Source organism: Vipera ursinii, assembly GCF_947247035.1.
Source record: "Vipera ursinii genome assembly, chromosome: 1".
Lineage (NCBI taxonomy): Eukaryota > Metazoa > Chordata > Lepidosauria > Squamata > Viperidae > Vipera > Vipera ursinii.
The window spans coordinates 114,812,769-114,956,304 of record NC_139512.1 but is presented as its reverse complement, the minus strand read 5'-3'; the positions used below and the strand labels follow the sequence as shown (position 1 = coordinate 114,956,304).

Genomic DNA, 143,536 nt, shown 5'->3' with positions numbered 1-143,536 from the left:
ATGGAATTTGCAATGGAGAATTTTTGATATACCCTGGCCCTGGCCTTTAAAAGTGTTGGGTTGGGATGTTTCCCCCTTTGTTTGTTTCTGGCTGCGTATTATATATTTTGTACTGTTTTCAGAGTTTGGAATTATCTGGCTTGAGATTGGTTTCCTTGGCTGCTAAGCACCTTGACTAATGTTTTTTCAGAGCATGTTTCAAGAGAAATTTCTACAATTTTAATGCCTTTCTGTGAAACAGGGATAGCTAACTTGGGTGACTTCACTGAGGTCTGGTTCTTGTAACTGTTTATTCAATTTTAGACCAAGTTAAATCTTAGATTTATTCAGTGATTCACTATTTTTAAATCTGACCTTGTTTTTCATGAATGTTTTTAAAAACTGCAATAAAACATGTACTTGAGACAAGTCATGTCTGTCCTATGTCTTTTCTCTGATGCTTAATAAAGAATCCACCTTCATAATGTTGAATGGTCTTAGCTTCTCCAAAAGAAAATATTGGAATATGTTGTTGGAATGTATTTTTGTGCAAAAACTACAGTAGTATTCAGCCAGTAGATGGCAGTGTTTGGATCTATGGTATATATATTCTATGTAAGGGCTTTTCAACGTGGTACGGGTACCACCTGTGGTACATTGGCACCTGGCAGGTGGTACACGACCATCCTAGAAAAGTGGTAGCAGGGGAGGGGAGTGAGCTGAACCGGTGGCAGCACCACACAAGCCTGAGTGAGAGATGGCTGGAGATGCAGGGCTGTCAGAGCTCAGCGGAAGCGCCAGGCTCCAGCTGGAGCTCAGCACTGATCCTGGCGCTTCTGCTGAGCCCAGAAGAAGTGCAGATCAGCTGGAATGTTGCAGCATCTCCAGGGTCTTGTGATTTACATTCAGATGCTTGGCAACTGATTCATATTTATGATGGTCACATTGTCCCAGGGTCATGTGAAGTGACTAAAACCTGCTGCAACCACCCAGCAGACAGGGGTAATAAAAACCAAACACCCCCCCACCCCTGCTGCCAATCCTCAACAGAAATGCTCACAACAATGAAAACCTCGGACAGGAGGAAGAGCGCCGCTGGGCTGGCAGACAGGTGTCTTGCTCAGCTGTGGCTTGGGGGGCACTTTTTTCAGTGCTGTTGTACTTTGAACAGTCACTAAGTGAACTGTTGTAAGTTGAGGACTACCTGTACTTTATCACTCCCCCCCTTTTTTGGTCATCAAGTTTTTGACACCTTGCTAGGCGACTGGTGGTACTCGGATGTTGCTATAACTAAAAGTGGTACAATGGCTGAAAAGGTTGAAAAGCCCTGCTCTATGTTCTTTTTGTTCTAAGTAGAGTTTCCTGTTTCTTGTTACAGTTAAACAGTTAAGCAGTAAAGCACATGGTGATTGTACACTTTTTGATTTTTGGTGCTATATACTGTATAAACAGAATTTCTAACAGAAAATGAACTGTGGGACCCCTGTTACCTTCTTCTGTAAGTGGTCTGACAGACAGATGTTAAGTGAATATAAGAGGAAAATACATTTGTTAGTTCATAAATTTCTCAGGAATCTGAGAATCAGATTGGTGTAGTGATAAAATCAGGCTAGAAACTGGGATCCTAAGAGTTCTGGTCCCACCTTAGGCAGAAAGCCAACTGTGTGACTACAGGTAGTTCTCGACTTATGACCACATCTGAGGCCAAAATTTTAATTCCTAAGCATGATAGTTGTTAAGTGAATTTTGGACAACAACAACAACAATAATAATAATGTTGGAAGGGACCTTAGAGGTCATCTAGTCCAACCCCCTGCTCTGGCAGGAAACACTATACCATTTCAGACAAATGGCTGTCCAATCTCTTCTTAAAAACTTTCAGTGTTAGAGCATTCACAGCTTCTGGAGGCAGGGGACATGATAGCAGTGTTCCAATATCTCAGGGGTTGCCACAAAGAAGAGGGAGGCAAGCTGGTGTTACTTAAGGAGGACGCTGAGCCTGTCGATCAGAAGGTCGGCAGTTTGGCAGGTCGAATCCCGAGTGCCACATAGCAGAGTGAGTGCCTGTTACTTGTCCCAGCTTCTGCCAACCTAGCAGTTCAAAAGCACATAAAAATGCAAGTAGAAAAATAGGGACCACTACAGTGGGAAGGTAACAGCGTTCCGTGCGCCTTTGGCGTCTAGTCATGCCGACCACATGACCATGGACCACCAAGTCTTAACTCAAGATTGAAATCATAATATTTCTTCAACCTTTCACTGACCCCCTGTGATGACATTGTACAGACTACAGGTTGAGAACCAATAATCTACAAGATAAGTGAACATCCAGTTTGAATGAGATCAGGTATCATCAGTAAGCAAATGATATCCAGCTTTACATCTTGCCCCCAGGTGGGGCAGTGACATCTTGGACTGGAAATTCTGTCCCAGTGCAGGGAGGCTATTACTGTTTGAATGGGGAAGAACAAGCTTAGGTTGAAGCCTGCCAAGACTGTGAGTGGTTTTGGTTTCAAGGAACTGCCACTCATAATGATTTACCATCTTTAATTCTCAGCAGAATGGTATATAGAACTGGTATATAAATTAGGATCCTCTTGGACTCCTGGCTCCTGCTCAGTGAGCAGTTGGCAGCTACGGCCAGAGCAACTCTTACAGAGATCCATCTTGTCTTTCAAATGCATCCTTTTATAGAAACGGAGGCGCTTCTCACAGACACTCTTGCCTTAGTCACTTCCCCTTATGAGTATTATGTATAAGAGTTTTACATTGGCTGGAACCTACAACTGGTCCAGAATATAGCCATATTATCAATTATTGTGCTTCTCATTTCACTCATATACTGTGAGCTGCATTGGCTACTGGTGGGCTTTGGGGCGAAATTCAAGGCTCGTCACCTACACAGAGACCCTTGTAGCTTAGGTTCTCATTTCTGTTCTTCTCCTGCTGTTCTTGCCCAATCAATAAGAGCTGGAAAAGCTGGCAAGCATTTTCACTTGCAGGACCTAGGAGATGTGACTTCTCTGCAGATGTGACTGCCCCGTGGAAAACAGCATGTCCCCTGAGAAGCACATGCCCTAAACTGTATTTGGATTTTGTAATGCTGTAAAAATCTGGCTCTTTCATCTGTCCCTAGAGAAGTTGGACAGGTGTATTCCTTATGGGTTTTTTTGCGGGGGGGGGGGGGGTTGATAGGGGATATGTTTTACTTGTTGTTTCCATGATTATGTCATGCATTCCTCTAGTCTTATTCATTTGTTTTTAGCTGTTATTTATTTGATGTATTAACCCTATACTATAAGCTGCCTATTATTGAGGTTGCATTGAAACTGAATAAACAAATAAACATATAAATAAAATTCTACCATGCCAAACGTAAAAAAAATCCAGAGATATGTTCAGAATGATAGCTTGCTTCATTCCCTATCAAAAGACATTTGCATTTTGTTGCTATCCAATATTTCCCTCCATAATTTTGGAGGCTATTTTTTTTAAAATCAGTAGATAAACTAGAGAATGGGAGATAATTATTCATTTAACTTTTAAATATAAAGTTACCTCATTTGTATTTCAAGAACCAAAATGCTGTTAAATCTCAAATGTGCTGTTTTGTGATTTCTCTAATAATAAACCATGCATTATGGAGTCTTGTTTGCAAACATGTGACTATTAGGGCAGCATGTACAAAAAATATGTATTCAGTAGAAATTGTGAAAATGATGTGATGAAGGAGAAACAAGATCCAGGTGGGGAAATAAAAACTGACAAAAGTCGAAAATGTTAATATTGTCCATTCCTAAAGAAAGCATGTCAGGGAATGATTAACTTCCCTGAGCAAATTCTGAGAAATATACAGTTAATATTTGCAGGAGAGATCATCAGAAAATCCCAGGAAAATGGAAAGGCAACATGTAAAGAGGAAAGAGCAAACAAGAACAATTCCTGCCAACAGATAGATATCAAAGGGGGGAAAACATGGTGTGTCACCAGGAATCAAAATCAATGTGAATGTGAAGATGATTTTATGTGAAGGAAGACACAGGAGGGCTGCAAATGGAAGATGGCAACATCTGAATTCCTCCTCCCTTTGCCAAAACATTTGGTGTCTCTACGTAATGAAACCTTTATCTGGAAGAATGTCTTTTCTTGTTATATGAATTTCAGATATGAAGTCAGGTATCTACCTTGTTCCCACTCCTAGCCCTCAGGGCACCCTGCAGAGCTGTACTGATGACTAAAACGCTCTTGTAAGTTATTGCGTGGGTTAAGGGAAAATTTCAAAAGATCTTGATCCAGGGAACTATTTAGAAGGTTTTGAAAAGAGATGATGCACAGACTGAGCATCATAATAATTGAAAAAAAAAACAAAACCCTGGAGATAATAGGAGACAGAGTGCTTAATATAGAAAACAGGATAGAACATCAGCTAGACTAAATTATGGAGGCTCAGACACAGATTTATTTATCCCATGGGAGTTTATACTTTCAGGGTATTGTAACAAATTTAAAGGTTGGTGCAGGTTCGTTTCTGTGTGTGTGTGTGTGTGTGTGTGTGTGTGTGTGTGTGTGTGTGTGTGTGACAAAAGAGGAGAGGCCGCTGTCCAGGAGAATAAAGTCATACACACAGAGAGATATTCTAAATAGCAAGGCAATTTCTGATTCAACGTCATGGAACTACTAAATATAGAGCACTGGAGAAATTCAATTTGTCTGTTGTTTTTTTAAATGTTGTAAATTTCCTGGATTTGGAGCCAGGCTGATGCTTCTGAAATCCTCCTGGGGCACCAAGTGGAGAGATCTATTTGACAAGGCAAAGGGAAGCGGCACCACAAGTATTCTGGTCAGGCTACACTTGCACTAAAAATGGGACACTGGAATTAAGCATGACTGGTACTTAGGTATTTCATCAGCCAAACAACAGGGTAATCTAGAGATACAGAATGGAGGGGAATTAGTCAAAGGGTTATAGGTTGCAGACCATATCTTTAGATACCAATATTTAAGCCAATTGTCTCACTTCATTCACTAAAGGCCTTTCCACCCTGCTGAATTAAAGTACAGTACACTTAAATCCACATAGAACAATGCCAATGTCTGCATACATTTGCTGCCTTGTTACCAATCCCTATCCGGCCTCCATTCCTCTCCCCTGTAGCTATTCCAAATCACTGCCAAATGGTGCTGCACCAGTCCTTGTATACAGGCTGAATGCTTTTCTTCTCTAGTCTTTGCTGTTTTCAGCATATCATTAAGTAGCAGGGAAAACATCTGGACACCACCATAGCAGGAAAAGGAGTGGAATCTGTCTTGGGACACTACCTGGGCTTTTCTGTCCTTCCTCCATCCCCCATTTAGGCATTTCCCAAGTTACAAATTGCAGGAAAGCAAGAAAATATGAGGAAATTCTGGAACAAAAGTAGATACAAAGATGAGGAAGCTAAACTCTGCTGCGACTGTGCAACTAGCTGGGTCCTGTAGAGTGGGAGAATGAAAACATATTAGTTGTTGGACCTCCACAGTTCTTCTTGCACAAGGGGTGGGGAGAGGAAGTGATTGAAATGGAAGACATAGGGAAAGTTTCAAACATGATCCTTCTTTTCTTCCCAATGGAAACAGTGTCTCTTTCACTTTTTATTGAAAGCCTGGAGGAAAAGTTGGTTTCAATGGTAGGAATACAAGAAATACAATGCCATTGCAGAGGACAAATACTGGGAGAGAAATGATTGAGAAGAAGGCTGTGGAAGAGTCTACGGGGGTTCTGCTTGTAGCTCCCAATGCCTCCCAAGTATACCAAAGATCACATCCATTCCCAGTTACTTAACCCCACCTCCCATGTAATGGGTGGCAAATCTAACATATTGCATAAGTTTCAAAGGATCGTATTTCTTAGCACTAACTGCCCATATGACCTAGTTAAAAGGACAAGACAGTGCATGTTTAAATGTACAATGTGCAAAAGAGTATTTTTAAACATTTTTTTCATCTTTAACTACTAAGTAATCTTAACAATACTTTCTTTAAAGTTGGATGGCAAGCAAGGTTGGATCTGGTAGTACTTGTTTAAAGGTAAAGGTAAAGGTTCCCCCGCACATGCGTGCTAGTCGTTTCCGACTCTAGGGGCCAGTGCTCATCTCCGTTTCAAAGCCGAAGAGCCAGTGCTTATCCGAGGACGTCTACATGGTCATGTGGTCGGCATGACTAGACGCCAAAGGCGCACGGAACGCTGTTACCTTCCCACTGTAGTGGTCCCTATTTTTCTACTTGCATTTTTATGTGCTTTTGAACTGCTAGGTTGGCAGAAGCTGGGACAAGTAACAGGCGCTCACTCTGCTATGTGGCACTCGGGATTCGACCCGCCAAACTGCCGACCTTCTGATCGACAGGCTCAGCGTCCTAACCCACTGAGCCACCGCGTCCCTTTGGTACTTGTTTGGAAACCTCTAAATCAGGAGTATCCAACCTTTAAGACTAGTAGACTTCAACTTCCAGAATGGCTGGCTGGGGAATTCTGGGAGTTGGAGTACATAGATCTTCAGGTTGCCAACATTGGACACCCCTGCCTGAGAGACCTCCCAACAAATCCCACCAGATGACGTCTCAGATTGACGTAGTCTGACTTGATTTTGAGCCATTATGTGCCCTTGTTTAAAATAGTGCTTATTTTAATTAAACCTAAATCACAGAGGTGCAAGTGTTTTTATGGCTCTTAAACAGCAACCTGGTATCCAGAAATCTGAATATTTTTTTCTAGCCTAAAGATAAAACTCATAAACAAAGTTTGAGTTGTTGTGGCTGTTGTTTATAGCACACAAGCAAATAGTAAAAATAACTGATGATTCATGGGGCTATCCTTGAAATGGGTCTGAAAGTTGCAGTTGATGTAAAATACAGCAACTGGGCTGCAAAAGAGAACAAGGATCATATGAAACTTTCACTAAAAGAGCTGTGCTGGTTGCCAGGAGCAATTTAAGATGCTGGCATTAATTTTTAAACCTTTACATGGTTTAGGACATGGTACCTTTCCTATCCAAGCGAGGTCCTTCTGAAGTGCAAAGATATGCTGGGTACGTGAATCAATTTTACAATTAGGCTGTGTGATTTGTTGGTTTTGTTATACTTTACTGTGGAGATAAGGTAGCTGATGGTGACTAGGAGTAGGAGCAGCATAGGGATTGGCAGTGTCTTGCTTCTGGTTTCAAATACTGATTCTCACACAATTGCCATGGTACTTCAGTTTACTCAAGGTCAAAGAGATAACAGTCAAAGCATGCAAACCAAATCAGAGTCTCTGACAGATGCTTGCCTGAATGGTTAGCTTTTTAACAGGACAGTGAAGAAGAGCCAGCTTGGTTTATTGATTAAGGCACCAGGCTAGAAGCCAGGAGTTCTAGAAGGAGGAAGGGGTACTAGGTACGTTTGTGGCCTTGCTTGAGTTACTTACAAAAATAATGTATAAATGGTGGATAACAGTCCAAAACCAGTCCAACTTTTCAAGAGCTGGGTCAGAGTTTTCAGCCAGTCCAGAGGTCAGAATTGCATGGATTGTCACACCAGAGATCAAATAACTGTTTTCAGCAAAGGAATATGGATCAGGGCTGCCTCTGAAATCAGGCTGCAGCCAGCTGTTGCTAATCAACAAATTTACTCCCTTGCTGAGCAAAAATGTCTCTGCTCTGCTCTCCTCCCCCCTGTGAGGTTGTTTGTGGGGGAAGGGGTCCTGGAGTCTTATGTCATCCTCATCTGATTGCTCCAGTTTTACAGGTGGTTTCTATTGTCCATCATTCTCATGTAGTTCCTGGTTTATTGTCTCCTGAGGCTGACATGCTTTCTTCTAATTTATAGTCTGGGGACTGGACCATGAAAGGCAATATAGGGCAGTAGAGTTTTTTTTGTTGACTCAAGAATGGAAAAAAAAGAGAGAGATATTTTTTTTTGTCCTCAGAACAGCAGAAACCTTGATATCCACTTTTGGCACATTAGTTGAAAGGGGCTCTAGGAGTCTAAAGAGAGAGAGAGAGAGGGAGAGAGGGAGAGAGGGAGAGAGGGAGAGGGAGAGGGAGAGAGAGAGAGAGAGAGAGAGAGACAGAGACAGAGACAGAGAGAGATTTGAGTTATATGTAGCCCTAGCTGTTGTCTCACTCCACTTTACAGGAAGTCCACAACATACAACCATTTGTTTAGTGACTGTTCAAAGTTACAGTGAAAACAGTGAAAAAGGTGACTTATGACCGTTTTCACGCTTATGGGCGTTGCAGCATCCCTATGGTCACATGTTCAGATTTCAAATGCTTGGCAACTAGTTCATATTTATGACAGTTGCGGTGCCCTGGGGTCATGTGATCCCTTTTTTGACCTTCTGACAAGCAAAGTCAAGTTTCACTTGACAACCGTGTTGCCAACTGAACAACCCGCAGTAAATCACTTAACAACTGTGGCAAGAAAGGTGATAAAAGGGGGCAAAACTCACCTCACAACCTCTTGCTTAGCAACACAAATGTTGGGATCAATTGTGGTCGTAAGTCAAGAACTACCTGTGTCAGTTAAAGTTGATTAATTGACAAACTTTAAAGATGTATCCCTCTGTGCTGCAAGGTTTCTTTGTTTTAATTATGATGGTTTCATCTAGCTTAAACCCTTGCACAGGATTTCTTTGTTCAAAATGCAGTCCTGTTTCTTTTCCAAGCTTTGTGTGAACACTTGCAGTACTTGGCAATTGGCACTGGTGACAGAACAGATGGAAGCTTAGGTGTGCCACAGGCATTACACTGGAATCCAGAGAGGGGAGTAGAGGGAGAGGGAGAGGGAGAGGGAGAGGGAGAGAGACAGACAGACAGACAGACAGACAGACAGACTTCTCAGAATGTGGCTTCAAACAGCTATGTAAATGGAAGATGGTGCAGGCTGGTGGCTGATGGGAGAGAGAATGTAGTCCATTTCATTGGATCCGGAATTGCAGTAGTATTCTACATTGAAGTATCCCCAAGTTATACTACTAATCATTCAGAGCATTTGCCCAAAGTTCTTGATTTTCATTTTCTAGTCTGTTCTGTCACAGGCTGATGCATAATGCAGAGCCCTCTGCTTATCCCATTCTGACTTGAAACAGCATCTGGCTTCCAGTCACAAAACCCTGTAAGATGATAGTTTTCATTATGCCAGCTTCAGCTGGTAAATATACATGGTGTTTTCAAAAGGTCAAAATTCATTATTGGGCTTCTAGGTATGTATGGCTTTACAGCTATGCAATATTCATTACTGGGATTCTATGACTAGCCTAACCTGAATGATGAGCATATTATTCTTATCATTCTATTTCCCTGTGTTATTTTGAACAATCTAAAACTCCATATAAGAATGCATAACATGCATTCCCTAGAAGGTAAAACTAGAGTGTACAAAGGTAAGTGCATTATAAAAAGCAGGGTAGTTTATTAGTGTTTTCTTTATGAGGATTTGGTTTTTCCATCATACAAAAACTCCCATCTTTGCTACCTCTTGATGAGCATCAGATGATGATCTTAGCACAATAGCACTTAGACTTATATACCGCTTCACAGTGCTTTACAGCCCTGTCTAAGCGGTTTACAGAGTCAGCATCTTGCCTCCAACAATCTGGGTCCTCATTTTATTGCCTCGGAAGGATGGAAGGCTGAGTCAACCTTGAACTGGTAAGAATCTAACTGTGGGCAGTTGGCAGTCAGCAGAATTAGCCTGCAATCCTTCATTCTAACCAATGCACCACCACGGCTCTAGATAGGTAGTTTTAAAATGCTGTGTAGTTTTTCTAACAATGGCTTCCAGGGGTTTTATGATCACTCTATGATTTTCACTCTATTTCCACAAATGAAATGATGACAACTTGTACAGCCATGTACATTATGACATCATGGCTAAAATACCTTGCGGTTTGAAAATAATTCTGCTGTCCCTCTGAGCATCTGCCACTAGAAACGTCCCTTGAAGTATTGCTGTTCACTGAGCAGTAGCATCAGCGAAACGTTCTTCTTTTTATCTTATCCCACAACTGATGCTTCAGCTAACAAACCCTTAAGCTCTGCAAATGCCTCACCATGTATAAAATAGTAACCATAATCAGCCTTAACCATGTACATTTAAGTACTGAAACTCAACAGTCTGCAATAGCAATTGTCACAAACGTGTGCTTGGTTTATATTTCATATAAACAAAACCCAATGACCATCCTTAAAAAACCCTTGGTAATTCCATGCACTCAGTAATAATGTCCATTTTAATTTCATCACCATCTATTATGAGAATGTGGCTCAAATATTTTATTTCTGCCAGTCTATATCTACATTTTGCTGCATTTAGTTACAGATTTTTTTTCTTCTCTTCATCTAGTCAATAATTGTGCTACTATTTTTTTAATGTCACTCCTTAGTTTTTTTGTTTTTTTTTACAAATCAATATATGACTTCTACCATATCTTTAAAGACCTGTTATATTATTTCCTGTTACACTTCAAAGTGTAGAGTTTTTCTCCTGGCGGTCCTTTCCATCTCTTCATTTGAATCAAAGATTTTCCCATGAAGCTAATCCTTCAGTTTTGGGAAAAGGTGGAAATTGCAAGGCATCAAATCTGGCAGATGGGATAAGATGATGTGATTTAAATTTGTAATTGCAGGTAGTCCTCAGATTACAACCATTTGTTTAGTGACTGTTCAAAGTTACAAGCTCACTGAAAAAAAGTGACTTACGAGTAGTCCTTGCACTTACGACTGCTGCAGCATCTCTGCGGTCAAATGATTAAAATTCAGGTGCTTGACAACCTGCATGTGTTTATGGTGGTTACAGCATCATACAGTGATGTCCCAGCATCTCCTAATCACCCTTGGTGACGTTCTCAGATGGCTTCCAACAAGCAAAGTCAATGGAGGATGCCAGATTTTCTTAACAACTGTATGATTCATATAACAGCTGCAGTGTTTCACTTAACAATTGTGGCCAAAGAAAAACCATCATAAAAGCAGGTACAACTCACAATCATCTTGCTTAGCAACAGAAAGTCTGGACACAGCTGTGGTTGTAAGTCAAGAGCTTCCTGAATAACAGAATAACAGAGTAGGAAGGGACCTTGGAGGTCTTCTAGTCCAACCCCCTGCTCAAGCAGGAGACCCTATATCATTTCAGACAAATGGTTGTCCAATCTCTTCTTAAAAACCTCCAGTGCTGGAGCACCCACAATTCTGAAGGCAAGCTGTTCCACTGATTAATTGGTCTGTCAGGAAATTTCTCCTTATTTCTAGGTTGATTCTCTCCTTCATTAGTTCCATCCGTTGCTTCTTGTTCCTGCCTTCAGGTGTTTTAGAGAATAGATTGACCTCCTCTTTCTGGCAGCCCCTTAGATATTGGGGGGCTGCTATCATATCATGGCATACCTATACAAAGTATGAGGCCCAGAAGTGTAGTGTTGCAGAACAAAAAAATTCTTTTTACTTTACTTTTTTACTTTTTTTTACTTTTATTAAATTTGTATACCACCCTGTTGGAATAACCATGATCTCTGTTCCTATACATGTAGCTGGCTAGTACTTTTCTGGCTAGTACTTTTCTACCATGGAAAGTCTTCAGTGAACCATGTGTAAGGAAGTAAGCCATAAACCCAGAAAACAAAGAAACCTAGAAGAGAGGCCATTTGGCTACAGCCAGATAAGGGCATAATCACAGTATTCCTTCACACCATTGGCTATTCCATTTAAGGCAAATTCTGACGCCTCCTGCAAATGATTGGTCATTACTGTATTTGAATCTACCTCTAACACCTATGTCCTTTTAGGATAGTTTAGAAGAACACATGTGTAACCATGATTGGTCAATTTGAATAATAATAAAAATGTGATTGGTTGCTTTTGCTATAAATAAACAAGGTCCACTGCTCCTCGTGGTTCAGAGTGCATCCCAAGTGGTCCAGTGTTCAGTGTGGTGGTCCAGGAGCAGCGGGGCCCTTCCCCCGAGAGATCTCTGTGTCCTTCTTTCATGGGCGCCAACCCTGGGCAGGAGCAGCCTCTGCCCAGCATCACCAGCAGCTAATTTCTCAACCCGGCTGCAGCAGCAGCAGCATCCCAGCAACAGCAGCTTCCCAGCATCCCTGCACCACCCTTCTCCCGAAGGACTCAGGGCAGTGAACAGGTCATATATAAATAACAAATACAAACATTAAAAAGGAATTAAACAAGTGCCCAATTAAAAAATACAATAACAATAAAAAACCCATTAAAAAAACCCTAACGTCCCCCATCAGGCCAGACCAGCTAGTTCAAACAAGTGGGTCTTCAGGCCGCGCCGGAAGGAGCAAAGGTCCGATGCCATCCGGAGCTCAACCGGCAGTTGGTTCCATAGAGCCGGTGCGCCCACAGAGAAGCTTCCAGACCCCTCTTAATAATTATTTCAGAATTTTGTTGCAATGTAGTGCCCTAATTTAATAGTGGTACTAGGTTCAAGGAAATCCATACTGCATAAATAACATTTCTCAAAAAAGAAAATGAAATTGAATTTTTGTACCGCATTTCTTTTTTCTTTTCTTTTCTTCTTTTTGACAGGTCCTAAGATTTCTGCTATCATAATGACGTGAAGAAATTTCTCAGCTTCATTTTTCTAATGTGAGCATTACTGACAACTTTTCACTCTTCCCGCACTTATTTTTTCTGTCACCATGCAAGGAAACATCTTGCACAAATCTTCCAGTATTGGAGAATAACAGTAATATGATTCACATGTTCCTGAGCAATGCCAAATTTGACAGCAATTACAGTTAGAGTGACTAGCCAACTGGCAGGTCATCACATTTGCTATGGCAGATCATCCACTTCATTCTTGATCATACAAATCAGCTCTTTCTAGTTCACCATCTTAACATTTTTCGCTCAGTGACACCTAATATTCACATCAACACAGCAATGATAATAAACAGCCTAGTTTCAGTAATGAATTTCATCTTCTGGCAGTCAAAAATTCAGTTATGGCACATTGTTTAAAGCACACTGTAGGTTTTCATATTACAAACAATATCAACACTTTTTTTCCCTTTCACAGCAACTTCCTACCAAATGAAGTAAAAGAACTGATGCTGTGTATAACATGTTTTTGCTTCCAGCATCAAAGCACTGCCATCTGTTGGCAAATTGTAACATTGGTGTCATTAATTTTTATGTAACCTTTATAAATACCTTCCTCTCAGGAGCATGCAAGAAAAAAAACCTGATGGACATCTACACTCTTCTTATCATCTTTACTAGCCACACAATAAAACTCATTTTTTGCTTCCCCAGATTTCTGTAACATTACTTCCAAACTCCAACTTGTCTAGAGGTTTCAACTAATTCCTCTCAACTCAGTCTGCTCCAATCACTAAATTGGAGCCTTGGTGGAGCCTTGGTGGAGCAGTGGGCTAATGCCTCCTTAAGTAACACCAGCTGCCTGCAATTAGTGCAGGTTCGAGTCCCACCAGGCTCAAGGTTGACTCAGCCTTCCATCCTTCCGAGGTAGGTAAAATGAGGACCCAGATTGTTGGGGGCAATAAGATGACTTTGTAATAATGCCGCTGGGGGGGGGGGGGGCGAAAGTCCTAATAAGCAGGCATATACATAGAATGAAGGCTATTGCTAAGCACATTGGTTTGTGCTTAAATTGTAAGCCGCCCTGAGTCTTTGGAGAAGGGAGGGATATAAATGGGATTAAAAATAAAAATAAAAATAAGTGCTATGTTTGTTTCTAAGACAACAGTAAAAAAGGACCATCCATGCATAAATATCTATAGCAAACCAAGATTACATCTAAATGAAAACACATTAACAGTAAATTCATGATGCAAAGGCTATCCTTAAGTTCTGACTTCTGACACAAGGAATAAGCTGTGATTTTGTATTAGGGTACATGACACATTTATCTGTTGCCTTCCCTCCCCCCACACCCCTGTCCATGGATCTGAGGATAATATGAAGAACTTTATTCTTTGATTTATTTTTCTTTGAAGACATTTTGCTTCTCACCCAAGAAACTTCATCAGCTCTGACTGGATGGTGGGGAATGGACAGATTTATATTCCTTGAGGACAGATGGTCATCTGCATTCTTTTAGAGAGTCATTGAGGCCACCTGGAGGTTTACAGTATCTGTGTCCTTGGGGTCACCTGAGAAGTGCAAATGGGTATGGAGTCTTCTTGGAACTACTGAAAGGACTGTGTTATAGACAGGAGATACTGTAGATGGTATCATATCCCTCCCCCTCTGTTGAGAGAAGGCTGTTCAGTTTTATAGATGGCCTCTTTGACCCGTCTTTCAAGCCAGCAGACCTCTCTATCCAAAATGTGGACTTTGCTGTCTTTAAAAGAGTGGTCTTTATGTTTTAAATGCAGATTTAAATGCTGAATCTTGTCCTGGTGGGTTTGTTTTCCTATGTTGTGCACAGTGATGTCCTCCCACAAATGCTGAACTTATTTATTTGCATTTCAGTACCTGAAGCATGCTAGTTGCAGTATTTGCATGATTATATCAATGTATATACAGTAGTTTGACATTTGCTGACCTTGGATCCGCCTGCAGATGCCCACAGAGAGGGAGGAGTGTTTATTCACATTTGAAAGTGAACATATTTCTTCATTTTACAGAAATTTAACAGAGGAATTTAACTAATTCTCAGTAATGCTCTTTGCATTATGATACCTTTTCTGTCTTAATGTTTCCCAGAAGTAAGAAGGTTAATTTTCCATCATTATAAGCCAGCATGAACAATGGATATACGTGGGGGGAAGCTTTGGTTTAACTCATAAGAATAATACTGTCTTAAGATCTTTCCTTCTGTAGCCGGTTACAACCTCTCAAAAGCCTTTCCAGAAGCCAAGAACCACCAAGAAAACGTAAAATGGGGCTTAGGGGAGAAGAACACTGGCATACTATGAACAGATATCCATGAAGAACTTAACAATAGTCAGGATTTGAACAGAAACTTGAATATATTTATCATGAAACAGAAGATAATCAAGACAATAATGTACTTACCAGTATTCAAATAACACAGTAACCAGTTTTTCAAATAGTAATATGTTTACCAAAGTTTTCATTAATAACGTACTTACCAATATTCCACCCTAGAAGGGATAACCAGACAAAACACCTATAGAAATGTAGTAGGCTGTACTACAAATAAAAGCTGATATACCCCCAAAGCCAATATACTGTATATCAGTCAATTCTCTTCAGTTCTGAAGAGAAGCTTCTTCAGTTCTTGGATGAGAAACAAAATGTCTTCAAGGAAAAACAAAGGAAGTCCAGTTGCCTCTTGAAAAAGCACCTTTGGGTTATGCCTGAAGATGCACAGAAATGTAGTCTAGATATAGATAACATCATCTTCCATGTAATTGGGATTGCAGAGAATTTCCTGAATACTAGAATATGTGATTTGTGTTTTGGTAAATCTGGCTAAAAAGGGTTGCACTATAGAAGACAATGTCCTGTGTAATGTACTGGGATTTTACTTGAACTGTTTCACATGTCTGTTTGAATGCTGCTTAAGGTTGCTCAATTGATGTGCCTGTGTAACAGTCACTGACTTGCCAGACTTGCTGTCTCCAAGAAGATCATTGGATGATTTGGGGTGGGAACGGGTTCCTTTAAACCTAGTGGCCACCACCTAGTGGCCAACCGTATAAGTAGCTGCGCAGAAGCCTCTGATTCAGTTCTGTTCCTGCTTGCCTCAATAAAGCAATGTTCCTGTTTGCAACCTCTCGTCTCGCTAACTGCCTCCAAAGAACTCACTACACAACACTGGTGATGAAGGTGGGATCCTGCTTCTTCGGAAGAGCTGAAAGTCATTAGGGGGTGAGGCCAGCAAAGCACCTGGCAGGGACTGCGTTCCCCACCCCTCAGTCAGCCTAGCAAGCCACGCTAGCGACCACACCGCGGACCAGTCCCAGGGCCTACAGAAGAAGCAGGATGAGGCAACAAGAGGCACGAGCTGCGAAGACTTCCATATGATGGCAAAATTCAGAAAGTTTGAGGAATTTGATGTTACTCACCCAGAGAGATGGTCATCCTACATCTCAAGAGTAGAAAACTACCTCCGTGCCAACCAAGTCACCGAAGATGGTCTGAAGGCCGCAACACTCCTCTGTGTCTGTGGGTCTGCAACATTCGACATTGTGGAGAACTTAGTTGCACCAGTGCAGCTGGAGTCTGTTACTTACGCGAACCTGAAGAAACGGCTTGGCAACCATTTCCAGCCCAAGCTGTCAGTGATTGCATGGAGACATGCCTTCGAATGATGAGTTCAACAACCCAGAGGCAGCCATGGAATTCATCGTGGTGTTCAGACAAGCTTTGCGCCTGTGCCAATTTTCGGACTTGGAAGAAAGGCTTCGAGACCGGCTCGTCTGTGGACTAAGGAGCAGAGAGCTGCAACAGAAACTTTTTGCAAGAGAGACTCTCTCGCTCCAGGAAGCCTTAAAAGAAGTCATGGTGGATGAAGCCACCGGTGGAGCCGTGAAGGCCTTGCGGCCACCAAAAGCACTTCTCACGAGGAAGCCCTCCACTACAAGGATGCCAAGCTTCCAGAAGATGCCAACTTTGACCATGAAGTTGACAAGATCCAACAACACCATGACAAGGAACTGAAGCCCCCTTACAAGGCAGTTCCATTTCCTCAATGTGCGGGCTGTGGTGGCCGCCACCAACAAGTGGACTGCTGGTTCCGGACAGCCATGTGTTGGGCATGCGGGAAAACCGGCCACATCGCATCAGTCTGTAGAGGTCACCAGAAGGACCGCCAATCGGATGATCCAATCAGGAGAGGTACCGGGACACTGGGGGTGCATAGAGTAGGGTTTTGCTCCAGCCATTGGGGCATTTGCCATACGGGAGCTCGCCGCCCCCTTAAGCCCAAACTTTGGCTTCAAGTCGAGTTGCAAGACGTTCCTTGCAGGATGGAACTGTACACTGGTTCAGCTGTATCCATCATTTCCATGGAGACCTTCCGGTTCATGTGCAATCGAAGCAAGAGGTGGGCCAACCTTAGGCCATCCAATATCATCCTGACTGACTTCCAGAATTCCCGAGTAGCTGTCAAAGGCAAGGCCACCTTGGCTGTCAAATTCAAGGGGTTTTCAGGGCCCCTTGATGTGATTGTGGTGGAGGGCCAGAGAACGAGTTTAATAGGGCTCGATTGGTTTGATGCTCTGGGCTTCCAAGTAACCGGGATTCCCTGGAGACAAGTGGCGAACTTGGTATCAGTATGCAAGGAGTTCATGGATGTTTTTGACACTAGCCTGGGAGAGTACAAGGGCCCTCCGATAGCCTTTAAACTTGATCCTGCCATAACGCCTATTAGGATCAAATCCCATAGTGTTGCACTGAAACACAAAATCGATGCAGAGCTGGACAAGCAAGTCAGTCAAGGGGTACTACAGCCCATAGATGGGGGTGAATGGGAAACCCCAATTGTCATGCCACTTAAGGCCAATGGGGAGGTCAGGATTTGCACTCATTACAAGTGCACCATAAATAGGGCACTTAAGCAGCACACATACCCGGTGCCAGTCGTTAGTCACATCTTGGCATCACTGCAAGGGGGTACCATGTTTGCTAAGTTAGATTTGGCACAGGCCTATCAGCAGTTACCTGTGGACGAGGCCGCTGCAGCTGCACAAACAATTGTGGCACACAGGGGGGCTTTTAAAGTCAAACGCCTTCAATCCAGGGTTAGCATAGCCCCAGGAATTTTCCAAGGAGTTATGGAGCGTATGCTCAGGGGCATTCTGGGGGTTTGCCCCTAGTTTGACGATGTGCTGATTGCTGGTGAGTCCACTGAGGTACTTGCAAGGAGGCTCAAAGCCGTCCTTCAATGGTTCCGCAAAGCAGGACTTAAATTAAAAAGAAACAAATGTAACATTGGGGTCCCTTCCATGGAGTTCCTGGGATTCCGTATTGATGTTGAAGGCATCCACCCTGCCGAGTCCAAGCTGAAGGCCATTCAGCTGGCACCAAGCCCCAGGTCCAAAGGAGAGCTTCAGGCATTCCTGGGTCTCCTTAATTTTTACCATGCGTTCCTTCCTAACAAGGCCACAGTGGCAGAGCCGTTACACCGGCTCTTAGACAAAAACACCCCTTGGAAATGGACCAAGGTTCATAAAAACAGTTTTAGGGCAGTAAAATCACTATTGTCCTCCAATTCAGTGCTTACGCACTTTAATGAAACATTGCCTGTGTGTATTGCGTGTGACGCATCTCCTTATGGGGTAGGGGCAGTGCTAAGCCACTTGTCAAGTAACGGGATTCAAGTCCCCATTGCCTATTATTCAAGAACATTGTCCTCAGCTGAATGCAATTACGCTCAGATTGACAAAGAGGCCTTGGCCATTGTGGCCGGGGTGAAGAAATTCCATGATTACTTGTATGGCAGGGAATTCACGGTCTTCACTGACCACAAGCCACTGTTGGGGTTATTTATTGCAGATAGGCAGACGCCTCAAATATTGTTCCCTAGAATGTTAAGATGGTCCATTTTTATGTCAGCCTACAGCTACAGGCTGGTTCACAAACCCAGCAAAGACATGGGCCACGCAGATGGTCTTAGCAGGTTGCCATTGCCACAGGTAGAGCCAGATCCACCTCCAGAAGCTCGCATTTTGTCAATTCAGGATTTGCCTGAATTTCCCCTCCATGCTGGGGATTTGGGTGCAGAAACTGCTGCAGACAAGGTTTTAAGCAGAGTCTTGTCATGGATTCACTCTGGGTGGCTTGAAAATAGCCCTGGACTAGAGTTCCAGAGCTACTTCACACGTAGACATGAACTTTCAGCTCACAAAGGCTGCATTTTATGGGGGAGCAGGGTTATTGTCCCCAGTTCATTAAGGCACCGTGTACTTCAGTCTCTGCATGATGGCCATCCAGGCATAGTCCGGATGAAGGCATTGGCACGGAGGTACCTATGGTGGCCAGTGTTAGTTAAGGCTATCGAGGCCCAAGTACACGGGTGTTACATGTGTCAACAGTCCAGACCAGAAATGCCACATGCTCCCATCCACAGGTGGGAGGAAACTCATACACCATGGTCAAGGATTCACATTGACTTCGCTGGGCCCTTTCAGGGACAGCTGTTTTTGATAGTGGTTGACAGCCACTCTAAATGGTTGGAAGTAATTCCTATTTCAACTATGACTACTGCTAGGACCATCCAGGTGCTTAGAAAGCTTTTTGCCATACACGGGCTACCGGACATCGTAGTCTCAGACAACGGGGCCCAGTTCACAGCAGCAGAGTTTCAGGCCTTCTTGAGGACTAACCTCACAAGGCATGCAACATCAGCTCCCTTCCAACATCAGTGGAAGTGTTTTGCAGAATGGCCACTAAGCGAGCACCTCATGGCAGGTCCACAAATAGAGCCAGAAACCAGCAGCCAAGCAGGGCAGTTCCCACGCTCTGAGGACTCAACCAATCAGTACAACGGGGAGGTGGTCGTAGATGGACAAAGTCCGGGAGTGCAACATAGGTCTCCAAATGGGGAAAGTCAACCCGAACAAGGCAGCAACTGCACTGACTCTGCTTCTTCTTTGGACTTTGGTTTGGGCCAACCTGGAATAGCCAGCCAAAGAGACTTGAGTCAATCCGACTCTTGTGAACTTGTGAGCCCTGGTCTACCCAGCCTGGCAGGCAAGCTGGTAGACTGGGGGTTGCCTGGGTCCCCCAGACAGTCTGCAAGGTCGCGCAGACCACCACATTTACAAGACTTTATTTTTAAATAATTTTAATAATGTGTATACACTCTAGGGGGGAGGGGTGTAATGTATTGGGATTTTACTTGAACTGTTTCACATGTCTGTTGAATGCTGCTTAATGTTGCTCAATTGGTGTGTCTGTGTAACGGTCATTGACTTGCCAGACTTGCTGTCTCCAAGATCATTGGATGATTTGGGGCGGGAATGGGTTCCTTTAAACCTAGTGGCCACTGCCTAGTGGCCAACCATATAAGTAGCTGCGCAGAAGCCTCTGATTCAGTTCTGTTCCTACTTGCCTCATTAAAGCAATGTTCCTGTTTACAACCTCTATCTCACTAACTGCCTCCAAAGAACTCACTACACAACATCCTGCTTGTGAAGAACTTTGATCTTCTTTCTTAAATTGGAGAAAGTCTCCTGAATGGTGTCTGGCCCAGGATACACACACAAAAAGGGATTGTGGGGTGAAGGAACAATGTTCCTCGTTAGTTTCAGTTGGCTTCTTGTTACAAGATACAGGATTACAGACCAGACAGGATCCAGTTCCATTGTGCTGGGAAGAGTTTTAACAATACAGTTTATATTTACTTTATAACTAAAGCCCTCAGGATAGCTAAAACCCATAGTGCATTAAGTCACGGTTCATTTCAACAACGGTTTGTTGAATAAATCTTAAGTATAAACCAAGCCATAATCTAAAAAACATGGTTTACAAGTACCATTATATTTTAGTGCAATGTAGGCTTATGGTCATCAAGTTCACAGGACCTGTCAAAAAAAAAAGCAATTGATATTTTAGAGGTAGTCCTGGCTCTTTATGACTTGTGGATTTCAACTCCCAGAATTCCTAAGTCAGCATGGCTGGTCCAGGAATTCTGGGTATTGAAGTCCACAAGTCATAAAAGAACCAAGGTTCCCTACCCCTGTACAACCACAATTGGGACCAGAATTTCTGTTGCTAAGCAAGATAGTTGTTAAGTGAGTCATGTCCTATTTTACATCTTTTTTTTTTGCCATAGTTATTGAATGAATCCCTGCAGTTAAGTGAATCACACGGCTGTTAAGCCAATCTGGCTTCCCTCATTGACTCTGCTTATCAGAAGCTGGCTGGGAAGGTTGCAAATGGTGATCACACGACTCGGGAATAGCGCGATTGTCATAAATACATGCCAGGTTCCAAGCACACAAATTTTGATCACACTGATCATGAGGATGCAACAAAAGCTGTAAGTGGGAGGACCAGTCATAAGTCACTTTTTTCAGTGCCATTAAAACCTTGAATGTTTTTTTTAATGAATGCTTCTAAGTTGAGGACTCTACCACCACTTACAGCACAATTTCCAGCATGTTAGTTCTCAGATACACCCACTGAAACTCACCACAAATTCATAAGAATACAATGGAGTGGAGTGGAGTGGAATAGGAATTGAATTCTTTATTGGTCAAGTATGATTGGATACACAAGGAATCTGTCTCCAGTGTATAACTCTCAGTGTACTTAAAAACAATAAGTGATAAATCACAATTATAATCATAAAATACATTCATCATAAATCATAAGATACAATACTCAGTGATAATCATAGGATTCTAAATAAGCAATCAACATAAATCATACTAGGATACTAAATAAAACGATACAAATTCTAAGATACAACAAAGTTGTATTCATAAGAAGATAAGGAAATAGGTAATACAGTAGGAAGATGAGAAAGATAATAGTAATACAGTCTACTAGTAGTTTGACATTGTTGTGGGAATTAGTTCTTTAGCAGAGTGGTGGCATGGGGGAAAAACCAGGCCTTGTGTCTAGTTGCTTTGGCCTGCAATACGCTATAAGGTCAACTTGAGGGAAGAAATTGAAAGAGTTTACGTCCAGGATGTGAGGGGCCTATGGATAATTTCACAGCCTTCTTTCTGGCTCCTGCATAGTACAGGTCCTCAATGAAAGGCAGGCTGGTAGCAATTGTTTTTTCTGCAGGTCTATCAGTTGAAGTTTGTCTGTCTTGTTTGATTGATTGCAGTGTCAAACCAGACAGTTACAGAGGTGCAAATGACAGCGTCAATGTTCCTTGGACAGTCTCAGCTTTCTGAGTTGGCACAGGAAGCACATTCTTTGTTGTGCTTTCTTGATGACATTTTTGATGTTAGGTGTCCATTTTAAGTCCTCAGTTATTATAGAACCTAGAAACTTGAAGGTCTCTACTGTTGATACTGTGTTGTCTAGTATTGCAAGAGATGAGAGGAGGGCTTCTCCTAAAATCTACTATCATTTCTAGTGTTTTGAGCAGTGCTTTTTTTGTAAAAGAAAAAGGTGCCGGAACTCACACGTCATACAACCCACCTTGTCTACCCTACAAGGTTCCATCCAAAAAAGGTGCCGGAACTCCGTTCTGAGCGTTCTATGAGAAAAAAAGCCCTGGTTTTGAGTATGTACAGTTCAAGACTGTTCTGACCACATACAAGGCTAGTTGTTCAACTTCCCGTCTATACACAGATTCGTCGAAGAAAATTCTTGCTTCTAGGGAAGTGTTATAATTATTAGAAAAATAGAACTTTTAAAACTTGCCACCATTTAATTTGGTGTTTAAAGGTTGTAATTGAAATATAAATAAGGAAGCTGGAGGACAAAACAAAGTAACGCATTGCTTCTCCTGAAACCTCTGTTGCAACACTTCTATATTTCCTTCCTGTTTTACATGGTGATCATGTTCTCGTAAGTCGGTGGTGGAGGAGGAGGATTTGGTTCAACTGTGACTGCTCCATCTCCGATGACTTGGTAAGGCAGAAAATGCGTAGTTGGCTGTAACAGAAAAAAATAGTCAATATTCAGGGAGGCATCTCTTACTCCGGGTAGGAGAAATAGATTCTCCAGTTGTGTTGTTAGCTGTAATACTGGCAGTCTCAACAACAGGCTGAAATCCTTGATAGCTCAAAGTCCTGATAGAGAATTCTTTAAAACTATAAATTAACATGCAAATGATTTAGGGCCTGGGCATTTAAGTAACTTTTCCTGATCAAACCTGCCAGCTTTATCCACACATTCAGAGAATATCTGCTCAGGATCTCCCACCTACCCAGAGGTGCGACAGGAAGACACTCGCCCCCACCCCAGTGCGTGTTTTCTGTATGTAACCCTGACCCTTCTGAAATAAGGATGGTGCTAACTGGGATGGTCCTCTGGACATTGGTAAGAGAAGTGAACCGGCTTCTCCTTGGGGACCTTTGAGGGACTGATTTTATTTTGTGCATTAGTGTGTTTTTTGCTGTTATATATTGCTTATATTTTATGTTTCTGAATTCATACGGTTACTCTCTTGTTGTAAACCTCCTAGGGTCCAACTTAATTGAGGAGCATATAAATAAATAAATAATATTCTCGTGATTTATTCAAAAAAGACATCAGATTATTAACTTATTTTAACATTTACAGGCCGGAAGAAGCAGCATTTCCCTCTAGGGAAAATTATTTTTTGGTGTCTGAAATGGCTTCAGTTGTTCTGAACGGATACAGGTGCTGATAAAGGAGAATATTTGTAGCTCAGGGTTGAAATGAGGAGACCTTGATGGTCTCTAAGCTTGGTTGCTTTTTTGCAGATGTTTCACTACCCAAATAATAAACCTGCACTGATGATGTTTCCTTGTTTGAGTAATGAAACATTTGTTAGAAAGCAACCTAGCTGGAGAGCACCAAGGCCTCCAAGACAGGTATCTCTGCATGCTGATTTAGCTGCTTACACTGTTTTTAGAGTGCTTCTGTTTATTCAGGTCCAACCATATTCGCCCCTTTCAGTCTTTGTTCTTTCCCAATTTCTTCCTTTCAAATTAATCTGAAGCATTTCTGAAAGGTTGAGAGTATGTTTGTTACTGGTACAAAAGGAAGCTAATTGTCATTTCTGCTGAACAAGGGACAGGTGTGGCTTTCTGCCCCACCACAGAACTTGCCAATGCAGAATGGAGGCCCTTGGTTGGTAATTCAGTTGTTTTCAAATGGTTTTTTTTCAAAAACCTTTGCAGCTCTGTTAAAATCCCTTTATTACCACATCAATATCTGGAGATCTTAGGTAGCACATGATAGTCATGTATTCAGCTGTTGGGTCTGAGATTTAAAAATAATGTTATTTAAAAAAATATACCATATGAAAAAGACCTATTTTTCCCCCAAAAAATGGTAGCATTGTGAGAAGACGTGGTCAAGTGACAGATGCTTTAAATAAATGCAGTCACACTACTAAAGTAAATATATGCATTTAGAACGGAGCCCTCTTAAATGAGGACATGAACTTCTGCATCATAAATTAAAAAGAGAAATGTGTTGCATTCATGACATTCCCTCTCTGGCAAAACAGAATCTATTATCAAACGGTCATATATTTACCTGTTCATTACCACAGCAAGTTGCCTGGCACCCAAAATGTGCAAGTGAAACAGCGATGCAAAATTCCAGCAGGCTGAACAAGAGCAGCACAATGGAGAGGCCATAACCGACACCCTGCAGAGTATGGAGACATGTGGAAAGATGGTTGTAATTTGCTGAGAAATTAATGTAGTGTATGTATTTTATTTTATTTTATGTGCTACACCATTAAAAGGGACTGCCAACTGCTTCCTGGGGAAACACTAGGAGGAAAAATTGTACTGGGAAAAACAGAGACAGCATACAGGTAATCCTTGACCTACAATCAGAATTGGGACCAGAATATTCCATCGTTAGCAAGGCACTTGTTAAGTGAGTCATGCGTAATTTTACCTTTCTTGCCACCGTTGTTAAGGAAATCGCTGCAGTTAAGGGAATCCTACGGTTGCTAAGTGACTCCAGCTTCCCCACCCCCATCGTCTTTGCTGATCAGAAGCTGGCTGGGAAAGTCTGCAGAGGGGATGCTGCAACTGTCCTAAATACACTGCTAGTAGCCAAGCCCCCGAGTTTTAATCATGTGACTGTGAAGATGCTACAATGGCCATACATGCAAGGAGTGGCCATAGCTTTGAGTGCCACTGACTCTTTGAATGGTCACTAAATGAATAGTTATTCATTCAGTTAAAGACTGCCTGTACAGCCTGTGTGATAGGAGAAAACCACACGAGGGAACGTAGCACCTCTTATGTTTTGTAGCATTCTGAAGGGAAATTCCAGATAATCCTGAGAATCAAAGGGGGAATCAATCACATTTCAGAGCCACACATCAAGTTAAATCATTGCACAGTAGCACCTATTTCACCTGAGCCTTGTTTCTCCTTTCTGCACCACAAAAAGCTGCTCATGGAGGATGAAGCAGAGAAGAAGAATCCAACGCTCAGGCTAAATCATTAGTTTTACTGATGCAGAATTTCTCAGCTCTCCCAACTAAACCGGCTGAAGGACATTGTTCAAGGTGGTAGTAGGGTTAGCAGGTCAGATTGAAGCCTTTGTAGGAATGTGGAATTTGGAGGGCCCGGGTCAGACCACGGTAAGGACATCCCATCATAATGTCAAAGGTTCCCTTCCAGCTGTAAAGCCCATAGTACGATGTACATTACTTTAGCATTCTTATCCAATAGTTCAAAGGGTTTTTAATCAATAGTACTTCTTACTTCTAGGCTCTTTGGCAATCTGCCGCCCAGGTGCCCAGTGATCACTCTAGCTTTGCATGTCAGTAAAAGATGCTTTGTTTTATCTTCAGTCCCTCTGCTTCCTTATTTAAAGCTACATGTTCCCAAGAACAAGATATTCAGGTTATGATGACTCAAACACGGGTGAACATTTTGGGTGCATGTTCTCCTGAATTACACCAAGAGTCACAAGGGACTGAACTGAAAGCAGTTAACACAGAGGCTGGCTAGTCCAAAGAGGAAAAGCAAAAGGCCTCCCCACTGTCCTAACATCAGTGCTTTTTTGTAAAAGAAAAAGGTGCCAGAACTCACACGTCATATAACCTGCCTTGCCTACCCTACAAGGTTCCATCCAAAAAAGGTGCAGGAACTCTGTTCTGAGCGTTCTATGAGAAAAAAAGCCCTGACTAACATATCCAGTCTTGGTCACCTGACTTTATCTCCAAGATAATGGATGAAGGGAAATAGATTGTATACACCTTGAGGCTGTTGTTGGATGAGGTCAGAATAAGAGGAGAGGAAAAAACTAGTTTTATACCAGTACAGCTAATGAGGACTTAAGGCTTGGAATCTTACTCATCGGCTAAGGATAAGGTAAAGGTAACCTCATGGGAAAATTGGGGAAATTGGCATTAAGAGTATGGTTAAAGGCAGCAATGTGATTTAGATTCAGTCAAAGATATATGGTGTCCCTTTATCAATAAGGATGCAGCTATATCTATTTTCTTTAGCCAAGTTCTTTCCAATCATCTGTCAAGTTGAAAAGGGGAAAAACTCTGGATGTGATACTATTATGATTTAACACTCATAAGAAAGCACTTTACAAAATAGTAAAAAAATCAAGCCGTTGGTTCCAGGTATTGGTATGGTTCTAAAGTGTCCACACTTTAGAATTTACCTAAATTTCAGTTTTCTAAAACTGGTGTGGCAAATGCAAAGAAGGGGATGTGGAGGTGGTAGGAAAACGTGGTATAAATTTCAACATGTATGGCTGTATTCTGTTCTATATAGAGTTTTCAAACAATCTATTTAAGAAATAAAATTTATTGATGGAAGAGAATATTTGTAGCTTGGATGAAATGGGGGATCCTTAGTACTCTCTGAGCTTGGTTGTTTTCTTGCAGATGTTTTATTACCCAAACTGATGCACTGATGATATTACCTAGTATGAGTAGTGAAATGTCTGCAAGAAAACAATCAACAACCATATCTATCCCTCTTCCCACCAAAAAACAAAAGCTGGAGAAGAAGGATGAAGTCTACAAAGTCCTATGCACTTTGTACTTGGATAACCAGAAGATTGCTTGCTCTTATTTAACAAATATATAAATATATTTTAAAAATTCACATGAAATAGCACTCATGTCTTTGAGACTTAGACCTATTCAAAGAAACGTTTCAAACAAAACTCTAAGGGTATCCCAGCAGCATATATACTCTCCTTCAGGAATCTGCACATGTAGTCAAAATTTATGACCATATTAGTTTACTTACAATTATACTTGTAGTGTAATATAGAGAAGCACTGCTGATGATCAGGTCGCTCATATACAGCATGATACCAACTAATGCCATTATAGCACTTGTGATGTTCAATCCTACACTAGATTTCACCTGAAACGTCAATGCACCAGAAGGAGAGAAATTACAATTACGGTGACAGCTTAAGTCTCATTAAATACAAAGCATAAAATAATTAGCCACAACTATGGTAAAAACAGTGACAGAGAAATTCTGTGAGGCTGCTTAATGACCACATAACCATTCAGTGGTGAAACCAGATAACATCCACTAAAACCATAGGTATCAAACAGCAGCGACAACAGGATTTTCCACAGTGGAAAGGCAAACGTCACAATTCATTTGAAGGTTTTTCTAACACTGTCAATTCTTTCTTTCTGTTTCTGGAGGTCAGCCTCCATTGAAGGCCAGGTGGCTAACAGTGACAGGAAAACTGGTAAGGTTTATTCACCCAATAACATTCTGGTAAAGAAAGAAATCCCACACTGTTTATTCTAGGACACAATGCACTCTAAGCATTAAATGTTAAGGTCAAATGCTCTTCTAGCTATACAACATTACAGAGAGGCAACTAGTGAGACGGGGATGGAGAAACCCTTGGAGTCACTTGTGAGAATTCTGAACATTCAAAAACTGCTCTGTTTTTAGTTCTCCCATGTCAGGAATGTAGTATTTTTCTATCAAGATGGATATTTTACTTCTCTTGAATCCAGACTATGTTCCTTTACAAGACAAAAACTTTTCTGTGTTTCCATGAACACTTTAAACCAAGGAGAAACAGGAGAGAAAAAAGCAAGCTCTTTGCAGGAGGGCTACCATCAGCTGTCTCCTCTCTTTGATTCCCAGGATGAGACCCACACTTATTCCATACTTTTACTCCTAATACACTGCTTCTTTCTTTCTAATGTTGCTTCCATGTAGGAATACTGCTGAAACAGGAACCTCTGTCAAGATGGTGGAGGTAAAGGAGTAGGAGCTTTTTTGGCAATCTGGTTCAAGATAGAGAATGCGAGAAGATACTTTACTCAGGACTTTACTCAGGACTAGCAGTAGCCACTAAGGAAGCTCTCGTAGAACAAGCACCCACATCATGGTCATTGACTCTCTCAGACTTCTCTCATTTTCGTCATGGTACTGACAGGAGTTGCAGTACTGCAAGTTGCACATCAGGAAGGGAACTTGGTGGAGCAGTGGGCTAATGCCTCCTTAAGTAACACCAGCTGCCTGCAATTAGCGCAGGTTCGCATCCCACCAGGCTCAAGGTTGACTCAGCCTTCCATCCTTCCGAGGTAGGTAAAATGAGGACCCAGATTGTTGGGGGCAATAAGCTGACTTTGTAATAATGCCGCTTGGGGGGGTTGTATGAAAGCCCTAATAAGCAGGCATATACATAGAATGAAAGCTACTGCTAAGCTTGTAAGTCGCCCTGAGTCTTCGGAGAAGGGCGGGATATAAATGGAATTAAAATAAAAAATAATAAATAAATAAAAAACTTGGGAAGAAGCCCATTGCAAAATGGGGACCAGGGGAGGCTCCAATTCTGGATGGTTGATCAGTCTCTACTGTTGATACACAGCTTTTAATGGAAGCAAAGCTTGGAAGCAAAAATTGATCAAAGAAGAAGGGGGGGCTTTTTAGTTTGCTTTTCTTTCCCAAATGTTGATTTAAGACTGAGCAGTATCTGAAGGCAATAGACAATATAAAGAGTGCTAAGTGATTATCAAGAAACAGCATAAAAGAAGTTCAAATGCTATATACAGTAGCTTTCTCACCAAACCACGATTTGGACGGTTTGCAGCTGCTACACAAAGTGATCCAGAAGTAATGAACTATGGAAAAAGAAACAGAAGAAGATTGATTTTAGTCCACTGGAAATATCCACAGAAAAAAATATCATATAAATCTGGCACCCATGAAAAGCCAAGGAGGCTCCAATGCAAACAGGACTTCTCTAGGTATCTGTTAGCCATTAACACCTTGGTACATGACGGAATAGAAATTTGCACATACTTACAAATATCCCTCCCCAAAAGGGGTAACCTCCAATTCCAGACAAGTTAAGGTAGTACCGTTGAAAAGGAATGAGACAAAGCGAAACAGCCCCAAAACCAATGTGGATCAACCCAATCATGATTTGGATGGCCTACGGTAGGAAAACACACAACAAAAGATAAATTTGTTCTCTGAATCAGAGAAAGACAAACATTCTAATTTATTAGCAGCCCAGGAAAGGCATCACTTTCTATGCCTCTTGAGAGGTGTTTGAAAGGGGTTGGGGCTCCTAAGCTTCCAGGGCAGGTGTTGACCCAAGGCCTGGTTTCCTATGCTGAAAAATCGAAATGGGGAGAATGGACAGTTTGAGACACCACTGTCACTATGTACCTGACATTTACTCCAGATTTATGATCTAGCTTGACCTATATGGGAATGCTCTTGTCAGGAAGAAGGTCTGTATGAATATCAAGATGGGCCTTTGAAAGAGGAATGCCACTTCTCTCATTACAGACTCCTCTGCAAGAGGAAGTTAAGCATGGTCATAAGACAAAGCAACGTCAACCGGCTTGGGTTGTAGCCAATCTAGGACCAAATTCTTATGGAGAAATGTCCAACAGTTGCATTTCACAGAGAGAAGGGAGAAAAAGGAACTTCATATCCAAATTCAGAATTTTTTGTAGAAACAGAAAAGAAACTACCAGGAAGAACAGAGGTTTCTGGAGTATATTCCAGAACCAAGGAAAACCCAAGGCACTACAGAACTTCAACATGGGGCTCTCAGGACTCTACATAGCTCTAAAACCTTAATAGCCTTCAAACAGGCACATGGCAAAGCATGCGTACCCCAAGCACTTTGGGCTCAGCACTGAGGAATCTCTCCACAGGACCCTTTTGGAGGACTTGATGAGGAGCATTGGTAGAAATTCCAAGTTGCTGAGCTCCATACTGCGGATATGGAATTGCTCCGGATGCCTGAAGAGCAACAGTGGGAAATCCAGGGGCAGTTTGGATTACGTTCTCTCCATTAGAGGGGATGACAACTACGGTTCCACTGGCCATGCTTGCTGGAAATGTTGCCATAGCTAAGATACCTGCAAACAAACAAGTGAGGAAAGTTAACGTCTTAGCACAGGGGTCCCCAACGCCTGGTCCATGGTCCGGCACCAGGCCACGGCATGCCAGAAACCGGTCTGTGCAAACAAGCAAAGCCCCATCTGTGGGATGCAGGCAGTACATGAAACCACATTCCCTACGGTCCACAGAAAAGCCTCTCTCCATGGAACCGGTCTCTGGTGCTCAAAAGGTTGGGGACCTCTGTCTTAGCATCAAAGAGGCAAAGCCTAATCCTTGTCATTAATCTCAATTTATGAGATAACATAAACGTAAATTTATGAGATAACATAACGTAAAACTGCAGAAGATTGCCAGATGGCTTCACAGAGCAGGGTACTAAACAGGTACAACTTTCTCAAAGATAAAAATCTTCCCTTTTCCCACCATTCAGCCAGAACCAAAGAAGCTTCTTTGTTGAGAACTGAAATGTTTTCAAGGAAAAAAAAACAAAAATAACTCCAGCTGCCTTTGGAAAAACACCTGTGGGACAACCATGACCTGGAGGATTGAGAATCTCCATAAATATCAGGGAGAAAAAGTTAATCTGAACATGCTTATATTCCATTTTGCAATGCAAAAAAGTCTCTTTCTAATCTTAGCGCCACCTCAGATCCATCCAGCTAAACGGCATTTCTCATTTGGGAAAGTTTTTATTGTACTTGCCCTCTTCTCCTGTTACTGGCAAAATGGATTAAAGGGATCAAGCATGGACGATCATGCTGGTTGCCATCTTCCAGCAAGTTCATACTCATTTGCATAGAACAAGTTACTGTAAAGCAGCGGTTTACAACCTTTGTGGCTTGTTGGCCCAGCTAGTAGGAGAGTAGGTGAGAAGGGAACTGGGCTGGGTAGGCACGCACGCATACAGCCCCTACACAAAGACCACGGGGCTGGGTAGTAAGCCACGGCTCAGGGGTTGGGGACCCCTGCTCTAAAGGACACAAGAGCAGGGATCTGTATCCCATCTTTGCTTCACCGATATGGTGAGGTTTCTTTTCAGAACACGAGCATCAGCCTGGGTTTCCTAACAAAACTCCAGAGGACCCCAGAAAGCAGTGAAGCAATAAAGTCCCAGCAGCAATTGACATCTAATAACCCAGGGGTCTTCAAACTTGGCCCTTTTATGACTTGTGGACTTCAACTCCCAGAATTCCTCAGCCAGCTTTGCTGGCTGAGGAATTCTGGGAGTTGAAGTCCACAAGTCATAAAAGGGCCAAGTTTGAAGACCCCTGTAATAACCCCTCCGGATTTTTAAAACCCTGACCAAATGGCCCGAATTAATCCCACCAGTTAGGATTTATACAGACCTTAAGAGGAAGCTACTTTCTTTTGGGAAGTCAGAATTAACGGAACTCGACCCACCCACAAACTTTTGAACGGTGAACTTCAAATATTGAATCTTTGTAAATTTACAGGGCGCCTCTGTGCGTATTGGGCACTTCCATCAGGGCAAGAAGATCGACTGTAAACTTTTTCCTGTCCGCTAATTCTCCTCTTAAATGCTCCCATCTAGAAAACCTGCCGTGACGGTGAGGCTGAGAAGACCCCGGGTGGACGGCTGAAGGGGAGAAGCGGCAGGCACAGGATGGTCCACACATTAATTCCATATTATTTTTTTTAAAAAAAAATAGTAATCAGAATCTACTCACGACAGCCGCTCAAGACGAGATATACGGATACACTAAGGAACACGAAAATAACTAAGGGAAGTAAGTGGAGGGCGGGGTTCCGCCGCCTACTACGTAAAAGGATTTACTCATAGCTTAATCGAGGAGTCCTGGAAAAACTTTTTTCCCCGTTTAACCGTTGCAACAAATAACTGTGTGGCCAGGAACCTTCTGCTTATTCAGAGACGAGAGGAAAATTATCCAAGTTTACAAGGTCCTGCTATTCCCAGGCTAAAACGAATTATTGAAATCAAACGCATCCCTCGATCTTACTTCCTCCCAAAGGAGGCAAGTCCCACGCTTGAAGGAACTCATTTTTAACCCCTTTCTACAACCTTTGCAGGAATCGCCAGAAGGAAAAACAAAGAGGACGCGCACTGCGATCACAGCCTCCCCGTCCGTTCCCTCGGAGTTCTTTAAGTCAGCGTTTCCCAACCTTAGGAACTTGAAGATGCGTGGACTTCAACTCCCAGAATTCCCCAGCCAGCTGGCTGGGGAATTCTGGGAGTTGAAGTCCACGCATCTTCAAGTTCCTAAGGTTGGGAAACGCTGCTTTAAGTATCCCTCTTCCGGCAGGAGAGGATGTCCCGCCCCCCCACCCCTTTTCCTCCACCGGCGCTCTCTGTAGCTTTCGGCTTGCTCCTTTTGGCCATTAAATAGGGAAAGCCGCAACGGCGAGAAGGGGAGGAGGCTGGTGGGAGTCCCGCCCAGCCTCTGACTGCGCTCCTTGCGGAACGCTCCCTGTAAACCTCCGAGGCCGCTGAAACTCCTGGACCACCATATCGTTTGGCCACTAAGCACATGCCAAAGGCAAATGTGCATCAGCAGAATTAGCAAATGGGTTAATCTACTGTATTATGTTTCCTGTTGTGTAGCGGGCTTTTTGTCGCAGGAATGACGAGGCAAGCGAGTTCAGGAAAACTCATGGTTTATTGCTTGCAGAATCTGAACTGGGAATTGGGCTGTAACTAGCCGCAATATATAGTCTAGCCCCTAGGCGGCAGCCAATAGGTTTGAAGCAACCATTGCCGCCTAGGGATAGCCAATAGCAGCACTGGAGACTTGTAGTCTGGGTTGCTGGAGAGCCGTTAGCTGTTCCAGCAACCCCCCCTGGTATTACTATTGAGCCCAATGCATAACATTTCCTTTTGCACTTATTTAAACTGAACATTTGCTTTTGAGTTGACTACCATTGGAGAGTTCCCCATTTTTTCAGAGTGCACTCTCTAGAGTCCTGATCCTCCTGCTGCTGGAGAAGGAAATGGCAACCCACTCCAGTATCTTTGCCATGAAAACCCCATGGACAGTACCAAAAGGAAAAAAGATATGACGCTGGAAGATGAGCCCCTCAGGTCGGAAGGTTTCCATTATGCTACTGGGGAAGAGCAGAGGGCTAGTACTAGTAGCGCCAGAAAGAATGAAGTGACTGGGCCAAAGCCAAAAGGGTGCTCAGCTGTGGATGTATCTGGTGGTGAAAGGAAAGTCCGATGCTGTAAAGATTTTTTCTCCATAGGAATCTGGAATGTAAGATCCATGAATCAAGGCAAGCTGGACGTGGTCAAACAAGAGATGACAAGACCGAACATCGACATCTTAGGAATCAGTGAACTAAAATGGACAGGAATGGGTGAATTTAATTCAGATGACCATCAGGTATACTACTGCAGGCAAGAATCCCTCAGAAGAAATGGAGTAGCCTTCATAGTCAATAAAAGAGTAGGAAAAGCAATACTGGGATACAATCCCCCAAATGACAGAATGATCTCAGTTTGAATCCAAGGCAAACCATTTAATATCACAGTAGTCCAAGTCTATGCCCACAACAAACTATGATCACAACAAACTGTGGCAAGTTCTTAAAGAGATGGGACTACCAGACCATCTTATTTGTCTCTTGAGAAACCTATATGCAGGTCAAGAAGCAACAGTGAGAACTGGACACAGAACCACTGATTGGTTCAAAATTGGGAAAGGAGTCTGGCAAGGCTGTATACTGTCACTCTGCCTGTTTAACTTATATGCAGAGCACATCATGAGAAAGGCAGGGCTAGATGAATCAAAAGTTGGAATTAAAATTGCCAGGAGAAATATCAACAACCTAAGGTATGCAGATGATACCACTCTAATGGCAGAAAGTGAAGAGGAGCTAAACAGCCTCTTGTTACGAGTGAAGAAGGAGAGTGCAAAACTTGGGTTGAAACTTAACATTAAGAAAACCAAGATCATGGCATCTGGCCCTCTCAATTCCTGGCAAATAGATGGGGAAGAAATGGAGGTAGTGACAGATTTTATTTTTCTGGGCTCCAAGATCACTGCAGATGGGGGCTGCAGCCAAGAAATTAAAGGATGCTTGCTCTTGGGGAGGAAAGCCATGGCAAATCTAGACAGCACACTAAAAAGCAGAGACATCACCTTGCCAACAAAAATGTGTGTAGTCAACGCTACGGTCTTCCCAGTTGCAATTTATGGCTGTGAAAGTTGGACCATAAGAAAGGCTGAGTGCCAAAGAATTGAAGCCTTTGAACTATGGTGATGCAGACGACTTCTGCGAGCCTAAATGGACTCCAGAAGATGGTAGAGGACAGGAAGGCCTGGAGGAACGTTGTCCATGGGGTTGCGATAGGTCAGACACGACTTCACAACTAACAACAACATTGACCTGTGCCACGAACCTCTACGCGGGGTCTGTGTGTAGAGCAGGCTGCTTCAACATTATAGTGTTTTGGAAGGGGAATCAGCTTCTGCCCTTCCCTCCCATGAGCTATGCTATTACCAGATTTCATCTTTTTAAAAAGCTGAACAGTGATTAAAGTTCAGTTTTGCAGTTAAACTCTGCCCACAGTCTGGAGTTTGATCCTGATGAGGCTCAAGGTTGGCTCAGCCTCCCATCCACACAGGGTCAGTAGAGTGAGGACGCAGATTGTTGGGAGCAACATGCAAATAATGCTTCAGCATTGTAAACCACACAAAGTGTGCTATAAAGCATTAAGGGGCAGTGGTGTACAAGTGGTCCTCAATGTACGACCACAATTGAACCCAACATTTATGTTGTTAAGTGAGACATTTCTTAAATTAATTTTTCCCCACTTTACGACCTTTCTTGTCACCATTGTTAAGAGAATTACTGCAGTTGTGAAGCTAGTAACACGGTTGTGAAATGAATCCAGCTTCCCCATTGATTTTGTTGGTCAGAAAGTCGCAAAAGGGATCACATGAACCAGAGACACTGCAACTGTCATAAATATGAGTCAATTGCCAAAAGTGTGAATTTTAATCACATGACCTTGGGGATGCTGCAATGGTCATAAGTGTGAAAAATGGTCACTTTTTTTAGTGCCATTGTAACATTGAACAGTCACTAAATGAACTGTTGTAACTTGAGGATTACCTCTGTAAGCCCAAATGCTATTGCTAATGCTATTTTTTCTGTTTCATGTAAAAAGTGTCTAAGGGGCTTCCGGTCAGTCCAGTCTTTTGTCTAATCAAGGAAGTCAATTTAGCCTTGTCTGAAAGTTCCATCATTCTCACCAACCATTCTTCTATTGTGGGTTACGTCAAACCTTCCCACTTTCGAGCATATTATAATCTCCCTGCAACTGTCAAATATAAAAACAAAGTTCCATGGCTTCTTTCTCGCTCTCTCTGCATCCTGAAGAAAAGCATCCCATTTTTATTGTACCCGAGTCTTTAAAATCTTCTGAATTTATCTAGGTATTCGTATCCAAGATTTTTGGAAGTTCTCTTTTTCCGAACAACCAGAAGATCAGAACTGCAGATTCTACAAGTATAATTTTTAATCTTTCAATTAAAGTTGGTGTGGAGGCATCAGGAAGGAGATGATAAATGTTTCATTATGGTTTCTGATCCTCCTTCTCCATAAGTTGTCCTCTAAATTCATCTTCTAAGGGAGGAAGGATACTTGAGAAAAATTCAGGCAACCTAGTTTCCCAGATCAAATAGGCTGCCTATTGGACTTTTTCACTTCCTAGTCCAAATCTGCCTCCTCTGAAAATCACAATCTTTCAGTATTAAATTATAATTGAAATATGTACAAATTAATGAAAAGAATAAAGGACATAATCATGAAAACATGTGAGATCACATGAGACCACTGAAATTTCACGAGGGCAAACTCAAAAGATATCAGCCTTTTTAACGATAACAACACATGTTGAAAAAAATCAATTTCATTTTCATTTTAGAAGTCCCAATACACATTTTAGGGTTGATAAAGCCATCACTGGAAACTAACATTCATATAGATGGTCGGAGGGTCATAGTATTCACTAAGCTCTCATTCAAGTTGAGTGACTGAACAAGCTTACTTCATGGTGACATATCCTCAGCATGTTTCATGTCCTTTCCTCCAGTTAGGGAGATGATTCAAAAGCATGTTGATAGGATTTGCTCCCTCTCCATATCTGCTCTCTACTTGGAACTGCCCTAACATTGTCCTGCAAGGAAAAACTCCCAATTGTTTCCTTCATGGAGCGCTGTGTCTACAGAGGTCCTGCTCTAGTATTTGTTCTGACCCTAAGAGAAAGACCACTGAGCAGCAACCTGGTCACAAGAAATGCCTCATGAGCATTGGGCCTTTTTTTTCGTATCCAGGGCTGACAGAAAGGTACTTTTAGAGAGGTCTTGATCTATCAGTAGCAATTACCTTCCTAGAGCGATCTGTCAGTCACATAGAAACGGGACATGGCCTGCTGGGAAACTAAAACTGTGATGACAGGGAGGTGGCTACACAGCAGTTCTGGTTTATGCTTTTCCGCAGTCTTGGTGGGGCTGCTCTTCTTCTGGGATCATGTCTGTCCAGCATCAAAACCCCAGATGCCCTGGAAGAAAGTCAGCAGCCACCCTATCAGTAAAGCAGTGAGGAGAGAAAATGGAAAACATGATTTCCACATTGAAACAGAGGAAGCCAATGGTAGCTACCCTCAGCTATGGACTGGAAATGAGAGGGAGGTTGTATTATGCAGATGAGTCCTTAAAGATGGTACCAGAAGTCTTTGAGGCAAAGTCAGGAGGCTGTGTGGATGGGCTCATTCTCTCATTAAGCAATCTCATTGTGCTCAGTGAGGAAGAGTGTCTTCCAGCACTCAAGCTACAAGTAGTCTTTATTTAACAAGGGTTCATATGAGCAGTGCTTTTTTTGTACCCTACAAGGTTCCATCCAAAAAAGGTGCCAGAACTCCGTTCTGAGTGTTCTATGAGAAAAAAAGCCCTGCATATGAGTGATGGAAAAGCAACTTTTAAGACCAAGTCTCAAATTTAGAGCCTTCAAGGGTTTGTAAAGCAAAGGAAATCTGAAATCTGAACATAAGCAGAATTATGGTTTCACTTAGAAACCACTTTGCTTAGTGATTGCCAATCCCAAGTCTGACTGCCAAACAAAAGACTATATTGGTATAAATACATTGCTATTAAACCTCTGAGCCTATCTCTCACCTACTAGTTGTAGTGGATGCCCTTTCTGTTGCTGTCTATGGAGTCTACAGAGTGAAATTAAGGAACACATTTTAAATTCTCTTTCTTGGTCAAAAGATTCACCCTGCACCCTTATTCTACAAGGGGAAAAACTACCCAAATATTTTGGCACCCAAGCAAAGCACCAAGTTGTATCTGTGATACGAGCCACATCTCCTAGATCCAAAGCTTTAGAAAATCTTGCTGTTGTATCACTTCCTGTCTTCTTTCACCTGAAGCCATCTGCTTTACTATAGTGTGGTGGGGTGGCATTCGTTTAAGAATATAAGCTATTACCTCTATCCCTATTCAAGTACATTGAGGAATCAACATAAATCATCCTCTTAGAAATTGTTATCCACATAGACAACATAAGGGCACCCCAAAAATGGTCTTGAATCTGCCTGCCTTTATTTAAATCTGGGGAAACTGAGCTGAAAGAGAATAAGAAGTCTGGCTCCAGGGGTTGATTTGTCCAAAGAAAAGGTGTGTGTGGGGAGATTCTAGTTGGATTAGGCATGTATTGATCTTTACATGACTTAGTTAGCAATGAAAGGGATATCTGCTATCCTATTTAGAAGCACTCTATTAATTCTGTACAAGTTACAGAATGGAACCCTGAATGAAATGAAACCATTCCTTCAATTCATTTGACTCCACTCCTCAACACTTACAAGCACAATTTTCAGTGTGTTAGTTCTCAGTTGCACCCAGTGTAACTTACCACAAACTCATAATAGGAAATGGAAAAGAATAGAATAGAATAGAATAGAATAGAATAGAATAGAATAGAATAGAATAGAATAGAATAGAATAGAATAGAATAGAACATAGAACAGAACAGAACAGAATAGAATTAGAAATTTTTATTTGCCAAGTGTGATTGGACACACAAGGAATTTCTCTCCGGTGCACATGGTCTTAAGTGTACATACAAGCAACAGGTGATAAATCATGATCACAAAATACCTTCAACATAATTATAAAACATTTAGTGATAGTTGTAGTATATTAAATAAGCAATCAACATAAATCATACTAGGATACTAAATAAAACAATATAAATTGTAAGATACAGGAAACAAAGTTAGTCATAAGAAGATAACGAAATAGGTAATAGGAAAGATGAGAATAGTAGTAATACAGCTCTACTAGGTAGTTTCACAGTGTTGTGGGAATTAGTTGTTTAATAGAGAGATGGCATGGGAGGAAAAACTGTCCATGTGTCTAGTTGTTTTGGCTTGCAATGCCCTATAGCAGGCATGTCAAACTGCCGGCCCATGGGCCGGATGCATCACACCAAAACCATGCCCACCCCATTGCAGGCAATGGGGAAAACGTCATGATACATCACGCAATGTCACATTACATTACGAGTTTGACATGCCTGCCCATTGTCTTGAGGGAATAAATTGGAAGTTTATGTCCAGGATATGAGAGGCCTATATTTTCAAAGCCCTCTTTCTGTACCGTGCGTTATACATGTCCTCAATGGAAGGCAGGCTGGTAGCATTTTCCCCCCTGCAGTTGTAACTATTAGTGGCATTTTTGATGTTAGGTGTCCTTTTTAAGTCTTGAGATATTATGGAACCTAGAAACTTGAAGGTCTCTACTGTTGATACTGTGTTGTCTAGTATTGCAAGAGATGAGAGGAGGGCTTCTCCTAAAATCAAAATTGTAAACTCTTCAAGGATGCAGCTAATGAGTGTGTTTACAGCTTCCCATGTTGGATAGTCAAAAAACCCCCAAAAATGGCAATTTGCATGGAATCTGTGTTTTTGATCAGCTTAAGTGCCCTAACAATATGGATTATTTTTGTTATATGCAAACTTCTTCCAATCTGTTTTGGGATCACAGTAATTATGCAACCGCTATTACAGGTAGTTCTCCATTTACAATGTCATTTAGTGACCATTCAGTTACAACAGAACTGAAAAAAATGACTCATGACCAGTCTTCACACACAGCATCATGCCCATGTTCGTTATGATCAAAACAGGTGCTCGGCAACCAGCACGTATGTATCACAGCATGCCAGGCTCAGTGATTGCTATTTGTGACCTTCCCAGCTAGCTTTTAAGAAGTCAATGTGGGAAACCAAGTTTGCTTAATGATCACGTGAGTCACTTAACAACCAGGATAATTTACTTAACAGCGGCAAAACAGGTCATAAATCGGGCACAATTCACTTAACTGCCTCACTTAGCAATGGACATTCTGGTCCAAATTGCATTCGTAAATTGAGAACTACATGTATTGTGTCAATAACATTTTTTTATAAATAGTTTGTGTTGTAATTTTGGTAGCTGTTTCTCTTTTCTGTAACATCAGATCTCCTACTTAATTCCATATTTGTCATAAAACCATCTAGAATATAAACAGAAGTGTAATAAACAGCTTCCATCATCCAGTGTAGGAAATCTACTTCCTCATAAATACACTGATGATCTGCAGCACAAATTCTTGCTTGTTGGGAAGTGTTATATAGCTATTAAGTAAACTAGAAGAACTTTAAAATTTGCCACCATTTAATTTGGTGTTTAAAGGTTTAATTGAAAAACAAACAAGGAAGCTGGAGGACAAAACAGAGTAACACATTGCTTCTCCCAAAACCTCTTCTGCAACACTTCTCACATTTCCTTCTTGTTTTACTGAGATTTGGTAGCCACGCTATCATAGGTCGGTGGAGGAGGAGGGTTTGGTTCAGGTGTGCCTGCTCCATCTCCGATGACTTGGTAAGGCACAAAAACCATGGTTGGCTGTAACAGAAAAGAATAGTCAATACAAAACATATTCAGGGAGGCACATGTTATTCTGGGTAGGAGGAATAGATTCTCCAGTTATAACTATAACTATGTCTTGTTAACTGTGATGGTGCCAGTCTCACCAACAGGCTGTAATCCTTGATAGCCCAAAATCCTGATAGAGAATTCTTTAAAGCTATAAATTAATATGCAAATGATTAGTGCCTGGGCATTTAAGTGACTTTTCCTGATCAAATCTGCCAGCTGTTCTCTGTATGGAATAGATGGCCTTCTGAAATCCGGATGGTGCCAACTGGGATGATTCTCTGGGAAGTGGCAAGTGGTAAGAGAAGTGAACTGGTTTCTCCTGAGGACCTTTGGGGACTGATTTTATTTTGTGCATTAGTTTTTATTGCAGTTATATATTGCTTATATTTTATGTTACTGTATTTGTACGTTTACTGTGTTGGTGTAAACCTCCTAGGATCTAGCTTGAGGAGCATATAAATAAATAATATTGTCATGATTTATTCACAAAAGACATCAGATGATGAACTTATTTTAACAATTTGAAGGCACGAAGAAGATGCATTTCCCTCCAAGGGAGGTTATTTTTTAGTTTCTGAAATTGCTTCAACTGGCAGTTGTTCTGAACAGATATAGGTGCCAATAAAGAAGAATATTTGTAGCAAAGGGCTGAAATGAGGGTAACCTGACGCTCTCTTGAGTTTGGTTGTTCTTTTGCAGATGTTTAACTACCCAAATAATAAACCTGCACTGAAGATGTTATCTAATTTGAGTAATGAAACATTTGCTAAAAAGCAACCAAGCTGGAGAGCACCAAGGCCTCCAAGACAGGTATCTCTGCATGCTGATTTAGCTGCTTACACTGTTTTTAGAGTGCTTCTGTTTATTCAGGTCCAACCATATTCACCCCTTTCCGTCTTTGTTCTTTCCCATTTTCTTCCTGTCAAATTAATCTGAAGCATTTCTGAAAGGCTGAGAGTATGGTTGTTACTGGTACAAAAGGAAGCCAATTGTCATTTCTGCTCAACAAGGGACAGACGTGGCTTTCTGCCCCACCACAGAACTTGCCAATGCAGAATGGAGGCCCTTGGTTGGTAATTCAGTTGTTTTCAAATGGCTTTTTTCAAAAACCTTTGCAGCTCTGTTAAAATCCCTTTATTACATCTATATTTGGAGATCTTAGGTAGCACATGATAGTCATGTATTCAGCTGTTGGTCTGAGATTTAAAAATAATGTTTTTTTCAAAATGAAAAAAAAATCTTGTTTTTTTAAAAAAATATAGCATTGTGAAAAAATGTGATCAAGTGACAGATACTTTAAGTTAATATAGTCATACCACTAAAGTAAATATATTTAGAACTGAGCCTTCTAAAATGGAGACATGAACTTCTGCATCACTGAATTAAAAAGAGACAACATAAATGTGTTGTATTGATGACAATCCCTCTCTAGCAAAAGAGAAGCTGGGGAAAAATTCATGTCATCTAATTATTCATATGCAAAAGCAAATAACCACAGGGTGTTAGATCAAAATTCAAGCCTCTTACTGAGTACCCTGAGCAGCCAATCTCACCTATTCTTCAGGGTAATAGCAAAGAAACAAGCAAAAGGTCGGGTTAGGTGGAGTGTAAATATAAAGGAGAAAAATGGACAATCTTCTTCTTTAACTTCTTTAACAATAAGAACTGCTAAAGCTATTATCGAACTATCACATATTTACCTGGGCATCAGAACAGCAAGCTGCCTGGCACCCGAAGTGTGCAAGTGAAACAGCGATGCAAAATTCCAGCAGGCTGAAGAAGAGCAGCAGAGTGGAGAAGCCATAACCGACATTCCGTATAGTTGCAATCTGCTGAGAAATTAATGTAGTGGTACGTATTTTATTTTATGTGCTACACCATTAAAAGGGACTCCCAGCTGCTTCCTGGGGAAACACTGGGAGGAACAATTGTACTGGGAAAAACAGAGACAGCGTACTTAGAAACCACAATGAGGACCAGAATTTCTACTGTTAAGCAAGGCAGTTGTTAAATGAGTCAAGGGTAACTTTATCTTTTTGCCACTGTTGTTAAGCAAATTGCTGCAGTTAAGGGAATCCTACGGTTGTTAAGTGAAGCTTTAATCATGTGACTGTGGGGACAGTCATACATGTGAAGAGTGGCCATAGCTTTGAGTGCCACTGACACTTTGAATGGTCGCAAATGAATAGTCATAAATTGAAGACTGCCTGTACAGCCTGTGTGATAGGAGAAAACCACTCCAGGGAACTTTAGCACCTCTTATGCTATGCAGCATTCTGAAGGGAAATTCCAGATAACACTGAGAATCAAAGGGGGAATCAATCATATTCCAGAGCCACACATCGCGTTAAATCATTGCACAGTAGCACCTATTTCACCTGAGCCTTGTTTCTCCTTTCTGCACCACAAAAAGCTGCTCATGTAGGATGAAGCAGAGAAGAAGAATCCAACGCTCAGGCTAAATCATTAGTTTTACTGATGCAGAATTTCTCAGCTCTCCCAACTAAACCGGCTGAAGGACATTGTTCAAGGTGGTAGTAGTGTTAGTAGGCCAGACTGGAGCCTTTGTAGGAATGTGGAATTTGGAGGCCCCGGGTCAGACCACAGTAAGGACATCCCATCATAATGTGAAGGGTTCCCTCCCAGTTGTAAAGGCCATAGTATGATGTACATTACTTTATCATTCTTATTCTTATGTTCTAAATGTAGTTAACCCATAATCTTTCTTACTTCTAGGCTCTTTGGCATTCTGCTGGCCAGGTGACCAGTGATCAATCTAGCTTTGTATGTCAGTGAAAGATGCTTTATCTTCAGTCCCTCTGCTTCCTTATTTAAAGGGGCGTGTTCCCCAAAACAAGGTATTCAGGTTATGATGACTCAAACACAATAGAACATTTTGAGTGTACGTTTTCCTGAATTACCCCAAGAGTCACAAGGGACAGAACCAAAAGCAGTTAAGGCAGAGACTGACTAGTCCAAAGACAAAAAGCGACAGGCCTCCCCATTGTCCTAACATAACCAGTCTTGGGTGAGGGGAAATAGATTTTATACACCTTGAGGCTGTTGTTGGATGGGGTCAGAATAAGAGGAGAGGAAAAGACTAGTTTTATACCAGTACAGCTAATGATAACTTAAGGCTTGGAATCTTACTCATCGGCTAAGGATAAGGTAAAAGTAACCTCATGGGAAAATTGAGAAAATTGGCATTAACAGATTATAGTTAAGGGCAACAAGGTGATTTAGATTCAGTCAGTCTAAGATATATTGTTTCCTTCATCAATAAGGATGCAGCTAGATCTATTTTATTTACCCAACTTCTTCCCAATCATTTGTTAGGCTGAAAAGGGGAAAAACCCTGGATGTGATACTACGATTTAACACTCATAAGAAAGCAAAGGACAGGACTTTACAAAAGTTACAAAAGTGATCCCAGGTATTGGCATGGTTCTAAACTGTCCACAATTCAGAACTTACCTAATTTTCAGTTTTCTAAAACTCGTGTGGCAAATGCAAAGAAGGAATGAGGATGTGGGGATGGCAGGAAAACCTGGTATACATTTCAACATGTACAGCTGTATTCTGTTCTATATAGAATTTTGAAACAATCTAAGCCAACAACCAAATTTTACACTCTACAGAGAAATAGTCAAAAGGTATGTCTAACACACATTTTCCATTTTTTTAAAAAAGTAATCTATCCACCTCCCCACCCCCACCCCCCAAAAAAACACTGGAGAAGAAAGAAGAGATCTAAAAGATCCTACACACTTTGTTCCTCGATGACCAGAAGATTTCAAACAAAACTTAAAGTGTCTGGGATATCCCCCCTATATACATAATCTCCTTCTGGATTCTGCACATGAAGCCAAAATTTAAAACCAGATTGGTTTACTTACATTTAAATCTTCAGTGTCATATAGATAGCGATATCTAAAATAAATACTAGAGAAGATCAGCTCACATAGATACAGGATGATACCAGTTAATGCCATTAAAGCACTTGTGATGTTCAATCCTACACTGGTTTTCACCTGAAAATATACCAGGAGAGAAAATACAATTATGATGTGAGCATAAGTCTTATTAAATGCAGAGGATAAAAACAATTAGCCCCAACTATGATAAAAACAGTGACAAGAGAATTCAGTGTATGTTTATGGTTTTTTAAAATCTGTTTTATTGGTTTTTTAACATAATCACCTTAATATTTGGTAAACAGACTGCTGTCTGGGTTTATATTTAAAAAACAATCAATAATAATTAGTTTATATAATTCTATATTCCACATAATAGCTTTGCTTGATTTTCTCTTCTTCCAATGATATTCTTTTTTTTCCAATCTTGAATTAATACAATTCTTATTTTTTTGATAAATAAATATAGATGAATATTTCTGCAAATAATAACCACATCAGAATAAATCTTCTTTTCTAAACGATTACCTTGATTGCCTCGTCATAGATCCTATTTACAAAATTCTTATTTAAATTTGTTTTCTCCACAATATTCAAAATATTTTTACTGGTTAAGATTTCTCAAGAGAGAGGGAGAGGACAGGAGAGGAGAGGAGAAAGAGAGAGAGAATAAGAAGATAGTATATGATTTAAAATACATGTCCCTCTTAGGCTAATGTATATTTATATCCAAATTTTTTCTCTTCTTTTTAACCATTTAGACACTTACACTTAAGTATCTAAAACATTTCCTTTATATAAACCATCCCAACATTTTTATATTTCTCATGTCAAAAAATAAAACACAAAGGAAAACAGAAAGAAAAAAATAGTATGGTACTTGAGGGGCTCATCCTTCTTAAACTAAAATTCATTTATATCCAAAATCTTTCAATTTCTTTAACCATATTCAAACAGATGTTTAATTTTTAAATATTCCCTCTGATAAATCCCATCATCTAATTTCTTACTTCTCACTTTGCCCCCCCCCAAACATCTTTCCTGATCTATATGCTCCATTGAATCAAAGAAACTTCCCAGTCTTGTGGATGTCGTTATAGGTACAAAACACAAATCAGGTAAGATGTTTTTATAAGAAGATTTCGCCCCTTCGTAATCATGGAAAATCTTTTCCTTTCTCTCTTAATTTCTCTTATCATTTTTTCTCTCAAGTTCTCGTAGTTCTCCCGGCAGCTCTGTAATCCATTTTGTCAAATCTTTTTTCTTGTCCTCAAACTTATTTTGTGATCTCAGTGTAAGTTATCTTTTCTAAGTCCAATATTTCCTGCAAGTTTTTTTCCCACCTGGCTTAAGTCATACTTCCTTTATTGTTAGGTTTCATCTTTAAATTTCTTTCCTCTGGTTTATATTCAGTTGTCTGTTTTATCTGCTTGTTCTCTATTTTTATTTTCTGAGAGATTTTTTTTGTCAGGTTAAATTGGAGATGTATTCATTTATATTTTCAAAGTTATTTTTAATTTCCTCATGGTTTGAGATCGTTATTTGAATTAGTTGCAACATAGCATATATCTCCTCCTGGAAAGTGTTTTTTCTTGGTATATTCTTTCTGCAGATCTCTGGTTTTCTATGATAGCCAAAAATCAGGGTTTTCCTTTCTCTGCAGACAGCTTTAGTGTCACAGTTGAATAGGTATTTGTAATCCAGAAAGGTCAATTTTTTTTCCTGTAAAGTGTATAATTCTCGCTTTGCAGGTAGCCTAAAATGTTTTCTTTTTTTGTCACAGCTGTTCTGTTATTAAGACATTGAAGATCACCAAAAACAAATTATCTTTTCCTGGGCTTTTCCAGTTCCTGTATTGGAGCAACTACTGTTGTATATTTTCATCCACCACTAGATGTCAGCACCAGTTCGTTTTTGAGTTTTCAAAATAAACAATTTTCTTTATTTTCATGATTTAAAAAGGAAATCTTAACAAATTCTACCAATTTCAAACTTATCCAAATTTAGGTTTATATTCATTTCTTTTCAGTATATTTCTGTCCCCCCTAAAAAGTTTAATTTACCACTTCCATCAGTAGGAAGGTGGGGCAAAGATCCCTCTTTCTCACTTTCAGAGGTTTTTTGCTTCATGGGTTGTTTTTTTTCCAGGAAGTCAATTATAAAGTAGAAGAGAGAAAATCACTGTTTTTACTCAGTTCCAAGCATGTTGTTTACAGTCAGCTTAAAATAGTGCTTTTGGGCTACGGCTGCTTGTAGCTTGGGCTAGACTCTGAACTTAAGCTAGCCTTTCTACTGCTGGTTTCTGGAGGGCTTTTTCCAGACCAATAGAATTGACTGTCTCTCCGCTATCAATGGGATTCCCCTCCTCCTTTGTTGCCTCTCCGGGGCGATTTCAAGCCCATTTAGGGTCCCCTATTAGGCAGAAATCGGCTGTAGGATGTGGAGCACCACGATCCCTCAACTGCTGAGCTACTGCACAAAACTGGAAGCCTGTATGTGGGTGTTTAATGACAAATAACCATTCAGTGATGAAACTAGATAACATCCACTAAAACCATAGGTATCAAACAGCAGCGACAACAGGTTTTCCACAGTGGAAAGATAAAACACAATTCATCTGAAGGCTTTTCTAACATTGTCAGTTCGTTCTTTCTGTTTCTGGATGTCAGCCTCCATTGAAGGCCAGTTGGCTAACAGTGACAGGAAAACTGGTAAGGTTTATTCACCCAATAACATTCTGGTAAAGAAAGAAATCCCACACTGTTTATTCTAGGACACAATGCACTCTAAGCATTAAATGTTAAGGTCAAATGCTCTTCTAGCTATACAACATTACAGAGAGGCAACTAGTGAGATGGGAATGGAGAAACCCTTGGAGTCACTTGTGAGAATTCTGAACGTTCAAAAACTGCTCTGTTTTTAGTTCTCCCCTGTCAGGAATGTAGTATTTTTTCTATCAAGATGGTTATTTTTCTCCTCTTGAATCCACACTATGTTTCTTTAGAAGACAAAAACATTTCTGTGTTGCCATGAACACTTTAAACCAAGGAGAAACAGGAGAGATGAAAGGAAGCTCTTTGCAAGAGGGCTACCATCAATTCTCTCCTCTCTTTGATTCCCAGGATGAATCCCACACTTGTTCCACACTTTTACTCCTAATACACTGAGCTTCTTTCTAATGTTGCTTCTATGTAGGAATACTGCTGAAACAGGAACTTTTGTCAAGATGGAGGAGGGAAAGGAGTAGGAACTATGTTGGCAATCTGGTTCAAGATAGAGAATGCAAGGAGATACTTAGCAGTAGCCACTAAGGAAGCTCTTGTAGAACAAGCACCAACGTCATGGTCACTGAGTCTCTCAGGCTTCTCTTATTTTCGTCATGCTACTGACTGGACCTGCAGTGTTGCAGGTTGCACATCAGGAAGGGAACTTGGGAAGAAGCCCATCACAAAATGGAGACCAGGGGAGGCTCCAATTCTGGATGGTTGGAACATTCTCTATTTTTGACATAGAACTTTTAATGGAAGCAAAGCTTGGAAGCTTGTGACCTCCCGTTTGGACTACTGTAACGCTCTCTACATGGGGCTGCCCTTGAAGACCACTCGGAGGCTTCAACTGGTGCAGAATGCGGCCGCGCAAGTTGTAATGGGGGTTTCCCGATACTCCCATGTAACACCTCTACTCCGTGAGCTGCATTGGCTTTAATATTTTTTAATCTGGTTCTTAATTTTTGTATTTTGGATTTTTAAATTCCCTGTAAACCGCCCTGAGTCCTCAGGGAATAGGGCGGTATATAAATATAAATAAATAAATAAATAAATAAATAAAAGGTAATCAAAGAAGGAAAGGGGGCAGGGAGGTTAGTTTGCTTTTCTTTCCCAAATGTTGATTTAAGCCTGAGCAGTACCTGAAGGCAATGGACAATATAAAGAGTGCTAAGTGATTATCAAGAAACAGCATAAAAGAAGTTCAAATGCTATACAGCTTTCTCACCAAAGCACGATTTGGACGGTTCGCAGCTGCTACACAAAGTGATCCAGAAGAAATGAACTATGGAATAAAATAGAAAATTTTTTTAGTCCACTGGGAATATCAACAGAAAAAATATCAGAAAAGAAGGCTGTAATGCAAACAGGACCTTTATTGGTATCCGTTAGCCATTAATACAATGGTGCATGACTGAATAGGAATGTGCACATACTTACAAATATCCCTCCCCAAAAGGGGTAACCTCCAATTCCTGCTAAGGTAAGGTAGTAAGAAGAAGAGAGACAAAGCGAGACAGCCCCAAAGCCAATGTGGATCAACCCAATCATGATCTGGACGGCCTACGGAAGGAAAACACACAAAATAACAAAAATTAATTCTCTGAATCTGAGAAAGAGAAACATTCTAATTTGTTAGCTCTCCAGGAAAGGCATCACTTTCTATCCCTCTTGAAAGGTCCTTGAAAGGGGTTGGGGCTTCTAAGCTTCCAGGGCAGGTGTTGACCCAAGGCCTGGTGAAAATTCCAAATGGGGAGAAGGGACAATTTGAGACACGATTCTTACTATGTTCTGGACATTTACTCCAGATTATGATCTAGATTCACCTACAGTGAGGCTGCTCTTGTCACAAAGAAGGTCTGTATGAATATCAAGATGGGCCTCTGAGGAATGCCACTTCTCTCATTACAGACTCCTCTGCAAGAGGAAGTTAAGCATGGTCATAAGACAAAGCAACGTCAACCGGCTTGGGCCAGAGCCAATCTATTTCCAGGTTCTTCTGGAGAAATGCCCAAGAGTTCCACTTCTCCGAGGGAAGGGAGAAAAAGATCTGGCTGAAACTATGGCTGAGCTCCACTTTTTCACTTAAAGAGCAAAGCACAGGAATGCATATCTGAGTCAGAACATTTTGAAGAAAGACAAAAGAAACTACCAGGAAGAGCAGATGTTTCTGGAGTATATTCCAGAGCCAGACAAACCCCAAAGCCAAGTTCCAGAACTTCAATATGGAGCTCTCAGGTCTCTAAAAAAGGTAAAGGTAAAGGTTCCCCCGCACATGCGTGCTAGTCATTTCCGACTCTAGGGGCCGGTGCTCATCTCCGTTTCAAAGCCGAAGAGCCAGCGCTTGTCCGAGGACGTCTCCGTGGTTATGTGGCCGGCATGACTAGACGCCAAAGGCGCACGGAACGCTGTTACCTTCCCACCGTAGTGGTCCCTATTTTTCTACTTGCATTTTTATGTGCTTTCGAACTGCTAGGTTGGCAGAAGCTGGGACGAGTAACAGGCGCTCACAGTCTTCAAACAGGCACATGGCAAAGCATGCGTACCCCAAGCACTTTGGTCTGAGCATTGAGGAATCTCTCCATAGGACCCTTCTGGGGGGCTTGTTGAGAAGCACTGGTGGAAATTCCAAGTTGCTGAGCTCCACACTGAGGATATGGAGTTGCTCCAGATGCCTGAAGAACAACACCGGGCAATCCAGGGGCCATTTGGATTACGTTTGCTCCATTAGAGGGGATGAAAACTATGGATCCAGTAGCCATGGTTGCTGGAAGTGTTGCCACAACTCAGTTACCTGCAAACCAACAAGTGAAGAAAGTTAATGCCTTAACACCAAGGAGGCAAAGTCTGGTTCTTTTCATTAATCTCACTTTATGAGATAACATTTGCTTGCAGTAAAACTGCAGAAGATTGTCAGAAGGGTTCAAGGAGCAGGGTAGTAAACAGATAGAATGTTCTCAGGGATAAAAATATTTCCTTCCCCCACCATTCAGCCGGAACCAAAGAAGCTTCTTTGTTGAGAAGTGAAATGTTTTCAAGGAAAAAAACAACAACCTCCAGTTGCCTTTTGAAAAGCACCTGTGGGACAACCATGGCCTGGAAGATTGATAATCTCCATAGACATCAGGGAGAAAATGTTAATCAGAACATGGAGAACCTGCTCATTGTTATGACCCAGGGGGTCAAGGCAAAGCAGCCTCTAGAGCAGACATGTCAAACACAAGGCCCGGGGGCCGGATGCGGCCCGCGAAGTGGTTTCATGCGGCCCGCGAAGCCATCCTGGAAAAAAGTGAGGGAACGGCCCCCACTGCTTTGGCCCTGGCCCAGAGACCCTCCTTCTGCTAGAGACCCTCAGATCTGTCCCACTCCTGCCCAGGCCCCCATAGGCATCCTTGATGCGAACAATGAAGAGCTGGCCACGCCCACCCAGTAGGCCACACCCACTATAGCCACGGCCACCCAGTAGGCCACGCCCACCCTGGCCATACCCACCCGGCCCCCTGAGGGCAACCGCAATGCTGATGCGGCCCTCAATGAAATTGAGTTTGACACCCCTGCTCTAGAGAGTTCTTTATTTCTCTTAGCAAATATTCCAGCCAATGGCCCTCCAACAACCAGTAAGACTTCATCCTCACACAAGGCACAGACTCCCAAAAATAGTCCCAGTATTACAAAGAAAGCCCACAGAGTAGGAGGAAAGTCCAGGGCAGTCCTCAGGGTTCCACCAGGCAGGGTCCAAGGTCAGTCCTCAGGACAAGAAACAGGTCAGTCCTCAGGACAAGAAACAGGTCCCAGAAAAGAGGCATTTCCAAAGCCCCAGGGAAGCAAAGCCAAACGTAGGCCACAAGAGAAGGGTGAGGTCCAAAACACGAGGTGAGGTGAGGCAAGGCAAGGCAAACAGCAACAGGCACCAGTAAAAGCCGAGAGAGTGTAAGGCAAAGTCAACAATTGTTCCTGGCAAAGACTTAACTACCCAAGGCTTCTCCTTAAGTTATTCCCCTCCAGGTGTTCCTTGTGAGGAGGGGTGGGGTGACCTCTTCCCAACTGGCCTTGCAGCCTTCCCTGGGCTTGCCTATGCTCCATTCTCCTTGCCCTTGGATCAGTGAAGTAGGCAGCTGTTCCTCATCAGAGGAGATTGCCTGCCTGTCAGCACCACTGATGGTCAATAGCCAATCCTCTGCTGTGTCTGTGCAGGCAGGCAGCTCTCCATCTGCTCAACCACCTCCCCCAATTCCTGAGGGGCCCCGGACAGCATCGTCCTCAGCCCCTGGTGTGTCTTCACTGTTGCCAGGGTCCCACCTCCAGCTCCAGCTCTTCCTCCTCCTCCTCCTCCTCCTCCAAACTGGTCTCCGAGGGGACCATGACACCTACCTTCCATTTTTCAAATGCAAAAAGTGTCTAATCTTAGCACCACCTCAAATCCACCCAGCTAAATGGCATTTCTCATTCGAGCAAAATTTTATTGTTGTCCTGTTGTCCTGTTACTGGCAGATGCTTATAAGCCACAGCCCTGGGGTTGAGGACCTCTGCTGTAAAGGACAGGAATCTGTATCCCATCTTTGCTTCACTGCTATGGTGAGGTTTTTTATTGGAACACAACTGGAGCATCAGCCTGGGTTTCCCAACAAAACTCTGGGTGACCCCAGAAAGCAGTAAAATGTCAACTGCCATCAACAACTAAAGTGAGGGAAATAAGTATTTGATCCCCTGCTGATTTTGTACATTTGCCTACTGACAAAGAAATGATCAGTCTATAATTTTAATGGTAGGTTTATTTTAACAGGGACAACAGAATAACAGCAACAAGAAATCTAGAAAAATGCATTTCAAAAAAGTTATAAATTGATTTGCATTTTAATGAGTGAAATAAGTATTTGATCCCCTATTAATCAGTAAGATTTCTGGCTCCCAGGTGTCTTTTATACAGGTAACAAGCTGAGATTAAGAGCCCTCTCTTAAAGGGAGTGCTCCTAATCTCAGCTTGTTATCTGTATAAAAGACACCTGTCCACAGAAGCAATCAATCAATCAGATTCCAAACTCTCCACCATGGTCAAGAGGGGTCAGCAACCTGAAACAGTGAAAGAGCCACTCAGAACCGGTTCCCTCACAAAAGGAAAAACTGGGAGCCGCACAAAATTTGTGCGCATGTGCGTACATGCGCGCATGTGCAGAACAGGGTTTGACTGAAGACTGGAGCTAAGGCGAGATATGCACCTACCCTGCATATTTGAATTGATTGGTTGAACTTTTTTAGTCCCACTTTTTTTTTTGGACTGCACATGGCAGAAGACTGGGAGCCGCAGGAGATGGCTGAAAGAGCCGCATGCGGCTCCGGAGCCGCGGGTTTCAGACCTGTGGTCAAGACCAAAGAGCTGTCCAAGAATGTCAGGGCAGGATTGAAGACCTACACAAGGCTGGAATGGACTACAAGACTATTGCCAAGCAGCTTGGTGAAAAGGTGATTATTTGCAAATGGAAGAAACACAAAATAACTGTCAATCTCCTTTGGTCTGAGGCTCCATGCAAGATCTCACCTTGTGGAGTTTCAATGATCATGAGAAAAGTGAGGAATCAGCCCAGAACTATACAGGAGGATCTTGTCAATGATCTCAAGGCAGCTGAGACCATAGTCACCAAGAAAACAATTGATAACACAATACACCACAAAAGACTGAAATCCTGCAGCGCATGCAAGGTCCCCCTGCTCAAGAAAGCACATGTACAGGCCCATCTGAAGTTTGCCAGTGAACATCTGAATGATTCAGAAGAGAACTGGGTGAAAGTGATGTGGTCAGGTGAGACCAAAATCGAACTCTTTGGCATCAACTCAGTTTGCCATGTTTGGAGGAGGAATGCTGCCTATGACCCCCAAAACACCATCCCCACTGCCAAACATGGAGGTGGAAACATTATGCTTTGGGGGTGTTATTCTGCTAAGGACAACTTCACACCAAAGGGACAATGGACCAGACCATGTACCATCAAATCTTGGGTGAGAACCTCCTTCCCTCAGCCAGGGCACTGAAAATGGGTGGTAGATGGGTATTCCAGCATGACAATGACCCAAAACACATGGCCAAGGCAACAAAAGAGTGACTCAAGAAGCAGCACATTAAGGTCCTGGAGTGGCCTAACCAGTCTCCAGACCTTAATCCCATAGAAAATCTGTGGAGGGAGCTGAACGTTCAAATTGCCAAATGTCAGCCTCGAAACCGTAATGATTTGGAGAGGATCTGCAAAGAGGAGTGGGACAAAATCCCTCCTGAGATATGTGCAAACTTGGTGGCCAACTACAAGAAACGTCCGACTTCTGTGATTGCCAACAAGGTTTTTGCCACCAAGTACTAAGTTATGTTTTGCAAAGGGGTCAAATACTTATTTCACACATTTAAACGCAAATCAATTTATAACTTTTTGAAATGCGTTTTTCTGGATTTTTTGTTGTTATTGTCTCTCACTGTTAAAATAAAGCTACCATTACAATTATAGACTGATCATTTCTTTGTCAGTGGGCAAACATACAAAATCAGCAGGGGATCAAATAATTTTTTTCCTCACTGTAATAACTCTCCGGATGTTTAAAACCCTGACCCCAATGGCCCAAATTAATCCCACGGTTGCGATTATGCAGACCTTAGCAGGAAGCTACTTCCTTCCTCAGCCTCCTTCCTTCCTTCCCTCTTGGAAGTCAAAGTTAAGGGGAGCACCACCCACCCAGTTTATAGGGCGCCAGTGTGAGCATTGAGCACTTCCATTATGGCAAGATTGTTTGCAAACTCTTTGCTGTCTGCTAATTCTCCTCTTAAATGCTCCCATCGAGAAGACCTGCGGTGACTGCGTGGCTGAGAAGACCGCGGGTGGATGGCTGCAGGGGAGAAGCGGCAGGCAAAGAATTAATTCCATATTATTTTTAAAAAGTAATCAGAATCTACTCACCACAACCTATCAAGACGACACACAAAGAAAACGAAAGTAACTTAACGGAAACAAGTAGGGGGCGGGGTTCCGCCGCCCACTAAAATGAGGGATTTGCTCACAGCTTAATCGAGGACTCCTGGAAAAACTTTTTCCCCTTTAACTGTTGCAACTAATAACAGTTTGGGGGCCAGGGACCTTCTGTTTGTTCGGAAACGAGAGGGAAATTATCCGAGTTTACAACAGTCTGCAATTCCCGGGCTAAAACGAATCACTGAAACCAAACGCGTCCCTCGACATTTTTCGCTTCCTCCCAAAGTACGCGAGTCTCGCGCTTGAAGGAACTCCCTTTTAACCCCTCGGAGTCTTGTACAACCTTTGCAGGAATCACTAGAAAGAGAAACAAGAGGACGCGCAGTGCAATCACAGCCTCCGCGTCAGTTCCCCCTTCCGTCCCCCGGACCTCTTTAAGTAGACCTAGCACACACACACACACACACACTTCCCTCCACCGGCGCTCTTTATAGCTTTCGGCTTGCTCTTTTTGGCCCTTGAACAGGCAAAGCCGCCGTGGAGGGAGTCGCTCCCAACCTCCAACTGCGCTCCTTGCGGAACTCTCCTTGTAAACCTCCGAGGCCGCTGAAACAGCTGGACCACCCTATCGTTTGGCCACTAAGCAGATGCCAAAGGCAAATCCCCTCCGTGCATTGGCAGAGTTAGCATATGGGTTAATCTATTATGTTTCCTTTTGCACTTGTTTAAGCTGAACTTTCGCTTTTGGGTTGACTACTATTGGAGGGTCCCCCATTCTTTCAGAGTGCACGTTACACGGGAGCGCCCTCTAGAGTCTTCATCCTCCTATTGCTTGTTTGTATTGGCCTGTGCCACGAACCCTTACGCGGGGTGTGTGTGTAGAGGAGGTTGCTTCAACGTTATAGTGCAGGGCTTTTCAACCATTTCACCCATTGCACCACTTTTAGGACATGGCAACATCTGAGTACCATCAGTCGCCTAGCAAGGTTTCAAAAACTTGATAAATGTGAATCAGTTGCCAAGCATCTGAATGTAAATCACAAGACCCTGGAGATGCTGCAACATTCCAGCTGATCGGCGATTTTTGTGGGCTCAGAAGCACCAGGATCAGCGCCAAGATCCAGCTGGAGCTTGGTGCTGATCCTGGCACTTCCACTGAGCCCTGACAGCCCCAAAGAAGTGCTGATCCTGGCGCTTCTGCTGAGCTCTGACAGCCCTGCAGCTCCAGCCATCTCTCGCTCAGGCTTGTGCGGTGCTGCCACCAGTTCAGCTCATTCCCTTCCCCTGCTACCACTTTTCTAGGATGGTCGCATACTACCTGCCAGGTGCCAATGTACCAGAGGTGGTACCCGTACCACTGGTTGAAAAGCCCTGGTATAGTGTTTTGGAAGGGGAATCAGCTTCTGCCCCCTCCCCCCCATGAGCTAGGCTATTCCCAGATTTCATCTTTTTAAAAAGCTGCTTGCCGTTATCTCTTTCAGATGCCAAGACAATTTCCCTATAATATAATATTGGCTTTTCAGTCTTTAGTTCAACTCCTAGCAGTTCGTGTCAAGGGGAAATCAGACAGGTGTTTCAATCAATGGGATGATAATCAGATGTGAGCGTGTGGCAGGTCCAGTTACCTGACACCATATAATTCTGAAGTTAAGAGACAAGAGGAAATCACAATATAAGCTGCAAAGAGAGAAAAAGAAAATATAAGATGGAGATAATGTACTGGTGGACAATGTGGCTATATAAGAAAATTATTAATATTTAATTTATATAAAGGACATGTTATTCCACTGGAGAAAACAACCGAGTAACAGAAATACTAATACAGAGTAAAGAAAACAAAAAGAAAAAAAAGATAAAAGCAAAAGTGCAGAAAGAAAAGAGAAAAAAAGAAAAAAGCTTCCTATCTTCTTTGCAGCAAATATAAACATCATTACAAAACTATCTTACAAAAAGGTCACTTTTTCCAATTTTTTTTCTAATTGTCAAAAAGTCTAGTCACAAGTACATTTTATGAGCCCTGATGGTACAGGGGTTAAAGGTCAGTATTGCAGGCAAACTCTGCTCAGAGTCTGGAGTTTGATCCCGATGGGGTTCAAGGTTGACTCAGCCTCCCATCCAAATGGGGTCAGTAGAGTGAGGACCCAGATTGTTGGGGGCAATATGCAAATAATGCTTCAGCATTGCAAATCACCCAAAGTAAAGCATTAAGGGGTGGTATACGTCTCAACTTACGACCACAGTTGATGCCAACATTTCTGTTGTTAAGTGAGACATTTGTTAAGTGAGTTTTCCCCATTTTACAACCTTTCTTGCTACCATTCTTAAGTGAATTATGCAGTTGTGAAGCTAGTAACACGGTTGTGAAGTGAATCCAGTTTCCCCCATTTACTTTTTATTTTTTTTATTTTTTATTTTAATCCCATTTATATCCCGCCCTTCTCCGAAGACTCAGGGCAGCTTACAATCTAAAGCACAAATCAATGCTGGTCAGAAGGTCACAAAAGGGATCACATGACCCAGAGACACCACAACCGTCATAAATATGAGTCAGTTGCCAAAAGTGTGAATTTTGATCACATGACCACAGGGATACTGCAATGCCCGTAAGCGTGAAAAATGGTCATAAGTCACTATTTCAGTGCCGTTGTCGGTCACTAAATGAACTGTTGTAAGTTGAGGACTAAATGCTATTGCTAATGCTATTTTTCCAGTTTCATGTAAAAAAAGTCCCTTAAGGGGTTTCCAGTCAGTCCTCTAATCAAGGAAGTCAATTTAGCCTTGTCTGCAAGTCCCATGATTTTCACCAACCATTCCTCTATTGTGGGTTATGTCAAACCTTCCCTCTTTTGAGCATATTACGAGGGCAATTTGGAAATAAATGTCTGAGCATGTATGAGAAATAGGTGGGGATAGCAATGCCCGTTCTATGGCGCCATGCACAGTAGTTCAGTAGGCAGTGAGGAGTGGAAGGAAAAGGTTGTGTTGCAGTTGACTCGTCCGCTAGATCAATTGAAAATGAACCCTGCCATAGAAAATCCCTCCAATCGTGAAAAGTGAAGTGCGTGCAGTAATACAATTCCTGTGTGCGAAAAAGCATTTGGCACCTGCAATTCATCGCGAACTGTGTAATATTTATGGACCAAATGTGATGAGTGAAGGTGTCGTACGTCAGTGGTGTTGCGTGATGAAAGATGGACGAACTGACGCACAATGAGGCAAGAAGTAGCCGCCCATCTGTAGTCAGCTATGAACTCATGCAGGAAATTGACAAAAAGATCCGTGAAGTCCGTTGGTTCACGATATCTGCACTTTCTTTGCACTTTCCCCAAATTTCTCAGACTGTTTTGAACGAGTTAGTGACAGAAAATTTGGGATACTGCAAGTTCTCTGCTCGTTGGGTACCAACACTCCTTTCTGAGGAGCACAAAACACACCAAATGGTTTCACGATGCTGTTACAGGCTGGCTTCATTCCCAGGCGGGAGATTTTTTTTGCAGAAGGAATTTCAAACCTCGTAAGACGTTGGGACAAGCGCCTCAATTTGAATGGTGATTGTGTTGAAAAGTAATGTAATGTTGTAGTTTTCTAATGTGTATAATAAAAGCTCTGTATCTGCAAGCGTCTGTCATTGTTAACCAAACAGAGGATTATTTCTGAATTGCCTTCGTATAATCTCCCTGCAACTGTCATATATAAAAACAAAGTTCCATGACTTCTTTTTTGCTGTCTCTTCATTCATCCTGAAGAAAAGTATCCAGTTTTAATTGTACCTGAGTCTTTAAAATCTTCTGAATTTATCTAGGTATCTGTATCCAAGATTTTTGGAACTTTTCTTTTTGCAAACAGAAGATCAGAACTGCAGATTCTACAAGAAAAAATGTTAATCTTTCAATTACAGCTGGCGTGGAGGCATCAGGGAAGACTTGATAAAAGTTTGTTATGGTTTCTGATCCTCCTTCTCCATAAGTTGTCCTCTATATATAGGGGAGGAAGGATCCTTGGGAAAAAGACAATTTCAGGCAACCTAGTTTCCCAGATCAAATAAGCTGCTTATTGGACCTTTTCACCTTCTAGTCCAAATCTGCCTCCTCTGAAAATCACAACCTTCCAGCATTAAATTATAATTGAAATATGTACAAATTAAAGAAAAAAAGGCCAAAATCAAATGAAAACTTGTGAGATCACATGAGACCACTGAAATCTCATGAGAGTTGGCAAACTCAAAACAGCCTTTTTAACAATAACAACACGTTGAAAAAAATCAATTTCATTTTCATCTTAGAAGTCGCAATTGACATTTTAGAGTTAATAATGCCCAGATCTCATCTCTCCCTGTATGAGAAGCCATTACTGGAAGCTAACATTCCTATAGATGGTCGGAGGGTCATTCTGTGATCAAATTGAGTTCAAGATGGCGGACGTGCAGGCAGTCGTGTTAGGCTGAGCTTTGCAAGTCCGAGAAAAGAGGCATCCTAGGAGCCCCTCAGGGGTGCTTTATGCCCTCTGGGTTGGGGTGAAGTGTAGCGGCAATGATTTAGGCAGCTGGACAAAGCTTTTTGCTAACCTGGTCGGTGTTCCGCGGGGGCTGTCGGTCTGCTGCTTGCCGGGTTGGATGTTCACGGCAATTTTCTGCTGCGTCGGGCGATCTCCGAGCTTTCTTCGGCGGCGTCTGGCGTTTTCGGCAGCCGGCGTCTGGCGTTCTCGGCGTCTGGCGGCGGTGTTTTCGGCGGCGACGGAGCTGGCGTCTTTGAAGGGCTCCCGACTGCTATCGGCTTCGGCGGAGACATTTGCGGGCTGCTTTGGGCCATTTCTTTGGTCGGTCTGCCTCTGCTTTTGTCTATGTTGGCGACGACGCTTTCGGCCCATTTCAATGGCGACGGCGACGGCGGCGGCGTTGCTCCCGGGCCGTTTTTGGGCCATTTTGTTATTGACTGCTGCGGTCTGGCCTGCTTCTTCCGGACCGTTTGTCCCGCTGCCGCCTGGGCCTTTTTGGCCCGCTTTCCATCGGCGGTGGCGATGGCTTCCCCTGGATTGTTTGCGGCTTCGGCGGCATTCAGGTGGCAACGGTGATGGCGGCGGCATTGTCCGTAGCGGCGCTCCGGCAGTGGCAGCGGCTCCGATGGCGCAGCGGTGGTGTTATGGCCGATCTGCCTGCTCCTCGGCTTGTTCTGCATGCTCCAGATGGTCTGGCACCCCCATTGTTCCTGGTGGCCCCGAAGGTTCCTGGGTCAGCCGGTTAATCCCGGTGGAGCCCAGTGGAGCCCTGTGGACCCTGGTTATTCCGAAGGATCCTGGAAGACCTACGCTCTCCAACGCACCCGTTATGATCTGGTCGGTGCTGCTGGATTTTTAGGGGGCTCCGGGGAAATCAGTAGACTTGGGGGAGTCAGACTTTGTTGACCACACTCTGGAAGGCCCCAATGACTATAGAACTGAGGGCCCATGGAGTTGTGGTCAGGTACAATCTCCTGGAATGGCGGAGCAGCGGGGGACTTGGCCGTTAGCAGACCAGACTATGATGGCTTGTTACCTTACTTTACTCCTGCCTTTACAAACTATCGTGCATTGTCCTTTACACAGCATTCCCAAAGGATTCAGAGGACTCTGGGTATTAGCCACCGTGAGAGGGTGGCTTGGACTTACATCTGCTGCCCCTAGAGGTGAGAGCTCTATGGGGCATGCTATACCCAGAGTGGTTGTTTCAGACCACCATCCCCCCGGGAATTGGCTCTGCAGCCATCGTGAGAGGACGGTGGTTGGCCTGCCCGGGGGGTTCACCCAGCTGAGTGGCAGCGGCTGGGCGGAGGTCTGGGACACCTATTCATCCTCTGTCCAGATCCTCCTTACTGACTATCAACTTTGGACTGCCTTCTATCTGGACTGCTTCTTATGCCTTCTCTTAAATACTCTTTCACGGACTTGTTCGCCCTCAGGGGTGCTCCCCCTTCCTGGGTGAGACCCGCCTTTCTGGCCATTTATAATCTCGAGGAAGGGCCCATTTATTGGGACCCTGAGAGATCGCTGGGCACGGGTAGGGGCCTTCGACGTAGACCTAACAAGAGGCCCCTGATTACTTTTTTGTCTAAATTTTTTAGGGGGCTAGGGAGGGGGGGAGGGTACTCTTTTTGGTTGTTTGGACAAGGGGGGCAGTCCAACAACCTCTGTTCAGGCCAGTGCCGAGGTAGATCACAGGGGGGAGGAGCGGGGGTCGGTTGCCTCTGGGGCCCCAGGGCTGGTCGTGGGATTACCTATTCCCACGACATCAGGGAATGGCAGCAGGTGTAGGAGCAGAGGGCCGTATCGATCTCAGGGAAGGCCTCTCCGCTGCTTACAAGCAGTGAGGCACTCCGACCCTCTGTCTCCGCCCCAAGGTCCCGGGAGTGAGGATGTGCAGCCTCCTGAGCTCCGGCTGGTATACCTGAATGCCAGGTCTGTCGCTAATAAAGCTCCTCTCGTCCATGACTTGGTCGAGGGTGAGCAGGCGGACCTGGCTTGCATCACGGAGACTTGGTTGGGCCCAGAGGGCGGGATTCCTCTGGTTGATCTTTGCCCACCAGGTTTCCGGGTGCTACACCGGCCTCGGGCTCAGGGTAGGGGTGGGGGTGTGGCTGTTGTTATGAGGGAGACCTTGTGTCCACGGGAGGCCACCGTCGCCCAGATAGTCGGGTGTGAGTCTCTCTTTCTGAGATGCGGCCCTGGTGCGCAGTTGGGCTTGCTGCTGGTGTACCTTTCGCCTAGTCATGCAGCAGCAGCCCTGCCTGAGCTTCTCGATGTCCTCTCTGGGTTGGTGATTGAGTTCCCGAAATTCATAGTTTTGGGGGACTTCAATCTACCATCGCTGGGAGGATCATCTGAGCTGGCTCGGGAGTTCATGGCTTCCATGACGGCCATGGACCTGACGCAAGTAATTTCGGGACCGACTCATGAGGGAGGCCACACCTTTGACCTAGTTTTCTTATCTGGACGGTGGTTAGATGATCTTGGTGGGGGCTCTCCAATTGCTATGCCCCTGTCATGGACCGATCATCATCTCCTGCGGCTGGTCTTCCGTTTTGCCACCCCCCGCCGTGGGTGTGCGGAACCAATTAAATGGTACCGCCCCAGATGCTTAATGGATCCCGAGAGGTTCCAGGCGGCGCTGGGGTCCCCACCTGCCTCCTTTGCTCACAGCTCGGCAGATGCCTTAGTGGAAGCCTGGGAAAGGACAGCCACTGAGGCTCTTGACCGAGTTGTACCCTTGCGGCCCCTGACCCGGTGCAGATCCCGTTGAGCTCCATGGTTCTCCGCGGAGCTCCAGGAGATGAAGTGTCGGAGACGGGGCCTAGAGAGCGGTTGGAGATCCAGCCGATCTGAATCCGACCGATTGCGACTAAGAGCCTACATTAGGTCTTCTCTGATTAGAAGCCATTGAGATAGAAAAACGCCCCCACAGCATGAACAAACGAGATGATACCTCTCGCCTACCAACCATTTGGAAACCCGCCTTGATTGACAGACGAGTCCCAACCACCAAGAATGATACCAGACCCAAACTCATGATAACACCACATGACATCACCACCACACAACCATTCAAAAAGCAAATCCGAACCCACAATGATAACGAGGCACAACCACAAAACAGAAACCTAACTACAGCTGCAACATCAGCCACTTTAAACCCCTCCAAACCACACAATAAGCAAACTGACACCCACTATAAAAACATGGCACCACCACAAACACGAAGCCGAACAAAAGCAGCACAACTCACCAGCTCAGGTCTAAAGCTGGCAGCTGAGACCAGCCCATCCACTCAAAACACACCCCAACCCAATCAGAACACACCCACCATTCAAAACACACTCCCACCCAATCAGAACACACTTTATCCCCCACACAATCAGAGCACACCTCCACCCACAGAACACACCCCCTCTGGCAGTTTAAAAAAGAGGAACAAACAGCCACATGCTTCTCCCAGAAGAAGGAAGCAGAAGCCACCAGCCTGATGATGACGGATGGGATTCCGTCGAAACGTTGCTCCTATATATTAAAAATTCAAATCAAATAACACTCATGTCTTTGGGACTTATTCAAGGAAAGATTTAAAACAAACTGAAAGAATCTGGGATATCCTGGCTGTATACAAAATCTCCTTCGGGATTCTGCACACGAAGCCAAAATTTAAGACCAGACTGGTTTACTTATGATTATACCATACTTGCAGTGTCATACTAAGGAATAGTGCTGTCGATCATCTGGTATATGCACAGCATGATACCAGTTAATGCCACTGCAGCACTTGCAATGTTCATTCCTACCCTGGATTGCACCTGAAACAGAAATTCACCAGAGAGAGAGAAATTACAATTGCAGTGTCAGCAAAGATGGAAAAGAAAAATAACTAAAACACATCAAGGAAGCCCTCATAACTTGTGGCTATCCCAAGTGGGCCTTCATCAAATCTCACAAAAGACCCAGCAGGAGCAACTCCAAAACTGATGAAGGAAACAATAAATGAAGCAACGTTGTAATTCCATACGTTGCAGGAATATCGGAAAAGCTCAGGAGGATCTTCAGCCAACACAACGTATGTGCACACTTCGAACCCAAGAATACACTAAGGCAGAAACTTGCCCACCAAAAGATAAAACACCCAGACACAAACTGAGCAACATGATACCTGCAGTAAAATGCAGTGAGCCATGTGCAGATGTGTACATTGGGGAAAAACAACCACTTCACAAACACGTGGCACAACACAGGAGAACAAGCCCATCAGGAGAAGAGTCAGCAGTCCATCTGCATTTAAAAGACAAAGGCCAGGCTTTTGAAGGCAGTAAAGTCCACATTTTGGACAGAGAAGGCCACTGGTTTGAAAGAGGGATCAAAGAGGCCATCTGTATGTCAAAACTGAACAGACCTCTCTCAACAGAGGGGGAGGGATACGACATCATCTCTCTCCAGTCTACAACACAGTCCTTTCAACAGTTCCAAGAAGGCTCCACACTCATTTGCATCACTCAGGTGACCCTGAAGACACAGATAAGCCTCCAGGTGCCATCAACTACTCACTAAAAGAATGCAAATGAACAGCTGCCTGCAGGAGTATAAATCTTTCCATTTCCCACCATCCTATCAGAGCTGAAGAAGCTTCTTGAACGACATCTTCGAAGAAAAACCAGAAACTCCAGTTATGTATCCAGGTACAGCCTCTGCATAGCAGCAGCCACCAGGGGGCGTTTGGCCTGGACGGTTTTGGCGGAGGAAAGGAAAAAAGTGATGAAGTACAGGTAGTCCTTGACTTACAACAGTTGGCTTAGTGACTGTTCGAAGTTACAATGGCACTGAAAAAAGTGCCCCCCAAGCCATAGCTGAGCAAGACACCTACCTGCCCGCCTGGTGGTGCTCTTCCTCCTGTGTGAGGTTTTCATTGTTGTGAACATTTCTGTTGAGGATTGGCAGCGGGGTGGGGTGGGGTGGGGGTGTTTGGTTTTTATTTTCCCCATCTGCTGGGTGGTTGCAGCAGGTTTTGGTCACTTCACATGACCCTGGGACACTGTGAATATGAATCAGTTGCCAAGCATCTGAATGTAAATCACAAGACCCTGGGGATGCTGCAACTTTCCAGCTGATTGGTGCTTCTTCTGGGCTCAGAAGCACCAGGATCAGCACTGAGCTCCAGCTGGAGCCTGGTGCTGATCCTGGCGCTTCCTCTGAGCCCTGACACCCTGCAGCTCCAGCCATCTCTCACTCAGGCTTGTGTGGTGCTGCCACTGGTTCAGCTCATTCCCCTCCCCCGCTATCACTTTTCTAGGATGGTCACGTATCACCTGCCAGGTGCCAATGTACCACAGGTGTTACCCGTACCACTGGTTGAAAAGCCCTGTTCTAGGATACAATGCACTCCAAGTACTAAATGTTTATGTTAAATTGTCTTCTAGCTATACAACAACACAGACAGGCAACTAGTATTTTTCCTATCAAGATGGTCATTTTTCTTCTCTTGAATCCTCACTATGTTCCTTTACAAAACAAAAACATTTCTATGGTGCCATGAACACTTTAAACCAAGGAGAAACACGAGAGAAGAAAGCAAGCAAAGGCAGGAGGGCTACCATCAGTTCTCCCCTATCTTTGATTTCCAGGATGAATCGTGCACTTATTCCATACTTTTACTCTTAATACACTGAGCTTCTTTCTAATGTTGCTTCTTTGTAGGAATACTGCTGAAACAGAACTTCTGTCAACATGGAGGAGAAGAAGGAGAAGGAGGCATGTTGGAGGTCTGGTTCAAGACTTGAGTATGCAAGAACTTTGTCTTTGTTCAGGACTAGCACTATTACTAGTAGCAACTAAGGAAGCTCTGGTAGAACAAGCACCCACGTCATGGTCATTGACTCTCTCGGGCTTCTCTCATTTTCATCGTGGTACTGATGGGATCTGCCACGTTGCAGGTTGCAGATCAGGAAGGGAACTTGGGAAGAAGCTCATCGCAAAATGGGAATTATGGGAGACTCCAATTCTGGATGGTTGAACAGTGTCTACTGTTGACACAGAGCTTTCAGTGCAATCAAAACCTGGAAGTAAAAGTTGGTCAAAAAAGGAAGTGGGTGGGGATTTTGAGTTTGTTTTTTTCTCTCCAATGTTGATTTAAGACTGAGCAGTATTTGAAGACAATAGGCAATATAGAAGGACCTGAGCGCTTATAAACAAACAGCATAAAATAAATTCTAACGCCATATATCTTTCTCAGCAAATAATGATTTGGACGGTTTGTAGCTGCTACACATAGTGACCCAGTAGAAATGAACTATGGAAGAAGAAACAGAAAAACATTGACTTTAGTTCATTGGAAATATCAATGGAAAGAAGGCTTGGAAAGAAATGTCTGGTGTTTGAAGCCGTACAATTTCTTGCGAGATGAGAAGATCGTTCAAACTTGGTTTCAATATACTCAGTTACGGGCCAGGTGGAAAGAAGATCAGAAAATTGGTTTTGCAATGACCGATGAAAATCTGATAAAGCAAATTAGAAACCAGGGTCCAGCTCATATCAAACGGATATATCTTGCATTGATAGAAATTGACTCAGAAACAGAACTTGTTAAAGATTGTATGATAAAATGGGCTCAGAATATTCAAGAAGTTATTACAATGGACACGTGGGAAAAGATCTGGGTGAGGAACGTAAAATTCACGCAAGCCCAAAACCTAAGAGAGAACTTTTATAAAATGTTTTATAGATGGCATCTAGACCTTAAAAAGCTTGCAAGTATGTATCCGAATTATCAACCTAAATGTTGGAGGTGTGGAGGTGAAGATGCAACGTATTTTCATATATGGTGGACCTGTAAAAAGGTTAAGGCTTTTTGGATAAAAATTTGGTGGAATATGCAGAAGATCTTTAAGCAAAGGATAAAGTTTTGTCCGCAACTGTTTTTGTTGGGCATAATTACAGAAGCTACTGTGCTGGACGTTAAGTTGATGCTGAACTTAATCACAGCAGCAAGACTTTTAGTAGGTCAATATTGGAAGAAGGAGGAACTGCCGACTATAGAAGAATGGACTCTAAAGGTTTCTGACCTGGCGGAAATGGCAAAGATTTCGGCTTACCTGAAAGATCATTCGCAAGAACGTTACATTATGGAGTGGAAAAAGTGGATTGATTATATTCAGAACAAATATGGGACTAAGAAATTTCATTTAGCATTTGAGTAAGTTTTCTTTTTTGTTTTCTTTTCTTTTTATATGTAATATTAATATTGTTTGTAATCATTTTATATGAGCTAGAGGGTGATAGAATTGATAGTTTATTGTTGTTAGCATATGGATGCTTATGTTTGTTCTTTGTTTTTATACCCTGTATTTAGCTCTGGGAAGTCGGGGGGGGGAGGGGGGAATGGGTGGGAGGGATAGGGAGGGTTAGGTAGGGGTGGGGGGAGGGGGATTGTTAAAGTTAAAATGTACTGTAAAACTTTTCAATTAAAAAAAAGAAAAAATATCAGAAAAATCTGGCACCCATGAGGCTCCAACAGGACTTTTATAGGCATGTCAAACTCGTGACATCGCGCGACATATCACGCCTTTTTCCCCATTGCTGGCAATGGGCTGGGTGCGGTTTCGGCGTGAAGCATCTGGTCCGCGGCCAGCAGTTTGACATGCCTGAACTATGGAAAAAGAAACAGAAAAAAAGTCTGCTGGAAAAATCTGGCACCCATGAGAAGCCAGGGAGGCTTCAATTCAAACAAAACTTTTATAGGTATCTGTTAGCCATTAATACCATATTGCACGACTGAATAGAAATTTGCACATACTTACAAATATCCCTCCCCAAAAGGGGTAACCTCCAGTTCCAGACACAGTAAGATCATAAGGACAGAGACACATCGAGACAGCTGCAATGCTAATGTTGATCAATCCAATCATGATCTGGATGGCCTAGGGAAGGAAAACACACAAAATAACAAAAATTAGTTCTCTGAATCTGAGAAAGAGAACATTCTAATTTGTTAGCACTCCAGGAAAGACATCACTTTTACTCCTGTGTCTGGAACTTGAGTTTGTGAAACTAACAAATGAGTTGAAAGGCCAGTTTGATTGGAAACAAAATTTTGAATGTATATATATTTGGCAAAAATGTACTCTGAAATCCATACTGTGTTCCTTTACAAGGCAAAAATATTTCTATGCTGCTAAGAGCACACTTTAAATAAAGAAAGATGGGGAGAAAAAAGCAAGCTCTTTGTGGGCAGGCTTGATTCCCAGGATGATTCCCACACTCATTCCATACCTTTACTCCTAATATGCTGGGCTCCTTCCTAATGTTACTTTAAGGTAGGACCACTTCTGAAACATGACCCCCTGTCAAGACAATGGAGGAGGAGGAGGTCTGGTTTAAGATTAGAAAATGAGAAGATATCTCTCTGCTCATCACTAGTACCATTTCTGGTAGTAATTAAGGAAACCTTGGTAGAAGAAACAGCCGCATCATGGTCATTGACCCTTTCAGGCTTCTCCTATTTCTGTCAGGGACCTGAAAAGTTACAGATCAGGAAGGGAACTTAGGGAAAAGCCTATTGTAAATAGAGCGACCAAGGCAAGTTCTAAGTCTAACAGAGAATATGAAGGGGTTTGAGTGCTTAGGAAGAAACAATAAAAGAAATTGAGATGTCATATACTTTCTCACCAAACTACGTTTTTGATTATTCGCAGCTGCTACACATAGAAAAAAATGAACTATGGAAAAAGAAAAAGAAAAAAAAAGATTGTAGTCTACTGGAAAGGTGTTGTTGTTTTTTTTTGCATCCACAGAGAGAAATACCTGCCATACCTAGGATCGAACTCAAAATCTCCTGTGTGAGGAGTTTCACCTCTAGGTCACCATACTGCTCAGTCTACTGGGAGGGTGGGGGGAAATCAGAAAAATCTGGGACCCATGGAATAGTCTTCTATACCAATGTATTATTTTATGTATGATTGTTTTAATTTTATGAAGCCAGCCTTGTTTTGGTTTGGATCCTAGAATATCAATACACATCCTCCCAACCCCTGCAAAAGCCGAACCCTGCATCATCCTTAAAAGAGTCTAAGACTTGTAGCAGACCTATAGCAGAAAGCCTGTCTTTTGTCTCTAAATCAAGGCTCTTCAAACTTGGCCCTTTTATGACTTGTGAACTTCAACTCCCAGAATTCCTCAGCCATGCACGCTGGCTGAGGAATTCTGGGAGTTGAAGTCCACAAGTCATAAAAGGGCCAAGTTTGAAGAGCCCTGGTCTAAATGCACCTGTCACACTCAACAGGTTGAGCAAATGTTCAATTTGAATAAATGTAAAAGGAAACATAATGGATTAAGCCGTGCTAATTTTAGCAATGCAGTGAGTAGGCTTGCCTTTAGCATTTGTTTGGTAGCATATGCAACTCTACTAATTATTAGCCCGGGTGGATATGAATTCTGTTAGAATTACTGTATGTGGCAGATAATCCTTACCTCCCCTTAGAAAATTTTCCTTAGTTGCACTTACAGCTAAGCCCAAAGAAGTAAGCTCTGATTGGTATAAATGACAGCTCACTTTATCTACCAGGATCCAACCTTTGTTTCAAGTATATCATAGCTGGACCTGGAATGACTTTATAAAGCTTCATTTGGTACACTAATGTTGGATGTTCCTGCTAAAGGAAGATCTAGACTTTATTATGAATCCCATGGTTTGAGGTTGGACTATAACATAGTCTGTACAAAAGTAAAAATGAAATATGCAACTCTACTGACAAAACAATATGATCCAGATGTTTCAGCAGCTTCTGAGATCCTTGCAAGTTTTTCCAGGAAAAGTTTCTGAAGGAACACAATTGGAACCGGGGACTGACTCCCTCCGGTTTCCCCTTCGCATCATTGCGACTCTGTTCAAGCGCCAGAAAGAGTAAGTCGAAAGCTATAAAGAGCCCCGGTGGAGGAAAAGGAGAGAGAAGAGAAAAAAACCTCTCTGCTGGACTTGTTGTTGTTAGTTGCGAAGTCGTGTCCGACCCATCGCGACCCTATGGACAACGTTCCTCCAGGCCTTCCTGTCCTCTACCATCTTCTGGAGTCCATCTAGGCTCACGCGTACTGCTTCAGTGACTCCATCCAGCCACCTCATTCTCTGTCGTCCCCTTCTTCTATTGCCCTCAATCTTTCCCAGCATTAGGCTCTTCTCCAGTGAGTCCTTCCTTCTCATTAGGTGGCCAAAGTATTTGAGTTTTAGCTTCAGGATCTGGCCTTCTAAAGAGCAGTCAGGGTTGATCTCCTCTAGGACTGACCGGTTTGATCGCCTTGCAGTCCAAGGGACTCGCAGGAGTCTTCTCTAGCACCATAGTTCAAAGGCCTCAATTCTTTGGCGCTCAGCCTTTCTTATGGTCCAGCTTTCACTGCCATACATTGCAACTGGGAAGACCATAGCCTTGACTATACGCACTTTTGTTGACAGGGTGATGTCTCTGCTTTTTAGTGTGCTGTCTAGATTTGCCATGGCTCTACTCCCGAGGAGCAAGCGTCTTTTAATTTCTTGGCTACAGTCCCCCTCTGCAGTGATCTTGGAGCCCAGGAAAATAAAATCTGTCACTACCTCCATTTCTTCCCCATCTATTTGCCAGGAATTGAGAGGGCCAGGTGCCATGATCTTGGTTTTCTTAATGTTTAGTTTCAACCCAAGTTTTGCACTCTCCTTCTTCACTCGCAACAAGAGGCTCTTTAGTTCTTCTTCACTTTCTGCCATTTCTGCTGGACTACGACTATTTAAAGAGCTCCGAGGGTTAAAACGGGTAGACTGCACTGCGCGTCCCCTTCTTACTTCTGGCGATTCATGCAAAGACTGTAGTAGACCCCGAGGGGTTAAAAACCAGCCCCTCCCAGCGTGTGACTTGCATATTTTGGGAGAAAGCGCAAGAGATGTCGAGGGATGCGTTTGATTTCAGTGATTCGTTTTAGTCTGGGAATAACAAGGCATTATAAACTTGGACAAGTAGTTTGCCTTTCCTCTCTAAATCAAGCAGAAGATTCCCGGGTCCAAACTCTTATTTACTGCAACACAGTTAAGGGAGCAAGAAACTTTATTTTTCGGGAGTCTTCAGTTTAAGGTCTGAGCAAACCTCTCCTTTTAGTAGGGTGGGAAAGCCCCGCCCTCCACTTGCTCCTGGTAGATCGCTTTCGTTTCTCCCAGATGCGTTTGCGTTTCTCGTTTTCAGCGGTTGTCGTGAGTAGATTCTGGTTACTTTTTAAAAAATAAAAATTAATGTATGGTTCTTCCCTGCTCCCATCCATCCGTGGTTTTCCCAGCCATGCGAGTCACCGCAGGCCTTCTAGATGGGAGCATTTTGGGGCAGAATTAGCAGAGTTTGTAATCAGTGTTTCCGCGATGGAAATGCCCAATATGCAGTGGGCTTATTGGGTCGGGGCAGGGGGAATCGATTTCTGCTTAACTTTAACTTTTAATTTCTACGCTCAAGAAGCTGCAGAGAAGGGCAACTAAGATGATTAAGGGCTGGAAACTAAAACACATATGAAGAACGGTTGCAAGAATTGGATTTGGCTAGTCTAGGGAAAAGAAGGGCGAGGTGGATGGGTGGGCGTGATAGCAGCATTCCAATATTTGGGAGATTGCTACAAAGGAGGGGGTCAGCTTATTTTCCAAAGCACCAGAGGGCAAGACGAGAAACAATGGATGGAAACTAATCAAGGAGAGAAGCAACCTGGGATTAAGGAGGAACTTCCTGACAAATGAGAACAATTAACCAGTGGAAAGGCTTGCCTTCAGAAGTTGTAGGTCCTTCATCACTGGAGGTTTTTAAGAAAAGACTGGACAGCCACTTGTCTGAAATGGTATACGGTCTCCTGCTTGAGCAGGGGGTTGGACTAGAAGACCTCCAAGGTCCCTTCCAGCTCTATTCTGATTGAAGGAAAACAGCTTTCTCTTAAGACAGCGATGGCAAACCTTTTGGAGACCGAGTGGCCAAACTGCAACCCAAATCCCACTTATTTATCACCTGGTGCCCAATGGGCGTGGCCCACTGGGTGGGCATGGCTGCGATGGTAATGGCAGACTGGGTGGACGTGGCCACCTCACTGTTGCTCGTGGGGAGGGACGCCTGTGCGGGCTGGGCAGGGTTGGAGATCCAGGGAGTGTCTGGCGGGTGGGGCAGTGCGCAGGAGGCTCATCCTGTGGGGTGAGGCAGCGGAAAGGGTGTGGGAACCATTGCTGTGCAGCAAGGTGAGGCAGGGGCCAGGGTAGCTGGTGCCTGACACCATCAGCCCCTGCACACACAGGCCAGCGAGCGCATGGCGGCTGACGGTGTCTGTCAGCAGCCATAGCCTGCCAGCCCCACAAGTGGCACACTCTGGGGTTCCGCAGCCCACTGCGAATACCAGACCAGCAGCAGGTGGAGTAGGGGAAGGGAGAGGCACATGATGCAGCTAGGATTGCGTGCCTCCCCATCTCTGCTGGGCCTGGGCGTGCTCTACCACCTCTATGCGGGGCTTCCTAGCCGACCACTTTGCCTCCTTCAGGCTGGGTGGCAGCCTAATGGACCTACATGAGTGACTGGTGGCCATGGTAAATACTGAGGGAGATGAGCTCCACCCGCGGGCCAAGGGCAAGACCCTCGAGGGGGCTGAGATGACCAGTGGTGACTTGCTCCTCCAACTAGAGTTGGGATGTTATAGGTGTGTCCGGCGGCCTGCATCACATGTTCCCCTGACTTGGTGTGCTGCCAATGCCGCCGCAGTGCTGCTGCTGGAGGTCCAGCCCAGTATTCACAGTGGGCTATGCACTGCTACCAGATGCTGTCAGCCCCCGTGCGCTCACCACCTCCTGTGCACGTGGCTTGGAACTGGGCAGGAGGTGAGGGCAATCCTGCATCACCAGACCCAGCTGGCAGCATAGCCCTGCATTGCCAGGCCCGGCTGGCAGCAGCTCCAGAAGCAAAGCTGTGCTGCCCATTCTCATGCTGCTGGTGGTGGTGGTGGGGGGAAGGCGGGCTCCAGCACACACACACCCCTTGATGCTGCCACTACGCATTGTTCTGCATGCACGTCCCGGGGCACACATGGGGCGACAGCGGTGAAGGGTTCGTGCATGCCGGAACCCCTCTTCCCCTGCCACTGGTCCCACCAGCACAGGGATGGGCAGCACAGCTTTGCTTACAGAGCTGCTGCCTGCCAGGCCTAGCGATAACAGTGATCACTACCACTGCCTCCTGCCCAGCCCCATACGTTGCCCAGGTGCCGCTGCCAGCAAGTAGCTGAGGCGGCTCCAGACACCCGGCCACCACTCCTCCTCCTGCTTCCCTGCATGGTTGGCCGATTGAGGGGCATGAAGCATCAGGAGCAGCAGCAGCAGCCGCCACCCCTGTCAGAGCCACCAAGTGGACAGGGCTCGCACCGGGCGAGGGCTGCCTTCTGGCCATCGCGGGGCTGTGTCTGCCCACGCTGATGGGGCTGCACTGCGGAAGGGAGATGGCGGCTCTGATTCCCCTTGCCAGCCACCTCCCCCCCAGCCCCCTGCCTGGTGCCCCTTCTATGCAATCCAACATGAACGCTGTTTGGATGAGAGGCTTGGCCGGTGGGAGGGGCGGCTTTCCTCCATTGAGGCATCCCAGCTCTCCCGCCCCCCCTAGCCGGACCCCCTTGCCTTCCCCCAGCTGGGACCTGTAGACCCCTCCACCCTCCTGCACCCACCCCAGTCTGAGACTCCTGCAGCCCCCCCCCCAACATACCCTGCTGTCCCCCAGCTGAGACCTCCAGCAATTCTGCAACCAGGACCTCCTGCCCCCACCCCAGCAGACCCACTGAGAAGCCCACCCGACCACGGCTGAGGGAAGGCGAGGCAGAGAACCGGTTGTTAAATTGTTTGAAACTCACCACTGGTCACTTCCAAAGTCCACTCACTCACTCACTTTCCCACCAAAACCTTTTATAGGTTTCCTCTCCCCACCCGGCTCTCGCAGCTGTTCCCAGACTCTGCATATGTGGAGAGGGGAGCAGCCTGGCCCCACATCCCTCTCTCTGGGGTGACGGCACACATGCCTGCATAGTGGGCTCTTGAGTGCCACCTCTGGCATGCGTGCCATAGGTTCGCCACCACTATCTTAAGGGATGCTCAAATCTTAATTGTGTATGCGATTCAGCCTATTGGGTCCAGGTTTTAAAGATCTAGAGGGCCACTAGATGTCGATAGCATTTGGGACTTTGCTTTATCACTTCACTTTTTTCTGGGGTTATCCAGACTTTCTTTTCTTTCTTTCTTTTTTTGGAAACCAGGCTGATGTTCCAGTTGATTTCTGATAAGAAATCTCACCACATTCCAGAAACAAACCCGGCATGCAGATGCCTGCTCTTAAGGCCTTTGCAATAATTTGTTCTGTCCAAATTGGTATTGCTGGAAGATGGCAATCAACATGATCATCCATGTCTGATGCCTTTAGATCTAATTGCCACTAACAGGACAGAAGGGACATTACAGTAACACTTTGTCCACACGAGAGAGCGCATTTATTTATTTATTAAATTTCTATACCGCCCTTCTCCCAAAGGACTCGGGGGGTGTACAGGGCAATAAAATACAAGTACAAAAGTTAAAAGTAAAATTAATTGATTTAGCCCTAACAATAAATAGTTAAAAAATAAACCCAAACCCTGGCGGAAATGGCAAAGATTTCAGCGTACTTGAAAGACCAGTCGCAACAGAGATATATTGTGGAGTGGAGAAGATGGATTGATTACATCCAGAATAAATATGGGACTAAAAAGTTTCACCTAGCATTTGAATAAGTATTGGACCTATGCGATATATTAACTATTTGTAGTCATTTTAATAAAAGTTAAAGTACGATAGAATTTAATATCTTATTGTTGTTTGCATATGGTAGATTATGATTGTTTGTATTTTTATACCCTGTATTTAGCTCTGGGAAGTCGGGGAGGGGAGGGAAGAGTTGGGGAGGTTTGGGGAGAGGGGAGGGGGTTGGGAGGGGTTTTGTCTTTTAAAAAATGTACTGTAAAACTTTTCAATAAAAAAATATAAAAAAAATAAACCCAAACCCCTTAGTCCAGGCTGGCCTGTTCAAACAACCAGGTCTTCAGAAAGAGCGAAGGTCGGGAGCCATCTGGAGCTCAACAGGTAATTGAACAGGTAATTTAGTTGGGTGGATCTGAGATGGGGCTAGGATTTGAAAGACCCATTTTGCATTGAATATTGGAACGTAAGCAAGAAGACAAGCCTCCTTATTCACGATTAACTTTTTCTGCCTGAGAAACGTGTGTGCTTCTTAAACCCTTCTGGCAATCTTCTGCAGTTGGAAGGGAACGGTATCTCATAAGGTGAGATTAAGAGAACAGCGGTCTGCCGGTTGCAAGTGTTCCGGGATGCCTGGAGAGCGGGGAGATCGGCCGGAAATTTGTGAGGAAGAGCTGGTAGACACAGAGAGGGTTTAAAAGGGGAGGATTGGGTGGGGAAATAGGGAGGAAGGGAAAGAAGAGAGAGGACAGAGGAGGAGAGCGGTGAAAGTGGAACAACAACAATAACAAGAAGTGATCTGGGAGTGGCAGCGCAGGAAGAGCTGCCGGGACGATTGGCAGAGAAGGAGAAAGGCAAGCGGGGAAACTAGTAGCTGAAAGGAAACCAGAAGAGAGAGGGAGAGGCTGGGGAAAGCAGGGGGCCAGGACAGGAGGAAGAGACAGAATAGCGAAGGAGGTGAGAGGGGGAGAAGGGTTTACTGGCTTGTGCTATCATCGCCCTCACCGCCTGGCCCATGCTTAGCAGGGCTGCAGGAGAGCTCAGTGGGGCAAGTGAGGGACAGAGAGCCGGGCCAGAAGGGGAGCCAAGAAAGCCGGAGGAAAGTAAGAGAGCTGAGCTGGGTGAGCGAGTGAGCCAGAGAGCTATTAGCTGAGTGGCCGCGAAGGTGCTGCGGCTGGGAGGATCAACCAGCGGAGCCAGGAGCCAGGCTGCTGAGCGAGGAGGATGACTAGGTAAGAGGATAAAGGTGAGCAGAATAGGCCGGCAGCTGGCAAAGGACTGGACTAAGACAGTGGGACCCGAGTGCCTGGACAAAGGGCCAGAGAGGTCCTTTCAGGGATGGTGCTACACACGATTAATTTTTGCTTCCTGAGAAAGTGGTATGTACTTACTATTCTCCTACTTGAACCCTTCTGGCAATCTTCTGTGATGGGAGGGGAATGTTATCTCATACAGTGTGATTAAGGAAAAAGAACAGATTTTGCCTCCTTTATGCTAAGACACAAGCATTTCCTCACTTGTTTGTTTGCAGGTAACTTAGCTGTGGTAATACTTCCAGCAAGAATGGCCAGTGGAAATATAATTGCCTTTAATGGAGCGAACATAATCCAAACAGCCCAGGGTGTTCCCAGTGGTGCTGTTCAGGCATCTGGAGCAATACCAAATCTGCAGTATGGAGCTCAGCCACTTGGAATGTCCACCAGTGCTCCTCAACAAGTTCCCCAAAAGGGTCGTTTGGAGAAATTTCTCAATGCTGAGATCAAAGTACTTGGGGTAAGCATGTTCACAATGTACCTGTTTGAAGTCCATTAAGGTTTTATTGCTATGTAGAGACCTGACAAACTTAACATTAAGAAAACCAAGATCATGGCATCCGGCGCTCTCAATTCCTGGCAAATAGATGGGGAAAAAATGGAGGTAGTGACAGATTTTATTTTCCTGGGCTCCAAGATAACCGCAGACAGGGACTGCAGCCAAGAAATTAAAAGACGCTTGCTCCTGGGAAGGAAAGCCATGGTGAATCTAGACAGCACACTAAAAAGCAGAGACATCACCCTGCCAACAAAAGTGCGAATAGTCAAGGCTATGGTCTTCCCAGTTGCAATGTATGGCTGTGAAAGTTGGACCATAAGAAAGGCTGAATTGAGGCCTTTCAACTATGGTGCTGGAGAAGACTCCTGCGAGTCCCTTGGACTGCAAGGTGATCAAACCGGTCAGTCCTAGAGGAGATCAACCCTGACTGCTCTTTAGAAGGTCAGATCCTGAAGTTGAAACTCAAATACTTTGGCCACCTAATGAGAAGGAAGGACTCACTGAAGAAGAGCCTAATGCTGGGAAAGATTGAGGGCAATAGAAGAAGGGGACGACAGAGAATGAGGTAGCTGGATGGAGTCACTGAAGCAGTAGGCGTGAGCTTAAATGGACTCCACAAGATGGTAGAGAACAGGAAGGCCTGGAGAAACGTTGTCCATAGGGTCGTGATGGGTCGGATACGACTTTGCAACTAACAACAACAAGAAACATGACAGCCCCATTGAATCTAATAATTCAAATGAAAGTCTTAAGGGAAAATGTGTGCAATTGGCACAGTTACCTCAGCAAGTCTTCAGAGTCATGCAGAATCCCCCAGGAGACACCCAACGTCCCTGAGATACCACCAATGTCCTTGGAATGCCACCAAGGGAGGGGGCTGACTGTTTCTGTATTTCTTTTATCTTATCTATAGAGTGGCAGCGTTTCTGGGTGATGAAGTAAACAATGTAGCAAGCATATTAATATGAGTATCACAGTGTGTTCAGGGTTCCCTCCTCAAATGAGAGGGGCCCGTCTATTCAGCTGAATAAACACTTATTGAGGCAAATATTGGGACTCTGTCTTTATTATACAGAGCCACACCTGAAAACTGGTAGAACACCTTGCTGAAGTTATTGGCTTGGCTATTGTCTGGCTTTGGAGTATATTCCAGAAACCTGTTCTTCCTAGTATTTGCATTTGCAGAAAAATTCTGACTCCAATATGCATTCCTTTTCTTTGCTCCTTACTGAGAAAGTGGAGCTCAGCCATAGTTTCAGCCAGATCTTTTTATCCCTCCTCTTGAGAAGTGCAAGTGTTGGGCATTTCTCCATAAGAACTTGATCATAGTTTGGCTGCAGCCCAAACTGGTTGAAGTCGCTTTGTGCTTATGGCTATGGTTAACTTCCTCCTGCAGAGCAGTCTGTAGTGAGAGAAGTGATGTTCCTCTCTCAAAGGCCCGTCTTGATATTCTTACAGTTTTTCCTGACAAGAGCAGCCTGACTGTAGGTCAAACTCTAGTCTATTATAATCTGGAGGAAATGTCAGGTACATAGTGACAATGGTTTCTCAAACTGTCCCTTCTCCCCATTTGAATTTTTCACCATAGGAAAGCAGGCCTTGGGTCAACACCTGCCCTGGAAGCTTAGAAGCCCCAACCCCTTTCAAGGACCTTTCAGAGATGGATAGAAAGTGATGCCTTTCCTGGAGTGCTAACAAATTAGAATGTTTCTCTTTCTCAGATTCAGAGAATTAATTTTTGTTATTTTGTGTGTTTTCCTTCCGTAGGCCGTCCAGATCATGATTGGGTTGATCCACATTGGCTTTGCGGCTCCCGCAATTTGTCTTTCTGCCGCAGGGTACTTTGTCTTGTCTGGAGCTTACTCCTTTTGGGGAGGTCTCTTAGTAAGTATGTGCGAATTTGTGTTCAGTCATTCACTATGGAATTAATGGCCAAGAGTCAAAGTCCTGTCTGCACTGCAGCTCCCTGAATTCCTCACGTATCATTTAAATCCCAAGGGGGAGCATTATGAGAAATGGTCCAAGGGGACTTTCAAAAAAAGCCATCGGATTAACAGTAATGGGAGCTCATGACTGTCCCACATTACAAGAATATAGTAAGCTCCCAAATGTTACTTAAAGAAATTAGGAAAGTATTCTAATGAATCTAAAGAAAGAAATAGAAAAGAAAAGGCCTCTTTTGCAGGGAAGGGGAAGAGGAAATAGATAATATTTGGAAGCCATATTTTGGAAAAATAGCCATCAGATTTACTTTAAATTATAAACTGCAGAAATATTGAGGTCTGTGCTAGTATCTCAGAAGCCACACTCAAATTCTCAGTTGGCATATCTGAATGGAAGCTGAAATGCCTTTTCTTGTATGGAATCTTAGCAACCAGCTCCAGGAATTTCCCCACTTTGCTTCATTCCAGCATTCCCTAAGGATTGATTATGCTCACCTCCATTGGACTGTTTGGGACTTTTCTCTCCTCCCTCTTTTTCCTTTGGAATAAGTTAGTATTTAGGTTCCCTGCCCAACCTTGTGAGTGTGGCTGGTGCATTTAAGAAGTCAAAGACTGCCCTTTTGCTATAGGTCTGCTACAAGTTCCTGACATCCAAGCTGTTTCTCCTATACGTCTTAAACTTTTTAGGATGATGCAGGTCTGCTTTTGCAGGGGTTGGGGGGATATTTATTAATATTCCAGGCTGCCCAATCCAAAACAATTCAGACTGGCTTCACAAAATTAAAATATTAATCATATATAAAATAATGTTGAAAAAGACTATTTCCATGGGTCCCAGACTTTTCTGATATTTGTCCCTTGATATTTCCAATTTTTTTTTTCTTTTTCCAGTTCATTTCTTCTGGATCACTATGTGTAGCGGGTGCGAACCGTCCAAATAATAGTTTGGTGAGAAAGCTATATAGCATTTGAATTTCTTTTATGCTGTTCCTTTTATGCTGTCTATGGTCTTCAGATACTGCTCAGTCTTAAATCAACATTTTATTTTATTTATTTTTTTATTTTAATTCCATTTATATCCCGCCCTTCTCCGAAGACTCAGGGCGGCTTATAAGCTTAGCAGTAGCCTTCATTCTATGTATATGCCTGCTTATTAGGGCTTTCACACACACCCCCCAAGCGGCATTATTACAAAGTCAGCTTAATTGCCCCCAACAATCTGGGTCCTCATTTTACCTACTTCGGAAGGATGGAAGGCTGAGTCAACCTTGAGCCTGGTGGGATGCGAACCTGCACTAATTGCAGGCAGCTGGTGTTACTTAAGGAGGCATTAGCCCACTGCTCCACCAAGGCTCTTTTGAGGGGGAAAAAACAATTCAAAAGCTTCTCTGACCTTCCTTCTTTGATCAACTTTCACTTTCAAGCCTTGCTTCCATTGAAAGTTCTATGTCAACAGTAGAGAGAGTTAAACCATCCAGAATTACAGGCTCCTCCAGTCCCCCTTTTTGCATTGGGCTTCTTCCCAAATTCCCTTCCTGATGTGCAACCGGTCAGTAGCATGACAGAAATGAGCACTGTTGCTATCAGAAACAGTGAAGAGCAAAGAGCTTGCATTCCTCGAGTCTTCAAACCAGACCGAGCAACATTAGGAAGAAGCCCCGTGTATTAGGAGTAAAAGTATGGAATGAGTGTGGGAATCCAAGGGAAGAGAGAGCTGATGCTAGCCCTCCTACAAAGAGCTTGCTTTCTTCTCCCCTGTTTCTCTTTGGTTTAAAGTGCTCGTGGCAACACAGAAATGTTTTTGTCTTGTAAAGGGAAACAGTGTGGATTCAGCAGAAGAAGAACTTTAAATTCCTTGATCAAAGAAGTACTACTTTCCTGAAGCAAAACCAGCAATTTTTAAATTTTCAGTATTCTCACTACTGGCTCCAAGGGTTTCTCCCTTCCCAATTCTCTAGTTGCCTCTCTGTAATGATGTATAGTTAAAAGAGCATTTAGCATTAACGTTTAATGCTTAGAGTGTGTCATATCTTAGTCAAAATGTTCGATAAACCTTACCGGTTTTCCTATCACTTTTAACTACCTGGTCTTCAACAGAGACTGACTTCCAGAAACAAAAATAAGGAATTTGACAATATTTGAAAAGCCTTCAAATGAGTTGTGAGCTTTGGATTTCCACTGTGGAAAACCCTGTTGATAACTGCTATGTGATGCCTGTGATGTTACTTCATGCCTATGACTGGTTTCACTGTTGAGGGATTATGCACCATTAATGCATTCATGGATAGATTTTACTACTTGTTTTACCATAGTTGGATGTAATTTTCTTTATGGTTTGAATTTAATAAGACCTGTGCTTTCGTTTTTCTTCCACTGGTATATTGCCCTTTTCTTTCAGGTGAAATGCAGTTTAGGAATGAACATCACAAGTGCCATAGTGGCATCATTTGGTATTCTGCAGTATATTATTGAGCTGTCCATTAGTGGCAGTTCTTCTTTAAATAACAATTCACCTGAGAACTACTGGAAAATGGTAAGTAAACTAATCTGCTCTAGAATTTTGGCTTCATATGTAGAATCCAGAAGAATATTTATGTACACAATAGACATATCCCAGTGTTAAGCAAGGATGAGGAGTGGTTCAGAGTGAACAAAGAGGTGGAGTCCAGATTTTCTCTCTCTAGGTAACATGTTTATTCAGCTGAGCAAATGTGGGTCCTCCCGTGAGCTTGGAAGAACCCCGAATGCAATTTGAAGTAAGTATATATAGGTTTTGTATTTCTACTCAGTTACATAAGAGGAACTGAGGACATAGTATTGGATGAGGAGAGCACACCTTTTCTCCATCTATTCTGGCCACTTTTTACCGAGGCACGACTGAGAGCGTCTTAACAAACTGCATCACTGTTTGGTTTAGTGGTAGCAGTACCAAAGACAGAAAGTCCATACAGAGAGAGGTAAGGAGAAGTGAGAAGATTATAGAAAGGCCACTTCCTCTTATTCAGGACTCTGCTTACAAGTGCTACGTGCTTAGAGCTCAAAGCATTGTTAGTGACCCCACACACCCACATCAAGGTCTGTTTCTGTTGCTCCCCTCCAGGAGGAGGTTTCAAAGTATTTCTAGCAGGACTACCCGATTCTGTAATAGCTTTGTTCCCTATGCTAGGGCTTTTCAGCCTTTTCACCCATTGTACCACTTTTAGGATATGGCAGCATCCGAGTACCAACATCTGACAGCCCTGCAGCTCCAGCCATCTCTTGCTCAGGCTTGTGCGGTGCTGCCACCGGTTCAGCTCATTCCCCTCCCCAGCTACCACTTTTCTAGGATGGACACGTATCACCTGCCAGGTGCCAATGTACCACAGGTGGTACCTGTACTACTGGTTGAAAAGCCTTGCCCCATACGCTATCTGTCTGGTAAACTCACAAGATTCATTTCTCTCGCCCTGTGTAAGAATTACATCCAAACTAGACTGCGTCGTTTCTCTGAGCCACTGTTCTGAACCAGCCCTCTTCTGGCCTTGTAAAGGCAAACCCCAATTTAAGAAGAAGAGACTGGAGAGCTTCCAAGGCTAAAAGGCATCTGCCAAGATTTAATTACGCAGTTAACAAAAACACAAGAGCTTGTCTTCTCAAGCGGGAAAGTTGCTTTCAGCAACCAGCCCCTCCCCAAACACTCCTTTTATAGAGAGCTCAGGGCGTGGTCTCCCTGTGCCTCCTCCCGAGGAGTCTCACAGCCTTTCTTTGTTTGTTCCTGCTCGACTGCCTCCTGCGTCGGGCGTCCTTGAACAGGGCCAGCTGTGGGTCATCATCCTCCGCACTCTCGGGCTCACGCAGCTGAGAAGAGGTCCCCGGCTGAGGACTCTGCAAAGCCTCCAAACCATCATCAGCCGGTTCGTCTCCCTCCTCCCCCTCATCTGAGTCCTCCGATACATCGGACCCGGCTGTCGGACCCACAGGCTGGCCCTGAGTCACAACACTATCCCGCACCGCAGGGCCCTTCCCCCGGGTCTGCCGATCCGGATGCGGTCGGGATGGGAACTGTTCGTGAAACGCAGTCACCAACGCAGGGGCATGAACGGCGGTCGCGTCTTCCCATGTGAAGTCCTCCGGCCCGTACCCTTTCCACTCGATCAGGTACTGGAAGCGACCTTTCAGCCAGCGGGAATCCCTGATGCTGGCGACCTCGTACTCGGGGGTGCTGCCTCCATCACGAGTTCCTGATGGGGGAGGTTCTGCTTGGCGAAGTGGACAGGCCGGTTGTTCGTGGACCAACAAGGACCGATGGAAGACGGGGTGCACGCGCAGGGAACGTGGCAGAGTTAAACGATAGGCGACCGGATTGATGACGGCCTCGACTGGGAACGGTCCAAGGTAACGGTGGTCCAGCTTCCTCGCCGGCCGAGTGGATGGTAGGTTCCTGGTGGACAGCCAGACCCGATCCCCCACCGATAGTGGAGGCGTATCCCTTCTCGACCGATCGGCGAACCTCTTGTAGTCGGCCTTGGCCTTCTCCAGCTGCCGTCGCACCAACCGATGGATCGCCTGTAACTCCGCCATGAATTCGTTCGCTGCCGGCTCCGGTGAGTCCACGGGAGAAAGGGGGAAAAACCTGGGGTGATAACCCACGTTGGCCAAGAACGGTGTCATCTGCGTGGAGGTGTGTTGCGAGTTATTAAAGGCAAACTCGGCTATGGCCAAATAGTCCACCCAATTGTCCTGCTCTAGGTTAACGTAGCAGCGCAGATACTGCTCTAAGATGCCGATGACCTTCTCGGTACCCCCGTCGGTCTGAGGATGATGCGCGGACGAGAGGCAAACCTTAATGTCCAACGCCCGCATCAACTCCTGCCAGAAGCGGGCTGTAAACTGGGCCCCCCTATCGGAGACGACTCTATCGGGAAGGCCGTGCAGCCGGAACACCTGTTGGATGAACATGCGACTAGTGGCGCGAGCTGACGGTAAGCCGCGACAGGGGATGAAGTGCGCCATCTTGGTCAACATGTCCACCACCATAAACACTGTCGTGAAGCCGGAGGATGGGGGTAGATCCGTCAGAAAGTCCATGGACACAGCCCCCCAGGGTCTCTTGGGCGTTGGCAAAGGCTGCAGTAAACCAGGCGGGGCCCCTGTCGCTGACTTGGCCTGCCTGCATGGGACGCAGGAGGTGACATAAGACTGGACATCGTGTCGGACTTGGGGCCACCAGAAAGTACGGGAGACCAGGTTCAGAGTCTTGAACAGGCCAAAATGCCCCGCAGCCGGGTTATCATGACATTGGCTGAGGACGAGTCCCCTGAGTGGCCCTCCTGGAACATAGAGCCGGTCACGATAATACAGGAGTCCATCCGCGACCGACCAAGGCGAATCTGGCCCCACCTCTTCCTTCCGCTGAGCCACCCACGCCTCCTGCTGCTGCGCCTCCCGGATCCGAGCCCGTATATCCACCGGCTCCCGCACCGCAGCAAAAGACTCGACGGGGATCACTGTCCTGGGCGGAAGCTTGTCTTCCACTCGGGTGTACTCGGGCTTCCTGGACAGAGCATCCGCTCTCTGGTTGTGCCCACTTGGTATGTACCGCACCCGGAAGTCAAACCTCGCAAAGAAGAGGGACCACCGGATCTGGCGTTGATTCAAATTCCGAGCGGTCTGCAGGCTTTCCAGATTCTTGTGGTCCGTCCGGACCTCGATCTGATGCCGCGCCCCCTCCAGATGATGCCTCCAAGCCTCGAACGCCGCCTTGATGGCCAGCAGCTCCTTCTCCCACATGGTATAGTTGCGCTCCGAGGGGTTCAATTTCCGAGAGTGATACGCGCAAGGGAAAAGGGTACCGCTGGGCGTCGTTGCCTGGAGTAACACGGCCCCAATGGCAATGTCGGAGGCGTCCGCCTCCACGACAAATGGCCGTTGCGGGTCGGGATGTTTCAAGATGGGCTCCTTCATGAAGGCGTCCTTCAAAGCCTGGAACGCCTGTTGTTCGGGGGCGTTCCACTGGAACCGAGTCTTCTTCTGCAGGAGCCGGGTGAGGGGGGCTGTCAAGGCAGCAAAGCCAGGGATGAATGTCCGATAGTAGTTGGCAAATCCAAGGAGTCGCTGAACGTCCTTCACGCGACGCGGGGGTTGCCAACTCTGCAACGACTCGACTTTACTCGGCTCCATGGCGATGCCCTCAGGAGAAATGCGGTGACCCAGGAAATCGATGGTCACCTGGTAGAACTGGCACTTCTCCAACTTGGCAAACAGCCGATGTTCCCGGAGGCGCTGCAGGACCTGACGGAGGTGCTGATGATGCGCTTCACGCGACGGGGAGTAAATCAGGATGTCGTCCAGGTAAATCACGACAAACTGGTCCAACAGATCCCGAAAGATATCGTTCATAAAATGCTGAAACACAGCGGGGGCGTTGGTCAGGCCAAACGGCATCACCGTGTACTCGAAATGTCCATAGCGAGTACCAAACGCCGTCTTCCACTCATCACCCGGCCGAACCCTGACGAGGTTGTAAGCTCCACGCAGGTCCAGTTTCGTGAAGATCTTAGCCTCCCGGAGTCGGTCCAAGAGCTCGGGGATGAGGGGCAGCGGGTAGCGGTTACGCACCGTGATGGCGTTGAGTTTCCGGTAGTCACAGCAAAGCCGTAACTCGCCCGACTTCTTTTTGACGAAAAGCACGGGCGCAGACACTGGCGAGGACGAGGGCCGGATGAAACCGCGAGCCAAATTCTTTGTCAGGAAGTCCCGCAATGCAGCCAACTCGGGCTCCGACATGGAGTACAAACGCCCCACTGGGAGAGGCGCATCAGGGACTAGGTCAATGGAGCAGTCGTAGGGCCTGTGCGGGGGTAATTGGTCCGCCTCTGACTCGCTGAACACGTCAGCAAAGTCGGACAGTTCGGGAGGCAAGGAAACCCCTGGGGAACCCTCCACCTGGCCGGCACAGATATGGCGGGTGTGGTCCACGCACTGCAAACTTGGGAAGGTGACCAAGTTCTGAGACCAATAGATCTGTGGATCATGCGCCCGGAGCCACGCCAGTCCCAAGACCACGGGGAAGTGCAGATCCGAAGTGACGTAGAACTGGATGGCCTCCACATGGGTACTGATGGCCATACACACGGGTTGCGTGGCGGCCGTAATAGGCCCGGACAGGAGCACTCGACCATCGATGGTCTCCACAAGCATGGGCGGATCCACTGGACACTGGGGAACAGCCCATTTGGCCACGAAGGCCGAGTCCATAAAGTTAGTGGTAGCCCCAGAGTCAATTAAGGCATGGACCGGAATCCCCTCTGGCTTGCCAGGAAGGATCAGACGTGCCTCCAAAATCAAATGCCGTGGAGGTTCACAGGCACCGTCGGAACGGCGTCGCTCGGCGTGGTCGTTGTGGGTCGCCCGATCTATCACACCGTCTAGATCGGGCTCGGGCCGTTTCCCGACAGCAAAGCAGGGGACTTTCTCGGGGCAGGCTTGGTCATTGACGCCCGCTGACGCTTCTTCGGGCAAGAAGCAGCCAAATGTCCAGGGTCCCCACAGTAAAAACACAACCCCTCCGATCGTCGTCTGTCCATTTCCGTCACCGATAGACGGGACCTGGCGGCACCCAGCTCCATTGGCTCCTCCCTCTGGACTGGGGGCTCACGCACAACAGGGGCGGCAGGGGTCTGTGGGGTGGCACGGCGACTCTTACGCTGCTGCAGCCGGGCATCGATCCGCAGACAAAGATGGATCAGCCCATTCAGGTCTGAGGGAATGTCCACGCGGGCCAGCTCATCCAACATCTCCTCTGACAAGCCATCCTGAAAGGCATCCACGAGCGCAGCCTCATTCCAGGCGGAATCCTGGCTAAGCAGCCGGAAATCGCTGATATAGGCCTGTAGAGGGCGCTGACCCTGCCTCAAAGCTTTCAGGCGTCGGGTGGCAGTCTGCGCCTTAATCGGGTCCTCGTACATGAGGCGCATATGGTCACAAAACCCCCCAAAGTTATCCAACAAAGGGCTAGGCTGTGCCAACAGAGGCGTGCCCCAACGAGCTGCATCTCCCGACAGAAGGCTCAACATGAATCCCACCTTATCTCGGTCAGTGGGGAAATCAGCTGCTCTCACGCTGATATAAAGCTGGCATTGTCCCAGGAAGGCAGGAAACAGTTCTGGTTTACCAGGAAATTTATCCGGCATAGCTATCTGACATTTCCTCCTGGGTGGGGGGGCAGCATGTACCTGAGCCTGCAGTTGTGCCACCTGAGTGGCCAGCAAGGTGAGTTGCTGGTTGAGCTGGGCATTCTCGGCAAGAAGCTGCTCCATCGTAGTAATAAGGGGTGGGTGGCTGAAAGCAAACTGTTCTGAACCAGCCCTCTTCTGGCCTTGTAAAGGCAAACCCCAATTTAAGAAGAAGAGACTGGAGAGCTTCCAAGGCTAAAAGGCATCTGCCAAGATTTAATTACGCAGTTAACAAAAACACAAGAGCTTGTCTTCTCAAGCGGGAAAGTTGCTTTCAGCAACCAGCCCCTCCCCAAACACTCCTTTTATAGAGAGCTCAGGGCGTGGTCTCCCTGTGCCTCCTCCCGAGGAGTCTCACAGCCTTTCTTTGTTTGTTCCTGCTCGACTGCCTCCTGCGTCGGGCGTCCTTGAACAGGGCCAGCTGTGGGTCATCATCCTCCGCACTCTCGGGCTCACGCAGCTGAGAAGAGGTCCCCGGCTGAGGACTCTGCAAAGCCTCCAAACCATCATCAGCCGGTTCGTCTCCCTCCTCCCCCTCATCTGAGTCCTCCGATACATCGGACCCGGCTGTCGGACCCACAGGCTGGCCCTGAGTCACAACAGCCACATACAATATATGGGTATATGCATAGTTTATTTATTCTTTTTTTGGTCATGTTTATGCAGTGTATATTGGAGTTGGTTACCCTTTGAGAACTGTATGGAACAAAATTTCATTTTAATGTATGCTGACTAGTGTCCATTTAAGTGACAGTAAAGATATCATTCTATTCTAATAGGGTATGGAACAGGGGTAGGCAACCTTGGCTCTTTTATGACTCGTGGATTTCAACTCCCAGAATTCCTGAACCAGGAATTCTGGGAGTTGAAGTCCACGAGTCATAAAAGAGCCAAGGTTGCCTACCCCTGGTATAGAAGTTGCAAAAATAGGCATGCATCCTTTGGTTTGTGGCCACATGCCCAATGTGTAGGCATGTGGTTTCTTATGGAACTTTCCACAACTCCAAAGCCTGCTAAGACCTGAACTTTATTTCTGTCATTTCTACATACGAACCTTTTCGCCAGTTACCAGAATCAACACCGGATCCCTTGAATTTGATTTGAAATCTTTCCTAAAATACATCTCCGTCCTGAAGACATGAGTGCTACAGGGAGTTCTCGACTTACAACAGATTGTTTAGTGACCGTTCAAACTTACAACAGGCACTTACGACCGTTTTTCATTGTTGCAGCATCCCTGTGGTTACCTGATCAAAATTCAGATGCTTGTCAACTGACTCATATTTATGACGGTTGCATTGTTCTGGGGGTCCTTTTGCAACCTTCTGACAGGGGAAGTCAATGGGGAAACCAGATTCACTTAACAACTGTGTTATTAACTTAACAACTGCAGTGATTCACTTGGCTACTGCAAGAAAGATCGTAAAATGGGACAAAACTCACTTAACAAATGTCTCAGCAATAGAATGTTGGGCTCAATTGAGTTCATATGTGGTCATAAGTTGAGGACTTCCTGTTTTTCACTTGAAAATCATTTATAATGATTATTAAAACTCAAAAATACAAAAATAACTAATAAAAAGTAAGAAGACCATAAAAAGAAAAAATGAACAGCACAAAGAAAGGAAAAAAAGAAAAAGGAAAATTAAATGACTTCTTCAAGTCAAGTACAATTTCAATAACCTATTAATAACTTATTATATTATCTTATATTTCAATCAAAGCTTTATCTCTTATTTATGAACAAATTATAAAACCTCATCATTCAGTTTTAATTGGCAAAACTCCAGTGAAGTGTTACCAGAAATAATATATATTTTAACCTTAAACGACCTTCATTGTTGTTTATTTTCTTTATCCATTAGCATAATTCAAAATTTCATTAAGAGCTATCAGAAGCAACAACACAGTAAAACTTTTGATCTTTAATCCCTTCAAGAGCATCCCACAAGTTAATTTTTCATCATTTTTTTTCTTCCTCTCAGGAACTCTGATTTTTGTAAGTTTAACATGTGCAAAAAATAAGCATGTTGTTACCTGAATCATAGAAGCCTTTCTTTCAATTTTAACATCATAGCTTTTCATTTTTCTCTAAAACCCAAACAAAAGGAGCTGGGAGCACACAACCTGATTGGAGAGAGTGCTCCCAGCTCCTTTTAAAGAGGGACCGGTAAAAACCCTCCTCAAGAAGTCATCACTGGACTCCACCATTCTGGACAACTTCTGTCCAGTCTAGAAAAGGTAGTGCCTTTGCAATCCAGAAGATCCTGGAGGAAACAGATTATCTGGACAATTTTCAGTCAAGTTTCAGGCCTGGATACGGGACAGAAACAATGTTGGTTGCACTAAAGGATGATCTGTGGAGGGACCAGTTGGAGGTGGTGCATCCATTCTTGCTCTTCTTGACCTCTCAGCAGCTTTTGACACCATTGACCATTTTATCTTTTTGGGCTGATGTATAGAGTTGGGTGTTGTGATTCAGGGTCAGCCTGTGGGTTCGGCAGTTGGGTCCGACGATTCAGAGGAGGAGGAGGGGGGTGTTGGAGAGCCTGCAGAGAACAGCCCGGAGGCTTCGCAGAGCCCTCAGCCAGGCCCCTCCCATCTGGTCACTACGCAGACCCAGCTGTGTGAGCCTGACAGTGTGGATGAAGATGACCCACAGCTGGCCCTGTTCAAGGATGCCGGATGCAGGAGGCAGTCAATCAGGAGTAAACAGAGGAAGGCAATGGGGCACCTCGGAAGGAGGCAGAGAGAAGCCACGCCTTGAACTGTTTAAAAGGGGAGTGTGTGGGAGGGCTGGTTTGCTGAAGGCAACCGTTTGAATAGCTCCTGTTTCAAGGTTCGTGTTTTTGTTTTGTTCTGTTTGCTCTGTTTTGTGTCAATAAATTTGGCAGGCTTAGTTCCAGCCTCTTGCCTTTTTGTAAAGGGGTTGTCCCTGCCTTTTCTGCAGGGCCAGTAGTAGGCTGGTACAGAACATTGGGGTGGGCAGCACAGTTCTGTGCTGGTTTACCTCATTCCTCTGAGGCGAGTCCCAATCGGTGTTGATAGGGAGCGATAGGGGCCCACAGATCCTGCTTTGCGGGATGCCACAGCGCTCAGAGTTTCTGCTCTTTTTTAACTCCTACACGGAACTGCTGGGTAAGATCGCCCATCACCATGTGATGAGGTATCACCAGTATGCTGATGATACTGTTATACACCTCTGGCCTAGGTGAAATGAGGGATGCCGTGGACATCCTTTTATGGTGCTTGGAGGCTGTGGGGCTTTCAAGGGTTCAACCGTTCAACAGGTCAACCCTGGAAAGATTTTCTCCTTAAAATCTGGATTCAAAGTAGTAAAGCTGAGTTTGATTTCTCCCTTCTTCATTGTTCTGATGGATCCCTCATATTTAATAGTTACATGGCAGGCAAAATTATCCTGGGTTTTGGCATGTTAGATAGAGCTACTGACATAGGCAAGACCAAATGGGAGTTAAGTTTATCTTGACTGTTTTAACAAAACTTGCCAAAGTTCACGTACTTCCTAGGAATGAAAAAAATAATTTTAAATGGGGTTCTTGGTTGATCTCTGCTTATATACTAGCGGCTTGCCCTGTAAATGTTGATGGGAGTGTTCTTCGGTTAAGTTATTGTTTACTTTTTATTGTTTGTCTGTGTTGGTAGTTTTTGAATTAGTTTTGAATTTTTGCATCTATAAAACTTAATGATTTAGAATGTATGTTGGATTGTCCCACATGAACAGCTTTTAATGATGCATAAAGTAGTAACCAGGCTCAGGTGAAGTCTGTTTTCTTGTGCAAATATTTGATTTTATATGTGACTCTGAAATATTCCCATTTGATTCTCTGGGATATATATGAGATACTGCAAAACATAATGATGCTACAATGTTCCCTGATTTGGTTTTCTCATAATATAATAATAATAATAATAATAATAATAATAATAATAATAATAATAATAATAATAATAATAATAATAATAAACCTTTATTGTCAAAGTACAACATGTGTACATTGAGATTAGCTGAGCCTACCCCCCCCCCGTGCTCTCTCCCCCCAACACACAGTGACAACAAACCCTCCATCTTACCACACCATGTGAACCAACTACACCACACACCGGCCTCCCAAGTCAATTCTGCATAAGTTCACAGAGATTATGTCCCATTTAAAAGCCTAACAGCCCATGGATAAAAGCTATTTTTCAGCCTGTTGGTACAGCTGGCTATATTCCTATATCTCCTACCGGATGGTAGGAGAGTAAAGAGATACCGTCCAGGGTGTGAGTCATCCCTGAGAATCTTCCTCACTCTTCCAAGGCAACGAGCCCTGGCGATGTCATCCAGTGGTGTCAGGGAACAGCCCACAATGTCTTGTGCTGTGCTCACTACCCTCTGTAATACTTTCCTATCCGCGGCTGTCAGACCGGCATACCAAACCACAATACCATACGAGAGGACGCTCTCTATAGTAGACCGGTAAAAGAGGGTCATTAGCTGTTGTTCTACCCTGTTCTTCCGCAAGACCCTAAGAAAGTGAAGCCTCTGTTGGGCCTTTCTAGCCACCTGGGTTGTGTTAACTTTCCAGGTCCGATCTTCACAGAGGTAGACTCCCAGAAATTTAATATCACGTACTGTATACTGCCCCTGTTTTTCCTGATACAATTGTTTCTCCCAGTGTTTTCAAGGAAGCAGCTGGGAGTCCCTTTTAATGGTGTAGCACATTAATTTCTCAGCAAATCACAATCTTTCCACATGTGTCCCTACTCTACAGACCGTCGGCATTTGCCTCTCCAGTGTGCTGTTCTTGTTCAGATTGCTGGAACTTTTCATCACAGTGTCACTTGCACATTTTGGATGCCAGGCGACTTGCTGTGCTAATGACCAGGTAAACATTTGTTCCTTTTATAATAGTTTTAGCTTTTTATATCTGGACCAGGTGGGCAGATTTGATCAGAGAAAGAAGATTTAAAGGTCAGGTCCTAAGTCATTTGGGTGTTAATTCATACCTTTAAAGAATTCTCTATCAGAGCTTACAACTCAAAGGTTTCAGAAATTGGTGAGGCTCCCAGCTTTTTCTAGGTAAGCAGAGTGCTAGAATTAAAAATATACAACTCCTACCTGGAGTAAGATGCCCCCAAGGTACAGTCAGTATTTTTATATACAGGTATTATTTTCTGTTGCAGGCATCCGTGGTTTATGTGCCTTACCAAGTCGACGGATATGCAGCCCTTGCAACTGCACCAAATTCATCCTCTCCACCAGTCTATGGTAATGTGGTTACCAAGCCAGAGTAAGAAAAACCAACAAGCCCAGGAAGGAATTGTGAGAAATGTTGCACCAGAGGTCCCAGAAGAAGCAATGCATGTTGTGTTGTTTTATTTTGTTCTCTAGCTTCTATATTTTTCAGTTACAGCCTTTAAGCCAGACATGTCAAACACAAGGCCCGGGGGCCAGATCTGGCCCGCGAAGTGGTTTCATGTGGCCCGCGAAGCCATCCTGGAAACAGTGAGGGAACAGCCCCCACTGCCTTGGCCCTGGCCCAGAGACCCTCCTTCTGCCAGAGACCCTCAGATCTGTCCCACTCCTGCCCAGGCCCCCATAGGCACCCTTGATGCGAACGATGTAGAGCTGGCCATGCCCACCCAGTAGGCCATACGCACTCTAGCCACGCCCACCCAGTAGGCCACGCCCACCCGGCCCCCTGAGGGCAACTGCAATGCTGATGCGGCCCTCAATGAAATTGAGTTTGACACCCCTGCTTTAAGCACTACTTTAAATGGTTAGTTTTACGTCACGTCTACAAGTATTGGGTGTGACCACAACACTTGTAGTTGTTTTAAGGAGAGATTGGACAACCAGTTATCTCAAATGGAATAGTGTTTCCTGCCTGAGCAGCGGGTTGGACTAGGTCCTTTCCAACTCTGTTACTCTGTTATTCTGTATTAACAAAGCCTAGACCTCCTCTATAAATATTTCAAAGATTTGTCTTCAAAATTTGGCCACCCTCAACAGCTGAATTGTGTGTTTATTAAATTAATACATTCAACCCCCACTTCAAGCAGGTATCCTATGCTCATTTACTCCAGCCATGGAATGGACCAGAAATTTATTTTAATACAACCATAGACATATTTTCATTCAAGCCACTTCTTTACAACTGTCTCTTCTACTGTATGTGACTCTTTTTTTAATTTACATTTAATGGATCAGAATTTTTAACACACACACATAAACCCAATTTTCAATTTTAATTTTAAAATTAAATCTCCACTGTAATTTTAATATCACTGGATTGGGCAGATTTTATGAATAGAGCAAGAAGGGACAAAGTAGATTTTGGTGTGCCTGTGGCACAAGCTACACATTGGACTGTTCCTATGATGTGCCTGTCAGGATAGCAAGTACATTTTTGAGATAAGGAACTCCAAAGATTCATTGACAAACCTTGCTTGAACAAGGAATTAAATCATTTGGATTGAGTGTAACAAGATTGATTTGCATATTAAAAAGATGAAGCAAAACATTTAGGAAATTTACATTTTATACACGTTTCCTTCTCAAATGGGAATATCCCATTGTACTGTTTAAAGGATTATTCCTATAAACTACATTTTAAGTAATTTTGTTAAAATATTTAACTATTATTCTTTGGTCTGCTTTAGTGACCTATGTTCCAGATGCTTAACAAGATAGTCTGGTGTTCAAATTGGGTTGAATGGGAATTGAGACTATTGCTATGTTTTGTCATGAAGCTTTTTGACAAGCTTCCTTTTCTTCTCTTGCTAAATATGATGAATGGCAGTGAGTGTTGTAGAGGTGGATGTGGTGCAGATTTAAATCTCATGTAACAAGACAAATAACTCCATATACAGTAGTCTATCCAAACACCTAGAATCGCTAATGCAGGTAGTCCTCAACATATGGCCACAATTAGGCCCAAAATTTCTTTTTCTAAGTGAGACAGTTGTTAAGTGAATTTTGCCCCATTTTATGACCTTTATTGCCTCAGTTGTTAAGTGAATCACTGCAGCTGATAAATTAGTAATCCAGCTGTTAAATTAATCTGGCTTCCTCATTGATTTTGCTTGTCAAAAGTTTGCAAAAGGTGATCACATGATCCCGGGACACTGCAACTATCATAAATAGGAGTCGGTTGCGAATTTTGATCATGTGAGCACAAGGATGCTGCAACGGTCATATGTGTGAAAAATGGTCATAAGTCACTTTTTTCAGTGCCATTGTAATTTTGAATGGTCACTAAACAAACTTGTAAGTCAAGGACTACTTGTAGTAACAGCTCAGCATTCTTAGAGGAAGCCAAGGGTCTATAAGAGTCTGAATTAGTTTTGTGTGCACTTTTGACTCATTGGCTTTTTAAAATAGATGGTTCCTCTTCAGAGTAAAGTTTATTGCATAAAAAGCACCACTTTTTCTGAGGACAGATCCAGAGAATCCAAGCTCAACAGGGTGCTCATTTGGGTTACCAGGTTTCCTTTACATTTCCCCATATTTTAAAACAATGTAGCTTTTTTCAAAACAATATAGCTAGTAATTCCACCAGAACTTTTCTGACCCTTTCAAAGCAGCTGCACACTGTTTCAACTTTTTTTTTTTACAAACAGCCCTTGCCAGCTGTCTGCACAGTTTAAGGAAACAAACTAGCTGTGCATTCACTTTTCAACAGAAACAAGCGGGACCAGTTTTCACAGCAACTAAGTAAATGTAGAAAAAAAATTAGTTGCTTTAACAATTCAAAATGGTAATTAAAAAGTTAAAATACAAATGTTGAAGTCCATTTTATAGTGGCATTTTCAGACTAAATAGCATGGAGGCATGATGACAAGAGGATCAATCCCTTCCTCCCCCTCTTGCATAGAAATCAATTTCAATAAAATCAAATCGCTATTTACTTTTACTACCATCAGCACCATTTTTAAATGTTAAGAATTAAAATGCAGATATCCAGTTTGCAGGAAATTAGTTATAGAAAAGCCCAGTTCACAGGTCTATAGTTGCTTGTGTATGTGTTACAAAAATGGAAGTTTCATACACACACACACACACACACACACACACACACACACGACAAATAAAGACCCTCTACCCAATACCTCTAAAAAGCAACTGGCAAGATTTTACGATTTTAAACAGTACAAGACTGAGTTTCAGATAGAACTATGCACAAATGGTGAACATATTGCTACGAAGTACAGTCATGGCCGAAATTGTTGACACCCCAGAAATTTTTCCAGAAAACAAGTATTTCTCACAGAAAACTATTGCAGGAACACATGTTTTGCTATACACAGGTTTATTCCCTTTGTGTGTATTGGAACACAACAAAAAAAGGGAGGAAAAAAAGCAAATTGGACATAATGTCAAACAAAACTCCAAAAATGGGCCAGACAAAATTATTGGCACCCTTAATATTTGTTTGCACACCCTTTGGAAAAAATAACTGAAATCAGTTGCTTCCTATAAGCATCAATAAGCTTCTTACACCTCTCACCCGGAATTTTGGACCACTCTTCCTTTGCAAACTGCTCCAGGTCTCTCTTATTGGAAGGGCGCCTTTTCCCAACAGCAATTTTAAGATCTCTCCACAGGTGTTCAATGGGATTCAGATCTGGACTCATTGCTGGCCACTTCAGAACTCTCCAGCACTTTCTTGCCATCCATTTCTGGGTGCTTTTTGACGTATGTTTGGGGTCATTGTCCTGCTGGAAGACCCAAGATCTCGGACGCAAACCCAGCTTTCTGACTCTGGGCTCTACAGTGCGACCCAAAATCCTTTGGTAATCCTCAGATTTCATGATGCCTTGCACACATTTAAGGCACCCAGTGCCAGAGGCAGCAAAACAACCCCAAGACATCATTGAACCTCCACCATATTTCACTGTAGGTACTGTGTTCTTTTCTTTGTAGGCCTCATTTTGTTTTCGGTAAACAGTAGAATGATGTGCTTTACCAAAAAGCTCTGTCTTGGTCTCATCTGCCCACAAGACGTTTTCCCAGAAGGATTTTGGCTTACTCAAGTCCATTTTGGCAAACTGTAATCTTGCTTTTTTATGTCTCTGTGTCAGCAGTGGGGTCCTCCTGGGTCTCCTGCCATAGCGTTTCATTTCATTTAAATGTCCATGGATAATTTGCGCTGACGCTGATGCTCCCTGAGCCTGCAGGACAGCTTGCATTCCTTTGGAACTTGTTTGGGGCTGCTAATCCACTATCCTGTGTTGCAACCTTTCATCAATTTTTCTCTTCCATCCACGACCCGGGAGATTTGCTACAGTGCCATGGGTTGCAAACTTCTTGATAATGTTGCGCACTGTGGACAAAGGCAAATCTAGATCTCTGGAGATGGACTTGTAACCTTGAGATTGTTGATATTTGTCCACAATTTTGGTTCTCAAGTCCTCAGACAGTTCTCTTCTCCTCTTTCTGTTGTCCATGCTTAGTGTGGCACACACAGACACACAATGCAAAGACTTAAGTGAACTTCTGTCCTTTTTATCTGCTTTCAGGTGTGATTTTTATATTGCCCACACCTGTTACTTGCCCCAGGTGAGTTTAAAGGAGCATCACATGCTTGAAACAATCTTGTTTACCCACAATTTTGAAAGGGTGCCAATAATTTTGTCCAACCCATTTTTGGAGTTTTGTTTGACATTATGTCCAATCTGCTTTTTTTCCTCCCTTTTTTGTTGTGTTCCAATACACACAAAGGGAATAAACCTGTGTATAGCAAAACGTGTTCCTGCAATACTTTTCTGTGAGAAATACTTGATTTTCTGGAAAAATTTCTGGGGTGCCAACAATTTCGGCCATGACTGTATAAACCTTTGTTGAAATTTGAGACAAAGCAACAAGTGAAAGAATGTATGACAATTTTTTGATTGCAGTATACAAATGGCCAAGAAAATTTGTGATTGAAGGGACTGAAATTTATATTATTGTTACAGTATTAAAAGTTTGTATAAAATAATGCATTGTTGGCATTTCTTACCAGACAAATTGTCCAGAATGCATAAAGGCACTTTGAATGCATGCTGGAAAGATAAATATCATGAAGGGACATTTTATCATATGTGGTGATTGTGCCAAGATTTTTAGATACCTATACACAAATTGAAAAGATTTAAAAAATTAAGATACAGTGAAACCTGGAGGCTTTTCTTCAGGATTAATGGACAGAGAGCTGGAAAGAAAGGAAAGGAAAGAAGCGTCAACCCCCAAAGTTCTGCTCTTCTTTCCTGCATTTAACGGTCAGCCTGGCTACCTGTAGCTCCCCGAAAATCAAAAGCGAGTGGAGGCAATGGGGTGCGCGGACACTCTGCCTCCGACCTGCCTGTACCGACAGGCTAATCTTTCTAGGCTTTTCGACATGAGCAGTGGTAGGCAACCTCGGCTCTTTTATGACTCATGGACTTCAACTCCTTCTCTTTTGTGGGGAATTTAATCCATTAACATTCCAGGTTAGAAACTTTGTCGCTATCTTTTGCGACCTGAAGCTTTCGATGCGCATCTTGCAAAACCACAAGCACCTGCGTCTTCGGTCTTGCTCCTCCCACTGCTTCACTATAAGTAGATTCTTGAGATATAATTGTGGATTTCTGTTCTTGTTCTTGTCTTATTCGTCTGGTTGCAGCCCGCGTCATTCTTTGTTCCTTAACCTCTTCTAATGATGCTGCACAGTTTCCGAAGTTTGCTGAAGTTCTTTAACCATCTGCGAGATGACTTCTTCCTGTGTACTTTCCATTTGTATCTGTCGCCCTCCATCTTCCTTCCTTCTTTTAAATTCTGGGGATGGCGGAAAACCTGCTTTCAATATATTAGAATAAAAATTTCGTGCCTTCAAAACTGTGTTGAGACGGTATCTCATACCTGAATAATTCACCACCAAGCCTATTGGTACCTCCCATCTGAACTGAAGCTGATGTTTCTTTAATTCATCTGCCAAAAAAGTAAATTCTTTCCTTCTCCTTAAAATTCTCGGTGGAATTTCTTTCAAAATTAAAACATCTTGATCAGCAACTTTAAATCTATTCTGATAAAAAGCTTGAATAATCACATTTCTGATCGATCTCTTTGTAAAATAAACAACCACATCTCTAGGTAGTTTTCTTTGTCTGGCAATCCAAGAGTTAACACGAAATATTTTATCTATATCCCTTATAATTTCTTCCCTTGACAGCCCAAAATCAGTTCCAGGGCTTCTGCCAGTAACACTTTCAAGTTTTCCTTTGGATCCTCTTTCAATCCTCTTATCCTCAAAGCAAACTCCATATGTCTATATTGTATCATAACCACCTCATCCTCAGTTTTATCTATTTTATTCTCAGCTTCTGACATTTTAGTATCCAATCTCAAATTATTTTGATACACCTCTTCCACACGTTCATCCAAACGCTCAATGGAAACTGCCAGCCCCTGAAAAGCCACTAAAATGTCCTCTCGTATTTCTTTATTCTTATTAATACGTTCAGATATTTGCTGAGATTGATTTTTTAAAGCATCTTGTAAATCTTGTAATGTTAATGCAGGTGCTGGTACCGCAGGGGGTGGCATCAGTGCCTGTAATGAAGAATGTTGAACTTGTGATGCACCAGTACTTCTAGGAGCAGAAGCTTTAGCTGATTTAGAGGCCATTTTAACACCCAATTAATCTTCGTTGGGCACTTTCACTTTTCCACTCAACTTGCAACTTTGTTTCTCCCCTATTAAATGTGCAAGTCCTTAAGTTCACTTTTAAACCAATTCCAAATATTTTGCGCGGAGTGATTTTAAAAAACCAATTTCTTCCTTCTCAATCTTTATATTTTATAATATATTCCTTGTCCTTTTGTCCTTTTATTTTTCACTAACAATTCACTCCTGCGCCATCTTTCTTCCTTTCTTTTAGTATAAACCGGAGTTAAAGATCATATACTTGCTGTTTCAAAATTCTCCTGCACAGCTCTGCCTGCATCCAAGTAATCCAAAATACAATGTTGATTGCAGGGATGGTTGCAGTGTCCTGCTCTGTTCCAAAGCCTTGGAACAGAGGAGTCCCTGAGTCCAGAGCTAATTCAGGCTACGGGGGGGGGGGCTCTCACCCTTCAACCCCCCAGAATAACAATTCTAGGGGAGCTCTACCCCTACCTGAATGCTCCCCATCCCCTCTTCTCCCGAGAGGGGGGGTTTCTGAACTGCAAAACAGCTGATTGTCACTGTTTTTGCGGTTCAACAGAGAACAGCGGGGCTGATGGTCGAAACGGCCGCCGTCGACTGAGCCTTGCCACCCGGAAGTCACGGTCCCTATTTTTCTTGATACAATTGTTCCTCCCAGTGATTCCAAGGAAGCAGCTGGGAATCCCTTTTAATGGTGCAGCACACAGCTGGACTAATTTCTCAGCAAATAACCATATCTTTGCACTTGTTTCATACTCCGCAGAATGCTGCTGACACTGGCCTCTCCAGTGTGCTGCTCTTGTTCAGCCTGCTGGAATTTTGAATCACTGTTTCATTTGCACATTTTGGGTGTCAGGCAACTTGCTGTGCTGGTGACCAGGTAATTGTTAGATCTATTGATAATAGTTTTAGCAGTTCTCATTATGTCTGGACCAGGTGGGCAGATCTGATCAGACAAAGGTGCTTAAATAGCCAGATGCTAAAGTCATTGGGATGTTAATTCCTAACTTTAAGGAATTCTCTATCAGAGCTTTGAGCTTTCAAAGGTTTCAATCTATAATTGTGGCTCCTGGCTGATTCTAGGCAAGCACAGTGCTAAAGTTAAAAATACACAACTGGAGAAGCTATTTCCCCTGCCTGGAGTAAAATGCCCACAAAGACACAGTCAATATTTTTGTACATAAGTATTATTTTCTGTTACAGGCAATCTTGGTTTTTGTGCCTTACCAAGTCAACCGAGATGCAACAGTCGCACATGAACCCAATCGGCATTCTCCACCAGCCTATGATAATGTGGTTACTGCGCCACAGTGGAAAAAAACAAAACAAAAATCCCACCAACGCCAGGAAGGAATTGTGAGAAGTGTTGCACCAGATGTCTCACGAGAAGCAATGAATTTCATGTTGTTTTACTTTTGCCCCCCAACTTGTTTATTTTTCAGTTATAGCCTTTAAAATGGTGGCAAGTTTTAAAAGTGGTGCTTCTTACCTGATACTTACAATGCTTCCCAAGAAGCAAGAATTTGTGCTGCAGATCATCAGCGTCTTTCTGAGGAAAAATCTCTACAGTGGTTGCTGCAAGCAGCTTATTAGTCCTTTGTTTATATTCTGGATGGCACTTAATTTTTATGGCAAATATTGAATCGAGTAGGAGGTCTGATGCTATGGAAAAAACACAGTAAAAGTAAAGCAGTAATTATTAATAAAATGTGTCACTGGCACAATAGTAGCAGTTACTTAATCACTCTGATCCCAAAGAGATTTGTAGAAGTTTGAATATAATTAAAATCAACACTATAGACTTTGCGATACTGTTATTTCCTGTAGGTGTTCAGTAAATCTGAATTAGTAATGCTAATGAAATGTGTCTGGATGAAATTGACTACCCACTAATTGAAAGAACACCCCAATTCCATTTTTACGTACCCTTCCTCCCCTAGAAGATGAATTTAGAGGACAAGTTATGGAGAAGGAGGATCAGACACCAAATCAAACCTTTTATCATCTCCTTCATGCCAGCCTTAATAAATGGGTCTTTAGCCCGCGCCAGAAGGAGCGAAGATCCGGTGCCGTCCGGAGCTCAACCGGCAAATGATTCCATAAATCCGGGGTGCCCACAGAGAAGGACCTCCCCCTGGGGGCCACCAGACATCATTCTCTGACCGGTGGCACCCTGAGGAGGCCCTCTCTGTGGGAGCGCACAGGGGGGAGGGAAGTTGACGCCGGCAGCAGGTGATCCCTAAGGTACTCCAGACCCATGCCATGTAGAGCTTTGAAAACCATTACCAGAACCTTGAATCTCACCCGGAAGACAACTGGGAGCCAATGCAGAGGTGTAACATGGGAGTATCGGGAGACTCCCAACACAACTCTCGCGGCTGCATTCTGTACCAGTTGGAGCCTCCGAGTGGTCCTCAAGGGCAGTCCCATGTAGAGAGCATTGCAGTAGTCTAAACGAGAGGTCACGAGCGCATGAGTGACCGTACGCAGGGCATCCCGGTCTAGATAGGGCCGCAACCATCAAATGATGGAACTTTCAGACAAGGCTAAATTGACTTCCTTGATTAGAAAAAAGACTGGACTGACCAGAAGCCCCTTAGAGAGCTTTTTACATGAAACAGAAAAAATGTATTTGTAACTAGACTTTTTGATACTTTTTCTAGTATCTATTTTTTCTAAGTGACAATTTTTTTAATCACAGATAATTTTGCAGTTATATTTGTATTTGATGGAAAGAAAGTACAAAGCTTTTGTTTTCTGCATTTTTGCCTTTATCTTTTTGTTTTCTTTACTCTGTATTTTTACTTCTGATATTCAGCTGTCTTCTCCAATAGAATAACATGTCCTTTATATAAATTAAATATTGATAATTTTTATATAGTCACATTTTTAATCAATAGATTATCTCCCTCTTGCTTTTTTTCAAAATTTTCTTTCTCGTTGGATCTTATAAGATAACTATTGCCCTGGTTTATTCACAAATTGAAAATGTTTGTGGTTTGCATAATTCAATTTTATTCCTAATTCTTTTATGGTTAACATGGATAACTGTTGCTATAAAATCTTAATTTCTTGACAGATTTATGTGCCCAAGGGAATTCTTTAACTCATATTTTTATTTCATCCAAAATATTTTGGGTCTCCCCTTGCCTCTTCTTAAATTCAGAATTATATTGTGTCAGGTAATTGGACCTGCCATGCTCACACCTGATTATCATCCCATTGACTGAAACACCTGTCTAATTTCCCCTTGACACGAACTGCTAGGAGTTGAACTAAAGCCTTCCATCCTTCCGAGGTAGGTAAAATGAGGACCCAGATTGTTGGGGGCAATTAAGCTGACTTTGTAATAATGCCACTTGGGGTGTGTGTGAAAGTCCTAATAAGCAGGCATATACATAGAATGAAGGCTACTGCTAAGCTTGTAAGCCGCCCTGAGTCTTCGGAGAAGGGTGGGATATAAATGGAATTAAAATAAATAAAATAAATAAAATAAAGCAGGGGTCTTCAAACTTGGCCCTTTTATGACTTGTGGACTTCAACTCCCAGAATTCCAGAGCCAGCATGCCTGGCTGAGGAATTCTGGCGGTTGAAGTCCAACAAGTCATAAAAGGGCCAAGTTGAAAGACTCCTGAACTAAAGGCTGAAAAGCCAGTATCATAATATAGGGAAATCATCTTGGCATCTGAAAGAGAGAACGGCAAGCAGCTTTTTAAAAAAGATGAAATCTGGGAATAACAAGGATCATGGGAGGCGGGGCGGCAGAAGCTGTCTCCCCTTCCAAAAACACTGCATAGCATTGAAGCGACCTGCCCTACGCTCCCCCTCATAGACGTTCATAAAACAGGCCAATAGAAAATAGCACTAGGACAGGGGTAGGCAACCTTGGCTCTTTTATGACGGCGTGGACTTCAACTCCCAGAATTCCTGAGCCAGCATGGCTGGCTCAGGAATTCTGGGAGTTGAAGTCCACGAGTCATAAAAGAGCCAAGTTTGCCTACCCCTGCACTAGGAGGATCAGGACTCTAGAGGGCGCGCCCGTGTAACATAAACACAAAAAACGATCCAATAGAAATAGAGCAACTTTTCTCTCGCCAAAGAAGGCGAATTCTCTTACAAATCCTCTTATAAAGAGAAATTTCAATTGATACTAGGGAGTAGTCAACCAAAAAGCAAATGTTCAGTGCCAGATAAGTACAAAAGGGAACATAATAGACTAACCCAATACAAACTTGCCAGTACACGGAGGGGATTCTTCGACATCTGCTTATGGGCAAAACGATACGGTCCAGATGTTTCAGCGGCTTCTGAGGTGCTTGGAAGTTTGTCCAGGGAGTTTCGCAAGGAGCGCAGTCGGAGGCTGGGATCGACTCGCTCTAGCCGTTGCGATTTTGCCCGATCGAACGCCTAAAAGAGCAAACGGAAAGCTGCAGAGAGCGCCGGTGGAAGGAAAGGAGAATAAAAAAATAAACCCTCTCCGTGGGACGAGGGCTCCTGAAACATGTCCGGGAGTGGGCCAGGAGACGGACTCGAAAGCTATGATGGCATTGCGCGTCCTCTTGTTTTTCGTTCTGGCGATTCCTGCAAAGGTTGTAGAAGACTCCGAGGGGTTGAGAACGGGTCCCTCCAAGAGTGAGGCTTGCAAACTTTGGGAGGAAGCGAAAGAGATGTCGAGGGCTGCATTTGATTTCACTGATTCGTTTTAGCCTGGGAATAAGAGGCCGTTATACATTTGGATAATTTTCCTCTCATTTCTGAATGAGCAGAAGGTTCCTGGCCCCAAACAATTATATGTTGCAACAGTTAAAAGGTCAACAAAGAAGTTTTTTTTTTTCCTGGACTCCCCCGTTAAGGTACGAGTAAATCCCTCCTTTCGGTAGGTGGGGGAGCCCCGCCCTCCACTTGTTCCCATTAAGATACTTTCATTTCCCCTGAGGCTTATCTGTGTCTGGTCTCGAGCGGCTGTCGTGAGTAATTTCTGATTCCTTTTTTTTAAAAAAAAAATAGTATGGAATTAATGTGTGGACCATCCTGTGCCTGTCGCTTCTCCCCTGCAACCATCCCCCTGCGGCTTTCTCAGCCACGCAGTCACCACAGGTCTTCTAGATGGGAGAATAAGGGGAGACTTAGCAGACAAGAAAAAGTTTAGAGCCAGTCTTGCCCTGATGGAAGTGCCCAACACGCACACAGGTGCCCTGTAAATTTACAGAGATTCAGTATTTGAAGTTCACAGTTCAAAAGGTGGGTGGATGAGTTGATTTTTGCTTAACTTTGGCTTCCAATTAATAGAGCTCAAGAAGGACGTAGCTTCCTCTCAAATCCTAATTGTGGGATTAATTTGGGCCATTTTGAGTCAGGGTTTTAAAAATCCGGTGGGTTATTGATAGCAGTTGGGACTTTCCTCTATCGCTTCACTGCATTCTGTGGTGGTCCGGATTTTTGTTAGGAAACCCAGATTGATGCTCCAGTTGTGTCCTGAAAAGAAACTTCACCTCATCAGTGAAGCAAAGCTGGAATTCAGATCCCTGCTCTTGTGTCCTTCACAGTAACTTGTTCTGTCCAAATCGGTATGACCTTTCCGGAAGATGGCAATCGACATGTCTGACGCCTTTAAATCCATCTGCCAGTAACAGGACAGGAGGATAATCACAATAAAATCTTGCCTGAATGAGAAATGCCATTTATCTGGGTGCATCCGAGGTGGTGCTAAGATTAGAAAGATAACTTTTGCATTGAGAAATGGAATGTTCTCCATGTTCTGATTTACTTTTTCTCCCTGATGTCTATGGATGTCTTCAATCATCCAGGTCATGGTTGTCCCAAAGGTGCTTTTCAGAAGGCACCTGGACTTTCTTGGTTTTTTTCCTTGAAAACATTTTGCTTCTTTCCTCACTTGTTTTTTTTTACAGGTAACTGAGCTGTGGCATCACTTCCAGCAAGCATGGCCAGTGGAACTGTACTTTTCACCCCCTCTAATGGAGCGAATGTAATCGAAACGGCCCCTGGATTGCCCGGTGTTGCTCTTCAGGCATCTGGAGCAACTCCATATCCTCAGTGTGGAGCTCAGCAACTTGGAATTTCCACCAGTGCTCCTCAACAAGCCCCCCAGGAGGGTCCTATGAAGAGATTCCTCAGTGCTGAGACCAAAGTGCTTGGGGTACGCATGCTTTGCCGTGTGCCTGTTTGAAGACCGTTAAGGTTTTAGAGCTATGTGGAGACCAGTGAACCCCATGTTGAAGTTCTAGAACTTGGCTTGGCTGTTGTCTGGTTCTGGAATATACTCCAGAAACCTCTGTTCTTCCCAGTAGTTTCATTTGTGCTTCTGCAAAACACCCTGACTTACATATGCATTTCTTTTCTTTGCTCCTTAACTGAGAAAGTGGAGCTCAGCCAGATCTTTTTCTCCCTTCTCTCTGAGAAGTGCAACTGTTGGGCATTTCTCCAGAAGACCTTGGTCATAGATTGGCTGCAGCCCAAACCGATTGAAGTCGCTTTGTGCTTATGACTATGGTTAACTTCCTCCTACAGAGGGGTCTCTATGGTTAACTTCTTCCTGCAGAGGGGTCTCTGAAAGGCCCATCTTGATATTCTTACAGTCCTTCTTCCTGACAAGAGCAGCCCGACTGTAGGTCTATTATAATCTGGAGGAAAAGTCTGGTACATAATGACAATGGTATCTCAAACTGTCCCTTCTCCCCATTTGAATTTTTCACCATAGGAAACCAGGCCTTGGGTCAACACCTGCCCTGGAAGCTTAGAAGCCCCAACCCCTTTCAAGGACCTTTCAGAGATGGATAGAAAGTGATGTCTTTCCTGGGCTGCTAATAAATTAAAATGTTTGCCTTTCTCAGATTCAGAGAACTAATTCATCTTAATTCTGTATGTTTTCTTTCCATAGGCCATCCAGATCATGATTGGGTTGATCCACATTGGCTTTGGGGCTGTCTTACTTTGTCTCATTAGTTCTTACTACTTAACCATGTCTGGACATGTAGGTTACCCCATTTGGGGAGGGATATTTGTAAGTATGTGCAAATTTTTGATGAGTCATGCATCATGGTATTTATGCCTAATGGATACCTATAAAAGTCCTGTTTGCACTGGAAACTCCCTGGCTTCTTATGAGTTTTCTGATAAGTTTTCCCTTCTATTTTCAGTGGAGCACAATCATTTCTTTTTCTGTTCCTTTTCCCATAGTTCATTGTTTCTGGATCACTTTGTGTAGCAGCTGCGAACCGTCCAAATCGTGGTTTGGTGAGAAAGCTATATAGCATTTGAATTTCTTTGATGCTGTTTCTTTATAAGCACTCAGGTCCTTTTATATTGTCTACTGTCTTCAGATACTGCTCAGTCTTAAATCAACATTTGAGGGGGAAAAACAAACTCAAAATCCCCACCCACTTCCTTCTTTGATCAACTTTTGCTTCTAAGTTTTGATTGCACTGAAAGCTCTGTGTCAACAGTAGACACTGTTCAACCATCCAGAACTGTAGCCTCTCCTGGTCCCCATTTTGCGATGGGCTTCTTCCCAAGTTCCCTTCCTGATCTGCAACCTGCAACACTGCAGGTTCTGTCAGGACCACGATGAAAATGAGAGAAGGCTGAGAGGGTCAATGACCATGACGTGGGTGCTTGTTCTACCAGAGCTTCCTTAGTTGCTACTAGTAATAGTGCTAGTCCTGAACAAAGCAAAGTTCTTGCATACTCAAGTCTTGAATCAGACCTCCAACATTATTCCTATTCCTACATGGAACATCAGGAAGAAATCTAGTGTATTTGGAGTAAAAATATGGAACTAGAGTGGTAATCATCCTGGCAATCAAAAGGGAAAGAGAACTGATGGTAACCCTTCTACAAAGACCTTGCATTCTTCTCCTCTGTTCCTCTTTGATTTAAAGTTTGTTCATAGCAACATGGAGATGTCTTTGTCTTTTAAAGGAACAGTGTGTGTATTCAAAAGAAGAAAAACAACCATCTTGATGGGAAACTACTACATTCCTATAAGGGGAGAACTGAAAAGAGCAATTTTTAAATGTTCAGAATTATCATCACTGGCTCCTGGGTTTCTCCATTCCCACCTAATTGGTTGCCTCTCTGTAATTTTGTATAGCTAAAAGAGCATTTAACATTAAGATTTAATGCTTAGAGTATGTTGTGACTAATTGCTTATATGTTTTGCATTTAATAAGACCTATGCTGACATTGTAATTATAATTTCTCTCCTCCTGGTGCATTGCTGTTTCAGGTACAATCTAGTGTAGGAATGAACATCACAAGTGCTATAATGGCATTAATTGGTATCATCCTGTATCCCTTTGAGATGATCTTGAACAATCTTAGATATAAAAATCAATATAACACTGGAGATTTAACCGTAAGTAAACCAATTTGTCTTAAATTTTGTCTTCATGTGCAGACCAGAAGGAGATTATATATGCAGGGGAGATATCCCAGACCCTTTGACTTTTGTATGAATTTTTTTCTTAAATATCAGTCCCAAAGACATAAGGGCTATTTCATTTGAATTTTTTCCTTAGGTAATCAAAGTGCAAAGTGTGTAGGACTTTGTAGATTTCTTCTTTCTCTTCCAGTTTTTTTCCTTTTGGTGAGGAGGGGGATAGATTTTTTTTTTAAAAAATGAAAATGTATTTTAGACATACCTTTTGGCTATGTCTCTGCAGAGTGTTGGTTGTTTTACAGTATGGCTTAGGTGCTCCAAAAGAAAGAATAGTTTGAAAATTCTATATAGAACAGAATACAGCCGTACATGTTGAAATCTATACCCGGTTTTCCCACCATCCTCACATCCCTTCTTTGCATTTGCCACACAAGTTTTAGAAAACTGAAATTTAAGTAAGTTTTGGAGTGTGGAGAGTTCAGACTAGTTGAAGCCACCTTTTCTGGCAGGGAGGGTTTAGAACCATACCAATACCTGGGATCACAGGCTTGATATTTTACTATTTTGTAAAGTGGTATCCTTTGTTTTCTTATTAGTGTTAAAACATAATAGTATCACATCCAGAATTTTTCCTCTTTCCAACCTGACAGATGATTGGAAAGAAGTTGGGTAAAGAAAATAGATCTAGCTGTATCCTTATTGATGAGGGGAAGCAATAAACCTTAGACTGGCTGAATCTAAATCACGTCGTTGCCCTTGACCATACTCTGTTGATGCCAATTTCTCCAATTTTCCCATGAGGTTACCTTTAGCTTATCCTCAGCCCATGAGTAAGATTCCAAGCCTTAAGTCATCATTAGCTGTACTGGTATAAAACTAATTTTTTTCCTCTCCTTTCATTCTGGCCCCATCCAACAACAGCAAGGTGTATAAATCTATTTCTCTTCACCCATTATCTTGGAGATAAAGTCAGGTGACCAAGACTGGATATGTTAGGACAGTGGGGAAGCCTTTTGCTATTCCTCTTTGGACTAGCCAGCCTCTGTGTTAACCATTTCTCTTTCTCCCTCTTCATCAGCATTTTGTTTCTTGAGATTTCCTATCTGCAATGTCGCGTGGTCGCACAGAGAGACGGACACTTGAGCTGGGTAGTACTTCTTTATTTGATCAGGAATGAAGCTGAAGCAAAGGGTTACCTAGCGTCTCTTTATACCTGCCCAGGTGAATCGCAGCCAATAGATTCAAACCTGGGCTTCCCGCCAGTGCAGGTGGCCAATGGATTTAAACCCTGGCTTCCTGCCAGAGCTGACCATGCCCTGGGGCTGTTAACGACTCGCTCTATTCAGGCTTTCCCGCCAAAAGCGGTTATAGCCTGGAGCTGTCCAGCCCCCTGCTGTGCTGACATTCCGTGTATGCTTTAAGAGCATACACTACACTATCCATCCCCTCTCTCCTCCATCATCCCAAATGTGCTTTTTCAAGAAGCAACTGGACCTTCTCATTTTCCTTTGAAGACGTTTTGCTTCTCATCCAAGAAGCTTCTTCATCTCTAACTAGATGGTGGCCTCAATGACTCGCTAAAAGAATACAAACAGCCAACTGTCTGCAAGGAATATTAATCCTTCCATCTCCCACCATGTGGTCAGAGCTGAAGAAGCTTCTTGAATGAGAAGTGAAACCTCTTCACAGAAAAACAAAAAAGTCCAGTTGCCTGTTGAAAAAGCACCTTTCGCACAACCATGACCTGGATGACTGAGAATCTCCGTAGACACATTCCTCCATTGCTTCTCTCCAGGCACCAGGAAAACAGTCCCTCTACAGTATATTTCCTGTTGGGATATAGGAAGCAAGCAAATTATATCTATTTACTTCCACAGTGAGATGGCCACTGATAAATAAGCAAAGTAAATCTATTTACAGTATGGTTTAATGTCTCTGCCCCTCCCTGCCAGAAAAGATGGCTTCAGCTAGTCTGTTTCAGATCTTCTGCCTTGCAGGATATATTTAATTGTGGCAAGAGCTGCCTTCCTCCTCTCGGAAAATTAGTAGGGCTTGGGCTATTAGTACCCAATGTCTTTTCATATGTACCTTTATTTTACCTAAAATTTAACTTGAGAAATGCCAAAATTGAGGGTGGAAGGAAGGCACAACAGACACCCCCGTTTCTGTTGTAGTACCCTGAGTGATGGATGTTTTCCTTACTGACTGATGCATGTTCAAAATGGATGCCAGCAAAGTCAGAGGAGAAAACCAGTCTCCATGTCTGTAACAGGTGGGATTTTTAGAAGCCAGAGCAGCACCATTCAAAAGTAAATCAGAACAGAGCAACAAAGGGCAGGAAAGAGACTGGCAAGAGGGACTCAGTATTTGATGCCTTCATTATCTTGTGTTGACTCAAGGATGAATTATGCACGTAGCACTTTGATTCAGTTTACTAGAGTTAGGAGATGCCACACATTGAAATAGGACTCTTCCAAAGCAAGCGCTGCAAATTAGAATCTGAATAAATGGTTCTGGGTGATAGGAACAGACACAGTATATTTTCCAAATAAGGAAAATGTCCAGCTGCAGAATGAATTAGTTTGCTTTCAGTGCTTTGGGTTCTTCCCTTGTGACTCTTGGTGTAATTCAGGAGAATATACATCCAAAAACCTAAACCTAAACCAAAATGTTCTACTGCAGGGGTGTCCAAACTTTTTTCATAGAGGGCCAGATTGGATGAAGTGAACATGCTGGAGGGCCGAACATTTTTCCGAACATTCTTTGAACAATTACAATTAAATGCAAATGAATTATTTTATGCCAAGTTAATTGCAAATGGCATACTTTTCATTTTATAACATAAGATCAACTGACAGCTGAGTTTTCACAATGTATTTTAAATAAATTTAAAAAAAAACTTACTGTGTGAGCTGTTACCAGAGAGTCTGACCTTGTCAAACTTACTTTGACAAGGTCAGACTCTCTGGTAACAGCTCACACACTTCCACCACTTCACAAATTCTGCTAGGCCAGGGCCCTACCTACCCCTGTCCAGCTCCCCACATCCCAGCCCATAAAATGGCTGTGAAACACAGAATGCGCCCACGTGCACACACACACACACCCGCCCTTCCCTGGATGTCGCCTTCGCCCAGGGGAGCCAGAGGGCTTCGAAGCCAGGGCAGCTCCGGCGACAAAGAAGGCGCGCCCTCGCTGCACCGGCACAGACACCGCGCCAAGCCCGCGGCGGGGGGAGGAGCGTGGTGGTTCGGTCAGACAGGAAAAGTTGCGGGAAGCGGCCGCCACCTGGTAACGGCGCCCGGGCTCACAACGTGGAGGCGGCGAGCAAGCACGCGCTCAGGGCGTGGCGGCCGCGGTCCAGTGAGGGAAGACCGCCGAGGGAGTGGCTGGCCGGGCTGCGCTGCTGCCGAGCAAAGCTCGGCCGGGGTGCCCGCTCTGCTCTGCCTGGCGCCAGCTCAGAGACTCCGCCCGCCAGGCCCTTCTCCCACTCAGCCAGGCCAGGCGCGCACCGTCAGCCTCGCTGCACCGGCACAGACGCCGCGCCAAGCCTGGGGCGGGGGGAAGGAGCACGGCGGTTCGGCCAGGCAGCCGGCCCTTCAACCCACCGGAGGAGCGGCAGATCGGCGTGGCCGGAGTCGGGAAAGCCACTAGAAGGGGGAGGAGAGTCACCTCTCCCCCCCCGGGGGGTCGCCCAGCCCGTCCCGGGAGGCTGACATTTCTGCAGCTGAAAAAGTCGTCTCAGATTCCATGGCGGAAGGTCACCCCCGGGACTCCAGCGCCAGGCAGGGCTGAGAGGGGGAGGGGGGGAGAAAGGGAGGGAAGGAGACAGGGAGGAGAAAGGACGAATGGGGGGAGGGAGGGAAGGAGAAAGAGAAGGAAGGAAGGAAGGAAGGAAGAAGAGAGAATGGATGCAGGAGAGAGGAAGAAGAAAGAGAAAAGAGAGAGAGAGAGAGAAAGAGAAAGAAAGAAAGAAAGAAAGAAAGAAAGAAAGAAAGAAAGAAAGAAAGAAAGAAAGAAAGAAAGAAGAAAGAAATCGGAGGCTTGGACAGACCCCGCTCCAGGCTCCGGGGCCGCCACCACGGAATGCCCAGCCTCGGGGGAGGGTCTTCTGCAGGCGCGCCCTGGCCCCCTCCCCTCCCTCCCTCCCGCGGCCCATCCCTAAGGCGGCGCCCGCAGGTCCCCGGACTCACAGCATGCAGAGGGCGAAGGCGCCGGCCACACTCTCGCTGTCGCGCACCAGGAAGCTGCCGGCCCGCCCGGCCCACGCCAGCAGCTCCTCGGCCGCCACCCGGCTCAGGTCCTTGTGGTACCAGAGTGGCCAGCCCGGCACCGCCGGAGCCCGCGTGCCCCAGCGCCGCCGGAGCCGGAGCTGCCGCCATGGGCAGCCGCGGCGTGCAGAGAAGGTGCTCAGCGGGATGGGCGGGCAAGCCAAGACCCCCGCCGGCCACCCCCGCCTCGCCCACAGTGCCGCATGGCCCAACCGGAGACCCCCGGCCGCTCAGGGCATGCCCGGCCCAGCGGCTCCTCCTCTGGGCTGCGCTCCGGCCAGGATGAGGGCGCGATCCGCTCTCCGCGTGCTTCCCCTGCGCACTGGAGCCGCCCCGGGCCCCGAGCAGGCCTGGTGGAGGAGGAGGAGGAGGCGGAGGAAGCTGCGTGGAGCCCCGGAGCCTGGCTGGCGGGGTGGGGGCGGCAGCTGGGCTGGCGTGCGCTTCCTGGGGCGGCCCCTCGGCGGGGGAGGCGGGAGCAGCTCCCGAAGGGGCGGCCCTCAATCAGAAGGGAGGGCCGTGGGAGGGCCGCATTTACATACAGCAGGGAGGGCTGTTGCGGGCCGTATTAAACCACCCCGCGGGCCGCAAATGGCCCGCGGGCCGGACTTTGGACATGCCTGTTCTACTGTATTTGAGTCATCATAACATGAATACCTTATTTTGGGGAACACGCCCCTTTAAATAAGGAAGCCGAGGGACTGAAGAAGCCGAGGGACTGAAGATAAAACAAAGCATCCTTCACTGACATGCAAAGCTAGAGTTATCGCTGGTCACCTGGCCGGCAGAATGCCAAAGAGCCTAGAATTAAGAAACATTATGATTTATGTACCCTTAGAACATAAGGATAAGAATGATAAAGTAATGTACATCATACTATGGCCTTTACAACTGGGAGGGAACCTTTTCATTACTATGGGATACTCAGGGCCTCCAAATTCCACATTCCTACAAAGGCTCCAGTCTGGCCTTCTGCTAACACTGCTACCGCCTTCTAAAAGCTGAGCAGCTTTTTGTGGTGCATAAAGGAGAAACAAGGCTCAGGTGAAATAGGTGCTACTGTGCAATGATTTAACATGATGTGTGGCTCTGAAATGTGATTGATTCCCCCTTTGATTCTCAGTGTTACCTGGAATTTCCCTTCAGAATGCTACAAAACATAAGAGGTGCTAAAGTTCCCTGGTGCGGTTTTCTCCTATCACATAGGTTGTACAGGCAGTCTTCAATTTATGACTATTCATTTAGCGACCATTCAAAGCTTCAGTGGCACTCAAAGCTATGACCACTCCTCGCATGTACGACTGTCCCCACAGTCACATGATTAAAGCTTGGGGTGCTTGGCTACTAGCAGTGTATTTAGGACAGTTGCAGCATCCCCTCTGCAGACTTTCCCAGCCAGCCTTCTGATCAGCAAAGACGATGGGGGTGGGGAAGCTGGAGTCACTTAGCAACCGTAGGATTCCCTTAACTGCAGCGATTTCCTTAACAACGGTGGCAAGAAAGGTAAAATTACGCATGACTCACTTAACAACTGCCTTGCTTAACAATGGAAATTCTGATCCCGATTGTGGTTGTTAGTCGAGGGTTACCTGTACTCAGCCTCTGTTTTTCCCCAGTACAATTCTTCCTCCCAGTATTTCCCCAGGAAGCAGCTGGGGGTCCCTTTTAAAGGTGCAGCACATAAAACAAAATAAAATACATACCACTATATTAATTTCTCAGCAGATAACAACTATCTTTCCACATGTCTACAGTTTATCGAACATAATATTGGTTATGGCCTCTCCAGTCTTCTGTTGTTGTTCAGCGTCCTGGAATTTTGCATCACTGTTTCACTTGCACACTTTGGGTGCCAGGCAACCTGCTGTAGTGATGACCAGGTAAATATGTTGATAGTTCGATAATAGCTTTAGCATTTGTCACTGTTAAAGAATGTAAAGATGATTGTCCATTTTTCTTCTTTACATATACACTCCACCTAACCTGACCTTTGCTATTACCCTGAAGAATAGGTGAGATTGGCTGCTTACTTACATCCAGTAAGCTGTATAACTAGGAGAGGCTTGAATTTTGATCCAAGACCTTGTGGTTTTTTGCTCCTGCATATGAATAATTAGATAATGCAATTTTTTCCTCTAGCTTCAGTTTTGCTAGAGAGGGAATGTCATGAATAAAACAGTTTGTGTTTTCTCTTTTTACTTCATGATGTAGAAGTTCATGTCCTCATTTAAGAGGGCTCAGTTTACTTTTACTTTATTTACCTCAGTAGTGTGACTACATTAATTGAAAGCATCTGTCACTTGATCACATTTTCTCATAATGCTACCATTTTTTTGGGGAAAAAAGGTCTTTTTCATTTTTTTTAAAAAATAACATTTTTAATTCTCAGACCAACAGTTGAATACATGATTACCATAAGCTACCTAAGATCTCCAAATGTATATGTGGTAATAAAGGGATTCTAACAGAGCTACAAAGGTCTTTGAAAAAACCAGTTGAAAATAATTGCATTACCAACCAAGTGCCCACATTCTGCATTGGCATGTTCTGTGGTGGGGCAGAAAGCCACGTCTGTCCCTTGTTTGGCAGAAGCGACAATTGGCTTCCTTTTGTACCAATATCAACCATACTCTCAGCCTTTCAGAAATGCTTCAGATTAATTTGAGAGGGAGAAAATGGGAAAGAACAAAGACGGAAAGGGGCGAATATGGTTAGACCTGAATAAACAGAAGCACTCTAAAAACAGTGTAAGCAGCTAAATCAGCATGCAGAGATACATGTCTTGGAGGCCTTGTTGCTCTCTAGCTTGGTTGCTTTTTGGCAAATGTTTCATTACTCAAATTAGATAACATCTTCAGTGCAGGTTTATTATTTGGGTAGTAAAACATCTGCCCAAAACAAGGAAGCTCAGAGACCAACCTGAGCTACATATATTCTCCTTTATCATTACCTGTAACAGTTCACAGCAGCTGTCAGTTGAAGCCATTTCAAAAACCAAAAAATAACCTCACCTGGAGGGAAATGCATCTTCTTTGTGCTTTTAATTTGCTAAAATAAGTTAATAATCTGATGTCCTTTTTGAATAAATCACGAGAATATTATTTATTTATTTATATGCTCCTCAATTAAGCTGGACCCTAAGAGGTTTACAACAACACAGTAACCATAAAAATACAGAAACATAAAATATGAACAATATATAACTGCAATAAAAACTAATGCACACTAATGCATAAAATAAAATCAATCTCCAAAGGTCCTCAGGAGAAGCTAGTTCATGTCTCTTACCACTTACCACTTTCTAATCTTGAGGCCCATCCCAGTTGGCACCATCCTTATTTCAGAAGGTCATCCATTCCATACTAGAGAACACTCACTGGGGCGGGTGTGGGTCTTCCTGTCATACCCCTTAGTAGGTAGGTGGGAGATCCTGAGCAGGCATTCTCTGAATGTGTGGATAAGGTTGGGAGATTCAATCAGGAAAAGTCACTTGAATGCTCAGGCCCTAAATCATTTGCATCTTAATTAATAGTTTAAAATAATTCTCTGTCAGGACTTTGAGATATCAAGGATTTCAGCCTGTTGGTGAGACTGCCAGTATCACAGTTAAAAATACACAACTAGAGAATCTATTCCTCCTACCCAGAGTAACAGATGCGTCCCTGAGTATTTTTTGTAATGACTATTCTTTTCTGTTACAGCCAACCATGCTTTATTGGCCTTACCAAGTCATCAGAGGTGGAGCAGTCACACATGAACCAAATCCTCCTCCACCACCGACTTACAATAACATGGTTACCCAATCTCAATAAAGCAAGAAGAAAACATGAGAATTGTGGGCAAGAGAGGCTTCAGGAGAAGCAATGCATTTCATATTACTTTATTTTGTACTCCAGCTTTCTTGTTTATTTTTCAATTACAGCATTTAAACCCCAAATTAAATCGTGGCAAGTTTTAAAAGTTCTTCTATTATGCTTAATAATTATAATGCTTCCCAAGAAGCAAGAATTTGTGCTATAAATCACCAGTGGATTTATTTAATATTTTAATAAAAGATAATAAAAGAGCCAGTTTGGTCTAGTGCTTAATGTACCAGATTAGAAAGCAGGATAGATAGATAGATAGATAGATAGATAGATAGATAGATAGATAGATAGATAGATAGATAGACAGACAGACAGACAGACAGACAGACAGACAGACAGACATGATAAAATTTTATTACTGTCCAAGACCAGTACAAATGTAACTTAATCAAGCACAATCCAAAAGTACAGTTAACAGTTTAGTAGCTTAATTCATGAATATGACACTTTTATGGCTAAGGCATGCAATTTACCAATTAATGTACATATGGCATTATGCCAAGACTGCTTTTTTGTAGGGTTATGCACATACAGTCATAACTGACGAAGAGAAATGCAAATTAATGGCAAGAAAATTGAGTTCCATAAGAAGCCACCTGTTAAATCAGTTGCTATTGGTTAAACTGGTGTAGTACTTGTTGTTCATAGAGTGGCCAAACAAATGCATTCCAGAAGCTTAGATATATGGCCATGAAAATGCCAACCTTTTTCATTGTCGCTTCCTAGCAGCTGATACATAAAGCACATTGCCTCTGATTCCCTCCAAACTCTGTCTTCTCAACCTTAGAAGTTTTGGAATTCTCTTGCTTCAACTGGGGATAGGGATCTTTAGTAATTTAAAGATCCATGGGCTTCTGAGCAGGCTGAATCTATGAAACAATGAGGAGAACCTCAAATAGAATTAGAAAACATCACCTACCATATCAGAAGTGTTCTGGTTCAGGTGTAATTTTTTACTGTCACTATGATATGGAAAAGGAGATAATATTAAACTTCAGTGGTATATAATCTTCTAGAAGTCCCAGATAAAAGTTAGCATGATAGGGTAGTCAATTAAAAATCCTGACTTGACCTAAATGTTGACTGTTGGGAAGTTCTTTTCTATTACAATTTCTTCACCCAGGAAGCTCTATGTAAAATTCAAGGGTTGAGGTTTTAAAACTTTTGTGTCAAAAGTCCAGAAATAGCTACTGTAGCTTAAATCATAATGGATATGGCCTGCATCAGAAGGAACAAGTGTACAATTGAATAATTTTATATAAGGGAATAAATCAGTGAAATCAGAGGAAATGGGGAATACAACAAAGAAACAAAATAATATCAGAACAGTCTGGCCTTCGTATAGTCAGTTCATGTTCTCAGTAGGGGCACTTGTTGGGAGATAGTTATGATGGGTGAAACAAACAAAACGGTGGCCTCTCCGGTATATATACTTTCAAAAAAAGTCTTTGCCTTTTATAAAAACTCAAATAAGGGTTAAGACAGATTTAAAAATAGGTTAAAAATGGGTTAAAATAGATTAAAAATGCAAGGTTAAAAAAGGTTAAGAAGTTAAAAAAAACCTGTTACTTTTGGAGAAGCTCTTCACAGCCTTTGCTGCCTGTGGACCCTAGAAAGCAGGAGATCATCCAGCGTATTTATGAGGAAGTAGATTTCCTACAGTGGATGATGCAAGCTGTTTATTTCTCTTTGGTTTATATTTCTGATGATGTTTGTTTTTTAAAGACAAATAGGGAATTAAGTAGGAGATCTGATGTTACAGAGAAGAAAAACAGCTACTAAAATTACAACACAAACTATTAATACAACACGCCATGGACACAATACTGGTAGTTCTCAACGTACAACTACAATCTGGACCAGAAGGTTCATTGCTAAGTGAGGCAGTGAAGTGAATTGTGCCTGACGTATGACCTGTTTTGCCACTCTTGTTAAATGAATTATTCTGGTCGTGATCATTAAGTGAATCTGACTTCCCCCATTGACTGTCATGCTGTCATTCATACATGGCTGGCTGCCAAGCACCTGAGTTTCGATTATAATGAACATGGGGATGCTGCTGTGTATGAGGACTGGTCATGAGTCACTTTTTTCAGATCTGTTGTAACACTGAATGGTCACTAAATGACCGCTTGTAAATTGAGAACTGCCTGTAATAGTGATTGCATAATCACTGTTATCCCAAAACAGATTAGAAGAAGTTTGCATAGAACTAAAATGTTCCATGTTGTTAGGGCACTTAAGCTGGTCAAAAACACAGGTTCCATGCAAATTGCCATTTTTGGTTCTTTTGACTATCATCCCATCTCTGAGCATGGTGACTCAGGAATGTACAGAAAATCTGTTGTTTGTTTGTCCAGAATTACGTGGTGAAAGGTTTGGCTCCTGTAATGATCTTTACATCTGTACAAAATGTACATTTGCTCAGTTTTTGAGGTTTAAGTTGACAGGCAACATCCTGAATATAATCTAGCCACACTTGAAATGATGTCACTATTACTTCCTTTCTTCTGATTTTGTGGTGAGATTCAATGGATGCAGCTGAGAACTAAGAAGCTGAAAATTGTGCTGTAAGTGTTATGGAGTGGAGTCAAATGAACTGAAGGAACAGGCTTTCACTACTTTCTTGTTCATAATTACTGTATATCACGGTGTCAAGCCCACCACATCACGTGATGTGTCACGACAAGTTGTGACACTTTTTGCATTGTCGGCCATGAGGTGGACGTGGCTTCTATATGATGAAACCGGCCTGCGGGCTGACAGTTTGAAAACCCTGCTGTATATGATGAAACATTTCATGATTACAGTGAGTTTTGCAGGTGTGCAAAAGGCACATTTGCAGTTTTTGAGGCTTGGGTTGATGGGCTTGCCAGAACATTTTATAGAATATACCATTAAAATATGTTATCAGAGCATTCATACTTTTATTAAGATTCTGAATTTTAAGAATTTTGTTGGCCTCCTTACTCTCCACTTTTCTCAGGCCTTGAAAGTAGTTTGTCCAGGGAAGTGAGATAAGTTGTATATTCCAGGGATAGCTTTTATTTAGCTAAATGTACATTCAGAAAAGGACTTCAGAAGTAAGTAAGTAAGTAAGTAAGTAAGTTCCTTATATGGAGTGATGTTGAGATGGGTCTGTGTGGGGGGGCAGATTATAATGGGCAGATTATAAAGTATGTAACCTGTGTTGGATGGAGGGGGATTTGCAACTGCCCACCTAACAGCTTGCTGTCCTTGCTCTTGCGTGAAAAATAAAGAACTTAATTCATGCAGCTGCTTATTTTCTTTTTCATCCCAGCTCAGAAAGAAACTTAGTAAGAAATAAAAATTTCACAGGTTACACCCTGAATCTAGCCACAGCTGAATTGATGTCATCCTGCTTCCTTTGTTATGTTTTTGTGGGGAGATTCAGTGGGTGCAGGTGACAACAAACAGGTTGATAAATGTGCTATAGATGCTTTGGAGTGGAGTCAAATGAATTGAAGACACAGGGCTTCATTTGATCCAGAGTTCGACACTGTAACTTGTGCAAGATTGATAGGATGCTTCTGAATACAATAGAAGGGATCCCTTTCATTGCTAACCAAGTCACGTAAAGATCAATAGATGCCTAATCCAACTGGAGTCCCCCCCACTTTTCTTTGGATAAATCCACCCCTGGAGCTAAACTTATTATCATTCTGCTTCAGCTTGGCTTTCCCAGATTTAAATTGAGAAATGCTGACAGATTCAAGTCTACTTCTAGGGTGCATTTACCATATGTTGTCTAAAAGATCTTCTGTGGAGGATCTCTGTGGATAACAATTTCTTAGAGGATGATTTATATTGATTTCTCAATGTAGTTGAATAGGGATAGAGGTAATAACTTATATTCTTAACAAATGGCACCCCACCCTGCAGTACAGTAAAACAGATGGCTTCAGGTGAAAGAAGAGAAGAAGTGATACAACAGCAAGATTTTCTAAAGCTTTGGTTCTAGGAGATGTGGCTTGTAACACAGATACATGTTGGTGCTTTGCTTGGGCACCAAAATATTTGGATAGTTTTTCCTCTTAAGGGTGCAGGAGAGAGAATCTTAAATGTGTTGCTTGATGAGTTTAACTCTGTAGACTCCATAGACAGCAATATAAAAAGCACCCACTATAACTAGTGGGTGAGACATAGGGTCAGAGGTTTAATAGCAATGTAGTTATACCAATATAGTCTTTGTTTGGCAGGCATACATGGGATTGTAAATCATTAAATGGTTTCTAAGTGAAACCACAACTGTGCTTATGTTCTTACTTCAGCTTTCCTTTTCTTTACAAACCTTGGAGGCCTTAAATGTGAGACTTGGTGTTAAAAGTTGCTTTTCCATTAACTCTTAGATAGTCTCTTAAATGGAGACTATCTATAGCTTGAGTGCTGGAAGAAACTCTTCCTCACTCTGAGCAGAATGAGATTGCTTAATGAGAGAATGAGCCCATCCACACAGCCTCCTGACTTTGCCTCAAAGACTTCTTGTAACCATCTTTAAGGACTCATCTGCATAGTACAGCCTCTCTCTCATTCCCAGTTCATAGCTGACGGCAACTACTATTGGCTTCCTCTGATTCAACGTGGAGAACATGTTTTCCACCTTCCCTCATCATTGCTTCACTGATAGGATGGTTGCTGACTTCCCTCTAGGGCATCTGGGGTTTTGATGCTGGACAGACGTGGTCCCCCCCTTTATGGATTACTGCCTTGTTGCAGCGAAGGGGCTTGCATAACTCAATGAAGCTATGAGCTATGCTGTGCAGGGCCAGCCAAGACAGACAGGTCATAGCACAGAGTTCTGATAAAATTTGATTCACTGGAGAAGGAAATGGCAAAACACTCCAGTATCTTTGCCATGAAAACTCCATGGACAGTACCAAAAGGCAAAAAGATATGACACTGGAGGATGAGCCCCTCAGGTCGGAAGGTGTCCAATATGCTACTGGGGAAGAGCAGAGGGCTAGTACTAGTTGCACCAGAAAGAATGAAGCAACTGGGCCAAAGGCGAAAGGACGCTCAGCTGTAGATGCATCTGGTGGTGGAAGGAAACTCCATAGGAACCTGGAATGTAAGATTCATGAATCAAGGCAAGATGGACATGGCCAAACAAGAGTTGACAAGACTGAACATCGACACCTTAGGAATCAGCAAACTAAAATGGACAGGAATAGGTGAATTTAATTCAGATGACCATCAGGTATACTACTGCGGGCAAGAATCCCTCAGAAGAAATGGAGTAGCCTTCATAGTGAATAAAAGAGTAGGAAAAGCAATACTGGGATACAATCCCCAAAATGGCATAATAATCTCAGTGTGAATCCAAGGCAAACCATTCAATATCACAGTAGTCCAAGTCTATGCCCCAACCACCAGTGCTGAAGAGGATGAAATTGATCAGTTCTGTGAAGCTCTATAGCACCTTATAGAATTAACACTAAAAATGATGTCCTTATCATCATAGGGGATTGGAATGCTAAAGTAGGAAGCCAAAAAATAACCAGTATAACAGGAAAGTTTGGCCTTAGAGTACAAAATGAAACAGGGCACAGGCTGATAGAATTTTGTCAAGAGAATACGATGGCCATAGCAAACACTCTTTTCCAACAACCCAAGAGACGGCTCTACACATGGACATCACCAGATGGCCAACACAGAAATCAGATTGACTATGTGCTCTGCAGCCAAAGATGGAGAAGCTCTATACAGTACAGTCAGTAAAAACAAGACCAGGAGCTGACTGTGGCTCAGACCATGAGATTCTTGTTGCAAAATTTAGGCTTAAACTGAAGAAAGTAGGGAAAAGCACTAGGCCACTCAGATGAACTAAATCATATCCCTGATGAATACACAGTAGAGGTGACAAATAGATTTAAGGAATTAGATCTGATAGACAGAGTGCCTGAAGAACTATGGATGGAGGTTCGCAACATTGTACAAGAGGTAGCAACTAAAACCGTCCCAAAGAAAGAGAAATGCAAGAAAGCAAAATGGCTGTCTGAGGAAGCTTTGCAAATAGCTGAGGAAAGAAGGGAAGTGAAAGGCAAGGGAGAAAAAGAAAGATACACCCAATTGAATGCAGAATTCCAGAGAATAGCTAGAAGAAATAAGAATGCCTTCTTAAATGAACAGTGCAAAGAAATAGAAGAAAACAATAGAATAGGGAGGACCAGTGATCAAGAAAATTGGAGATATGAAGGGAATGTTTCATGAAAAGATGGGCATGATAAAGGACCAAAATGGCAGGGACCTTACAGAGGCAGAAGAGATTAAGAAGAGGTGGCAAAACTACAGAGATGAACTATGTTGTTGTTGTTGTTAGTTGCGAAGTCGTATCCGACCCATCGCGACCCTATGGACAATGTTCCTCCAGGCCTTCCTGTCCTCTACCATCTTCTGGAGTCCATTTAAGCTCACACCTACTGCTTCAGTGACTCCATCCAGCCACCTCATTCTCTGTCGTCCCCTTCTTCTATTGCCCTCAATCTTTCCCAGCATTAGGCTCTTCTCCAGTGAATCTTTCCTTCTCATTAGGTGGCCAAAGTATTTGAGTTTTAGCTTCAGGATCTGGCCTTCTAAAGAGCAGTCAGGGTTGATCTCCTCTAGGACTGACCGGTTTGATCGCCTTGCAGTCCAAGGGACTCGCAGGAGTCTTCTCCAGCACCATAGTTCAAAGGCTTCAATTCTTTGGTGCTCAGCCTTTCTTATGGTCCAGCTTTCACTGCCATACATTGCAACTGGGAAAACCATAGCCTTGACTATACGCACTTTTGTTGACAGGGTGATGTCTCTGCTTTTTAGTGTGCTGTCTAGATTTGCCATGGCTTTCCTCCCCAAGGAGCAAGCGTCTTTTAATTTCTTGGCTACAGTCCCCATCTGCAGTGATCTTGGAGCCCAGGAAAATAAAATCTGTCACTACCTCCATTTCTTCCCCATCTATTTGCCAGGAATTGAGAGGGCTGGATGCCATGATCTTGGTTTTCTTAATGTTTAGTTTCAACCCAAGTTTTGCACTCTCCTTCTTCACTCGCAACAAGAGGCTCTTTAGTTCCTCTTCACTTTCTGCCATTAGAGTGGTATCATCTGCATATCTTAGGTTGTTGATATTTCTCCTGGCAATCTTAATTCCAACTTTTGATTCATCTAGCCCTACCTTTCTCATGATGTGCTCTGCATATAAGTCTTGTCATCTCTTGTTTGGCCATGTCCATCTTGCCTTTATTCATGGATCTTACATTCCAGGTTCCTATGGAGAATAGATCTTTACAGCATCGGACTTTCCTTCCACCACCAGATATATCCACAGCTGAGCATCCTTTCGGCTTTGGACCAGTCGCTTCATTCTTTCTGGTGCTACTAGTACTAGGCCTCTGCTCTTCCCCAGTAGCATATTGGACGCCTTCCGACCTGAGGGGCTCATCTTCCAGCGTCATATCTTTTTGCCCTTTGGTACTGTCCATGGCAAAGATACTGGAGTGGTTTGCCATTTCGTTCTCCAGTGGATCACATTTTGTCAGAACTCTGTGCTATGACCTGTCTGTCTTGGGTGGCCCTGCACAGCATAGCTCATAGCTTGATTGAATTACACAAGCCCCTTCGCCACGACAAGGCAATAATCCATGAAGGGGGATGGGACTTGTAGACAAGACTAAATTGTCTTCGTTGATTAGAGAAAAGGCAGGACTGATTGGAAACCCCTTACAGCAGGGTTGTCAAACTTGCAATGTCACATAACGTGTTGTGATTTATCGTGACCTTTTTGCCATTGCCAGCAATCGGGTGGGTGTGGTTTCGCTATGATGCATCCAGTTTGACATCCCTGCCTTAGAGAGTTTTTGTATGGAACAGAATAAATGTACTTGAAATTAGACTTTTTGATAATTCCAAAAATAATAGATAATAGAAAAAGTGGCTACATTGGTTATCATAGATAACTTTGCAATTATTTTTGTATTTAATGCGAAGGAAGTAGGAAATTATTTTCTATTTTTTTCCTTTTTTCTGCAGTTTTGCCTTTATCTTTTTCTCTTTGTTTTCTTTATTCTGTATTAGTACCTGATATTCAGTTGCTTTCTTCAATAGAATAACATGTCCTTTATATAAATATTGATAATTTTTATATAGCCACATTTTCAATCAATATATTATCTCCCTCTACTTTTTTCAAATGTTTTTCTCTTTGAAGCTTATAAGATAACCATTTCCTTAGTTTATTCGCATATTGAAAATGTTTATGTTTTGCATAATTCAATTTCATTCCTAGTTTTCTTATGGTTAATATGCAAAACAGTTGCTATAAAACCTGATTATCACCCCATCATTTGAAAGGCCCGTCTAATTTCCCCTTGAAATGAACTGCTAGGAGTTGAACTAAAGGCTGAAAAGCCAATATGATAATATAGGGAAATCGTCTTGGCATCTGAAAGACATAACGGCAAGCAGTTTTTTAAAAAGATGAAATCTGGAAATAGCGTGGCTCATGGGGGGAGGGGGAGGGGAGGGGAGGGGGCAGAAGCTGAAGAGAACATTGAAGCGACCTGCTCTCCACGCCCCCATAGAGGTTCGTAGAACAGGCTATACTAATAATAATAATAATAATAATAATAATAATAATAATAATAATAATAATAATAATAATAATAATAATAATAATAATAATAATAATAATAATACAAACTAGCACTAGGAGGATCAGGACTCTAGAGGGCGCTCCCGTGTAATATGCACATTGAAAGAACGGGCGACTCTTCCAAACAGAGCAGAAATTTCTCTCACCAATGAAGGCGAATTCTCTTATAAATTCTCTTATGAAGGGAAAAATTCTCTTTATACAAGGAAGTGTCAATCAAAAAGCAAATGTTCAGTGCAAAAGGAAACATAATAGATTAACCCACGATCACTGCCAATACGCGGAGGGGATTTGCCTTTGGCATCTGCTTAGTGACCAAACGATATGGTGGTCCAGATGTTATATCGGCCTCTGAGGTTTCCAGGGAGAGTTCCGCAAGGAGCGCAGTCGGAGGCTGGGATCGGCCCCCTCCAGCCTCCGCTTCACGCTGTTGCGGCTTTGCCTGTTCAAATGCCTAAAAGAGCAAGCCGAAAGCTACAGAGAGCGCCGGTGGAGGGAAAGGAGGGGAAAAAAAATATTTCTGCTGGACGAGGGCTATTTAAAGAGCTTGGGGGTATGGGGTGGGGGAGAGAGACGGACTGGAAAGCTATGATAACATTGCGCGTCCTCTTGTTTTTCTTTCTGGCGATGCCTGCAAAGGTTATAGAAGACTCCGGTGGTTAAAACGGGTCCCTCTAAGCGTGGGACTTGCCTACTTTGGGAGGAAGGGAAAGAGACGTGATACGTTTTAGGCAGGGAATAAGAGGGCATTATAAATTTGAATAATTTCCCTCTCATTTCTGAATGAGCAGAAGGTTCCTGGCCCCAAACTGTTACTTGTTGCAACAGTTAAAGGGGCAAAAAAGAAGTTTTTTTTTTCTGGACTCCCCGATTAAAATATGAGTAAATCCCTCCTTTCGTTAGGTGGGGAGCCCCGCCCTCCACTTGTTCGCATTAAGATACTTTCGTTTCCCCTGAGGCTTATGTGTATCTCGTCTCGAGCGGCTGTCGTGAGTAATTTCTGATTATTTTTTTAAAAAATAGTATGGAATTAATGTGTGGACCATCCTGTGCCTGTCGCTTCTCCCCTGCAACCATCCCCCTGCGGCTTTCTCAGCCACGCAGTCACCCCAGGTCTTCTAGATGGGAGAATAAGGGGAGACTTAGCAGACAAGAAAAAGTTTACAGCCAGTCTTGCCCTGATGGAAGTGCCCAACACGCACACAGGTGCCCTGTAAATTTACAGAGATTCAGTATTTGAAGTTCACAGTTCAAAGGTGGGGTGGATGAGTTGATTTTTGCTTAACTTTGGCTTCCAATTAATAGAGCTCAAGAAGGACGTAGCTTCCTCTCAAGGTCTGTACAAATCCTAATTGTGGGATTAATTTGGGCGCTTGAGTCAGGGTTTTAAAAATCCGGTGGGTTATTAGGTGTCGATAGCAGTTGGGACTTTCCTCTATTGCTTCACTGCTTTCTGAGGTGGTCCGGATTTTTGTTAGGAAACCCAGACTGATGCTCCAGTTGTGTCCTAAAAAGAAACTTCACCTCATCAGTGAAGCAAAGTTGGAATTCAGATCCCTGCTCTTGGGTCCTTCACAGTAACTTGTTCTGTCCAAATCGGTATGACCTTCCGGGAAGATGGCAATCGACATGTCTGACGCCTTTAAATCCATCTGCCAGTAACAGGACAGGAGGATAATCACAATAAAATCTTGCCTGAATGAGAAATGCCATTTATCTGGGTGCATCCGAGGTGGTGCTAAGATTAGAAAGACAACTTTTGCATTGAGAAATGGAATGTTCTCCATGTTCTGATTTACTTTTTCTCCCTGATGTCTATGAATGTCTTCAATCATCCAGGTCATGGTTGTCCCAAAGGTGCTTTTCAGAAGGCACCTGGACTTTCTTGGTTTTTTTTCCTTGAAAACATTTTGCTTCTTTCCTCACTTGTTTTTTTTACAGGTAACTGAGCTGTGGCATCACTTCCAGCAAGCATGGCCAGTGGAACTGTACTTTTCATCCCCTCTAATGGAGCGAATGTAATCCAAACTGCCCCTGGATTGCCCAGTGTTGTTCTTCAGGCATCTGGAGCAACTCCATATCCTCAGTGTGGAGCTCAGCAACTTGGAATTTCCACCAGTGCTCCTCAACAAGCCCCCCAGGAGGGTCCTATGAAGAGATTCCTCAGTGCTGAGACCAAAGTGCTTGGGGTACGCATGCTTTGCCATGTGCCTGTTTGAAGACCGTTAAGGTTTTAGAGCAGGGGTATGAAACTCAATTTCACTGAGGGCCGCATCAGCATTGTGGTTGCCCTCAGGGGGCTGAGTGGGTATGGCCTGGGTGGGCATGGCCTACTGGGTGGGCATGGCCAGCTCTACATCATTCGCATCAAGGGTGCCTATGGGGGCCTGGGCAGGAGTGGGACAGATCTGAGGGTCTCTGGCAGAAGGAGGGTCTCTGGGCCAGGGCCAAGGCAGTGGGGGCCGTTCCCTCACTGTTTCCACGATGGCTTCGCGGGCCACATGAAACCACTTCGCAGGCCGGATCTGGCCCCCGGGCCTTGTGTTTGACATGTCTGTTTTAGAGCTATGTGGAGACCAGTGAGCCCCATGTTGAAGTTCTAGAACTTGGCTTGGCTGTTGTCTGGTTCTGGAATATACTCCAGAAACCTCTGTTCTTCCCGGTAGTTTCATTTGTGTTTCTGCAAAACACTCTGACTTACATATGCATTTCTTTTCTTTGCTCCTTAACTGAGAAAGTGGAGCTCAGCCAGATCTTTTTCTCCCTTCTCTCTGAGAAGTGCAACTGTTGGGCATTTCTCCAGAAGACCTTGGTCATAGATTGGCTGCAGCCCAAACCGATTGAAGTCGCTTTGTGCTTATGACTATGGTTAACTTCCTCCTGCAGAGGGGTCTCTAGTGAGAGAAGTGAAAGATCCATCTCTGAAAGGCCCATCTTGATATTCTTACAGTCCTTCTTCCTGACAAGAGCAGCCTGACTGTAGGTCTATTATAATCTGGAGGAAAAGTCTGGTACATAATGACAATGGTATCTCAAACTGTCCCTTCTCCCCATTTGAATTTTTCACCATAGGAAAGCAGGCCTTGGGTCAACACCTGCCCTAGAAGCTTAGAAGCCCCAACCCCTTTCAAGGACCTTTCAGAGATGGATAGAAAGTGATGTCTTTCCTGGGCTGCTAATAAATTAAAATGTTTGCCTTTCTCAGATACAGAGAACTAATTCGTCTTATTTTGTATGTTTTCCTTCCATAGGCCATCCAGATCATGATTGGGTTGATCCACATTGGCTTTGGGGCTGTCTCACTTTGTCTCATTCGTTCTTACTATCTTTCCTTATCTGGACTTGGAGGTTACCCCATTTGGGGAGGGATATTTGTAAGTATGTGCAAATTTTTGATGAGTCATGCATCATGGTATTTTTGCCTAATGGATACCTATAAAAGTCCTGTTTGCACTGGAAACTCCCTGGTTTCTTATGGGTGACAGAGTTTTCTGATAATTTTTCCCTTCTATTTTCAGTGGAGCACAATCATTTCTTTTTCTTTTCCTTTTCCCATAGTTCATTATTTCTGGATCACTTAGTGTAGCAGCTGCGAACCGTCCAAATCGTGGTTTGGTGAGAAAGCTATATAGCATTTGAATTTCTTTGATGCTGTTTCTTTATAAGCACTCAGGTCCTTTTATATTGTCTACTGTCTTCAGATACTGCTCAGTCTTAAATCAACATTTGAGTTGGAAAAACAAACTCAAAATCCCCACCCACTTCCTTCTTTGATCAACTTTTGCTTCTAAGTTTTGATTGCACTGAAAGCTCTGTGTCAACAGTAGACACTGTTCAAGCATCCAGAACTGTAGCCCCTCCTGGTCCCCATTTTGCGATGGGCTTCTTCCCAAGTTCCCTTCCTGATCTGCAACCTGCAACACTGCAGGTTCTGTCAGGACCACGATGAAAATGAGAGAAGGCTGAGAGGGTCAATGACCATGACGTGGGTGCTTGTTCTACCAGAGCTTCCTTAGTTGCTACTAGTAATAGTGCTAGTCCTGAACAAAGCAAAGTTCTTGCATACTCAAGTCTTGAATCAGACCTCCAACATTATTCCTATTCCTACATGGAACATCAGGAAGAAATCTAGTGTATTTGGAGTAAAAATATGGAACTAGAGTGGTAATCCTGGCAATCAAAAGGGAAAGAGAACTGATGGTAACCCTTCTACAAAGACCTTGCATTCTTCTCCTCTGTTCCTCTTTGATTTAAAGTTTGTTCATAGCAACATGGAGATGTCTTTGTCTTTTAAAGGAACAGTGTGTGTATTCAAAAGAAGAAAAACAACCATCTTGATGGGAAACTACTACATTCCTATAAGGGGAGAACTGAAAAGAGCAATTTTTAAATGTTCAGAATTATCATCACTGGCTCCTGGGTTTCTCCATTCCCACCTAATTGGTTGCCTCTCTGTAATTTTGTATAGCTAAAAGAGCATTTAACATTAAGATTTAATGCTTAGAGTATGTTTTGACTAATTGCTTATATGTTTTGCATTTAATAAGACCTATGCTGACATTGTAATTATAATTTCTCTCCTCCTGGTGCATTGCTGTTTCAGGTACAATCTAGTGTAGGAATGAACATCACAAGTGCTATAATGGCATTAATTGGTATCATCCTGTATCTCTGTGAGATGATCACGAACAATCATTATTCTAGATATAACCATCAATATAACACTGGAGATTTAACCGTAAGTAAACCAATTTGTCTTAAATTTTGTCTTCATGTGCAGACCAGAAGGAGATTATATATGCAGGGGAGATATCTCAGACCCTTTGACTTTTGTATGAATTTTTTTCTTAAATAAATATCAGTCCCAAGGACATAAGGGCTATTTCATTTGAATTTTTTCCTTAGGTAATCAAAGTGCAAAGTGTGTAGGACTTTGTAGATTTCTTCTTTCTCTTCCAGTTTTTTTCCTTTTAGACATACCTTTTAGACATACCTTTTGGCTATGTCTCTGCAGAGTGTTGGTTGTTTTACAGTATGGCTTAGGTGCTCCAAAAGAAAGAATAGTTTGAAAATTCTATATAGAACAGAATACAGCCGTACATGTTGAAATCTATACCCGGTTTTCCTGCCACCCCCTCATCCTCATCCCTTCTTTGCACTTGCCACACGAGTTTTAGAAAACTGAAAATTAGGTAAGTTCTGTAGTGTGCACAGTTTAGGATCATACCAATGCCCAGGATCAACCAGCTGATATTTTACTATATTGTAAAGTGCTGTCTTTTGTTTCCTTATTAATGTTAAATCATAGTAGTATCAGATCCAGGGTTTTTCTCCTTTCCAACCTGACAGATAATTAGAAAGAAGTTGGGTAAAGAAAATAGATCTAGCTGTATCCTTATTGATGAAGGGAAGCAATATATCTTAGACTGGCTGAATGTAAATGACGTGGCTGCCCTTGACCATACTGTGCTAATGTCAATTTCTCCAATTTTCTGATGAGGTAACTTTTACCTTATCCTTAGCCCAAGAGTAAGATTCCAAGCCTTATGTCATTATTAGCTGGTATAAAACTAGACTTTTACTCTCCTTTTGTTCTGACCCCATCCAACAACAGCTTCAAGGTGTATAAAATCTATTTCCCTTCATCCATTATCTTGAAGATAATGTCCGGTGATCAAGACTGGATACGTTAGGACAGTGGAGAGGCCTCTCGCTTTTCCTTTTTGGACTAGCCAGCCAGTCTTAACCATTTCTCTTTCTCCCTCTCCATCAGCACTTTATTTCTTGAGGTTTCCTGTCCATCCCCTCTCACCTCCATCATCCCAAAGGTGCCTTTTCAAGAGGCAACTGGGCCTTCTTGTTTTTCTGTGAAGACATTTCACTTCCCACTCAAGAAGCTTCTTCAGCTATGACTAGATGGTGGCTTCAACGACTCACTAAAAGACTGCAAATGACTAGCTGTCTGCAAGGAATGTAAATGCTTCCATTTCCCACCATCTAGTCAGAGCTGAAAAAGCTTCTTGGATGTCTTCACAGAAAAACATCTTCACAGAAAAACAAGAAAATCCAGTTGCCTCTTGAAAAAGTACCTTTGGCACAACCATGACCTGGAAAACAGACCCTCAATATTTCTTATTGGGAAATGGAGGACAAGCAAATTACATCTATTTCCTTTGACAGTGAGATAGGCAGTGTCTACATTTGATAAATAAGCAAAATATATCTGTTTACAGTATGGTTTAAGCTCCCCACCCCTCTCTGCCAGAAAAGGTGGCTTCAGCTAGTCTGTTTGAGATCTTATGCCTTGTAGAATATATCTAACTGTGGCAGGAGCTGCCTTCCTCTTCTCAGAAGATAAATAGTGCTCGGACTATTAGTACCCAATATCATTTCATTTTCATCTTTAGTTTACCTTAAATTTAACTTGAGAGATACCAAACTGAGGGTGGAAGGAAGGCCCAGCAGATACCCCATTTCTGTTGTAGTACCCTGAGTATTTCCCTTACTGATTGATGCAATGTTGAAAATGGATAGCAGCTACTAGCTATTTATTTAGGACAGCGTCCCCTCTGTGACTTTCCCAGCCAGCTTCTGATCAGCAAAGACGATGGGGGTGGGGAAGCTGAAGTCACTTAGCAACCGTAGGATTCCCTTAACTGCAGCGATTTCCTTAACAACAGTGGCAAGAAAGGTAAAATTACGCATGACTCACTTAACAAATGCCTTGCTTAACAATGGAAATTCTGATCCCGATTGTGGTTGTTAGTCCAGGGTTACCTGTACTCAGCCTCTGTTTTTCCCCAGTACAATTGTTCCTCCCAGTATTTCCCCAGGAAGCAGCTGGGGGTCCCTTTTAAAGGTGCAGCACATAAAACAAAATAAAACACATACCACTATATTAATTTCTCAGCAGATAACAACTATCTTTCCACATGTCTACAGTTTACCCCACTTAATATCGGTTATGGCCTCTCCAGTCTTCTGTTGTTGTTCAGCGTCCTGGAATTTTGCATCACTGTTTCACTTGCACACTTTGGGTGCCAGGCAACTTGCTGTAGTGATGACCAGGTAAATATTTGATACTTCACTAATATCTTTACCAGTTGAAATGTGTTTGAATATTAGTAGGACAGAATGGTAGTTGGGCTTGATCTCCGAGCTTGGTGATTTGGCTACAAACATTTCGTCTCCATTTGGGGGGGGGACATCTTCAGTGTACTTTGAATTGTGCTCATCTGTCAGAGCACAGGTCTTTTAAATGCCTTTTTGTGTGATGTAAGTTTTGTGTGATGGTAAACCAAACCTAGCAAAGAATCAACAATGTCTTTGGAGATATCGGATTTACAATAGAAACAGAACAACAACAAACTGCCAATCCTGGACATCCTTGTAAACAAAACCACCAATGGCTAACTTCTAACATCCGTGTACAGGAAGGCAACACATACAGATAAAATCCTCAACTTCCACAACTACCACCCCCAAATCTCACAAACAAAAGCTTTGACAGAACACTGTTCAGGAGAGCAGAATCCCACTGCAACACCACGGAAGCCAGATCAGCAGAACAAAAGCACTTGCACAAAGTCTTCGAGAGAAACAGATACCCACGAAACTTCATCTGGAGATCTCTACACACAAACAATACAAACACCCAGGAACAACAATGACCAGATGAATCACAATTCCCTACATACAGAATGTTTCAGAGATAACAGCAAGACTACTACACCAACATGTCCTCACAGTAGCCCACAACCCTCAGACGCCTCAACCCTCACAGTAGCCTCAACCCCTCAGATGGACCCTCTCAAAACCTAAGGAGCAGAAAGAAAAAAACCAAAGATCAGGCATCATATACTAAATCCAGTGCAGCAACTGTGAACAGAACTATGTGGGCCAAATAGACTGCACAAGCACTCCCTGGCTATCAAAAGACACAATCAACTATCCCTTATGTCCATCCACGAAGACTCAGAAGCACACAAGTTTGATCAAACCAGGACCCCAGTTGTAACACAAGCAAAATCGAGAGGAGGAGAATTTCTTGAAGCTTGATTCTCCACCAATAAGTCAATAAACAGACAATCTACCAACAGCTGAGAACCAAAGAACTACTTGAACTGCAATCCCGAAGGCAACATTTAAAATGAACAAACAGGTACCCCATCACACAGCAAAAAGCACAACCCCCCCCACAAGGAACCAGACCACATTTTAACAACAGCCATCCATCCAAACAACCCAAAACTAGACTTGAAACCAGACCATGACTCAGAGGCAACCAAAGAAACACACCGTTTGTATCACACAGAGGATACTTAAACATCAAGGACTATGGCCCAACAACAACAACCAGCCAATCAAATAGCCCGAAACCAGACCATGACTCAGCAACATCCAGAAAAATAATGCACACACCAATTTACATCACAGAAAAAGGTATTTAAAAGGCCAGTGCTCTGACAGATGAGCACAATTTTAAGCGCACTGAAGATGTACCCCAAATGGAGATGAAATGTTTGCAGCCAAATCGCCAAGCTCGGAAATCAAATCAACAGCCCAGCTTTAGCAGTTCTCATTGTTAAAGAAGTGAAAGAAGAAGATTGTCCATTTTTCTTTATTATACTTACACTCCACTAAACCTTTGCTTTTGCTCTCCAATAGGTGAGAGTGGCTGCTCAGGATACCCAGTAAGCTTTATAACTAGGAGAGGCTTGAATTTTGATCTAACACCCTGTGGCTATTTGCTTCTGCATATGAATAATTAGATGACACCAGTGGTGGGATTCAAATATGTGAACAACTGGTTATCTGTGTGGATGCCACTTCCGGAAGTCCATTCTGGGCCTGGGCAACAAAAAATTAGCTACCGGTTCTGCTGAAGTGGTGCGAACTGGCTAAATCCCACCACTGGATGACATGGATTTTTCCTAGCTTCTCTTTTGCTAGAGAGGGAATGTCATGAATAAAACACAATTGTGTTGTCTCTTTATAATTCAGTGATGCAGAAGTTCATCTCCTCATTTAAGAGGGTTCAGTTCTGAATGCATATATTTACTTCAGTAGTGTGACTACATTAATTTAAAGTATCTGTCACTTGATCACATTTTCTCACAATGCTACCTTTTTAAAAAAATATAGCTTTCATTTTTTTAAAAATAACATTATTTTTAAATCTCAGACAGTCACTTAAATGCCCAGTCTTAAACCATTTGCATGTTAATTTATAGTTTTAAAGAATTCTCTATCAGGACTTTGAGCTATCAAGGAGTCTCCCAGCATCACAGTTAACAACACACAACTGGAGAATCTATTCTTCCTACCCAGAGTAATAGGTGCCTCCCTGAGTATCTTCTGTATTGACTATTCTTTTCTGTTACAGCCAATCATGCATTTTTTGCCTTATCAACTCATCAGACATGGAGCTGTCAGAAATGAACCAAATCCTCCTCCTCCACCAGCGACTTACAATAACGTGGATACCAAATCAGAATAAAACAAGAACTCCAGGGAGGAAATGTGAGAAGTGTTGTCACAAAGGTTTCAGGGGAAGCAATGTATCTCATATTACCATATTTTGTCCATCTTCCTTGTTTATTTTTCAATTACAGCCTTTAAAACCAAATTAAATGATAGCAAAGTTTAAAATTCTTCTATTTTACTTAATTTTACTTCCCTAGAAGCAAGAATTTGTGCTGCAAATCATCAGCATATTTATGAGGAAGTACACAGTGGATAATACAAGCTGTTTATTACTCTTTTGTTTATATTCTAAATGATGTTTGTTTTTTATGACAAATATGGAATTAGGAGATCTGATGCTATAGAAAAGAAAAACAGCTACTAAAATTAAAAGAAAAATTATTAACATATTAATAAAATATGTTATTGACACAGTTCAGGTAGTTCTCAACTTACAACTGCAATTGTGGGTGCATCTGAGAACTAACACGCTGAAAATTGTTATGGCGTGGAGTCAAATGAATAGAAGGAACAGGGTTTCATTTGATCCAGGGTTCCACTCTGTAACTTGTGCAAGATTAATAGGATTCTACTGAATATGATAGAGGAGATCCCTTTTGTTGCTAATTAAATCACATAAAGATCATTAGATGCTTAATCCAACTGGAGTTCACCCCCCACACAAACTTTCTTTGGACAAATCAACCACTGGAGCCAGACTTATTATCATTCTCTTTCAGCTTAGCTTTCCCAGATTTATATTAAGAAAGGTAGACAGATTCAAGACCAGTTGTGGGATTCAGCCGGTTCACACTGGTTCGGTAGAACCGTTAGCTAATCTTTTTGTTGACTTCAGTGAACTGGCTGATGCCCTAGTGTTTTTTCACAAGGCCCAGAACGAACCACTGGAAGTGCATGGACACCACTTACAGAAGTCCATTCTGAGCCTGGGAGACCTCTCCCAGGCCTCTGAGGCTCAAAACAGACTTCTGGAAGTGGCATCCACAGACTTCCAGTGGGCCGTTCTGGGCCTGGGAAGCCTCCCTGGCTCAGAAAGGACTTCCAGAAGTGGCATCTATGCAGAGAACTGGTTGTTCAGGTATTTGAATCCCACCACTGTTCAAGATCACTTCTGGGGTGCATTTATGTTGTCTGAAAAATCCTTTGAGGGGGATCTCTATGGATAACAATTTTTGAGAGGATGATTTATGTTGATGCCTCATTGTGCTTGAATAAGGATGGAGGTAAGAACTTACATCTTAACCAGTGAAACCACCACATAGTACAGTTAAGTAGATGGCTTCAGGTGGAAGAAGACAGAGGATTGAAAGAAGACAAGAAGTGAACCACAGCCAAAATCTAAAACCCGAGCTACAAATATTTCATTTTATTTCAAAGTTATATGGGTGTAAACTTATTGAGACCTGCTATTCCACCAACGGAGCAGTTAGAAAACATTTAGATCCAACATATCAATATGTGAGAAACCAAATTGTTTGAAGTGCCAATCAAGAAGAGAATCAATCAACTGTTCAGAATTCAAATATAGCTCCAAACAACTGATCACACTGGCACACAAGATGCTTAGGAACTAAGGAGAATAGGACAATGATGTTACCTAGTTTGGTAATGAAACATTCAGGAATTATATTAAAACAAGCTTGGAGAACAAACCACAGCCAAAAACAAGAAGTGATACTCCAGCAAGATTTTCTAAAGCTTTGGTTCTAGGATATGTGGCTTGTATCACAGATTCAAGTTGGTGCTTTGCTTGGGTGCCAAAATATTTGGGTAGTTTTTCCCCTTGTAGCATAAGGGTGCAGGGGGAATCTTCTGAGCAGGAGAGAGAATCTCAGATACGTTGCTTGATGAGTTTAACTCTGTAGACTCCATAGACAGCAACATAAAGAGCACCCACTACAACTAGTGGGAGAGATACGCTCAGAGGTTTAATAGCAATGTATTTATACTGATATAGTCTTCAGACTTTGCTTTATGTAAGGACCTGCTAGATCTCCCAAGAAAGCAGAACTCTTGAAACAGGCATCTTTTCAAAAGAAAATTTTATTGGGAGTTAGTGATGGCAAGAAAGCAAAGCAAGGTCTGAAGATATGGTGTGTGAAAGAATACATCAAAAGACAATTCAAAACACCTCCACCCAATGTCCAAATGTCTGGTTGAAATCCAGCCAATCCACAGGTGCCATAGGGTTATGAGAGCCTGGAGGTTTAGCGCCCTTCTCAAGGTTTCTCTTGGTTTTATTTCTCAACAGTCCCAGGCTCCATTGCCTGTAGATAAGGCAGATGTTTTCAGGCTGCATTCCTCTCGCCCAGACAGAGGGCACCTCGTACAGAGCAAAGCAAATAATATTCCCCATGCAAACACCCTCCCCCAACAGTATGGCAAGCCCCAAAAAATACATAGGCAAAAGCAAGAAAGGGAGAAATGGGGGAGGGGATGAAAGCAAATACATTTGGGGGAGCTCTGACAAATTGCCTAGATGTTTGAGATAAATTAAATATTAAATTTACTTTGAATGTTATCCTTCAAGAGAAGCAACATGATGTTCTACTATTGGTATATTACTTCAGGCTTGATTGCTAGAATAAATACAGTAAGCCCTTTAAAAAAAGTTGGAAATGTAACAAACAGGTTGGACCCTTTTTCCTATGTGGTGATAATTGCAAAGCCTAGCAATACTGGAAACTGATTTACAGTCAGAGAGAACAGGTTTTGGAAAGTTACAACTTGGGTTATTAAACTTTACCCATCCATATAACATATGATGGATCCCCCCCTCCCCAAAACTGCTTATGGCCCAATTTTGAAGTTCTAATGTCCAAACCGCCACCACCACCACCACCAGGTTGCTGGCCGGATGGCGTGCAACCACTTGCGCCACTGCTTGCCTGAAGGCAGGCATAATGGCTTGTACTACCTCCTCCCACTTGCTCTTATATTGGGGCATGCGTGACAGTGCATCTGCCAGAAAGTTTTTGCCCCCTGGTACATGCAGTAACCAAAAGTGGAAGTGCTGAAAGTATTGCGCCCACTGTATGTGTTTTGGGGGCAGGCACCATGGTGTCTGCAAAGCCTCCAGATTCTTGTGATCTGTCCACACCCCGAACAGTTCCTTTGCTCCCTCCAGGAAATGTTGCCACATCGCCAATGCCCACCATACGGCGAATGCCTCCTTCTCCCATATTGCCCATGCTCGTTCTGTATCTGTTAGCTTATGAGAGGTGTAGGCACAGGGCTGTAATGTCCCTTGGCTGTTCCTCTGGAGTAACACTGCTCCCACCGCGACATCACTGGCATCGGCTTGGATGATGAACACCAAGTCAGGATTCGGATGCAGTACAACTGGCTCCTTCGAAAAGAGGGCCTTCAGGTCCTCAAAGGCCTTTTGGCAGGCCAATGACCGCACTAGAGGTTGACTGGGGCATGGCTTGGCTGCTGCTTGTCAGGTACGGAGCAGGTCTGTTAGGGGTAAGCAAAGGAGGGGATGAACTGCCAGTAAAAATTGGCAAACCCCAAGAAGCTTTGCAGCTGATGGAAGGTTCTTGGGGCCTGCCACTCCAACACAGCCCTGACTTTACATGGGTCCATCTCCACCCCTCCCCCAATATTTGGTACCCTAGGTAATCCAACCGGGTTTGGTGGAACTCACATTTGGACAGCTTCACATATAGTTGGTCCCTCAGCAGTTTTTCCAACACCTGTCTTACGAGTCAGACGTGGTCTGCCATGTTGGAGTAGTAGATCAGGATGTCGTCCAAATACACAAGCACCCCACAGTACAGGTGTTCATGCAAAACCTCATTAATGAGTTGCATGAACACCATAGGGGCTCCCTGCAAACTGAATGGCATGACTCAAAACTGGTAGCTGCCTAATGGACAGTTGAACGCCATCTTCCACTCATCTCCTTTTTTGAGCCAGACCCTGTAATATGCTTCCCTAAGGTCGAGTTTTGTAAACACCTTCCCCTTGGCCAGATGGGCCAATAAGTCCTTCATCTATGGTAGGGGTACATGTTCTCGATGCAAACCCCATTGATGCCACGAAAGTCTACACACAGGTGTAGGAAGCCATCCTTCTCCTTGAAGAGCACTGGAGCTGCAATCCGTGATCTTGCTGGTTGGATGAAACCCCTTGCCACGTTCTTATCAATATAGTGTCTCACTTCCTTCATCTCCTTAGGCGTCATGGCATACATCTGGGGTTTCAGCAGTTTGGCCCCCAGCAGGATGTCGATGGCACAATCGGTTGGCCGGTGAGGAGGTAGTGCATCACATTCACGCTCACTGAACACCTCTGGGAAAGGGACCTTCCCCTCATGCTCTCCTGTTCTACGAGTGCCTCCCTGGCTCTCTCTCCACCCTTATTTGCTTGTTCCTGGGCTGGTGGTCGGGGGCCAACACCAATCTGTAGCTTACGGTAGCCCCTTCCCACCAAATCGTGGGACTCCACTTGTCTAGCCATGCTAGCCCCAAAATAGCCTCGGTCATGGAGGAGATCATGATGAATCAGAGGACTTCCCAATGGGCCCCCATCTCTAGCCTTAATGGGTCTGTTATAAGGGTAGCCAGTGCGCCTCCCAGGAGGGAACCATCCACCTGCTCAAACCGAACGGGTTTGGCCAACTGCCTTACTCTGATCCCTACCTCCGCCACCCCGGATTTGCTGATTAGGCAATGGGTGCAACCGGAATATATCAGGGCCCTGTACTCCCCACGATGCCCTGTTTGTGAACTTGTCAAGATGATGGGGATGACAAATGGTTGTATGGGTTCACTCACCATTGGATCCTCTGTCGGCTCGTCCTCACTGCCATGGGCCACCAGTTGGTATCATGTGGCAGTAGTCGCCTCCTCCTCCTCCAGGATGCCTAATGCACTGCTTACAGCTTCTCTTGGATCTATTTGGGTGTGGCTCTGGACTTCCTGGGAGTCCCCTGGTTGATGGGGACTGGGCACTCTGCTACCCAATGCCCCGGCTGGTTGCAACAAAAACATCTAATCGATGGCCGAGGTTTGACCCCAGGGAAACCCAGACCAGGATCCTGGGTCCTTTGTTCATCATTCCTTGGTTTCTCCATAGCCTTACACAATGCTGGTGGTCCCTCCCCCTTTGCCCGGAATTCCTGCAGGCCTGCATCCAAGTCCACCACCAAACGAAACCAGTCCTGTAGCCGGTTTGGGACTGTTACTGCGTTTTGTTTTGTTTTTAGTTTTTGTCAGTAAGCTCATTGCAGTCTGTTTCTTTGCAAGTTGAATTGTTATCTTAACATTGCAACCATGGTGAGTGTCACATGTTCAGCCATGTATTTTGTTTGGTTTTATATTTATTACTGTGTGCGCATGTCCAAAACAAAAGTTACTTTCTCTTTCTTTTTCCTTTGTGCTCTCTGGTGAGATAGACATGTAGTCATGAGCCTTTCTGTGTTTTTACAAGTTTCTTTGTAATTAAAAGGTTTATAGTAGAATATATGCTTCGGGTTTTCTTTCTTTTACCTGTTGTTTATCATGCATCAAATGAACCATGGTTCATCGCCCTCTGATAGGGTTTTGTTTGATTTACTCTTCTGACATGGTAGTGAAGGATGGTTTGTTGTTTTTTTTATGCTGATAAGCATTTAGGCTATTAGGAACGCTGTTCTCAATTTACCGAAAATGCCAGAAAAAAAGAAAGACAGAAAGGAGTCTGACAAAGAACAGACTTTACTTGCTTCTGCCACACATCTTGGAGAAGAAGATTTAAGGTCAGTTACACCGTCTTCTGATTTTACTAGCTCTCATGCAGCCGTCTCAGAAAGAGTTCACACTCAAGGAGCTCATGCTGAATATGAGTGGCTCGTTGCCAGACCAGTGAAACTTGGGAAGGATGTAATTTATTATTCTCCTCCTAGCCCTGAACAAACTCTGCATGAGAAGGCTGTGCAAAGTTATTTTGATCAAATCAAGGCATTTGAACAGAGGCTGCAACAGGCAAAAGCATATGCATCAATGATTAAGCAGCATGAGAGGGACTCTGCTATTCAAAGCCCAGATTCGGCCATATTGCCTTCTTCTTCCAAGCCAAAGCCACTCCCACCAGTGGGTGTTATATTAGATGAAGGGCAACAGAAAGCACCCGAGTCACTGCTTCATGATGTAGTGCAGGATCAAATGGCACACAAGGCTATAGTGATGCCTGAATTTAATGTTATAACACCATCTGCTGGTGAATCTGTTTTACAAGATAGAAATGAATTACTATATTTAATTTATTTTTATTTATTTTAATTCCATTTATATCCCGCCCTTCTCCGAAGACTCAGGGCGGCTTACAAGCTTAGCAGTAGCCTTCATTCTATGTATATGCCTGCTTATTAGGGCTTTCACACACCCCCAAGCGGCATTATTACAAAGTCAGCTTAATTGCCCCCAACAATCTGGGTCCTCATTTTACCTACCTGGGAAGGATGGAAGGCTGAGTCAACCTTGAACCTGGTGGGATGCGAACCTGCACTAATTGCAGGCAGCTGGTGTTACTTAAGGAGGCATTAGCCCACTGCTCCACCAAGGCTCTTTTATATGGAATACAGGAGCAAATACAAAGAATGCAATACGCGTTTTCACAGATGTCTATTCATCAATCATTGCTCCAAGCTAATGGTGCTAGAATTCCTATTAATACTGCTACTATTCAGGTTCCTGTCCCAGACAGAGCACAGCAACAGTCAGCCCAAGTGCAGTTACCACTGGGTTCTCAAATACAAAGGCCAGTGCCATTTGCAGGCCAACCTAATGTTGCAGCTCAAGTGCCAGCACCTCCTGCTGGCCAGGGTGCAATTGCGGCTCAAGTGCAGCCACAGCCAGCACCGGTACCAGCGGCAGTCCCAATGCATCTGCCCCAATTCTTGGCACAGGCGCCACCGGTGCCTCCTGCAGGTCAACTCCAGATTGCACAACCTGCACAGCCAGTACCTCAAATGCATGTTCCTCAACAGGCATCTTCTATTGTACCACTGGTTGGTGACTCAAAATTGAAGCGATCAGGACAAAATTACAGGGCATCGGTCAGTGAAGTTGGACTTTTGCTCCGCAGAGAAGGTACCCATTGCATGGTATTTAATCCTAACCAGCCATGGATTCCTGATATATGGGACAGTCTGTTTCTTTGCAAGTTGAATTGTTGTCTTATCATAGTAACCATGGTGAGTGTCACATGTTCAGCCATGTATTTTGTTTGGTTTTATATTTATTACTGTGTGTGCATGTCCAAAACAAAAGTTACTTTCTCTTTTTTTTTCCTTTGTGCTTTCTGGTGAGATAAACATGTAGTCATGAGTCTTTCTGTGTTTTTACAAGTTTCTTTGTAATTAAAAGGTTTATAGTAGAATATATGCTTCGGGTTTTCTTTCTTTTACCTGTTGTTTATCATGCATCAAATGAACCATGGTTCATCGCCCTCTGATAGGGTTTGTTTAATTTACTCTTCTGACAGAGATGCCTCAGAAGACACATGCCTGGTGTAGGTCTCGGTCCAAACCAACCCAGAAGTGGTGGATCAACAAACGTTCAGGCCATGACCGTAGCCAACTGGCCACCCTCTGGAACTCACGCACATACTCGACTGTGGACCAGCCCCGCTGCTTCAGTGCCAGCAGTTCCCCTTTGGCCTGCTGGGTGTGTGAAACGTCTTCAAAATGGGACTGCAAAGCATTCAAAAATAAACCGGCGTCAGCCAGCTCTGGTGTGGTTGCTATATAAATCTGCTGCCCATTCCACGGCTTCGCCTTGTAGCCCTGCTGTTATCACCACCACCAATGCCCACTGGGATGGGTAAAAGCAGGCATATTGGTCCACATGGATAATAACCTGGCAGAGAAACATGGCCAACCGATCTGGGTCTCCATTAAAAGTCGCCTTCAACGGTGGAGGACCCCAGGCCATCCCTTGACCCCATGGCCCCAAGGGCCAACCCAGACCATGCAGAGCGTCCATTGGAGGTGTAGAATGCTGGGCCGAGGATCCATCTGCTGGGACTGGTTGCCTGGTACGGGTTCTGCCTGGAGCCATTGGTGACCTGCCATCCCATGGTGGCTGCGATTGTCCTGTCTGTGTGCCCTGGTTATGGGCCCCTGCCACTGGGGTGTGAGTAGTGTGGCTGGCCCCTACCCCTAGCTTTCTCCATGATCCAGCGTGTTGCACTGAGCGACTGATCAGGGTTCTGGCCTCAACTCTTAGAGCCCCGTAACAGGGGTGAGAATTTAGAGGGACCCTCGCAAGGGTGAACACCTTGAATATGGAAGGATTTTGCCCTTTGCCACCGACCCAGTGTGCCGGACGTTCCAACGGTCACACTTGGGAACTGTGATAGCTCAGGAACAGTATCCTAGGACAAACTGAGGCACCAACACAAGTTTGTTCAAGGTGAGAGAGCACAGAGTGCCCGGGGTGGATGGTGTTGCCCCCCCGAACAGCTTTGCACAGCACTCTATTTATTGAGCAGTTTCATCAGGGCGGGGGGAAGTATACACATGAGAGAGCAACATATGGAAGGTCAAAGGAAAACATAACTCATTGCATACAACTGCTAATGAAGAGGGCAAAAGTCATCACAGGAAACAATAAAGCATAGCTTATATACAAACGCTAACAGAGAAGACAAGAGTTATCACAGGAATGCATGACTTAAAAGACATAATCTTGAAGCAGAGACAGTTGCAGGAGACAGGAAGCCATATCTTGAGGCATGGGCAATTACATGAAACAAGTCTTGTTAAATACAATTGTAAATGAAGAATCACCAGAGGCAGGAATGTGATTGTAAATGAAGAAAGAGTTTTATCACCAGAGGCAGGAATGGAATGCAGGAATGTGACCTTACAATTGCAAATGGGGGGAAGGCAGAAGTGTTATCACTAGAGACAGGAAGGGAGAACTTTGTAATTTTTAATATAGGAATCAAAAAGGTCTTTTGGGATATAGGAATCAAAAAGGTCTTTTGGGAGTCTGGGATATCTACACCAGCGTATGTTGGCAATTTGATCTCTAGTTCCTCTGCCTCTTCGAAATTTTGCCTGTACTTCTGGTAGTTCTCGATCCACAAGTTGTTGGAGTCTAGTTTGTAGGATTTTAAGCATAACTTTACTAGCATGAGAAATGAGTGCAATGGTGTGATAGTTTGAACATTCTTTGGCACTGCCTTTCTGTGGAATTGGAATGTAAACTGATCTTTTCCAATCCTGTCGCCACTGTTGAGTTTTCCAAATTTGCTGGCAAATTGAGTGTAGCACTTTTACTGCATCGTCTTTTAAGATTTTGAATAGTTCAGCTGGACTACTGTCACCTCCACTAGTTTTGTTGTTGCTCAGCTTTTCTAAGGCCCACTTCACTTCACATTCTAGGTCTAGGATGTCTGGCTCGAGGTCAGTGACCACCTCATTGTGATTATCAGGGACGTTAAGCTCATTCTTGTGTAGTTCCTCTGTGTAATTTTGCCACCTCTTCTTAATCTCTTCTGCCTCTGTTAGGTCCCTGCCATTTTGGTCCTTTATCATGCTCATTTTTGCATGAAACGTTCCCTTCATCTCTCCAATTTTCTTGAAAAGATCTCTGGTCCTCCCTATTCTATTGTTTTCTTTTATTTCTTTGCACTGTTCATTTAAGAAGGCATTCTTATCTCTTCTAGCTATTCTCAGGAATTCTGCATTCAATTGGGCATATCTTTCTTTTTCTCCCTTGCCTTTCACTTTCCTCCTTTCCTCAGCTATTTGCAAAGCTTCCTCAGACAGCCATTTTGCTTTCTTGCATTTCTTTTTCTTTGGGATGGTTTTGGTTGCTACCTCTTGTACAATGTTGTGAACCTCTGTCCATAGTTCTTCAGGCACTCTGTCTATCAGATCTAATTCCTTAAATCTATTTGTCACTTCTACTGTATATTCAACAGGGATATGATTTAATTCATACTTGAGTGGCCTAGTGCTTTTCCCTACTTTCTTCAGTTTAAGCCTAAACTTTGCAATGAGAAGCTCATGGTCTGAGCCACAGTCAGCTCCTGGTCTTGTTTTTACTGACTGTATAGAGCTTCTCCATCTTTGGCTGCAGAGCATATAGTCGATCTGATTTCTGTGCTGACCGTCTGGTGATGTCCATGTCTCTTGGGTTGTTGGAAAAGAGTGTTTGCTATCACCATCGTATTCTCTTGACAAAATTCTAGAGGGGATTTAATGCTCTCAAGAATTCCTTTGACCTTTTCAAGCAATGAAAAGGCATCCTGTATGTAGAGACAATGAAGTCCACAGCCAAGGAACAACCCCTATCACAATGGCCTGAAAGCTTATTTCTGCAAACTATCCTTTTATGAACTGAAGAATGAAACAGAGCCCTTCCTAATGGCATCTTTGGAAGAGTCATTGGCCTCTTCCCTTGCCCCACGTGGAATGCTGGGCACAATTTGTATTTAATGCATTCTTTTAAATATTTTAGCTGTTTTAATTTGGTTCTTGTTGCATCAAAGTTGTTGCTGTTCCATGGGCCATACTGCTATTGTAAAATTATTTACAGATAACAGATTGATATAGGATGCCGTCTTGATTGGATTATTTTGAAATGCTGCTTAATGTATAGATAATAAGAAGTTTGTTAAACACATTATCTGGTACCTTCTATTAGAGAAATGATAAACACACAAATTGTCCATGCTGAGTTCCATTTCTTAGCTTATTATTACATGTACATTTCAGAATTATTTTCCAGAAAAGTGTCTCAAGGTGAAAGAAGATTGTTTATCTGGAAAACTTGGATAGCCTCAGGGAATGATGGCTCCCCCCCCCGAGACACTTTCTTTTATTTAGATGAAATTCCCTTTGGAGGAGTGGCATCAAAATAATGTTCCCACTACATATTATCAAGAGGAAAGTTGTTTCCTCAGGGAATTGAGAATGTCTAATTTGAAGGAACTCTGTGGTCACCTTACTCAGGAAAACACAGCTCCCATATACCTACGTAGATATATGGGCTTGTTGAAACAGTAGAAAAATATACTTGACTTCATTCAGGTAAGTTGGATGTCTCTGGACATAATTTAGGGAGGTGCCTCCTAAGCTCTTATGATTCCCACACCTAGGATTAGGCCAATTGTTATATGGGCTTTTTTTTGTCACACCAGATTGTCAAGACTGTCAGAGGCAGGCTCGCACACACCCATTCCTGCCATTCTGTGAATAGAAGATATTTCAGGGTATTCAGAAATGATTCACTTTTCTGACTTCTAATTCTCCCCAGGAGTGGGTCCATGCATCATGCATGGTGGCCATTCATTGAGAAACAAGTTCTGAGAAAGGGAGGGGAAAAAACTTTTCAAAGTATTTCTTTGATATGTTTAATTATCTAAACTGCTGGTTTTCATGAAGTGGAAAGAGTAATATTTACACCTCTGAGGAAAGGGGGCAATAATCTGAATAAGCAGGAGATGGAACCCACTGGAGAGATGAATCTCAGGAAGAACCTTGGCTAAAAAACTTGCAGTTGCACAAGAGGAGAGGGCAGATTTGTTTCTGTTATTCCACAGGCTGGAACACCCTGTGTGTGTTTGTGTATAGAATCATATCAAATTTATTGTACCTGTAAAAAAGATGTCGAGACTCTAGAAAGGGTACAGAGAAGAGCAACAAAGATGATTGGGGGACTGGAGGCTAAAACATATTGGGAACGGTTGCTGGAATTGGGTATGTGTAGTTTAATGAAGAGAAGGGTGAGGGGTGACATGATAGCAGTGTTCCAATATCTCAGGGGCTGCCAGAAAGAAGAGGGAGTCAAGCTATTCTCCAAAGCACCTGAAAGCAGGACAAGAAGCAACGGATGGAAACTAGTCAAGGAGAGAAGCAACCTAGAACTAAGGAGAAACTTCCTGACAGTTAGAACAATTAACCAGTGGAACAACCTGCCTCCAGAGGTGGTGAATGCTCCAACACTGGAGATTTTTAAGAAGAGACTGGACAGCTATTTGCCTGAAATGGTATAGGGTTTCCTGCCTGAGCAGGGGGTTGGGCTAGATGACCTCCAAGGTCCCTTCCAACTTATTATTATTATTATTAGGCCAGGTATAGTAAAATATTCTGTAATTGAACTATTACGTCTCTCCCTCTCTGTCTTTCTCCCTCCCCTCCCTCTCTCTCTGAAAAACAATGAGTATAATAAGGTCTTAGATACATAAAATAGAATAACATATAGTGTTATAAAAAGTGATGAATAAATAAGTATCCAGACTTAGTAAATGGTACCGCATATTGTACAAATGGTGGCATGCAACTGTAGAGGATATTTCTGAGTCCTTGTCTGAAAGAAGTAAATACCGGGAATAAAGGTGTGTGTGGATATGTACTTTGGGCCACAAAAAAATCTTGTGCTTAACTGATGTTTTTCCAGGGGTTGCTTGAACGGCAGTCAGAGCAGCATAGCCAACCTCAGACAACCATTTTGGGACTCTCATAAAAAGGGAGCAAATGTCCCTCCTCTTTTCCTTTTTTCCCA

The 143,536-nt window shown here is 43.5% G+C and overlaps 6 protein-coding genes across 10 annotated transcripts in view; 4 read left to right on the top strand and 2 right to left on the bottom strand.

The window, feature by feature from the left end:
* The window catches only part of LOC310635301 (membrane-spanning 4-domains subfamily A member 12-like), a gene marked incomplete at its 5' end in the record, with an annotated part of 19,009 nt that extends 18,609 nt beyond the window's left edge, over window positions 1–400 (top strand). The window contains one exon of the mRNA XM_083354093.1: window positions 1–400. This exon is cut by the window's left edge and continues 1,675 nt beyond it.
* A 20,722-nt stretch (window positions 401–21,122) lies between these two features.
* Window positions 21,123–53,757, bottom strand: LOC310636450 (membrane-spanning 4-domains subfamily A member 15-like). 4 transcript variants are annotated; one of them, XM_083356303.1, is made up of 8 exons: window positions 53,469–53,757; window positions 49,077–49,324; window positions 47,971–48,093; window positions 47,759–47,815; window positions 43,748–43,882; window positions 41,552–41,683; window positions 39,687–39,818; window positions 21,123–22,379 (listed from the first exon to the last, which is right to left on the bottom strand). In XM_083356303.1, the coding sequence occupies exons 2-7, from the start codon at window positions 49,290–49,292 to the stop codon at window positions 39,708–39,710; spliced, it is 774 nt and encodes a 257-aa protein (XP_083212429.1). In that variant the 5' UTR covers window positions 49,293–49,324; window positions 53,469–53,757; the 3' UTR covers window positions 21,123–22,379; window positions 39,687–39,707. The 4 variants fall into 4 exon arrangements, with proteins under 4 accessions (XP_083212429.1, XP_083212428.1, XP_083212430.1 ...); XM_083356302.1 differs by lacking the exon at window positions 21,123–22,379 and having other exon boundaries at window positions 37,917–39,818; XM_083356304.1 differs by lacking the exon at window positions 21,123–22,379 and having other exon boundaries at window positions 37,917–39,818; window positions 41,552–41,680.
* Window positions 22,278–31,932, bottom strand: LOC310636479 (membrane-spanning 4-domains subfamily A member 8-like). Its single transcript, XM_083356364.1, has 7 exons — window positions 31,573–31,932; window positions 29,654–29,901; window positions 28,830–28,958; window positions 28,588–28,644; window positions 26,789–26,908; window positions 24,084–24,197; window positions 22,278–22,508 (listed from the first exon to the last, which is right to left on the bottom strand). Exons 2-7 carry the CDS (start codon window positions 29,888–29,890, stop codon window positions 22,401–22,403), a joined length of 765 nt encoding a protein of 254 aa, XP_083212490.1. The 5' UTR covers window positions 29,891–29,901; window positions 31,573–31,932; the 3' UTR covers window positions 22,278–22,400.
* Window positions 53,758–67,741: 13,984 nt separating the features above from the next.
* Window positions 67,742–93,573, top strand: LOC310632484 (membrane-spanning 4-domains subfamily A member 15-like; the record flags this gene model as incomplete). The annotated part of the gene is made up of 9 exons (XM_083349704.1): window positions 67,742–67,884; window positions 69,071–69,192; window positions 74,261–74,502; window positions 76,309–76,425; window positions 77,376–77,432; window positions 78,883–79,017; window positions 89,473–89,586; window positions 89,885–90,123; window positions 90,468–93,573. The coding sequence occupies 8 exons, from the start codon at window positions 67,742–67,744 to the stop codon at window positions 89,993–89,995; spliced, it is 1,041 nt and encodes a 346-aa protein (XP_083205830.1). The 3' UTR covers window positions 89,996–90,123; window positions 90,468–93,573.
* An 8,736-nt stretch (window positions 93,574–102,309) lies between these two features.
* On the top strand, window positions 102,310–113,154 carry LOC310636485 (membrane-spanning 4-domains subfamily A member 4A-like; the record flags this gene model as incomplete). The annotated part of the gene is made up of 6 exons (XM_083356377.1): window positions 102,310–102,525; window positions 103,267–103,389; window positions 103,566–103,622; window positions 104,614–104,742; window positions 110,789–110,914; window positions 112,736–113,154. 6 exons carry the CDS (start codon window positions 102,310–102,312, stop codon window positions 112,844–112,846), a joined length of 762 nt encoding a protein of 253 aa, XP_083212503.1. The 3' UTR covers window positions 112,847–113,154.
* A 2,383-nt stretch (window positions 113,155–115,537) lies between these two features.
* On the top strand, window positions 115,538–131,239 carry LOC310636471 (membrane-spanning 4-domains subfamily A member 15-like). 2 transcript variants are annotated; one of them, XM_083356340.1, is made up of 7 exons: window positions 115,538–115,709; window positions 123,489–123,736; window positions 124,799–124,921; window positions 125,106–125,162; window positions 126,151–126,285; window positions 128,490–128,615; window positions 130,933–131,239. In XM_083356340.1, exons 2-7 carry the CDS (start codon window positions 123,521–123,523, stop codon window positions 131,044–131,046), a joined length of 771 nt encoding a protein of 256 aa, XP_083212466.1. In that variant the 5' UTR covers window positions 115,538–115,709; window positions 123,489–123,520; the 3' UTR covers window positions 131,047–131,239. The 2 variants fall into 2 exon arrangements, with proteins under 2 accessions (XP_083212466.1, XP_083212465.1); XM_083356339.1 differs by lacking the exon at window positions 115,538–115,709 and adding an exon at window positions 122,189–122,536 and having other exon boundaries at window positions 130,933–131,236.
* Window positions 131,240–143,536: the final 12,297 nt, after the last annotated feature.

Bases quoted from the DNA above. Each gene is read 5' to 3' on its own strand.
- LOC310636450 (XM_083356303.1), bottom strand. From the start codon at position 49,292: ATGGCTACTGGATCCATAGTTTTCATCCCCTCTAATGGAGCAAACGTA. The intron at 47,816-47,970 runs GTAAGTATGTGC...TTTATTCCATAG, and splicing joins CCTTTTGGGGAGGGATATTT to TTCATTTCTTCTGGATCACT. The intron at 41,684-43,747 runs GTAAGTAAACCA...TTAATTTCTCAG, and splicing joins ATGACACTGAAGATTTAAAT to CAGATTGCAACTATACGGAA.
- LOC310636471 (XM_083356340.1), top strand. From the start codon at position 123,521: ATGGCCAGTGGAACTGTACTTTTCATCCCCTCTAATGGAGCGAATGTA. The intron at 125,163-126,150 runs GTGAGAAAGCTA...TTGCTGTTTCAG, and splicing joins ACCGTCCAAATCGTGGTTTG to GTACAATCTAGTGTAGGAAT. The intron at 126,286-128,489 runs GTAAGTAAACCA...ACATGTCTACAG, and splicing joins ATAACACTGGAGATTTAACC to TTTACCCCACTTAATATCGG.
- LOC310636479 (XM_083356364.1), bottom strand. From the start codon at position 29,890: ATGGCAACATTTCCAGCAAGCATGGCCAGTGGAACCGTAGTTGTCATC. The intron at 26,909-28,587 runs GTGAGAAAGCTA...TTGACGTTTCAG, and splicing joins ACCGTCCAAATCGTGGTTTG to GTGAAATCTAGTGTAGGATT. The intron at 22,509-24,083 runs GTAAATATATGA...TTTCTGTTACAG, and splicing joins CTTGCTGTGGTAATGAACAG to CCAACTACGCATTTTCTGCC.